The 144,179-nt window shown below is 45.2% G+C and overlaps 1 protein-coding gene and 1 non-coding gene across 4 annotated transcripts; both read left to right on the top strand.

Moving 5' to 3' along the window:
• Positions 1-63,329: 63,329 nt before the first annotated feature.
• Positions 63,330-136,540, top strand: FBXL4 (F-box and leucine rich repeat protein 4). Of its 3 annotated transcripts, none has more exons than XM_033938873.1 (8): positions 63,330-63,429; positions 65,744-66,322; positions 74,143-74,485; positions 89,053-89,297; positions 113,153-113,366; positions 121,840-121,911; positions 131,542-131,854; positions 134,539-136,540. In XM_033938873.1, the coding sequence occupies exons 2-8, from the start codon at positions 65,832-65,834 to the stop codon at positions 134,700-134,702; spliced, it is 1,842 nt and encodes a 613-aa protein (XP_033794764.1). In that variant the 5' UTR covers positions 63,330-63,429; positions 65,744-65,831; the 3' UTR covers positions 134,703-136,540. The 3 variants fall into 3 exon arrangements, with proteins under 3 accessions (XP_033794764.1, XP_033794766.1, XP_033794765.1); XM_033938874.1 differs by lacking the exon at positions 63,330-63,429 and adding an exon at positions 63,796-63,891; XM_033938875.1 differs by lacking the exon at positions 121,840-121,911.
• On the top strand, positions 69,524-69,596 carry TRNAK-UUU. The gene has a single exon. It is a non-coding gene; the product is annotated as a tRNA-Lys (tRNA).
• Positions 136,541-144,179: the final 7,639 nt, after the last annotated feature.

Below are 144,179 nucleotides of genomic sequence, written 5' to 3'. Positions count from 1 at the left end.
CTCCCACAGTAAATAACCAACGGGAGCCCGTTTCGCCGTGACATACGGCTTCATCAGGGATTTTGTAATTACGGGCTGGGAAAAAGCATAAAAAACAGGTATTAATATAGTAAATATATATATAAAACCTTATATTCATTTGCAAGTAACGTACTTACTTTAAGTATTTGTCTCTCAGGTTGCTGTCATACAATCCTGTATTAGAAAATGGCGCTTATAAGCACAAGACGCCGGTACATGCGCAATCGGCATAAGCCATTCAAGCACTCTGATTGGATATCAGAACGACTACCATGTGAGAACAGCATACGGTTTAAATAAACACTGACCAATCTGTTGCTGTATTAAGACCAAAGGGATGAATACTATTAAGCCTATAGATCCATCTGAGTTCACGCTGTTGTAATCTTTTTACTCGATCACCACCTCGCAATAATCTGGGTTCATGGTCTATGGCTAAAACGCGCAGATCTTTAAAAGTGTGTTTCATTGTAGTACAGTGTTCAACAATAACCTCTGCACTTCTGTTACGTTTAAGATTTGATTTGTGTTCACAAATCCTGGTTTTTAAATCCCTCGTAGTCATACCTATATATAGCAGATTGCATGGACAGATGATTATGTAGATTACAAACTGACTCTTACAGTTTGTAAAGTGTCTCAATCTGTATTGTTTATTATCTTGTGGGTTTATGAAAACTTTGGTTTGCAGTGTAATTTCGCATATGGTACATGATTGACATTTAAAATGACCAATGATGTTTTTCTTTGATGGTCCAGTTGGTCGAATATTGGAAGGACATAGAATTTCTTTGAGATTAGAATTTCTTGAAAATGCGATTCTGAGGTTCTTATCCTCAAATAAGGGATTAATCTTCATAATTTCCCAGTTATTTCTCATTATCTCAGCTATTTTATGACTATTTGAAAAATATCGAAGTACACACGTCTCTACATCATTTTCTAGAATATTTTTCCTTTCGGGATCTAGAAGATGTTCTCTATTGACAAATTTTGCACGACGTCTTGCATTATACAGACTAAGGATTCTTTTGTAACTAAAGTTTTCACTAAAGCTACTGATAAGAACACGTTTTTAAAATTCAATAGCTGTCATCCCAGAAAATTAAAAGAAAGCCTCCCATTCTCTCAAATGTTACGAATAAGAAGAAATTGTACTGAAATTAAAGAATACAACAGACAATCTAAAAGTCTACAAAGTAAATTTATTTCTAGAGGGTATCCAAAGAATATTACAGAAAATGCAAGACGTCGTGCAAAATTTGTCAATAGAGAACATCTTCTAGATCCCGAAAGGAAAAATATTCTAGAAAATGATGTAGAGACGTGTGTACTTCGATATTTTTCAAATAGTCATAAAATAGCTGAGATAATGAGAAATAACTGGGAAATTATGAAGATTAATCCCTTATTTGAGGATAAGAACCTCAGAATCGCATTTTCAAGAAATTCTAATCTCAAAGAAATTCTATGTCCTTCCAATATTCGACCAACTGGACCATCAAAGAAAAACATCATTGGTCATTTTAAATGTCAATCATGTACCATATGCGAAATTACACTGCAAACCAAAGTTTTCATAAACCCACAAGATAATAAACAATACAGATTGAGACACTTTACAAACTGTAAGAGTCAGTTTGTAATCTACATAATCATCTGTCCATGCAATCTGCTATATATAGGTATGACTACGAGGGATTTAAAAACCAGGATTTGTGAACACAAATCAAATCTTAAACGTAACAGAAGTGCAGAGGTTATTGTTGAACACTGTACTACAATGAAACACACTTTTAAAGATCTGCGCGTTTTAGCCATAGACCATGAACCCAGATTATTGCGAGGTGGTGATCGAGTAAAAAGATTACAACAGCGTGAACTCAGATGGATCTATAGGCTTAATAGTATTCATCCCTTTGGTCTTAATACAGCAACAGATTGGTCAGTGTTTATTTAAACCGTATGCTGTTCTCACATGGTAGTCGTTCTGATATCCAATCAGAGTGCTTGAATGGCTTATGCCGATTGCGCATGTACCGGCGTCTTGTGCTTATAAGTGCCATTTTCTAATACAGGATTGTATGACAACAACCTGAGAGACAAATACTTAAAGTAAGTACGTTACTTGCAAATGAATATAAGGTTTTATATATATATTTACTATATTAATACCTGTTTTTTATGCTTTTTCCCAGCCCGTAATTACAAAATCCCTGATGAAGCCGTATGTCACGGCGAAACGGGCTCCCGTTGGTTATTTACTGTGGGAGATAAAGCTCCTTATCTTGTAAAACCACTACACAAGATAAGTGTTATTTTGATATGTCTCTGCTATAATCTGCGTACATGCACTACTTTGCTGCTCTTCTCATTGCTCTTTTGCATAAGAGACGTTCTAGCTGGTTTAAATTTTCCAGTGTAGAATTTAGCTGCTATCTCATTTTTTTGCGAGTTTGCACAGTTATAATTATTGCCTATTTGCACAAATAGTGTTTCTGTATATTTGCACTATTATGTTGCTTTTTCTGTGTTTCAGTGACTTGCATTATCTCGTTGGCGTTTATCTATACGAGAGTTTTCTCTATTGATGATAAATTAGCTGCTTTTTTGCAATTTTGCACAGTTATGAGAATTGCTTATTTGCACAAATAGATGTATGCTTATTGCACTTTTTTTGAAAATAATTTTTGCTAAATTTGCACAAAGAAAAAGAAAAAAGAAAAAAAGTTAAAAATATTTTTGTAAATTTAAATATTAAGAGTAATTGTTAAACTTCGATAATCCAGACAAAACCAGTCTTAGGTTTAACATGAAGGTTTTATAGATCAATGAAAGAAAACCACGCCACTAATCCATATGTGGGTTATAACAATATAATTCGCAGGAGTGGCATATCTGAGATCATTTTCCTTCATGTAAACCAAAATATATTGGTCACTCTAGTTTATGACCATTTAGCTGTTTGGCTTTTTTGATTAACCTTTTTTGTGGATCTACATTTTTCTAAACCTTGTTACTTAGAAGCTGAGAGAACTTATGTGTCTATCTTCTAGCACAGTTCAGACCCCAAACAAGGTCATATCATTGGTGAATGGGGTTACAGAAACAGGGCATGCCCCCCACTCCCACCCCGGATCTTCACTATGACATAGGTCCATTAGTGACAATCAGTCAGTGTGGGAACTGCGGGTCAGTGAATGTTCACAGGCCCCTTTCTCCCGCGTGGCCTTCCTGTTAGACTGGAAACCTGAGCTGCCTGTACGATCACGTATTATTTTTAAGGCAGAAGTGTTGGTGTTCAAGGTCATCCACCAAGGGATCCCATGTTATTTGTCACAGGCTATGGCACTTTATAGGCCACTCAGAGCCTGAGGGGCCAGTACGATTGTCGCTGACAGGTTTCTTAGCAGCGCACTATGAGAGTACTAGGTCCTCCGCCATCTCTTTCATAGGAATAACACTGTGGGATAAGTTGACTGGACCACTAAGAGCCCTTGTAGATTTTCAGAAGTTTAAGAAACTTCTGAAAACTACATTATTTGTAGAAGAATTTCAATACATTTTTTTTTCCAGGATTATAACAGAAGTCACTAATGTAATGTAATGTAATTATGAATGTTTCTGTATTGATACGTTGCCGAGTGCTGTACATATGGCTGATATGAAGGGCCTGTTGTTATTTGTATAATATGTGCTCTATGTTTCTTATTTTTTATGACTGTCTTTTGTAAAACCGCCTAGTTATAGGCGATTAAGAAACAGGAAATTCATGTGAGAAGGGGCGGGACAAGCAGAACTATCAGTGATAGCAGCTTCACACCTATTATACCAGGGGTGCCCACACTTTTTGGGCTTGCGAGCTACTTTTTAAATGACCAAGTCACAATGATCTACCAACAATAAAATTTTAAAAAAACACAACGCACACTGTACGCATAGAAAATGTTAATCATCATTCCTATTCCAGGATTTTCAAAGAGGTCAAAGCAGATGACTCTATGCACTGTCACCTCAGTAACAACCATACAAAAGTAGACAAATACCCACCCCCTCCCTTTTTACTAAACCACGTTAGCAGTTTTTAGTGCAGGGAGCTGCGCTGAATGCCCAGCGCTGCTCTCGACACTCCTAGGCTCCCTGTGCTAAAAATCTCTATTGTGGTTTAGTAAAAGGGGACCATAGTGTAAAATATAGACAGCAGATATAAATTCAGACACATTTTGATCACAAAATTTAAAATAAAATCATTTTCCCTACCTTGTCTGGTGATTTCATGAGTCTCTGGTTGCACTTTCTTCTTCTGACTGTGCATACAATCTTTCTTCCCTTCTTTTAGCCTGTATGCTTCTTCTCCTCCAGACCTCATTTCTTCCCCCCAACTTTTCCTTCCTCTTCCCTGCCCTTTCTTTCTCTCTGCCTCCCTTTCATTTTTTCTGTTTCTCTTCTTTCCTTCTGTCTCCCTGCCTGCCCTTTTTCTTTCTTTCTCCCTGCCCTCCCCCAAGCCACTGCCACTGCCACTGCCATTGCCATCGGGGACCAGGACCCAAACGCCACCAATAACAGGCCCCAAGCTCTCCCTGCTTCGGCCAACCAGCATTCCTCTCCCTGACGTCAATTCTGCCATCGGGAAGAGGAAGGCTGATCAGCCCAAGATCGCGATCGACCTATTAGGGGAAATGCTGCCGGGTCCTGCCTTCGCGGAAACAGAAAGTAGGCAGGACCCGGCAGGAAGAAGAACAAATGCTTGTCTCCCGCATTAGCCCGTAGCGAACGCTTGCTTCAGGGCTCTCAACATGTGCGCGCCGGCTTCCCTTCTCCCCTCCCCCCCGGACATAACTTCCGGTTTCGGAGGGAAGAGAAGAGAAGCCGGCACGCACATGTTGAGAGCCCTGAAGCAAGCGTTCGCTACGGGCTAATGCGGGAGACAAGCATTTGTTCTTCTTCCTGCCGGGTCCTGCCTACTTTCTGTTTCCGCGAAGGCAGGACCCGGTTTTTTGTTCAGCAGCGGCAGATGACAGCTGGGCGGATCGCCCAGCTAAAAGGCCCTAGGGAGAAAGAAAACTGGAGAGGAAGGCTGATCGGCCCGTAGATCAGGACGGCAACACGAGTCTATCACAGAGCCCGGGATAGGCTCCGCGATCGACTCGCGTTGCCTTCCTGAGCTACTGGTCGATCGCGATCGACGCGTTGGGCACCCCTGTATTATACCATTTCTTTTTTGCTGGCAGATAGGGGGGGCAGGGAGGAAGGAAGGATCTCCCTTGGCTGAACCCATGTGGCGGCGGCTTCAGGGGGGGGCAGGCTGGGAGAGATCAGGTTGACATGAAGTAGAATCATGCATAGTAGTCCTGTATTAAAATGCAGTTCTTTAAAAAAAAAAAAAAAGGAGAGACCATCATAAGTAACATCTAAGCCAGGGGTAGGGAACTCTGGTCCTCGAGAGCCGTATTCCATTCGGGTTTTCAGGAGTTCCCCAATGAATATGCATGAGATCTATTTGCATACACCGCTTTCAATGCATATTCATTGGGGAAATCCTGAAAACCCGACTGGAATACGGCTCTCGAGGACCGGAGTTCCCTACCCCTAATCTAAGCCTTATATACAGTTCTACACCTTAATGTATGTTAGATCATTTTTTAATCATGGGTACTCTCCAATACACGGTGTTCAATTCAAGTCATATGTGTACTGGACAATAATTATTTCAGCATCGTGTACATTTTCATTAGCACAGCAAACATAAAACGTGCACTCTCACACAGATATCAAAATGCCTTACAGAGCTTTTAAAATGCCATAACAAACACAAGCTACATAATATAGGCAGGTAGCACACTCACACCATCACATTCAGATACAACAGATTAAACTGTGTTAAATTCTACTTATTGCTAAGTCCACACAGAGGTTGGATATAATAATTGTGGGAACATAGGCCATGGTTTTTCCCGCCGCTGAGGGGCCTACCGATAAGTCAGTGGTCTCAAACTCAAACCCTTTGCAGGGTCATATTTTGGATTTGTAGGCCTCATTTTGGAGGGCCTCAGAAAAAAATAGTTAATGTCTTATTAAAGAAATGACAATTTTGCATGAGGTAAAAATATTTATAGTTTATAAATCTTTCCTTTTGGTTAAGTCTTAATAATAATATTGTCATTTATAGCTAAAGAGACATATGATCAAGAAACTGTTTTATTTTACTTTTGTGATTATGATAAACATACCGAGGGGTTCAAAATAGTACCTGGTGGGCCGCATGTGGCCCCCGAGCCACAAGTTTGAGACCACTGTGATAGGTGGAACATGGGGTTAACAGCCGGGCCAGTGTTCAATTCAAGTCAAATGTGTACTGGACAATAATTATTTCAGCATCGTGTACATTTTCATTAGCAGAGCAAACATAAAACGTGCACTCTCACACAGATATCAAAATGCCTTACAGAGCTTTTAAAATGCCATAACAAACACAAGCTACATAATATAGGCAGGCAGCACACTCAAACCATCAAGTTCAGATACAACAGATTAAACTGTGTTGAATTCTACTTTTTGCTAGAGACCAAATACACAGAGGTTGGATATAATAATTGTGGGAACATAGGCCATGGCATTTTAAAAGGATCTTAAAACATATCTTTTTACAGACGTATTCACATCATTCTAGATTTTAGCTATTAGCAAGATACAGCCAAATGGTTTGGAAGACCAATACCTCATATTTTTCCTTTCCCATTTTTCCTTTTTTAAATGGAGCTCCTTTCCCTACATTCCTTACAGTCATGCTAAGTCTTATCACAGTTTTATTTTATTTCTAATTTATTTTTAATTGTAAGCCACCTACACATATTTTGATAGGTGGGATATCAAAATTGGAATAAACTTGGATTTAAATAATTGAACAACAATATTAAGGAGGAACCTGAGTCAGTGCATGCCAGTAATCCACCTGGAGCCTCTCCTCATCTTGCCACCAGCTAGGGAGGGATGCCATAATTTCTGTACACCTGGCCCACCTTGCACTCTTCTCCAGCTAGGCCAAGTACTGCGTTGGTTTTCTGGTCACAGTTCCTGACCTTCTCATGCTCACCATGCCACAACATGATATATAGGGCCACTGCCCCCTGCTGGCCTCAGTCTTTTCTTCCTGTGGCCCGTAATCTGTTGCTTATGTGGGCCCTGGTGCCTTTGCAGCTGTCAAAACAAAAGAAAAACACTGCAGAGCCGATATACTAGATGCCAAGTCTTTATTTCAGTCAATAAATATTATTTTTCCAGTGTGGTACTCCGACAGGGTCCATGTTTCGATCAACCCATCTTCCTCAGGGGTCCAAATGATTCCTTAATAAAGTCACACCGTTCAAGAAATCTGAAACTCGTAGTGGAGCAGTCAGTGCAAAGCTGTGTCAGATTGCAACCGTGAATGCATCACAATTGGGGTTAACAGGGCTAGTACAAACAGATCCCCACTGACACCTAGTGGAACAAGATTTAGAAAGGGGGTGCAAAAAGAATAAGACAAAAGACCCAGTATGGATAACAAATGTAGTGAAAAAAGCAATAGGAGACAAGAAAAAATGGTTCCAGAAGTGGAAAAAAGACAAAACCAGGATAACTGCAAAGAGCACAGGAAACTCCAAAAAGAATGCCACCGAGTGGTTAGGAGAGCAAAAAGAGAATACGAAGAGAGACTGGCTAGGGAAGCAAAAAACTTCAAATCGTTCTACAGATATGTTAAAGGGAAGCAACCGGCGAGGTAAGAAGTAGGACCATTGGATGATGGAGCTAGAAAGGGAGTAGTAAAGGAGGAAAAAGAGGTGGCCAATAGGTTAAACAAGTTCTCATCACTCTTCACAAGAGAGGACACAACCAACGTACCGGAACCTGAGAAAATCTTCAATGGAGACCAAGATGAAAAACTATCGACAATAGAAGTAAGTCTAGAGGAAGTCATCCAGCAGGTAGATAGAATGAAAACAGACAAATCCCCGGGCCCGGATGGAATCCACCCAAGGGTATTAAAAGAACTGAAAAACGAAATAGCAGAATTACTACAACGAGTTTGCAACCTATCCTTGAAAACAGGGGAGATCCCGAAGGACTGGAGAGTGGCAAATGTTATACCTATCTTCAAAAAGGGATCAAGAGGATACCCGGGAAACTACAGACCAGTAAGTCTGGCTTTGGTTCCGGGCAAGATGGTGGAAGCACTGATAAAAAACAGCATCAGCGAGCACATAGACAGAAATAGGCTACTGAAAACGACCCAACACGGCTTCTGCACAGAAAGATCGTGTCAAACCAACTTACTGCACTTCTTTGAAGAGATAAACAGACAGATGGACAGGGGAGATCCCATAGACATCATTTATCTTGACTTCCAAAAAGCCTTTGAAAAGGTATCCCACGAGTGGCTGCTTAGGAAGCTGTGGAACCACGGGGTGGAAGGCGATGGGTTAAGCACTGGTTGGCAGGCAGGAAGCAGAGGGTGGGAGTGAAGGACCACTACTCAGACTGGAGAGAGGTCACGAGCGGGGTTCCGCAGGGGTCAGTACTCGGACCGCTGCTGTTCAATATATTTATAAATGACCTAGAAACAGGGACGAAGTGTGAAGTTATAAAATTTGCGGATGTCACCAAACTCTGTAGCAGGGTTAGAACAGTAGAGGAATGCGAAGAATTACAAAGGGATCTGAACAAGCTGGAGGAGTGGGCAAATAAATGGCAGATGAGCTTCAATGTGGAGAAATGCAAGGTCATGCATGTAGGGAAAAAGAACCCGATGTTCAGCTACATAAGGGGGGGAGTTGGTACTGGGGATACGTAACCTTGAAAAGGACTTGGGAGTGCTGGTGGACGCCACAATGAAGCCATCGGCACAATGCGCAGCGGCCTCAAGGAAAGCAAACAGAATGTTGGGTATCATCAAGAAGGGTATTACAACCAGAGCGAAGGAAGTTATCATACCGCTGTATCGAGCGATGGTGCACCCACATCTGGAGTACTGTGTCCAGTACTGGTCGCCGTACCTGAAGAAGGATATGGCGATACTTGAGAGGGTCCAGAGAAGAGCTACACGTATGATAAAGGGTATGGAAAACCTTTCGTACGCGGACAATCTGAAGAGACTGGGGCTCTTCTCCTTGGAGAAGCGAAGACTCAGAGGGGACATGATAGAGACATATAAGATCATGAAGGGCATTGAGAATGTGGAGAGGGACAGATTCTTCAGCCTATTGGGAACTACAAGAACAAGAGGGCATTCGGAGAAACTAAAAGGGGACAGGTTTAGAACCAATGCTAGGAAGTATTTCTTCAGTCAAAGGGTGGTCAAATGCGCTTCCGGAGGGTGTGATAGGACAGGGTACTTTACAGGGTTTCAAAGAGGAATTGGATAAATTCTTGAAAGAAAAAGTTATTGATGGATATAGATAGGGAAGATATAGGATAAGGAAGGGCACAGTTAGAAGGATATAGATAAGGAACGATAAAAGGGATTGAAGGATATAAAGGATCACTTACAGGTCATGGACCTGATGGGCCACCGCGGGAGCGGACTGCTGGGCGCAATGGACCTCTGGTCTGACCCAGCGGAGGTAAATTCTTATGTTCTTAACCATCCAATGCAGCAAATGCGCCCAGCCCAAGAGGAAGGGTGGGAAAGCTTTTTTGTGTTGCCGGCAGAAAAGGGCAAAGCATGTACATGTCAGTGCCTAGTTTGCAGAATTTCCCCTTATGGCTGGAACTGAGCACTGCTTAACGGAGAGAACACCATAATTAAAAATACGATCTAGCCTACATTAACAGTTCAATGTGTACAGTATATTACTGGCTATTACTTATGATGGTCTCTCTCCTTTACGCAAAACATTTTTTATTTTTTTTTAGAACTGCGATTTATCACAAGACCGGTGCATGCGTGTGGTTGCATATCTTAATTAGTCATCCTAACAATCAAAGTGCTCTTCGTTTCTTGGACTAGCCCGTAATGGAAGTGCTACTTGAAAGGAAAGCATCAGCTGTGGCTGCGAGAGATAATGATGCAGACTACGAACATGAAAAAGCCAAGGAAGCAGGAAAGAGAAGACACGCGAAGAACTTGATTAATATACCATCTGGATAGCTACAGCGACCCTAGAAGGCCAGATGTTTGAGCACCAGCCATGTCAATATTGATGGTTATTTAAACCATTACAAGCTTTCTTGTTCAACATACTGCGCTTTTGATTCTGTATCATGTTATTGCTGTTACTAGGATTTAATTTGCCTGTCTTCGAGCTTATCTCGCTGATTGTATTTTTATGCTTACAGTTGGCCGATTTTTCTTTACTATTGTGATGTCAGTTATTTGTGCCAAGCTGTACCCGCTATTGAGATAGAAACGGGGAAAGCCACTGAAGTCCCTGGGATTGGCAGCACGGAATAATGCAACCATTTGGGAGTCTGCCAAGTTCTTGTGACCTGGATTGGAAGCAGAATATTGGGCTAGATGAACCATTGCTCTGCCCCAGTATGGCTGTTTTTATGTTCTTATGTACAGGGCCTCGAGTGAATCTCTTCATAGAGGTGGTAAATAAATCCCAATAAACAGACAAGCATGGGAAGGGAAAGATACTGGCTGTGGATGAGAAGATTTTGTTTAAAAGCAGACTGAAACCCCACCTTTTTTAAATAGCTTTCAACCCTTAACCCTACTCCTCTGCCTTTTAACCCAGCCAGCTGATTAACCGTTCCCCTTAACTGTATCCATGACATCCTGTTTGTCTATTTTGTCTGTCTTCTTTGTGACTCTGTACAGCGCTGCGTTTGTCTGGTAGCGCTATAGAAATAATTAATAGTAGTAGTGTGAAGCGTTTCAGAGCTGAGATTGTGATGTCATATTGCCTCATTCCACCAATAGGAGTCAACCTCATCAGTGATGTCACAATGGCTTGATTGTCCTGCACTCCCCTCTGCCCTCCATCCCAGCCAGCTGATTAACTGTTCCCCTTAACTGTATCCATGACATCCTGTTTGTCTGTCTTGCCTGTTTAGATTGTAAGCTCTTTCGAGCAGGGACTGTTTTCTTACTCTTTGGGACTCTGTGCAGCGCTGCGTACGTCTGGTAGCGCTATAGAAATAATTAATAGTAGTAGTAGTAGTAAGGCAGAGCCCAAGGGACAGAGACGATAAATATGATATTGGATAAGGAATGTGTGATATTTTAGTCAGCTGATCCTGCTATTTCATCTTCTTTTCTCATTTGCTTTTCTATCTGTAACAAGACTTCATTCCTTCCTTGCTTAAGTGACCCTGCAATGGTTAAAAAAAAGAAAGCACGTCTCTTCTCTTTATTGAAGCATTTGCTTCTTTTTGCCATTGTAGGGTAGTATTGCTGGAAGATGGGATATAGCCTTGGCAGTATGGACAGAGCAACGGCAAAGACAGGATGAGTCACTTGATCTTTCTTTGCTATTATCTATTGTGGGGGAGGGTGGGGTAATATTCAGCTTGCAGCATTCAGCAGTTTTTGAGCTGCTGACAGCCGTCAGCTGAACTAAGACTGGATATTCAATGCTGGATATTCCATGTATGTGCAGTCACTCAGAAGTTAACCAATCGCCGGTCGATATAATTCCAGACTTCGCTCCTACCCTCTGTTACCTTTCACTCAGTCAGTTCCTGATCCAGTCTGTCACTTTGGGGCCCATCCAGAGGGCAGTCCCTTTATTAGACCCTTCTGTGAAACGCTGGCAAAGGCTTTGCTAAAATCTATCCAATTCTTCGATCTCTCAGGGGGATAGTGTGGCATTGTGGTTAAAGCTACTGCCTCAACACCCTGAGGTTGTGGGTTCAAACCTATGCTGCTTCTTTGATTCCAGGCAAGTCACCTAATCCCTCCCATTATCCCAAGCTACATTAGATAGATTATGAGCCCACTGGGACAGACACGGAAAAATGCTTAAGTACCTGAATAAATTCATTTAAACCAGCGGTCTGAAACTCACGGGCCACGTGCGGCCCTCCAGGGACTATTTTGCGGCCCGCGGTCTATCCTCTCCACTTCACAAGTTTTCCGATTGTGGAGAGGACAATCGCGTACAGACCGCGACAGTTGTAATTGACTTGCATCTCTCTGAGGGAATGTCGGCAAATGGCTCGCGGCTCACCCAAAACAGGGGTCTCCAACCTGCTTCCCTTCCCTTCTCACTGCCCTCCCCCAACCCACCGCAATCGGAGAACAGGCCAGCGCCGAGGTCTTAGCTCTCCCTGCTTATCTTCCCCATCGCGGAGCTGACCAATTCTCGCCACCCGACTTCAGTTCCGGGTCAGCCAATTGCTGCCTGGTTGGCCCGGAACTTCCTCTCGGATGGCAGAATTGATGTTGGGTGGTGAGAATTGGTCGTCCCCGCGCTGGGGAAGATAAGCAGGGAGAGCTAAGACCTTGGGGCTGGCCTGTTCCCCGATTGCGGTGGTGGCGGCCTGTTCCCCAATGGTGGTGGCTTGGGGGGAGGGCAGGGCGAAAGAAAGAAAGAAAGGGGGGAACAGGGAGACAGAAAGAAAGAAGGGAGACAGGACACAGACAGAAAGGGGAATGGAGAGAGAAAGACAGAAAGAAAGGGCATGGAGAAAGAAAAAAGAAAGAAAGGGGGCATGGAGAGAGAGAGAGAAAGAAAGAAGGGTGCAGGATGAAAGAAATAAAAATTTGGGTGGGGGGAAGGAGACAGATGACAGCCCAGGGGAAAGGAAGGAAGGAGGGAGGGAGAGAAAGAAAAGAAAGAGATGTCAGACCATGGAAATAGGGACGGAAAAAGAGAGAGATAGAAGGGAAGGTAAGTCATAGAAACATAGAGTTTGAAAAGAAAGCAGAAAAATTGAAAATTAAGTTAATGCCAAAGATGGATGCAAGACAGAAAGTGAAGGCAGAGAGAAAAACAGTCAAAGGACAAGAAGGCCCTGGAAACATAGTTAAAAGCACAGAAAAATAAAGTCACCAGCCAACAAAGGTAGGGAAAATGATTGTATTTTCAATATAGTGATTGAAATGCGTCAGTTTTGAGAAAGGAAAGATATTAAACTTTAAATGTGAGGGCTGCAGAAAAAATAGGGTACTTGGAGGGCCGCAGAAAAAAATAGTTAATGACAGTTTATAAATCTTTCCTTTAATTCAGGCAGGGTTCAAGTAGAATTGCAGACAGCTTATTAATTCTCCTGCTGTCTTTGCCGGTCCTTACCGACGGAAGCTAGCTGGCGTTTCGCTATGTAGCTGTGTCAGGGCTATGGACTACTGAAAAAAAACAGAAACAGCAGGGTCAGAGTAGAAATAAAAGTTTTTGAAGTAGTATGATATACTAACTTATTAACATACTACGGGTGTCCAACCTGCGGCCCCGTGAAGTATTTTGTGCAGCCCCGGTCGAGGGCGATGCAGTGTTTTCCTCTGCTGCCCCCGAGTGTTTACCGTCTTGCCGGCTCCCTCTGTCTTGCTGCAGAGTTTGCGCGTTTATGCGGCCCCCCAAAAACATTTTTTTTGGGGGGCCAATGCGGCCCAGGGAAGCCAAAAGGTTGGATACCCCTATAAGAGTTAGCACAGAACAACGACATTTGGCAGGAGGGAGAGTGGAGCCAGTGAGGAGTTTTCCCTTTCTAGTGCGGTTGTTCAGTTAACATACTTCACAACGCACGGGGGATCTGAGGCTCCTTCCCCTTTTTGTTAGATTATATACTCAAAATACATCAGAGACGAAGTGGGGAAGAAGACTTTTCACCACCATTTCTCCAAGATAAAGTTTATTTAAAGAATCCAGAAGAGAGGTATTTTTGGAAAGATTTTTTCTTCTCTCTTATTTCCTGTATATATAATTTTTGATGGTGTCAGGTCAAAAGCACGCCGGGACAAAGGCGCGTCCAGACAATTGAGCGCAGCGCGGAGGCGCACGCCGCTCTAAATTACTGTTTTTAGGGCTCCGACGGGGGTGTGTGGGGGGGAACCCCCCCACTTTACTTAATAGAGATTGCGCCACGTTGTGGGGGGTGTGGGGGGTTTTAACCCCCCACATTTTACTGAAAACTTCACTTTTTCCCTGTTTTTAGGGAAAAAGTTCCGTTTACAGTAAAATGTGGAGGGTTACAACCCCCCAAACCCCCCATAACACTGACGCGATGTCTATTAAGTAAACTGGGGGGTTCCCCCCCAAAAAAAACCATCGGAGCCCCTAAAAACTGTAATTTTGTCTCCGCGCTGCACTCAATTGTCGGCGCGCGCTTTTGTCTTTCGCGCCGTTGTCTATGAACCATTTTTGATACAAGTCACCTAATTCCCCAGTGCCCCAAGTGCATTAAATAGAGTGTGAGCCCACTGGGACAGACAAGGAAACATGCTTGAATGCCTGAACAATTTGTAATCCACATAGAATTGTAGGATATGTGGAATATAAACAGATAACTTCACATAAAAGCTTAGTAGTGCTAATAACTGGGTACTAGTTGGCAACAATTTGGATTTATGCATGCATCTTGCTAAGTGCTATTCTCTAAAGATGTGCAGTCCTTTAATGTGCAACTGAGAAGGGGGCGTGGACATGGGCGGGGCATGAGGAGGTCAAGCACAAAAAAAGAATCCAACGGAGTGTGCAGTACACCAAGCAGCAAGCAAAAAACAAAACACAAACTGCAGACTATGTACAGGATGCAGGCATTGTTTATTATACCGATAATAAAATGCAGTAAATATACCACCTTATTACCAACCAAGGGACCCGACACGGTCCGTGTTTCAAATAACACGACTTTTGGATCTCCTCTGAATTCTGCTATTTCTTTTTTTTTTTTTTATTTTATTATTTATTTATCATTTTGTAAATAATTATCAAGTATAAACTTGTACAGAAAGCAAAAATTTAAGTTTAAGGATACATAACCATAATCATCATATTAAAGTCCAAAAATCAAAGATACAAACAAATAATATCCATATTTTCAAAGAAATAAACAAGAAGAAAACTCCATTATGTTACTTAAATTTTTAACTCAAGTCCACTTTGAAGATCAAGATGCACAAAGGACAGTTCAAATTAAGAAAGAAGAACCAATAATACTGAGATTAATCTAAGCTGAGCTCAAAGTTCCCTAATAACTTCCCATCTAGGGCTAGATCTTATTGTCCTTTTCTTTTTCCAAGCGAGACAACGACAGGAAGGTCACCAGCTGTGAAGGATCAAAGAAAACAAATTTCTGAGAAGAATAATACACTATGCATTTACATGGGTGACGTAGATAAAAGGTTGCCCCAAGGGCCAACACCCCTGGCTTTAATAGTAGAAATTCTTTACGACGCTTCTGGGTTTCTCTGGCTAGATCAGGATACATTTGTATCTGCATTTCTAAAAAGGTTTTCATTTTATTTTTAAAGAAAAGTCTCAGTAACCAGTTTTTGTCCGGGGCCAATGCCACTGTTAATAAGGTTGCTGGGACTGACTTTTCAGTATTCGAGGATTCCAATATAGTGGACACATCCAAATTTTCCTGTTCAACCTCTTGCTGTTGTTTCCGTTGATTAGTAGGAAGATAGTAGACTTGTGTAAATGGTGGTATCATATTTATCCCAGGACAAGCAGGCAGCATATTCTTGACTGATGGGTGACGGCACCGACGGAGCCCCGGTACGGACAATTTTAGAGTGATTGCACTCTAAGAACTTGGAAAGTTCTAGCAGGCCGCACCGCGCACGCGCGAGTGCCTTCCTGCCCGACGGAGGCGCGCGGTCCCCAGTTTCTTAGTTTCTGCGGAGCTAAGAAGACGCACGTTTCAACGGCTGTTGAAAACTTTTGTTCCTTAACGCCTTCCCGCTCGCGTAAACTTGTTCGGAAATATTATTTCCTTCTTTTGCTTTCTTTTCTTTGTTTAAATAAAAAAAAAAAAACTAATTTTGTTTTCTTTTTCATTTTTTCGGTTTCGCCCCGGCGGGGCCTGTTGCCACCATCGAGGCCTCGGCCTTCGATTTGGCAGAAGCCGTTTTTACCTTCATGCCCCCTCAACCCGGGTTTAAGAAGTGCCAGCGGTGCGCTCGACCAATTTCACTCACAGACCCGCACAACTGGTGTCTGCAGTGTCTTGGTCCTGACCACCGAGCGTCCACCTGCACCCGCTGTGCGACTTTAAAAAAGAGAACTCTAAAAAACCGCCAGATCCAACAGCGGTTGTTATTTGGCGCCGAGATGTCTGATTCCGCAGCACCGGCACCGACATCGGCCCCATCTCAGTCGGCACCTACTTCGTCGACACCGCGCGATACCGCACCGGCGTCGCATCCCGCAGGTAAGCCGGCTAAGAAGCCTTCCCCGTTGAAGCGTCCTCCGGTCTCAGTAGCAGCGAGTCCAGTCCTGCCGACCTCGAGGCGCCCACGGAAGCACTCCGCCCCTATTGAGGTGAGCCCCTCGACATCAGGTTCCTCATCCTCGGGGCGTAGAGCGGCACCGCAGGTACCGCAGAAGAAAAAGGCGGTACCGGTGCCTTCGCTGGACGAGCGGATTGCTGCTGTCCTGCAAGTGCAACTTAAGGAGCAGTTGCAACAACTCCTTCCCGCACTTTTGACACCGAGCCTTCCAGTCCCGGTCCGGTCTGAGCCACCGGTACCGACAGTGGAGCGCCCTCTTTTATCGGCATCCACTTTGTCGGTACCGGTCCACACTGCTTCATCGACTTCGATGCCAATCTTAGCACCGGAACCGAGAGCTCAACACCAGGCGGTACAGACTTCGATGCCGACGCAGCATGTAACATCTCCCGGTACCGTGTCTATGAGGTCGGGTAAGTCGGCGCGCAAATCCCGACACCTGGAACCCTCCACTCTGGAGTCTCGAGACCGTAGCTCTCATATTAGGGACCCTGATTTGTGGGGTGACTCCGAAGAGCCTTTTCTGTCTGAGGGTGAGTGTTCCTCTGATGAAGACGATCAACTTGTTGCAGATCCCTCTTCTAAACAGGATTCCACATCCTTTACCTCTTTCTTAAAAGAGATGTGTGAATCTCTTTCTATTCCCTTGGAGGCTGAGTCTAAGAAATCCAAGGCATTCCTTGATGCTCTGGACTTTGACCAGCCTCCAAGGGAATTTCTCAAACTTCCTCTACATGACATCTTACTGGAGACCTTTTATAAAAATCTGGAGACTCCCCTGACTGTACCAGGAGCTCCTCGTAAATTGGACTCTTTGTACAAAGTTATCCCCATTCCTGGTTTTGACAAACCTCAGCTCCCGCATGAGTCTCTTTTGGTAGAATCCACTCTTAAGAAATCAGCGGGAGCTAGTGTGTATGCCTCAGTCCCTCCTGGCAGAGAAGGAAAGGCTATGGACAAATTTGGCAAACGTTTATATCAAAATGCCATGTTAGCCAATAGGTCAGGGAATTATGCTTTTCATTTTTCCTTTTATTTAAAGCACCTCATACAAAACATGGCTGCTTTTGAAAAGTACCTCCCTGACCGCAAAAAATCTGCTTTTCATGCCTGTTCTTCCTCTCTTCTCCAGTTACGAAAATTCCTAGTTAGGTCAATTTATGACACTTTTGAATTGACGTCTAGGGCCACGGCTATGTCTGTTGCCATGCGTCGGTTGGCATGGCTCAGAGTCTCGGAGCTCGATGTAAATCATCAGGACCGCCTAGCAAATGCTCCCTGCTTAGGTGATGAGCTCTTTGGAGAGTCCATGGATTCCACTACACAAAAACTGTCTGCCCATGAGACTCGGTGGGATACTCTCCTGAAGATTAAAAAAAGACTCCACCTGCTCAGTCTTTTCGCCAACAATCCGCCTACCAGCGCCGCTATGCTGCTCGTCCCTTGCCACCGGCTACTCAACAGCCTAGACGTCAGCGCCAACAACAGCAACAACCTCCTAGGCCAGCCCAGCAGCAACAGGTGAAGCCTCCTCCACCACAAAAGTCTACCCAACCCTTTTGACGTGGTTCTCCAAAGCATAGCCAGTATTCCACCATCTACCCATCTCCCTCGACCCATAGGAGGACGTCTTTCTTGTTACATCAGCCATTGGGAGTACATCACATCGGATCAGTGGGTCCTCAACATCATCCGCCACGGCTACTCTCTCAACTTTCAGACACTTCCTGCACAAAGTCTGCCAAGAGAGTCTGCTTTGAACACCTCTCAGTCTTCTCTCCTTCTTCAGGAAGTTCAATCCCTCCTCCTCCTGAACGCCATAGAGGAAGTTCCTCTAGATCATAAGGGGCAGGGCTTCTACTCCCGTTATTTTCTGGTCCCCAAAAAAACAGGGGATCTCAGACCCATCCTAGATCTTCGCAATCTCAACAAATGCTTGGTCAAGGAGAAATTCAAGATGCTTTCTCTGGCAACTCTTTATCCTCTTCTCCATCAAGGCGACTGGCTATGCTCCCTCGATCTCAAAGAGGCATACACTCATGTACCCGTCAATCTGGCCTCCAGACAGTACCTCCGCTTCATGATCAATCATTGTCATTACCAATACAAGGTGCTGCCTTTCGGTCTTGCCTCCTCTCCGAGAGTGTTCACCAAATGTCTGATTGTGGTGGCTGCCTTTCTACGCTCTCACCACCTTCAGGTCTTTCCTTACTTGGACGATTGGTTAATCAAGGCCAATTCATCTCAGACAGTGCTCCTGGCCACCAACCAAACCATCCTATTTCTACAACTTCTGGGGTTCGAGATCAATCTACCCAAATCTCATCTCATCCCCACTCAGAGACTTCAATTCATTGGAGCGGTGCTGGACACAGTCCTCATGAGAGCGTTCCTGCCGTCCAACTGTCTTCAAACTCTTCAATCTCTATGTCAGCAGGTACTCCCACAAAGTTCCATCTCTGCCAAGCAAATGATGATACTCTTGGGTCACATGGCCTCCAAAGTTCATGTCACACCCTTCGCACGTCTTCACCTGCGCACTCCTCAATGGACCCTAGCTACCCAGTGGTCCCAAGCGACGGATCCTTGCTCACGACACATATCTGTGACATCATCTCTTCGTCAGTCTCTACAATGGTGGTTGATATCCTCGAATCTCTCCAGAGGTCTTCTGTTCCATCTACCTCCTCATCAACTTGTCATCACCACCGACGCCTCCCCTTATGCCTGGGGAGCTCATTTAAACGAGTTCCAAACTCAAGGACTTTGGACAGCCCAGGAAATGAAGCATCACATCAATTTCCTAGAACTCAGAGCGATGTTTTATGCCCTCAAGGCCTTCCAACATCTTCTCTTTCCTCAAGTCCTCTTGCTGTGCACAGACAATCAAGTTGCGATGTACTACATGCAGAACTTACACCTTGAATGGAGAAACTTTGACCAAGACTACAGCAGAACGAGACCTGGGAGTGATCATCAGTGCAGACATGAAGACTGCTACTCAAGTGGAGAAGGCTTCATCTAAGGCACGGCAGATGATGGGTTGTATCAAGAGAAGTTTCGTCAACAGGAAGCCTGAGGTCATGATGCCATTGTACAGAGCCATGGTGAGACCTCATCTGGAATACTGTGTGCAATTTTGGAGGCCACATTACCGTAAAGATGTGCTCAGAATTGAGTCGGTTCAGCGGATGGCCACCAGGATGGTCTCGGGGCTAAAAGGTCTCTCGTACGAAGAGAGACTGAACAAATTGCAGCTCTATACTCTCGAGGTGCGTAGGGAGAGGGGAGACATGATTGAGACATTTAAGTACATCACGGGACGGGATGATATCTTTCTTCTCAAAGGACCCTTGAACACAAGAGGACATCCGCTCAAACTCAGGGGAGGGAAGTTTCGTGGAGACGTCAGGAAGTACTTCTTCACGGAACGAGTGATAGAGCATTGGAACAAGCTTCCAGTACAGGTGATCGAGGCCTGCAGTATCCCAGACTTCAAGAATAAATGGGATACCTATGTGGGATCACTGCGAGAGTCATACCAACGAATAGGGTCGCTAGGATATAGACTTAATAGAGCAGGTCAGTAGAGTTAAGGGGGCCAGTAGACTTAAAAGGGGGTCAATGGTATGGGCAGACTTGATGGGCTGTAGCCCTTATCTGCCGTCATCTTTCTATGTTTCTATGTTTCTTTCTACATCAACAAGCAGGGTGGGACAGGCTCTCGCCTCTTGTGCCAGGAAGCCCAGAAGATTTGGACTTGGGCCACAGATCACCAACTATTCCTGAAAGCTATCTACATTCAGGGAGAACAGAATTCCTTAGCGGACAAGCTCAGCAGAATTCTCCAGCCTCACGAGTGGACACTCGATCCTTTAACTCTACAGTCCATCTTCGCTCAGTGGGGCACTCCTCAGATAGACCTCTTTGCAGCTCCTCACAATCACCAGCTGCCCCTATTCTGCTCCAGACTACTCTCCTCACCGTCTGGCAGCGGATGCATTTCTCCTCGATTGGTCCAATCTGTTCCTGTACGCTTTCCCTCCTCTGCCTCTCATGTTAAGAACCTTGTTCAAGCTCAAGAGGGAACGAGCCACCATGATTCTGATTGCTCCACGGTGGCCCAGACAACATTGGTTCTCCCTTCTACTTCAACTCAGTTCCAGGGAGCCTTTTCTTCTTCCACTGTTTCCTTCTCTGCTTACACAACATCAGGAGACTCTTCTGCATCCCAACCTTCAGTCTCTGCACCTGACAGCTTGGTTTCTCTCGGGTTGACTTCTCATGATACTCTTTTGTCTCAGCCCGTTCGTTCCATTCTGGATGCCTCCAGGAAACCGGCCACTCTGCAATGTTACCATCAAAAGTGGACACGGTTTTCTTCCTGGTGTCTTCATCATCATGATCCCACTTCCCTTGCAGTGGAGACCTTGTTGGATTATCTTCTTTCTTTGTCTGACTCTGGCCTCAAGTCTACTTCCATCAGAGTCCACCTCAGCGCTATTGCTGCTTTTCATGAGCCAGTTCATGGAAAACTTCTCTCGGCTCATCCCTTGGTGTCCAGATTCATGCGGGGTCTTTTCAATGTGAAACCGCCTCTCAAAGCCCCTCCTGTAATCTGGGATCTCAATGTGGTTCTTTCCGTCTTAATGAAGCCTCCATTTGAACCTTTGGCTACCACTCCTTTCAAGTTTCTCACTTGGAAGGTACTTTTCCTTATTGCTCTTACCTCTGCCAGGAGGGTCAGTGAGCTCCATGCACTAGTTGCTGATCCACCTTTTACAGTCTTTCATCATGACAAGGTGGTTCTGCGTACACATCCAAAGTTTCTCCCTAAGGTTGTCTCTGAATTCCATCTCAACCAATCTATTGTTCTGCCTGTCTTCTTTCCGAAACCTCACTCTCATTCTGGAGAACAGGCTCTGCATACTTTGGACTGTAAACGGGCTTTGGCTTACTATTTAGACCATACTAAGCCCCACAGATCATCACCCCAACTCTTTCTGTCCTTTGATCCGAATAAATTGGGACGTCCTGTTTCTAAGCGTACGCTGTCAAATTGGTTTGCAGCGTGCATTTCATTCTGTTATGCTCAGGCCGGACTGACACTGGAAGGTTCTGTCACGGCCCATAGAGTTCGAGCTATGGCAGCATCTGTAGCTTTCCTCCGTTCAATTCCTATTGAGGAAATCTGCAAGGCTGCTACTTGGTCCTCAGTTCATACTTTTACATCTCATTATTGTCTGGATGTTTTCTCCAGACGGGATGGACACTTCGGCCAATCTGTTTTGCAAAATTTGTTTTCCTAATGGCCAACCTTCCCTCCATCCCGCTTTTTGTTAGCTTGGAGGTCACCCATCAGTCAAGAATATGCTGCCTGCTTGTCCTGGGATAAAGCACAGTTACTTACCGTAACAGGTGTTATCCAGGGACAGCAGGCAGATATTCTTGCATCCCACCCACCTCCCCGGATTGGCTTCTTAGCTGGCTTATCCTAACTGGGGACCGCGCACCTCCGTCGGGCGGGAAGGCACTCGCGCGTGCGCGGTGCGGCCTGCTAGAACTTTCCAAGTTCTTAGAGTGCAATCACTCTAAAATTGTCCGTACCGGGGCTCCGTCGGTGCCGTCACCCATCAGTCAAGAATATCTGCCTGCTGTCCCTGGATAACACCTGTTACGGTAAGTAACTGTGCTTTTCAGACAAACTCAAAATTTCCATTAAATATCTTTTCAGCATTTCCCGAGGTGTAATCATCAAGACCTTAGGAAAATTTACCAATCTTAAATTATTCCCACGGGAAAAATTTTCCAAGGATTCTAACTTTCTTCTAAGATTGGTATTGTCCTTAATTATTGTTTCATAAATTTGTTTGGTCTTAATTGACTCCTGGTTAATGCTGACAATCTCTTTTCTAAGCTCTGTTGTTTCCTTTTTTACTTCTTTTATTTCTTTATCATGATGTTTTATTTCCCCTTCTATTTGATTTAATTGAGGTTTTAACAAATTAGGAATGTTAGCAACCAGGTCCCAGATAGTTTCAAGTGTTACCTCTTGGGGTCTCTGAAGATGCAAGGAATAAGCTGCAGACTCTTCTCCCACTGGTGAAACTGCCTGTTTAGCACTCTCCTGGATCTGTCCGCTCTCCTCTGCTGTCGACTCCTCTGTTTCTTCAAACAGACTCTCTTGAAATTGTGGAGAGTCTGGATCCCTGCTCCCTCCATGAATGACAACGGCCTCCAAGGCTGAAGATACTCCCTCTTTGGAGAGTTCCCCCTCCCGCGGGGAGCTGGTAACCTGAGCGCGTGGGGGCGGAGCCCTTGTGTCGGGGCTTAGCGTAGTCTCAAGTCCCTGAGAGATCGCCTCCGTTCTGCCCGTTCGGGACGTCTCTAGCGGGAACGCCTCCGACTGCAGTGAACTCTGCATGTGGCGAAACAGCACCTCAATGTTCCCCAAGTTGGGTCCGACGGAGCTCCGCGAGGCCCCAGCCGTGCTCCGACCCCTCCGCTTGGGCATTCTGCCGAAAATTCAACGCGGAATCAAAGGTAAATGAAGAGCTCACCAGCGCGTGACGCTCAGCTTAGAACTTCGGCAGCCATCTTGATCTCCGCAATTGCCATTTCCAATCCTGCTATTTCTAGATGTAGATCTATGTGATAATCTCTTCCTCTGGTAAACTTGGGATTTATACCGGGGATATATATTACCGTTTTGGTAATCCACTGTGTCACGTTTTAATATCTTTCCTATATTCTGTCATTTTGATGTTTACGTCTTGTATGATATGATCAAAACTGGGATCTTCCTTTTTTACATATTCAAGTTTATCCTCTAATTTTGTTCTGATCGTGTCTGAGGGGGTCAAGGACATTCACTAAAGATGCACATGTTATTATAGAATTCAGGGGATCCTGGATTAATTTTGGCTCCAGGAAATTATGTCAGGGTTCATTTGGTGTAAATCTTTGTGCCTAAAACTTGGGTGCGGATTCGGTGCTGCCCAACTCTGAGCACTCTTTATAGGATTGTGGTCAGTGTGCATTTTGTGGGTGCCATTTTCTGAATTGAGCCCAGTACATATCCCCCTCCATATTCGCAGGGGTTAGGGGCAAAGCCGGCCCGCAAATACAAAAAAATAGTGACTAGCTTTAGGGCCAGCTCTAACCCACCCCCGCTTCACGGACCTCTCCATTGTACTTGCTTTATAAAGCCTAGTGGTCTAGTGAGGGCAGAGAAGATCTTCCTACACTCCTGCCCTGTGCAGAGCTGGGAACAAAAATAGCTGCTGTGAGCGCCCGAGAGACTATAGGAACTTACGGCAGCCATCTTTGTTCCCAGTTCTGCACAGGTCAGGAGCATAGGAAGATCGTTCCTGCCCTGCTTCGCTGCTAGACCCCCCAGGTTTTAAAAAAGTAAGTGGAGAGTTCCGGGAGGCAGGGGGAGGGTCACCCAGATGAAACCCATGAATAACCAAAGTCACAAGTTCCAAACCCGCAAATATGGAGGGGATTGTGTACATACATACTTTCTCTCTCCCTGGGACAATGGAGGGTTAAGTGACTTGCCCAGAGTCACAGGAAACTGCAGTGGGAATTGAACCCAGTTCCCTAGTTCTCACCTCACTTCACAAACTATTAGGAAACACCACCACTCCACACAGATAACAGGCTTCACCTACATGCAAGGGGGCTTGAACTAGGGTCCTCTTGCTCTGTAATTAAACACTCCCAAGAACATAGGAACAAACCCCCCCCCCCCCCCAAAACAGCCTTACTGGGTCAGACCAATGGTCAATCTAGCCCATCATCCTGTTTTCACAGTGGCCAATCCAGGTCACAAGTATCTGGCAGAAATCCAAATAGCAAAATTCCATGCTACCAATCCCAGGGCAAATAGTGGCTTCCTCCATGTCTGTCTCAATAGTACACTATGGAATTTTCCACCAAGAACTTGTCTAAACCTTTATTTTTTTAACCCAGCTACACTAACTGCTGTTATCATGTCCTCTGGCAACAAGTTTCCGAGCTTAACTATTTATTGAGTGAAAAAATATTTTCTCCTATTTGTTCTAAAGATATTTCCATGTAACATTTTTGAGTGTCCCCTACTATTTGTAATTTTTGAGAAATAAAAAATCAATTCAGGAAGGAGCGCCTAGTGGGTAGAGCTACAGCCTCAGCACCCTGAGGTTGTGGTTCAAACTTCACATTGCTTCTTGTGGCCCTGGGCAAGTCACATTAGATAGTGAGCCCACCAGTATAGAGACAGAAAATACTTGAGTATCTGATTGTAAACCTCTTAGATAACCTTGATAGGCAGTATATAAATACCTAATTTTAAAAAATTCACTTTTACCCATTCTACATCACTCAAAATTTTGTAGAACCTCAATCATATCTCTCCTCAGCCATCTCTTTTCCAAACCTTTCCTCATATTTGTACGAGAGGAATTCTATCCCCTTTATCATTTTGGTTGCTCTTCTTTGAACCTTTTCTAATTCTGTTATATGTGACAAAAGGCAACCAGAATGGAAGGCAGAACTTAAGGTGAGATTGCACCATGGAGTGATAGAAAGGCATTATAATATTCTTGCTTTTATTTACCATCACTTTCCTAATAATTCCTAGCTTCCTGTTTGCTTTTTTGGCTGCCATTGCACATTGAATGGGAGGGGCCTAAGGCTAAGGCTACTGGGCCTAGGGCCTAAGGCCTAAGGCTACTGGGCCGATTCTGGTTGGCCCAGATGCCTCAAGCCCCACCTGTGGGTGGGATTTGAGCCGCCTGGGCCAATCAGGCCCTAAGGCCAGCCATTCAACGGATGGATGGCCTGCCGGACGGACGGGCTTGGCACCCATACATCCATCCAACGATTTAAAGTAAGAGGGGGGAATGGGGGAAATCAAGGGGTCGGCGGGGGTGTGTGTGTGCATCGAGGGCAGGAGGGCCTGGGATCCCTCCTGCCCGTATTTTAGTGGGGGTAGGGGGTGTCGCCAGGCCAGGAGGGTGTGGGCTCCCTCCTGGCCCCATCGTAATCGGAGGGGAGGGGAGGGGGAATCGCCGGGGCAAGAGGGCTTGGGCTCCCTCTTGCCCCGATCTTCGTCAGGGGTTCAAGGTGCCATGGGGCAGGAGGGCCTGGCCTCCCTCTTGCCTGATGTTGTCGGGGGTACGCCTAGGTCTAGGTCGGCCCGTCAACTGCCCTTTCCCCTCCTCTAAAAACACCTCTTTTCGCTCTATGCGTTTAGTGGCAGGGGAAAGGCCTAAGCTGGTTTTAGATACATCTAAAACCAGCTTTGATTATGGGTACTTGGACGATCAGGCTTTTTGATCGTCCAAGTACCCATTTAGGCCACTTTTTAGACGTTTGTTTTTGGTTTTTTTTTATTATTATGAGCCCCTTAATGTTTTACTTTTGCTGTACACAACTTAGCTTAAAATTAGATTTTTGGAATTTTTTTTTTTGTATTCTGCTATTCCAATAAAAATATGAAAATCAGTAAGAAAATGATTCTTTGTATTTACCTACATATGTTAAATACAGTAAAACCTTGGATTGCAAGTAACTTGGTTTGCAAATGTTTTGCAAGACAAGCAAAACATTTTATTAATTTTTAACTTGATATACAAGCAATGTCTTGTAATACAAGTACATACAGTATACACATCACAACTGAGCCGATGGTTCTTCTCTCTCTGATGCTGCGGGAGTGTAGTGACTGTTGTAAACAGTGTTCCCTCTAAGCGGGCGGGTGTTGTGAGCAAACTTTTTTCACCGTGAGCCAAAAATATTGGGCGCCAGCAAGTTATGAGCCAACTCGCCCGATTCTCCTCTCGCCGCCCTGCCATCTGCCGTACGCCTCTTCCGATCGTGCGCTGTGACGAGAAACGTGTGCGCTGCGATGTAATATTTTGTGCGCCAGCGCACGCCAGCACAGCTTAGCGGGAACACTGGTTCAAATGGTTTTATTTATTTCCCCAAATTTATTTTTGTTATACGCATTGAAAATATTTGATATTGCGTTTAAATCAAAATCTCAATAAACTTGAAACGAGTGCCCGTGAGATTGTGGGAGGGTTAAATACTCAAAACTTAGAAGTTTTTGCTACGCCAGCTTTCTGGTATCTTTATATACAGTGGCGTACCTAGCATATGTAACATCCGGGGCCCATCATTTTTTGGCACCCCCCCCCCATCTGTAAGAAAAACATGATTTTTAGTAACAAACCACACGTCACACATGAGTACCTAGGAAAAGGCAGCATCTTACATATTGCAGTGAGCAGTACATCAATACACCCATTGTAAAACTAAACAAGCCAGACCAGCACAGATCAATCCTACACCGTCAATCCTAACAGAAAACCATGTCTTTCGAACACACAGAACACAGAAAACACCTTCGCCTAGTAAGGAATATGTAATCACAAACTAACCCCTCCCTCTTTTACAAAACTGTAGTGTGGATTTTAGCTACGGAGGTAACAGCTCTGATGCTCATAAAATTCTGAGCATCAGAGCTGCTACCACCAAGGCTGGTGCTAAAAACGCTTCACAGTTTTGTAAAAGGGGGGATAAAATAAAAATACATAGACAAAGGTTAAATTGAACCAGCAAGAAGCTGGACTCTGCATACAATGCTTCACAGAAACAGTGACACATGTCTCCTAAAGCAATAAATAAATAGAAATTTTTTTCTACCTTTGTCTTCTGTGGTTTCTCCTTTCCTCATCTTCTTGTAACTCTCTTCCTTCCATCCACTGTCTGCCGTCTCTCTTCCCCTATATGGCATCTTCTCTCCTTCTATGCCCCTTCCAGAAACTGTATGCCTCCCCCTTCCATCTCTCCTTTCACCCCATTGGTCTGGCATCTCTCTCCTCGCCTTCCCTCTCCCACACCTCTCCTCATAGTCTGGTATCTCCCCTTCCCTGATTCTCTGGCATCTCTCTCCTTTCCTTTTCTTCCATCTTTCGCTCCCCCTCCATGCTCTCCCATCTCCCCCTTCCTTTTCCCTTAGACTGGCATACCTTCCTCCTACGCTCCAAGCCCTGGCATCTCCTTTAATTCCCTCCCTCATCTTCCTTCTCCCTCCAGCTGGGTACCGCAACACTCTTCCCTGCAGCTCTGCACTTCCCCACAATTGCCATGCTTCGGTTCCTCTTCTTCCTTCCTTCCTCCCCCCCCCCCGCGGGACCCTGCGGCACCATCAACTCTTACTCCCTCTAATGTCGGCCCTGCAGCTCCAGACTTCCTCGCACCTTCTCCCCTCCCCCTTTGGATCTCTATTATTTTAAATGTTATAGCCGCGGAGCTGTATCCATCAGTGGAGATGTCTAACCTCGGCCTGCCCCGGAACTCTTACTGCAGCAGCCGCCCGTCTAGGCAGGAACAGGAAGTCACTGTTGCAGTAAGAGTTCCGGGGCAGGCCGAGGTTAGACATCTCCACTGATGGATACAGCTCCGCGGCTATAACATTTAAAATAATAGCGATCCAAAGGGGGAGGGGAGAAGGTGCGAGGAAGTCTGGAGCTGCAGGGCCGACATTAGAGGGAGTAAGAGTTGATGGTGCCGCAGGGTCCCGCGGGGGGGGGGGGGGAGGAAGGAAGGAAGAAGAGGAACCGAAGCATGGCAATTGTGGGGAAGTGCAATCCCCCCAATGCGTCCCCTTACCTTACCGACGCGTGTGTGCGCTGTGAAGAGAAACTTTGCGCTGCGATGTAATATTTTGTGCGCGAGCGCAGGCCAACGCAGCTTAGCGGGAACACTGGTTGTAAACGAGTGAGGTCTTGCAATATAAGTACATACAGTATTTTGTATTAAAGTTTTTGGGTTGTGGAACGAATCGTCTGAGTTTCCATATCTCGTATGAAGAGACTGAACAAATTGCAGCTCTACACTCTCGAGGAACGTAGGGAGAGGGGAGACATGATCGAAACATATAAGTACCTCATGGGACGTGTCGAAGTGGAAGATGATATTTTCTTTCTCAAGGGACCCTCAGCCACAAGAGGGCACCCGCTCAAACTCAGGGGCGGAAAATTTAATGGCGACACCAGAAAGTATTTCTGCACAGAGAGAGTGGTTGATCATTGGAACAAGCTTCCAATGCAGGTGATCGAGGCAGACAGTGTGCCAGACTTTAAGAATAAATGGGATACCCATGTGGGTTCCCTACGAGGGTCAAGATAAGGAAATTGGGTCATTAGGGCATAGACAGGGGGTGGGTAAGCAGAGTGGGCAGACTTGATGGGCTGTAGCCCTTTTCTGCCGTCATCTTCTATGTTTCTATGTATTTCTTATGGGGAAATTTGCTTTGATATACAAGTGTTTTGGATTACAAGCAGGTTTTCAGAACGAATTATGTTTGTAAACCAAGGGCATGTTTTACAAAGCCGCGCTAGCGGCTACAGTGCGGTAATGGCCCCGAAGCCCATAGAGATTTAAAGGGCTTCGGGGCTCTTGCTGCGCGGCAGTAAAACAGGCCCCAAGGTTTTACTGTATATTGTAATTAGGTAAGGTGTAGTAACAGCAGTGGCCACAAGGAGACAATATAAAACAGATTGACAGATAGCAGTAACAGTGGCTACATGGCGACTGTATCAGTCATGGTCTTCCATTTGATACCATTACCCTTGCTAGTCTTTGTCTCTCTTTTCTGGATCATTTTAAGGAACAATTGCTTTCATTGATTTGAACAGACTTTTGTGCTAGTTGCTTAAAAAATTATGTAGAGAAATCAGGAATTGGTAAGACAATTAATCACTGCAATTTTAAATAAAAGGGTAAAGATATTTAAGGCTTTAGACTCTTACACTGATGTACAATATCAAATAAGATCACATTCCCTCCATTACAAAGAGAATTAAATCTCCAGAGATGCTTAGTTTAGAATGGTGTGAAGTAACAAAAAAAAAAAAAAAAAAGATCGTCTGGAAGTTAGAAAGATGAAGGTGTCCAAATCTTTTCTAAATAGCACTATAGGGCATCCTCTCTACAAGGAAAGCAGCTTCAAAGTAGAGAATGACACGAGGACAAATTTATCCCCGTCCCCGCAGGAACTCAATTTCCCCGCTCCGTGAGTTTTGTTGCTGTCCTTGTCCCATTCCTGTTAGCATCTGTCTTAACCGCACAAGCCTCAAACTCTTATGATTTTAAAGTGTTTGAGACTTGTGCAGATGAGGACAGAGCTCGCAGGAATGGGGCAGGGACAGGAAAAGAACTCACAGGGACGGAATGGGGAAATGAGTTCCTGTGGGAACGGAGAACACTTTGTCTGTGTGTCATTCTCTACTTCAAAGCTTTACTGGAGCCTTCAATAAATCCTGGGTACGAGGTCATCATAGTGTCTATAAACACCACCTAAATATTTCCCACCCATGCTTGGCTGGTTTTTCTTCTCTCCCCAAACAGGTGTGCTTTGCACATGGGGAGTAATGTCTATAAAATGGGTGCCAATATTTAAGCACTAAAGGGAGAATTCTATAAATGGCATCTAACATGAGACATGAATTAGTTGCAAAATACTTGGCATGATGTTAGGTGCCAAAATGGAACTGACATGGCAGCATAGGAATTATCTCTCTGTTGCTGTTCATCCTTTTAATCTGTTGTTCTGTATATCATTACATTACATTAGTGATTTCTATTCCGCCATTACCTTGTGGTTCAAGGCGGATTACATCCAAACTAAAACAAAAATTACATTCAAAATTTGAAGGAATAGAATAAGCGATGACATAGAATTTTTAAGGTAATATATGTTGGGTAAAGAGTTACCAAAGGGAAGTGGAGGTCTTTAGGAGATAAGAATAGGGTGAAATTATGGGTTTTAGATAACGTTGGTAGATAAAAAAAGTATTAGAGAGATCTAAGGGTATATCATATATGCGAATTTGCAATCTTTTTGCCCATGCTCAGTCCCCAAAAGTACATAGGAATTTCCCACTGTTGCTGTTCATCTTTTTAATCTGTCGTTCTGCATATCTGCTATATGTGAAGTTGTAACCTTGTTGCTAACCTTCTAAACTTGTAATCTGTTCTGGGCTCTTCTGGGAGGACGGGCTAGAAAATCGACTAAATAAATAAATTAAATTGTTCTAGATTGTAACTGCAAAGGGGGGAGGATCCTATGGGAGGGGCATTGGCCGGTCACGGGCATTAAAATTATTTCAGTGCAGTTTAGAGAATAGTTGCATTTATGTAGCCCACTGCTGATTTTAAGTGGCTGAATTTACACTATCGTGTACTGTGTTTCTATGTTTTTATGTCCTTAAGGGCTCCTTTCCAAAGATGTGCTAGCGTTTTTAGCGCACGCACTGGATTAGTGCACGCTAGCCGAAAAACTACCGCCTGCTCAAGAGGAGGCGGTAGTGGCTAGCGCGCGGGGCATTTTAGCGCGCGCTATTCTGCGTGTTAAGGCCCTAACACGCCTTTGTAAAGGAGCCCTAAGTCTTGATTGCTTTTGGATTTTTGTAGTATATTTTCTGTGAAGTTGCTGTTTATATAACTGTATTCAAGGTTGGTTTATTTTGTACATTTGTTTTATTGCCTTATTGTATACATTTTTTATTTTGACATATTGAAAAATGCAAATGATAGTCCATATATACTGTATATTTCTTATGTATTTATATTTGTGGTTTTTATCTTGATGTTTTATATGTTTGCATTTCAAAAGGACCCCTGAAGAAGGAAAACATTGGCGAAACATGGCCCGTGTAGGGTCTGGTCATCAGACTACAGCATGTGACTTTATTTCTTTGAAATGTGTCTGTTTTTCATATACTGTGGATTTTATATCTGTAATTGTTTTTAATTAATTACACCATTTTTAAACTCTTGGACGTTCAGGAATTGGTTCCACATTTTTTTGGTTGGTGGCAGCATTTACCATAGCCATAGACATGGTGCAAAAGGTCATGCCAACAGTTTGGTGCATAACTGTGGACTTGTGCTAGTATTTTAACACAGATTTGGTACCCAACTCTGCTGTTGTGGAATAGTAGCCTTTCCTGCCTGGGATCATATCTTCAGTTTTCCGGAAGAAAGGCTTAATAATCTCTTGGAAGAACAACCTCCTCTTGAGGAAGAGGAAGATATTTCACAACCTATCTTTGATACTTGGAAAGAGATTATTATTATGAATAAAGAAATAATTAGAGCAGATCTTCATTTTGCCTATCTCTTGGAATATTGTCGGAAACAGATGATCCCCAGAGGTTTGAGAATCAGGCGTTTTTAGACAAATGGTGTTGTATTCTAAACAAATGCTCACTCGATTTGATGATCCTTTTGATAGAAACCTCCAAACAGAAATCTGAAACAATTAGGTCCAAAATTGAGGCCAAATTGGAGTATGCTAAGAAGGAAGACTCTAACTTTGACCACATAATACAGGATGTGGACAATAAAATGAGCGAATATAAAAAAGATATCAAAGTTAATAAAAAAGAAAAACTAAAAAGGGACATTTTAGATTACCAAAATGGAGACATATACCCATGGGGGAAATCTAAAGTTCACCCCAGAAGGAGATCAATACACAGATCTAACTCTCGAAATTCTAGGTCCCATACTAGATACAATAGAGACAATAGGGATAATAGAATTCATTTCAATACTACCAGTTATAGACAGGGCGAAGACCGTGGTAGAAAGTGTATTAGAAGTTGCTCTGATGAAGAATACACATCGACAGTTACCAGTCCTACAAACGCCAACATTCCCATAGTCTCTAGCCCACAAGCTGATATACCATTACCAAAACAGTCACAGAATAATGGTTCACATTTTTTAGAATCACTATGGAACACAATGAATTACAAGAATCCGAACAACATATACAACCAGGGCGGTCGGAACAGGAGATTTCAGGGGTACACGGATCAATACAGGGCTCCATACAGGGGGGGATACCGGGGCACACGCAGGGGCAGGGCCAATTTCAATCCCCATTACAAGAACTAACAAATGAAATACCAGTTATTAATTTATCATCTCATCCATTGACTGCAACCCAAATTAATGTCCTTCAAAAAGGTTTGTCCTTTGTCCCTTCCACCAAATATGATGCATTCCAAACCCGTGTAGATCTCTATAAATTTAAAAGAAAACTAAATATCCATCACTTCTTTAATAAAGATCAAACAATAAATACATACACGGACACATCTATTTTAAGAAAGAAGTCCAGATGGATTCCTCCAGGAACATGTGATCCGGTTATTAATACATTTTATGAGTGTGTCCTAAAAGATATAGAGAAGATAGAGAAAAAACAAAGATTTATAAAATACAACCAAAACATGGATCCTTTGGAATTTAAGGCCATTGATGAACTTAAGAAGAATCACAATTTAGTCATTAAACCTGCAGACAAAGGTGGTGGCATAGTGGTCATGGATAGGGATAAATATGTCAATGAGATTCACAGACAAATCACAGACACCACTTTTTATACTTCTCTTGACCATGATCCCACAGCTTCATTAATGGATGAAATTAAAGAATTTGTTGATATAGCATATAGTATAGGTTATATTACTCAAAAAGAAAGACAATTCCTGATAAATGAACACCCGGTAATACCCACTATATATATACTTCCAAAAATTCATAAAACAATGACAGACCCGCCAGGAAGGCCTATAATTTCAGCAATCGGTTCAGTTCTAGAACCCCTTTCAGATTTCATTGATTTCTTTCTCCGACCATATGTACCCCTCATACCCTCTTATATTCGAGATTCAGCACACATGATTAACATCTTAGATAATTTTGATGGAGACTTAGAAGACATTATTTTGGTAACACTTGATATTGAGTCTCTTTACACCAATATTCCCCAATTGGAAGCAATAAACATCATTGAAAAAACATTGAACAATAGAACCATCTCTGAACGTATACCCAATAGACTTATTATTACAGCTGCAACCATAGCATTAACACAGAACTACTTCAGCTTTTTAGGTCACTTCTTTTTACAAATTAAAGGTACAGCCATGGGAGCCTCTATGGCTCCTGATATAGCAAATCTATATGTAGCAAATTTTGAAGATAAATTTCTTACTAATCATGATTATCAAAATGAAGTAAGACTTTATAAGAGATATATAGACGACATTTTTATCCTATGGAAAGGAAGCGTTCCTAAACTTAATACCTGAAGTTCAAAATGGAATTCCACGAAGATCACATTCCCTTTTTGGATATTATGATCTCAAAAACCAGTTATGGATTCCACACTACTATTTACAAAAAAACGACAGATAAGAATAATTATTTACATTATACAAGTTTTCATCAGCACGCACTTAAAAAGAATCTCCCATACAGTCAATTTTTGAGACTTAAAAGATTGTGCACAACACAAAATGAATTTGAACGACAAGCCCCCCTCTATGGCTCAAAGATTTATCCAAAGAGGGTATCCTACCACAGAGATTGCTCATTGCTATCAACGATCACTTTGTCAACATCGAGAAAATCTACTCCAAACAGGAAATAAGAAACGCAAGGCGCCAGATTTTACATGTGTTTTGAAATATTCGCATCTTTCGGGGAAGGTCAAGCAAATCATCAAATCCCACTGGCACATTTTGGAGTTACACCCATGTTTTAATGGCAAGAAGCCTCTGATTGCACTCACACGTAATACCAACTTAAGAGATCAACTTGTGCCTTCCGCACTTCCTATAGAAAATACGATCCAGCATGTTCACACTGGACATCAGCCATGCGGGAAATGCTCAGTTTGTAAGCATTCTATGCAAGTTACCGTCTTCAAACATCCACGGACTGGAAAAACATATAAGTTAAATTTCAGCAGTAACTGTAATACTGAATGTGTTATTTACATTATCAGATGTCCTTGTAATCTATTATATGTGGGCAAGACCAAGAGGAAGATTAAAACAAGGATCATAGAACATAGAAGTTGTATTCTCAGAGAGATATTAACAGCACCCTTGTCTCAACAGTGGAAGGACTTTTCACATACCATTGAAGAGTTACGTTTTGTGATATTTAAAACTTATAAAAAAAAACTGGAGAGGAGGTGACATTGACAACGTCCTGTTACGGACAGAACAAAGGACTATTTTTGAACTAAACACAATTGTACCTGCAGGTCTTAATGCAGAGATAGACTACCGTCCTTTTCTTTAATTTTCAAAAATTTTTCTGTTTTTTCATATATATATATATATATATATATTACATATTATATATTTTTTATGTTTTATCTTGATTATACTTCATATATATTTATTTTATGTATTTTTTCAAAATAATTGTTGTATGTTTTTTGATTTATATAGCTGCTTTTATATATTTTTTCTTCTCTATGATATTTTGAAATTTAATGATTACTGTCATATGGTTTTAATTGTACTTATGTTACGGTATATATTCTATGACTATAATGTTTCATTAGATTGTCCATATATATTCTTTAATGCTGTTTTCTTTTCTTATATATAACACAAACATGGGGGGTCACGTGATGCGCACGAAGTGAACGGACGTGCGTTGCTGGGCTCCGCGATCCGATCCCCTAAATATCGGCTAAATAGCGATACCTGGCAGCAGCGAGGGGTATCGCTGGACCTGCTGGCAAGGAGCGTCGGAGCTGGGTGGTTCGGCGGAGTGCTTTTCCGTGCGGGAGAAGCCCCGGTATGCCCATCAAGGCTGCTAAAACCCCGAAGAGCAGAATCAGCACGCCGGATCCCAAAATGGCGTCGGCTCCCGCCTCGCCGCCGCTGGAGCTGGGCGACTGGGCCCACGAGATCTCTCGCCTGGTGACCACTGCCCTGGAGGACCGCCTAAATAAATTACAATCGGCGGTGGATGGCATCAACGAAAAATTCGAGGCCCAGGCTCAGCGGCTCACAGAGGTGGAGCACCGTGTTTCAGCTCGTGAAGATGAGGCCCTTCAGGTTCAGCAGCGGGTGGAGAACCTGCAGTCACAGGTGGCAGCCCTCACAGACAAACTTGAGGACACGGAGAATCGCCAGAGAAGAAATAACCTGAGGGTTGTGGGACTCCCGGAGTTGCAGGGCGCTGATGCGCTGTATCAGTTTTTTCATACCTGGCTGCCAGAACATCTTGGCTTGGAGACCTCGGCCATGTCTTTTGTGTGTGAAAGAGCACACAGGCTGGGAACCACTTCAGGGGCTAACTTGAAGCCTAGAGCGGCTATTGCCCGGTATGTGAACTGGAAGGAGAAGGAACAAATCTTGAAGGCTTATCGTCTGGCTGGTGGTCTGCAGTATGAGGGAAAGCGGTTGCTCCTATTTAATGACTATTCTGCGGGTGTGTCATCTCGGCGGAGGGAAATGGCGCCCATCTGTACCACCTTGCATCACAAGGGGGTACGCTTTGCTCTGGTGTACCCTGCAAGCCTGCGGATCTGGAGAGAAGGCAAGGTGCATACTCTGCTGACCAAGGGGGAGGCGCAGCGCTTCTTGGATACCATCAACGCCGCTGGTCCTTCTGGAGAGGGAGGAGGAGTCCCGGGCAGCTGAGATCTGACGGGGTGGCCAGTTCGGAGTAGCAGAGATTCCCCTGTTGTTCATGGTGGTCCTCTTCTGGGACTGACTGATCTTCTGATTTGATTAGAAGACGTTCGGTTCTATACTGTTCTGTGTATCTTTGACCTGGACCTTCCTGGAGGATGCGAGAGGACTTTTGATGGCTCCGCAGGGGAGGCCGCTGCTGGCCCCTGCCTTCACCGTGGCGGGTGTGGCTGGTGTGCGTAGCCACCCTGATGGGGACCTGGATTTCCTTGTCTTCGTCCGGAGACTGTTTCTGTCAGGAGCTGGTGACTTTGTTCTTGTTTGGTGTTATCAGGGTCTATTGTTCTAGAAGCTGTCACATCTAGCTAGTATTGGATCGTGGGTTGCCCAGCTCAGTGACCCCCTATTCTCAGATGTCCCTTATGGGATTTTGTTTTCTTGTACTGGTTTTGTTGGGTTTGGGGGGAATTTGGGGAGAGTCCTGGGGGCATATTCTCTGGGATTGGGGAGGGGGGAGGGGGTGTGTGTTTGTTAGGGTGTTTGGTAGTGGTATGTGGGGTGTGTGGAAGGCTGAATGGCAGTGTGGTTCGGGGCGGGTTAGGGGTGTGTGTGTAGGACTGGCACCTTTCTATATTATCTTGGGGCCCGCGGCTTCCGGACGGGGCCGGAGGCTCGTGGGGGCGGCTGTTTTCTTGCCCTGCTGGCAACGAGGGGAGGGTCCTAGCTGGGAGGGCCCTCTCCTCTTGACACTACTTTTAGTATTTCCTGTCTTGTTCTTTAGGTTTCTCTTTGATAATGGTTAGCCTCCGCATTTCCACATATAATGTGGATGGTATCCATTCTCCTGTAAAGAGAAAAAAGTTGTTGAATTGGTTCAAGAAAAATCATATAGATATTGCTTACCTGCAGGAGACCCACCTATCGGGGGTTGAGCATGCCAAGTTGCGCCGGGAATGGGTGGGGGAGGTATGCTCCTCTTCTTTTAACTCCAGACAGCGGGGGGTTGCGATTTTGTTTCACAAACAATTACCCATACATATCCATAAAACTCTGCAGGATAAGGAGGGGCGATATGTGATAGTTTTGGGGGAATTGTGGGGTCAGAAATGGATGTTTTGTAATCTCTACGCCCCTAATGTGTATAGTCACCGATTTTTTTCTGGGCTTTTGGCCCAGATAGCTCAGTATTCTGATTATCAACTTCTTGTGGGAGGGGACTTTAATATCACGGCTGATCCCTCCATGGACTGTAGACCGGCGAGGGTGTGCCCGGGGGACCATGGAGCCAAGGGGGTAAACTTTTTGATGGATCAGTTGCATTTGATGGATCTGTGGCGGACTTTGCATCCTACTGAGCATACCTACACTTTTTACTCGCACCCTCATGATGTTTATGCTCGTCTGGACTACTTTCTGGCGTCGCCCACGCTGCTCCCGCAGGTAGATCATGTTTCTATTGAGGAGGTTCCCTTATCGGATCATTCCCCGCTAATATTGACGGTCAGGCTTACGAATGATACTCCGCGCAGGGGGTGGCGGTTTCCAAGCCATCTGTATAAGGATCTGGAGTTTCATAGATACCTCCGGGAACAATGGCTGGAGTATTGTCACCATAACGCTTCCCAGGATGTCGATCCGGTGACATTTTGGGAGGCCTCTAAGGTTGTACTCCGGGGATATATTATTGCTTATGTATCTAGGGCACGGCGGCGCCGGGAGGCTGATCTTTTAAGGCTATCTGGAGAACTGCAGGCTTTGAGACGGCGTCATGTCGCGTCGCTTTCTGTGGAGGACAAAAGCAGGCTGGGGGAGGTCCGATCACAGTTGGAGGTCCTTTTGACGCAGCGGGCCAATAGGGATATCTATTTCCAACGTTATCGTTTGCATAGATGGGGGGGGAAGGCCGGACGGCTCCTGGCCAATCTAGTACGTCCTCCTCGCAAACAACAGGTCATCCTGTCTATTAAAGATGGGGGGGGTCGCCTTTATACCGGGGCGGACGACATTCAGTCTCAGTTTGTGCAATTCTATGAGACTCTATATTCTCACCGCGAATCTTCCGAACCTGACCGCACGGAGTTTTTCCGGGATCTGGTTTTGCCTCAGGTGACTGATGCCCAGCTTGACCTTCTGAATGCTCCGGTCACGGCGGCGGAGATCCAGCTGGGTATCAAAGCATTGAAACTCACGAAAGCGCCAGGCCCAGATGGGTTTGGGCCCGAATACTATAAGATCATGGCAGATTTGGTTCCTTCAGCTTTAGGGGATGCGTTTAATGAGTTGCATGCAGGAAAAGGCCTGGGACCGCGCAATATGGCCCATGTGGTCTTGCTACCTAAACCTGGGAAGGATCTTGCCCAGGTGGGGTCGTATCGCCCGATCTCGCTGCTTAATCAAGACGTAAAGCTGCTGGCGGCGATACTGGCCCGCCGCCTGAATGCTGTCCTCCCTTTATTGATTCATGAAGACCAGGTGGGTTTCGTTCCGGGCCGGTATGCCTCCATGAATCTGTTTCGGGCGTTAATGGCCTTGCATTCGAGACGAGGGACGGGGAGTAAATCGGCTATCGTAGGGTTAGACATGGAAAAGGCCTTTGACAGCATTTCATGGCATTTTTTATTCTGGGTTCTGCAGCAATATGGACTGGTTGGCCGTTTCCCTGAATGGATTCGTAGTTTGTACCTTCGTCCGCAGGCGCGCTTACTGGTGAACGGGGTCTTACTGCCCCCTTTCCTTTGGGCAGGGGTACCCGGCAGGGCTGTCCTCTTTCCCCCCTTCTCTTCGTGTTAGCCCTTGAACCATTGGCGGCTAAGCTGCGCACAGATCCTTCCATTCGGGGAATTCAGATCGGAGATAGGGAGAGTAGGATTAACCTTTTCGCGGATGACATCCTCCTCTATCTCGATAATCCCATAGAGGATCTGGAGAGAGCGCTTGGGGTGGTTCGCACTTTTGGAAATTTTTCTGGGTTGAGGGTCAATTGTGCCAAGTCTGAGTTGTTGCCTTTGGACTCTACTCATAAGGAGCCCTGGCACTCCGCTCTTTCCATACCGCCAGTAGATGGGCCGTTGCGTTACCTCGGTGTGTATCTGACACCCGATTTATCCCTCCTGTATCAGCAAAACATTCGTCGCCCTCTTGAGCAAATCGCGGCTCAATGTGATCGCTGGAGGGAGTTACCGTTGGGTTTGTGGGGGAGAGTGGCTCTCACCAAAATGGTTCTCCTGCCAAAGATCTTGTATCCCATACAGACTATCCCTGTGTGGCTCGCCGCTCGGGATGTACGGGCTTTCCGGTCCACCATATCTTCTTTTATTTGGAGACGCAAAAGGGCACGCATTAGCTATAATAAATTGATGCTGGACCGAACTCAGGGGGGCTTGAATCTGCCGGATGTACGACATTATAATGTAGCGGCTTTGCTTCGCTTCATTCATGAGGGCTGGACTGGACAGTACAAATATGCCTCTGGGGACTGGCTATCCTCCTGGTGTGCGCCGCATTCCTTCCTGGCCCTTCTCCATGTGGCGCCTTCCGCGGTTCCCGGGGGTTCCTCGATCATGAATTTTCTCCAGCCACTTAGGATGGCGTGGCGGTGGTGGAGGCGTCATCAACGGCGAACGCCTGAGGCATCGGCACTCTTGCCTCTGTGTGGTAACCTTGCTTTTGTTCCGGGGATGGGACCTTCTCGAATTCGGGTGTGGGAGCAGCGGGGGTGTAGGACCTTGCGGGATGTGTGGGATGGGGGTTGTGGGGATGTATTCCCTTCCTTTGCCCAGATTCAGCGGCGCTGGAATGTGCCCGGAAATCATTTCTGGGTGTATCTTCAGATCCGCCACTACTGCACTACGTTGGCTCGGAAATGGGGGGATGCTTGGCTCTGTGGTCCTCTGGATGCACTTTTTTTCTTGCTCCCCGCGGCCCAGAATAAACTCTCTACTTGGGGACGTATGCTAAGGGCGAATCTGTCCGAGGAGGCCCTTGATGGTGTGGCCTCTGTGTGGAGGAGGGAGCTGGGGTTTCTGGGGGATCGGAGCGAGTTTCTTGCTCTGTTTGGCCATCTTAGACTGTTGGGGGGCTCCTCCGATCTCCAGGAGATGCAGTTTAAGATATTGCACAGGGCGTATATTTCTAGGCACCGCGGGGCTCTTATGGGCCTATGGGAGGGGGCTGTATGTACCAGGTGTAGCCGCTCGGCTGGGACCTTGGTTCATCATTTTTTGGAATGCCCATCCACTGATTTGTGGTTGAGGGTACTTCCTTTTTTGGAGCAAATCGTGCACCGTCCTATTCCACGTGACTATGGCATGCTCTTATTGGGAGATCAGAGAGTGTTGGAGGAGGCTGGTTTTTCGTTTCCTCAGCGGAAATTCCTTTATCTAGCCATCCTTTTGGTGAAAAAACTCCTTTTGCAGTATTGGGTGTCTGACCAGGTGGCTTCCTTTACTCATTGGCTACACCGGCTTGCTCAGGTAGCCCACTTTGAAATTCATCGTTCTCCCAAGGGGGGGGGGGATTGATCTTCGATGCTATGTGGGGTTATGGAGGGCGGCCTTGATGCTCTGTCCTGGGGACTCGGTGGCACAGCTGGCTGTCCATTCTTAAGGCCACTGTTCCTTCTGTTTCTCCTCTCTTTTCTTTTTTCTCTTTTCCTCCTCGATCTTTTCTATTTCCTCTTTTCCTTCTTGTTTGGGGCTTTGGTGTAGTTCGCCGTGAAAGGTGTGTGCTGGGGCGAGTGGGAGGGGGTGTCTGTGGTGTGGTTGTTGTGGATAGTATGGTATGTCTGGTGTTAGTGCATATGTGGTATGATTGGGGGGGTTGTGTTTTGTTTTCTCTCTTCTTAACAAAAAATTTCGCAGATGGCGACTGGAGGGTGCAGAGCTTGTCCGGCTCGATTTTCTTTTCTGTGATTGCCTGCTCGGATTACCGTTTGAGTTATGTTTTCTCTTTTTGGACTTTGTGTCCTTGTATTGTTGGATTTCTGTACTTTCTGTGTTGCATCTGTTAATAAACATTATTCCAAAAAATAACACAAACATATATCTCATTTTTCTACACTCTATCTATATATTATCTTGTTATTTATTTTTTATATATATTTTTTTATATCTCTCAACAACCCACAAAACAACATGTATTTTGGATATTTCCCATTTTCCAATTCATTCTGACATTTGATAGACTTTGCCAATATAATGTAATTCATATTATTAGGTTCTCTCTAACCTCTTATGTCTCACATACTAGGGAATTGACACTCCCACAATCAAGATGATTGGTCAGCCCCGTTTCGTTTCTCAAGTTTATTATTCACACTATTTATAGTTTCCTACATATATATATACAACTCTTACATTTAAATGTTTCTTCGTGTCTACATATGTTTGTCGTTTTTTAGTTTTCAATACGTTTTATTTTCTGACGATTGATCGGGTTTTTTTCATTTTTTGACATTTTTATGACCGCGCTTTACGACCTTCCACTATTTATAGCACAATGCTACTTTACAGCATTTTTACTCTGGCGGTTTTCTCAGCGTGTCACCCATCGGTAAGTCTTTATATTTTATTTCCTTTTTTTTGCGATCTATATTCTCTTTTTCTTCATACAATTTTCACATTTACATGGTCATATGTTTGTATTTTCAGTTCTTAATACGTTTTATTTTCTGACGATTGATCCGGCTTTTTTAAATTTTTTCGACATTTTTATGACCATGCTTTACGACCCTCTACTATTTATAGCTCATTGCTACTTTACAGCATTTTTGACTCTGACGGTTTTTCCAGCGTGTCACCTATCGGTAAGTCTTTATTTTTTATTTCTCCTCTTTTTGCGACCTACATTCTCTCTTTCTTCATACATTCCTGTCTTTTTTTCCAGACGTTCCGTTGTTTATCCTGACCTACTCTGCCTTATGGTCACTGTTACTAGACCTCCTATTATGTGATATTGGTTTCCATAGTGCACAATCCGTGGCATCTGTACTGTTTTTAGTTAGCTCACAAAAGTATTTCCGTGGTTCTTTTGTTGCAATCATAAGTGATATGATATAACTCCCACCGGGGTGCCTTTGTAAAATTTAAGAAGTGTGATGAATAATCATACAGCGCCTTATGACTGTCTTGGTATATACATATGTATTCATTGATTTTTCAATCAATGCAGTTTTAGTCCTAAATTCACTGTTGTTGTGATATTATAAAAAAATGATGATATCTTAGGATAACTGTATTCCTTTTATCTTCAGGGTTGTCTTATTATATTTTAGCATATGATTAGTAATATAAATATTATTTATTGGTTGTATTGTCTTTAATTGTTCTTTATTGCTTTATTATAATTCATCATTTTTGCTGTGTTTAGTTTTATCGCTGTGTATCTAAGAGTTTTATGACAATTAATTACTCGCTGTTATATTTTATACGATATGATTTACTTTTGCAAACTAGGCTATGATATATATCTATGTTTTAAATGTCTTTCTTTATGTTTCTAGATAGCTATTTATCCAAGGCTTTTTTCTTTTGATAATTTTCCTTTTTATCAAAAGTGGTATGTATTATATATTTATATTATTTTATATATATATTATATATATTTTCTTATTTTTATTTTATTTCTCCCCCTTTTTTTACTCTTTTTTTCTCTTTTTACATGTATTATCCAGATTTTGGACCCCTTTTTGGTTTAATAGAGTCTCTTATCAGACATATACAGCTTAATTAAATATGAACATCAATTAAAATTATTTACTATATTACCCATTTATTTATTTCCTTCATTCTTCTTTTCTTTCTAATTAAAAATTAAAAATTATTTATTATATTACCCACTTATTTCCTACCTTCATTCTTCACTTTCCAAAAATCATTTTTTTTGAAATAATTGGATCATCATAGCAATTAATATATTAAAACATTGTTTTTTAAAATATGTTGGTTTTTAAATATGTTGGTTTTTATTATTGTATTTGTACCTATTAGGACCCCTGACGAAGGTTTGTCCGAAACACGGACCGTGTTGGGTCCCTTACCTGGTAAAAGGTTTTTAATCAAAAATTCATTTGTCATAATAAAGTCTGCCTGCATCGTGTATCAAGTCTGCAGTTTTTTTTGGTTTGTTTGTTATAGTAGCTTAGCATCCATTTTCTTGGCACCTATAGGGGTGTTTCCTTATTTGCATCTGAAGGTTAGGCCTCTCTGACATCATCAAGCCTGAACCATTGTCTGCAAGAAATCTTCCCAGCATGAACTTTGCAAGAAGAGAGAAAGAAGAACACATCTTTGCTGTTTCTGCCTGATGCATTCTGGGTATGTACCAGAATGGTATTCTAGTCAAGGACATTCATCTATGTCTTCATAATTAGACTGTGTGATTCTTGTGGGAGGTATACTCCTATCCTGTTCTTATCTGTCTAACGGCGCCTGTGTCTCCCAGCCTGTATGAGACTTTACACAGAAAGGCTATTCATCTAAGATCTGTTTCTGGATTGGTCCAAGGAAGTCATCTGACGAGGTCCAAGTGAAAAAGTGCTAATTATGATTAGTCTGTGATGGGATGCGAGGAAGCTCACATCTTACCATAGGTGTCCTGCACGCATCGCTTTCTTAATAATTAGACCTGAACAGTTACCTCGTGTGACTTTCTACCTGAGAGAGAGTGAATCGGACCTTAAACAGCTCTGAATTCCATCACTTCAAGGAAACTTGGCTGCTAATAAATTATAGCTGTACCAGTGGCTGACGAACACTCGTTCCTGTAACCAAAGGATTTTCTACGTCTACTAAGCTGAAAAGAACGTTTTCCATTTCACCTAAGTTTCGGCGGAGGCCTAATCAGATGGTGAGAATAAGGAACTTATTATCTTATCAGCTGGGGTTAGATAAGTGCATCCGATTGTGATATAGGATAAGGTTTGTAAAGCTACCTTGGTGATAACTGTAATCATTTGCTGCTAATCAGTGATTATTATTATTATTATAAGGAATTGTTTAGTGTGTGTAAGAATTAGTTTATTTAGTTATCTAACAAGTGTATTGTGATAATTATGTACTGAGTTTCATTTATGTAATCAGATATTTTGTGAACAATATTTAGATATTGCAGCTGGCTTGTGAATTATATTTTTCTATTTTCATAATAAAAGTATTTCTCATTAGCCTGGGTCTTGTGTCGTGTAAATAGGCAAGAAAGCTGAACCGGGCAGAGTTTATGGTTTTCCCTAGACAAAACTAACAAACACGTAACTTGTTTATGTAACTGATTAGTGTACCATAAATCTTGCTACACACCTAACTTTCTTCTTAGGTGCCATCGACTTGTGCTCAAGTCCTAGTGACTTGAAGAACTACAGATCTAAAAAGAAATTGTTTTTGTGCTAGTCCGGTAAGGTCCTCCAGCCAGCTGATTGCAGGCCACCCTCTTTGCTTGGTTCCTTTGATCTTTCCAAACATGATGTCCTTCTCCAATGATCTTTCTCGTCTGACAGTATGACCAAAATAAGACAGTCGTAACTTCATCATTTGGGCTTCTATTGACATAACCGGTTTGATCTCTTCCAGGACACGATAAAATCTTTCTCCAACACCAAAGCTCAAATGTTAATCTTCATTTTGTCTTGTTTCCGTAGCGGCCAGCTTTCGCATCTGAAATTGACCACTGAGAAAATGAATGCGTGGACAAGTCTGATCTTCATTTGGAGTGTTATTTCCTTGCATTTTAATTCTTTGGGCTCCTTTTACGAAGCCGCGTTAGCGGCTTTATCGCATGTAAATTTTTAGCGCGCGCTAACCCCCGAGCTAGCTGAAAAACTACTGCCTGCTCAAAAGGCGGTTGCGGCTAGCGCGGCCAGCAAATTAGCGCACGCTATTACACGCATTAAACCGCTAATGCAGCTTCGTAAAATGAGTCCTTTGTCGAGAGCCTTCATTGAAGAGCAATCAAGTGATATTCTACGTAGTATTTCTTCCCTGTTAGTTGCGTCTTTGTTTACAAAAGAGCCCAGGAGATTGAAATCCTTTACAACTTACATCGCCTTCAGGCTCAAAATCTTCATTTTCTGTGTTCATGATCTTTGTCTTGTTTATGTTTAATTCCAATTCCATGTTATGACTTTCGTCTTTGACTTTTCTCACTAGATACATGTCTTTGCTGCTGGTGATGAACGTTGTATCACCAGCATAGCGCAGGTTGTTTATATTTCAGCCACCAACTTTGAAACCATAGTAACATAGTAAATGACGGCAGATAAAGACCTGAGTGGTCCATCCAGTCTGCCCAACTATATATGCTCTCTTCTTCCAAATTTGCTTTTTTGAAAATAGCTTCACCGTAAAAGTTGAACAGGTAAGGTAACAAGATGCATCCATGCCTGATGCCACGTTTTATTGGAAACCAATCGATATTACCATATTCTGTTCTCGCTGCAACTTCTTGATTTTGTAGAGGCTCTTTATCAGCTGAGTTATGTGCTTGGGTAGTCCCATTTGTGCTAGAGTTCTCCTTAGTTTATCATGATCCACAGCCAAAAGCTTTGCTGTAGTCGATGAAGCTAACTTTAGGAGCCATTTATAGAATCCACCCCCCAGCAATATGCATATAACTGTGTAGAATACTATATACAAGGGTTCTTCAAAAGGTTTATGCACTTTCACATTTTTTGCATTCAACCAAAACCTTTCTTTTCTGATAGCATTAAGAAATTAGTAGGTGAGGGAGAAGACCTTCTGTCTTTACTGGGGTTGTGTGTATTATCATTGGTCCCAAAAAAACCGCTCATATTTTAATGTATTTTTTAATGCAAAAAATATGTTTCCTGCAATTCTACTGTATCAACAATAATTTTTTTAAAACTTACAATAAGTGTAACAGCATATATAACATTTTAAACTCAGATACAACACTTAGTATTCTGTTAAAATCCATATCAGAATTTATCCCCCCTCCCCCCTAATCGATAACATTTTTTAAACTCAAGAAAACATATAATAATCCCCATTCCCATATTTCTTACCTTAATAAGAAGATCAACATATCCCTCCCTCCCCTCCCCCCCACCTTGGACATGCACATTCAAGGGGAAAAGTAATATTCAATCATTACAATATTGTGTTAATGCCTCCCAAATATCCTGAAATTTTCTAAAATTCCCCTGCTGTGTGGCAATTATCCTTTCCATTTTATAGATGTGACTTAAAGAGTTCCACCAGAAACTGTAATTCAGCCTTTCCCAATTTTTCCAATTATTCATAATCTGTTGTATGGCAACCCCTGTCGTAATAAGTAGAAACTTGTTATTATTAGAGGATATTTGGCTCTTAGCCCTCATTGACATGCCAAACAGTACAATATCATACGATAATGCCACCGGATTTTCCAACAATTTATTTGACCCCATATTGATTTCCAAAAAACAAGAATCAACAATAAATTAAAGGAAACATTTAGCTTCGTTCCAATGGTGGCTCAACTGTTTCACCTATTGTGCTTCTTCGGGAAAAGTCTGGGCACCCAAAATTGTGCGCAATCCTGAGATCCCTGCTCAAATAGATTAATTGATGAGCTACGAACAATAATTGATTTTAATTCAGATTTGAACACGTGGATCCAGCAGTTCACAATTCTATAAAGATCCATGAGCACATCCTCTTGCATGCAACCCAAAAGGAGGCATGGCAAGGTGAGAAACAAGGGTAGGTGAGGGGCATTTAAAAAAATTGCACACAGATATAGAATTTGGGTGCTGTTTAATGAATCACGCTGAGCGGAACCTATTTTGGAAGCACCCAAGAAATAGGCCAGCTCTAGGCACAACTAAAAATTAGGCGCCTAGCTGAGCGCATAAACACGCTTAAGAGCAGCGATTCTGCAACAAGGCGCCTAACATGCATAGCGCCTATTTTTTTTAAGACCTAAATTTTTAGAGGCGCCTTGTTACAGAATCGCGCTTTCTTGATAGGCGCCTATGTTTCAATCGGTGCTGATTAAAAAGCTTAATTGAGCTTGTTATTCAATTTAGATAGGTGCCTCTTTAGTTGGGCGCCTCCGAAATAGGTGCTTAACTTTAGGCGCTGGTTACAGAATTTGGGCCTGTGTGCTTTTTGGCTGTGTCCTTTAATCAAGTCATTCTGGTCTGCCATCCTATTATATTTGGACTCTTTATGGGGTTGTCCTGTTGTGGGTTCTCTAAGCCAACAACAACACACTCCTAATTTGCCAAACAAATCCTAAACTAGAAAAAACAAGGAAGGCAACCAAGTCACATCAAGGTCTGTGAGGGGGAAGCTCAAAGTGCCTAACTTGGCTCACAACTTGCAAACCAAATATAGTGTAATATGTCAAAGAACATGTCACATTATATGATGTTATAGGGCGCTCTCAGTGTGAACCCTCAGTGATAGGAGCACAGCTCCGACACTTCACTTCTGGGCCAAGGCCATAAGCCTCCACCCGCACACCATCATCGAGCGCCCTGTGTGTGCAGAAATCAAACCAATCAACAATCAACAGCCTTCCTCTCTGCTTGTGTTCTGTTGGAGGCCAGGTTCCTGAAGAAGGGCTCCTCCCGAAACCAGCGCGGTTGAACCTCTCCTCCTGGCGCGGTTTTTCCGTTTGAGTGACAGTTTTGGATAAGTATTGTTTCTTTTGGACATGTTTTTCACTTTTTGGTATGGTTTTTGACTTTGTTTGTGATTTTGCGTGAGTTTTTTGAGGGGGTTTGGCTGGCAGGGTTTGTGTGGGGGTCGCTCAGGTTGCTTGTGTTGAGTTTCATTTACTCACTTTGATTGTTGATTGGTTTGATTTCTGCACACACAGGGCGCTCGATGATGGTGTGCGGGTGGAGGCTTATGGCCTTGGCCCAGAAGTGAAGTGTCGGAGCTGTGCTCCTATCACTGAGGGTTCACACTGAGAGCGCCCTATAACATCATATAATGTGACATGTTCTTTGACATATTACACTATATTTGGTTTGCAAGTTGTGAGCCAAGTTAGGCACTTTGAGCTTCCCCCTCACAGACCTTGATGTGGGTTCTCTAAGGGCAGTAATTTTTGGTAAGGCAGCAGCTTGTGATGTATTTGGCCAAAGGAAATGTATTTTGTTTCAGAAGTCATGTATGATTGGGCATAAATGTATTATGCAATTTTGGTCACAGAAAGAATCTCCAAGTTTCTGGCATTGGAGGAACCAGTTGCATCGTTTATTTTTGTTTGAGATTTGAGAGGTTCGGCGATCTTCTTGAAGAACTCGTCTTTTTTATGGAAGTTTGGGATCCTTATATTCAAAACCTTTCACCTAGAGCAAGAAGTTTAATTCTCAATGATTTACATTGAAGCTAAGGTTGTCTAAATTACATTCCAGATCTTTATTTTTGTCACCTTTCATCTGGGGAGGGGGAATTGATTATGGGATGGACGGGAGGGAAATGGGATGGAAGGGGGTGGGGGAAATGAAAGATTTGGAAGGAGGGGGTGGGGGAGGAAGGGGGAGGGAATGGGGAGGGTCAGGGTAGGGAAGGGATGAGAGGGGGGTGATTATGGTTTATTATATAAAACTAGTGTTTTAGACCGTTACATTAACGGGTTCTAATAAAGCCTCCTTCCCTCACATCCTCTATTTTCAGCCCCAAGCCCATTTTTACCCCCCCCAGCCCCCTTCTCCCATCTGTTCCCTTTCAGCCTGAGCCCCCTTTTCTCACCAGAAGCATTTCCCTCCCCACTCCACTTCCCTGTCCAGCAGCACCTCTTCCCTGCTCCCCCTGTCCCTCTTCCCTGCTCTGCCAAAAAAACAGAAATGTGCAGCCACCCCTGGATAAGACGATTAACATACCTTTTGTAAAAGAGACTTCCACATTGCTGCTAATATTCAGATGCCTGAGCTCTTGAGAGGACAGAGCATGGCTTACTTGTGGTTTCTTCCCCCTCCCCCGTTGCCGAGTCGCTGCTAATATTCAGATGCCATCTCTCTGTCTCGCAGCGGGCTTGCCGGCTCCGGCCACACAAAGTTCATTTTCTCGCAGCGGCCTTGCCGGCTCCGGCCAGACAAAGTTCATTTTTTAGTTCAAAGCCCACGCTGCGTCTCCTCTCTCGATCCCCGCCAGAGTCGGAAATCTTCTCCGACTCTGGTGCGGTTCGACAGAGGAGCCGTGGCGGCAGCTTTGAACTAAAAAATGAACTTTGTCTGGCCGGAGCCGGCAAGGCCGCTGCGAGAAAATGAACTTTGTCTGGCTGGAGTCGGCAAGCCCGCTGCAAGACAGAGAGATGCGTGGTAAGTGCACATGCGCACTCTTCTGGCCACGGAACTACAGATCAAGCCACACGCGGTAAGAGTGCACATGCGCGCTTAGTGTTTTATTATAGTAGATGTTTAGAGGAATGATAGAATTTTATAGAATATATGGATCAGAATTTTAACATTTGTGAAATCATTTGTAAAGAATATCTTTCTGTATAATATATATGTATTTTTGCTTTATTCTTTCAATACAATGTTTGAACATAAATTTAAAAAGCTTAATCTGCACTTCATAATGGGCTTAAATTCATTAGATAGTAGGCACCTCATCCAAGATGCCTACCAGAAAGTAGGTGTGGTTAGGAGCAGATCATGGGTGTGTTTAACATGGTAGGCACTTGTTTAGGACTTAGGCACCGGTATTTAGGGCAAGAATACCCTGGCATAAATAAGGAGCACATAAGGTTAGAACGCCTACGCGTTAAGCCCAGCATTCCTCGGCACCTATGTTTTAGGTGCCATTTATAGAACCAAGGTGTGGCGTATCCAGTCCGGGTTTTCCTAGACTCCTGTGCGCACTCACACACAAACACCCAGGCAGATACGGTTGGAAGGTACCACAAAAGCTTTATTGTTCACAGTTCCTGAGTTTGTTTCTTCACAGACTCAGGGGTTTCAAAATAATTCTCACTTCATATGATATCAGTTTACTCCAGCAGACTAGTTCTCTTGTTCTCATATACTTATTAGCTCCAGTCTATGGCTGTGGTCAATCTCTGCCACGCTCCAGTTTATTCATCGCAGAATACTGGCTTACCTTAACCCAGCTCTCCAGGGTTTCTTTTCAACCCACAACTAGGGAAGCAGCTCTGGAGCCACTCCTTCCCAGGGCTCCTTATCAGAAAGCTTCTCTTATGGAAGTCTCTTCCTGTGGACCTCCCTGAATGATCCAGTCTAGGGTAGAAATACTCATCCCTGCCTGAGTCTCACTCCTCTGACCCAGCAGGTCTGTATTTCTTCCCTAATTGATCTCAGCACTGAGGCGGGTGAATCTCCTAGGGGATCAACCCTCTGCGAACCCTGCTAATGAGGGATATCGGGTTATGGTACAGGTCAAGGGGCACCTGTTGTTGCCTTTCTGGATAGTGGGGCTTCCCAGTCTATGATAAAGAATCAAGTTTGGGCCACTATCCAGGCAGAGAAGGATGGGGTGAGCCCGGACGGACCTAAAGTCTCCATCTGTTGTATTCATGGAGACATTCATGAGTATGAGACTCACTGGACGAGAGTTCAGTATGGGGCCTGGGAGGACCCTCTTCTTGTAGCGGTGGATCCAGGAGCCCCTTATGATATGATTTTGGGACGTGATTGGGAGGGCTGGTTAGGAGTTTGGAACTCTGAACAAGCTCTGGTTAGTACCCGAGCTCAATGTCTGAAGGAGGGTACTACGGAAGAGAACCTTGGGCATACTTTTCCATTTCAGGGAGAGATTTTCCAGGAAGGTACTGCCAGAGGGCCACATCCATCTAAGGCTCGGTTGAAGCGACAAAAGTGGCAAAGAAGGCACCAAGTAATACAAACTTTTCCTACCTTTCAGGCAGAGCAGAAAGCGGACCCCACTTTGCGGGCCGCATGGCAGCAAGTGAGGGCAACCCATAAGGGAGCGGGTAATATGAAGGTGAGATGAGGTTTGTTGTATCGAGTTAAAACTGAGGGAGGTCAGGACAACAGGGGGGAGCAATTGGTAGTTCCCCAAGGCTTTAGGACTTTGGTCCTGCAGATGGCCCACGACCATCCTTTGGCAGGGCATAAGGGAGTGGAAGCCACTGAGACACAGATTCTGCAAAGGTTCTTCTGGCCTGGGTTACGACAGGAGCTAATTCAATTCTATGCCTCTTGTCCTACCTGCCAAAAGTTGTCCATAGAAAAGCCTCTTAGAGCTCCATTGATTCCCATTCCCTGGGTGGAGGAACCCTTGGGTAGGTGGGCTATGCATTGTAGGCCCCCTAGAGAAAACGCCACGTGGTTATGGATGTAGCTACCCGGTTTCCGTGGGCCTTTCCACTGAGGAGAACCTCCTCCCATAATATTACTAAAGAACTAGTGGGGTTGTTTTGTTCTGTGGGGTTCCCAAGGGAGGTTCTCACGGATCAGGGCAGTAACTTCGTTTCCCGAGAAATGGAGGTGTTTTGGCAGAGATTTGGCATTAGGCACATAAAGACTGCTGCCTATCACCCCCAGGGAAACGGGTTAGTTGAAAGATTCAATCAGTCCCTCAAGCTTATGCTCAGGAAGGTAGCAGGGCAGGAGCTGACTGATTGGGATCTGATGATACCGTGGGTATTATATGCTAGTCGGGAGAAGGTCCAAGTCTCTTTAGGGGTTAGCCCTTTTCAAATGTTGTTCGGCCGGAAACCCAGGGAGCTACTGGATATTTTGAAGGACAAATGGGACCCTCCCCCTTAGTACAAGACAAACATAATATCCTACTTAAAGGATCTGAAACAGAAGCTCAGTGATCTGGTAGAAAAGGATAGAACTGGTATTGCAAAGAGTCAAGCCAAACAGAAAACTTATTATGACAGGAAAACTCAAGAAAGACAGTTGAGGGTGGGGGAACAGGTGCTTGTTTTGGTACCCACCGACCCTCATAAGTTCCTCGCTCAGTGGAAGGGGCCTGGTACTATAGTCCAGCAGGTTAATGAGGTAGACTATAAAGTCCGGGATGGTAAGGGCAAAGAACAGGTCTACCACGTTAACATCCTTAAACCATGGAAGGAGCGCCAAGTGTTGGCTCTTATTGCCCAAAAATGTGAGGAAGATGAGTTTGGGCCCCAGATAGGGGAGTTTAGCTTGACAGCTCCGGTCAGCATGGGGGAAGAACTTACCCCGAAGCAAAGAAGGGAGGTGGAAGACCTAGTGGGGGAATTCAAAGATGTGCTCTCCCCCATTCCAGGCAATACTACACTGGTGTCCCACGATATCCTGACCCCCCCCCCCAGGGAAAATAGTAAGAGTCAAACCCTACAGGTTATCTGAGGAAAAGAAAGCGTTGGTCCAAGAGTTGGTGGAAGAGATGCTAGCCCTGGGGGTTATTGAGCAGTCTCAGAGTCCCTGGGCAAGCCCAATTGTAATTGTGCCCAAGGCTCTCCACGATTCTGTACTGACTTCCGTTAACTGAATACTATTTCCTAATTTGTTGCTTTTCCCATGCCCCGGGTGGAAGAACTCTTGGATAGGTTGGGACAGGCACAGTATCTGACTACTCTGGATCTTACCAAAGGATACTGGCAGGTTCCGTTAACAACGGCTGCCAGGCCTAAGACAGCTTTTAGCTCCCGTCAGGGCCTGTTCAATTCACTAGGATGCCTTTTGGATTGCATGGCGCTGCCGCTTCAGGCCAACACCTGATGGACCAGGTGTTAAGAGGGCATCACGAGTATGCACCAGCTTATTTAGATGACATCATTAGATGACATACTCCCAAAATTGGTCGCAACATGTTGAACAGGTCCAAGCAGTCCTGCAGGCTCTGAGGGAGGCTGGCCTCACCATTAACCCAAAAAAATGTTGTTTGGGGAAAAAGGAGGTCAAGTATTTGGGGTACCAGGTAGGGAGAGGAGTGGTGAAACCCCTAGTGGATAAAGTTCAATGTATCCGGGAGTACCCAGTGCCCGAAACCAAAAGGCAACTTCGTGGGTTTCTTGGGTTGGTAGGGTATTACCGGCGCTTCATTCCCCATTTTGCAACCAGGGCCACCCCTCTGACAGAAATGTTAAAAAAGAATAGGCCGGACAAATTGCAGTGGAACCAGGAAGGTCAGGAGACCTTAGAAAACCTAAAGTCCTGCTTATGTTCCAAGCCAGTGCTAGCATCTGTGAATTTTCAGAGACCATTTATATTACAGACAGATGCCTCAAAGACAGGGTTAGGAGCAGTACTGAGCCAGGAACTGGAGGGGCTAGAACATCCAGTTCTATATTTAAGTCGGAAATTGCATGACAATGAAAGGCATTATGCGACAGTAGAACTGGAATGCCTAGCCGCCAAGTGGGCCATGCAGAGTCTGGAGCACTATCTTGAGGGACAGGAATTTACGTTGGTCATTGACCATGCTACATTAAATTGGCTTAATCTAATGAGAAATAATAATGCCAGACTCACTAGGTGGTATCTAGCTCTTCAAACATTTTGGTATAAGACCGTACATAGGCCAGGGCGATTACATAATAACGCCGATGCTCTATCTCAGATTGGAGAAAAGAATCCAGATAAGCATAGGTCCACCCCTAGCAGTCATTTAAGGGGGGGGGGGGTATGTAATATGCAGGATGTGCCTGCTAGGTCTGGCCCTAGTATAAGACCCATTTCCAAAGCTGTCATTCCTCAGCCTGACCAGGTTAAAACCCATTCTGATAAAATAACTGACTTTCCTGCTGTGTCCAGTAGAGGCAGCTCAGGGGCTGAGTTGCAATTTTCCCCTCCCCCACGCTATCCCAGGGTTAGTAACCGGATATCCTCTGCACCTGGGAGTTTGGGGCGTGGTTGCAGGTTCCTAAACCTTAGGACTGAGCTATTAGAAAGGCAGAGGGAGAAGTGGGGAGGAGGAGAGCAGCTGCAGTTGAAAGACCGGCAGCCAAGCTCAGGGCTGAGAGCTCTGCAGGGCCATTGATTGCCTGAATGCATGGAGTTTACAGAAGCCGGTGCTGAGCTAACTCCTGATCCAGTGGAAGGCACTCGAGACATGGAAATGGAACCGGAGCCTAATATTGAGGTCCTGAATGAAGTCCAACCCATGGAGGTGTGCTGGTCCAAGGCAAGTGAGAATAACTGCCTAACTGGATTATAAAAGCTTTTGTTTTGTTTTTTGGACTGTTTTTCCTTTTTTCTTGAGCTGTGCTTTATTTCCCTGTTGAATTGGAAGCAGGGGGAGTACATGGACTAGGACTGTAAAGAACTTTCATTGAATTGTTTGTTTTCTTTTTCCTTTTTAGGAAGGTGGACTTCTCCCTGGACAGGGATCTTACAGCCACACAAGTAGGTGACGTCCCCTTGACGGAGCCGACCCGGCAGTCTAAAAGCTGCAAAGCTAAAGAGCTTTGCACATGTGCCAGCCTTCCCCCCTACAGGGTCCCACCCCGTACCTATATAAGCCCACCCCCAACCGGCAAAATCCAGTTTTTAAAGTTTCCGCGATTAACCCGACTCGGTAGTCTGAACGGGTCCACCCGTTCTCTTATCGCTTCAACTTTATTTACTTACTTACTTTTATTCCAACGATTTTAAAAAATATGAAAAATGGATTCGGGAGCTGCTCCACGTGCGACGACGGAACCGCACGACTCCTGGGGGGTCCGTTGCCTGGGTCCCCTCCACCGGAGGTTTTCCTGCGCTCCCTGCGCGAGGTACAAAGGAAGCAAAACTCCCTAACGCGGCCTCCGCTCTCCCCTCCGCCTGTTAGCAAGGGGCATCGGGACCGCAGGGACTGCCTCACACCCTCCGCGGCCTCCGCTCTCCCCTCCGCCTGGTTGCAAGGGGCATCGGAGCCGCAGGGACTGCCTCACACCCGACCGTGGCCTCCGCTCTCCCCTCCGCCTGGTTGCAAGGGGCATCGGAGCCGCAGGGTCTGCCTCCTACGGTGCCGAAGCTGGGAGTCACACACCAGCTCAGGCACCGACGTCTCCTGCGTGTGTCACGTCGAGCCCGATGACGTCACACGCAGGGACGCTTCCTATTGGCTCTCTTCCTCCCCAGCTGCCCATTGGCTCAGTGGCTGCTCCCACTGGCCAATCCCAGCCGGATCGCTCCCTCGGGGTCCCGCCCTCGGCACCGAATGCAGCCAGCCGTCGGCACCGAGCTAAAGAGCCTACAGCACAGCCTTCTGCCTCCACAGACCGGCATAGGCTTTCTGCTTCAGCCAGCCCACTCAAACTGCAGAGGAAATATAAGCAGGTAAGAGATGTGGTTCCCTGTTTAAGCTGCTGCCTCTGCGCTTAGGGGTTCTGAGATCATATCCTAGCCTATATATATATAAGCAGGTAAGAGATCTGGCTCCCTGTTTAAGTGGCTGCATCTGCGCTTAGGGAGTATGAGGTTAAATCCTAGCCTGATTCCTCCAGTTCCTCCTCCTCCTCGGACTCTCCTCCTGCCTTGTCTGCTGTTACGGCTCCAGCCCAGGAGGTGCTTCCTCCCCACCTTTTCCAGCAGATCCAGCTCTTGCAAAAACTACCTCTTCTATTGCGACGGAGCTGGAATCCTCCTATGCTTCCTCCTTGCGCTCTCCCTCGCCTGCTCTGCAGACGGACCCCCTGCTCTCTTCTCGGGCTCATGTGGACTTTCCATCTGAGCGAGATAGGGCATCATCCCCGGAAGACACCTCCTACCCACAAGCTGGCGTCTTCTTTACAATTGACCACACGGCCCAGCCGGACCACCGGGAAAGAGACTTCAGGTCCTTAAGTATCTTCTTATCCCTAAAGAAGTGGTCTAATTGCCCCTGCATGCTACTTGGACTGATTCTCAGACAGCAATCTGGAACAAGCCCTACTCGTTCCGGGTCACGACAGTTTGGAACTTAACTACATAGTCCAGGAAGTGACGGGGGTGGGCATCTCAACTCCCTCATCAATCCCTGGTGGTCCGCTCTGCCTTGCCGATATTCACAATCCTACAAATACTTTGCACCGACTCAACTGGTCCGCGAGCTGTGCATCACGGACTCCATTGGTTAACGAGCTTACCAAAACTCCAGGCTGTCTGGGCGAATTACTATCCATACACCCAATGCCTCTATTCTAACATGGAGGGTATGAGAAACCTGGTTGAGACCTTCCTGGTGCCCACGCAGGAGGTTCTTATTGCCGTCCTCTCCAACTTCGAAGATTGCTCCAGGAACCTTATCCGATTAGCCGACGATGCCTTTTGATACCGCCATGCGGAGAACAGGCTACAGGGATTTCCACCCGCAGACCGGCATGGTTACAATGCTCTAAACTAGGGGTGGATATTCATGCGAAGGTGGCAGATGCTCCTTGTCTCGGAGACAACTTGGTTGGAGACAAGGTGAAGGATCTGATCGAAGGACTTAACGAGGAGTGCACCACACTGGATACTCTGGAGGAAGATACAGCGCACTCAAAACAGCCATTCAAGAAGCAACTACCCTCTCAACGGCAGTTCAATCCCAGGAAGTCGTTTTTATTCTGCTAGACAGTTTACTCCACATACACAGAAGCAGTTTCGACCCTATCGGCACCAATACAATCTCAACCCTCCTTTGACAACCCTCCTCTTCCAGCTGTTCCGGTGGGAGGTCGGTTGAAGTTTTTTCTTCAAGCCGGGCAAGATATAAACACGGACACTTGGGTCTTGCGCATCATCCAACATGGATACCGCCTTCGATTCCTGACTCCTCCTCCGTGGTGCACACCACTCACTTCAACCTTCTCACCTGATTCCGTTGCAACAGGAGTTGGCTCGGTTGCGGGACATTCGAGCAGTAGAGCCGGTCCCCGAACACCAGTGGGGCCAGGGGTTCTATTCCAGTACTTCCTCATACCGAGGAAGTCGGGAGACGTCTGCCCAATCCTAGACCTACGGAACCTCAACAAATTCATATTGAGGGAGAAGTTCTGCATGCTCTCGATATCAGCCATCACTCCTCTGATCCAAGTAGGTGCTTGGCTCACGTCCATTGACCTTCAGGATACATATCTCCATATTCCCATACATCCCTCACACAGACTGTACCTCCGGTTTGTGTTTCAGAACCGGCACTACCAATGCACTGTTCTCCCTTTTAGCCTATCGTCATTACCAAGGGTCTTCAAATGTGTCATCACAGTCGTCATTACCATGGGTAACAGGACCTATCTAATTTTCCCATACCTAGACGACTGGCTCATTTCAGCTATGACGCCCTGCCTCACAATCCAGGCGTTGAGCGGAACCATCAACCTCCTTCTACAGTTGGGGTTTCTTCTCAATTTCCAAAGTCTCATCTCCTTCCATCGCAATCTCAGCAATCCTTCGGGGCAATGTTTCAGACTCAGCAACCTATAGCTTTCCTTCTGGATCTACGAGCACACGTCATCCAACAGCTAAGGTCCCCCTGGTACCCAGGGCTCTGGGTCACAGCCAGGGAGTTTCTCACCTTGCTAGGATACATGGCGGCCACAGTACAAGTGCTGCAGTTTGCGCGCCTAAATATGAGACCAATCCAATGGTTTCTCAAGAACCATTGAAATCAGTACCTTCAACCTCTGTCCACAAGTGTTTCAGGACTTGCAATGGTGGATGCACGTGGATCCCCTATCGCACGGGATTCCGTTTCATCCTCCTCAGCCTACTCTCACGATCACGACGGACGCCTTCAAGAAAGGCTGGGGCGCTCATCTCCTCACTTGGTCCACGCAGGGCACTTGCTCCCCTGCATTGATTCGATACAACATCAACTTCCTGGAACTGCATGCCATCCATCTCGCTCTGCAAGTGTTCCAATACCACTTACACAATCAGGTCATACGAATCCGCACCGACAACCAAGTTGCCATGTTCTATGTGAACAAACAGGGAGGAATGGGCTCCGCTCACCTATCCCGCGAAGCAGTCTCCATTTGGAACTTAGCTCACCAGCTCCACTCCACCCTGCAGGCTGTCTACCTTCCGGGCAGGGACAACCAGCTCGCAGACAGACTCAGCAGGCAACTCAGTCCTCACGAATGGTTGCTTCGAGTCACAGTTACGCGAAAAATCTTTGCAAAATGGGGCACTCCTCACATCGACCTCTTTGCATCCCAGACGAACACCAAATGTCCCAGATTTTACTACAGGTACGGAGAGCCAACCTGTCTGTCAGAAGATGCGTTCCTCCTACACTGGTCCCAGCATCTCCTCTATGCGTTTCCTCCGATTCCTCTGATTGGAAAAGTCCTTCAAATGGCCATCGCAGACAATGCCGCCCTGATCCTCATCAAGCCGTATTGACCGCGGCAAGCCTGGTTCCCCGTCCTCCTCAACCGGGCGTCTCAGGCTCCTTGGATTCTTCCGCAGTTCCCGTATCTTCTCACACAACACGACGGTCAAATGCTACACCCCAATCTTACGTCTCTCAGATTGACAGCCTGGCTACTGCTCCCACGCTGACGGGGAGTCTGCCTTCCCGCCGGAGGTTCTACACATCCTTCTTGCCTCCAGAGCTCCGGCGACTCAACGGTCCTACAACGCCAAAGGGACCCGGTTCAAGAGTTGATGCTCCACCCATCGGGTGCACCCCAGCACTTCTACCTTGGCTCAGGTCCTCCGATACCTTACCTCTCTGCAGGTCTGCGGGCTATCTTACACCTCCATTCGCCTGCATCTGGTGGCCATCTCAGGGGATCATGTTCCAGTGGACACGATCTCTCTAGTACTCCATCCAGTGGTCAAACGCTACTTCATAGGACTTCTTCATCTTCATCCTCCCCTCCGACCTCCTATGCAGGTCTGGGATACCACTCAAATTTCTTACCTGGAAGACTCTATTCCTGGTTGCGATTACCTCTGCTCGCCGCATTGGAGAGTTCCACGCCTTGGTATTCTATAGTCCCTATACCCAATTGCTTCATGACAAAGTGCTGTTACGCACACATCCCAAATTCACGGTGGTCTCGGCCTTCCATTTGAACCAATCCATCGGGCGGCCTACTTTTCATCCACCCCCTCACTCTTCACCAGAGGAGGCGAGATTCCACATTCTGGACTGTGGACAGAACTGCGACTCCCCAACGCCCGTCTCAGTGTTCCTCTCAATACGGCCATCTTCATCTCCTAGACCAGTTTCGAAGTTGACATTGTCCTCTTGGTTTACCCAGCTCATTGCGTACTATTACGCCTCGGCCTCCAGTCCGGCCCTTCAGGAAATCCCTCCTCATGTCATGGCTCATGACCTCAGAGCTATGTCTACCACCTGGCCTAACCTTCGCCGCGCTCCTCTCCAAGAGATCTGCCGCGGCTACCTGGTCCAGGATTCATACCTTTGCCTGCACTACGGCCTGGATGTGGAATCCAGAGCAGATGCATCACTGGGTTCTACGGTCCTGCAAGCGGCGGTATGAGGCGTCAACTTCCCTCCTCCTCTCCGTCTCAGGTAACAGATCTTTATTATTATTATAATAGCATGATGCTATTCTGTTACCTTCAGCTCGGGAGGCACCTACTTGTGTGGCTGTAAGATCCCTGTCCAGGGAGAAATAGAAGTTGCTTACCTGTAACGGTAGTTCTCCTTGGACAGATGGATCTTACAGCCACACAATCCCGCCCAGCCTCCCCTATTGTTGCCGCCAGCTTTATACCTAACTGGATTTTGCCGGTTGGGGGTGGGCTTATATAGGTACGGGGTGGGACCCTGTAGGGGGGAAGGCTGGCACATGTGCAAAGCTCTTTAGCTTTGCAGCTTTTAGACTGCCGGGTCGGCTCCGTCAAGGGGACGTCACCTACTTGTGTGGCTGTAAGATCCATCTGTCCAAGGAGAACTACCGTTACAGGTAAGCAACTTCTATTTTTCTTTGCCGAGGTGGGGGTTTGCCCCACATTATTGAAGTGGGATAGGGGGCCTAGATTGTGGCAATTATCACCACGTGGAGCACACCACCTGTCCAGCACTTTTTTATTGCTGGGGAAGAACAGTGCTGTTGCACTGGCATTAGTCCAGGTTTGTTACCTGGAGGAAAAGACTGCAGCGCTGCAGAGTCACAAAGAGGGAAAAGCACAGCCAAGTCTGGCCCTGGACTGTTTTTTTCCCCGCTTTCTGGAGGACCTACTGCTATTAAATATTTCTATAGCGCTCTCAGATGCAGCAGCGTTGCACAGAGTCACAAAGAGGGAAAAGCACAGCCAAGTCTGGCCCTGGATTCTTTTTTTTCCCCTTTCTGGAGGACCTACTGCTATTAAATATTTCTATAACCCTAGAACATGTTGGGTTGGGCGGGTTTTATCTTGATGTCATACGCTCTCTCTACTCTAACCCGAGGGCTTCGCTTCTTGTCAATGGGACCCGCACGGACTCTTTCTCCATCCTTTGTGGAACCCGGCAGGGTTGCCCCCTTTCCCCCTTGCTGTTTCTTCTTTTTCTGGAATCTTTACTGTATATTCTTCAGGGGTTCGCGGAGGTGCGGGGCCTTCAAGTGGGTGAGATTGGGTTAAAGACTTTAGCATTTGCAGATAACATGTTTTTGATTCTTACTTGACCTGAAGATTCTTTACCGATGGCATTGGACCTCATTTCTGAATTTGGCTTTTATTCGGGTCTGTGTCTCAATCTGGATAAGTCCTTGGCCTTGCCTTTTCCACCTGAGTTACGTGCCGCGTGGAGGGGTGTTTTTCCTCTTCGTTGGGCTGACTATGCTTTGAAATATTTGGGGGGTTTTATTCCTCAGGACTTACCTAGTCTGTATCGTTTAAATGTGGAACCGCTGTTCCAGGCCCTTCAGAATAAACTAGTTTTGGGGAACTCTCCCCTTTTAGGTCGGGTGCATCTCTATAATATGCTCATCGTCCCCTGTTGGCTTTACATCTTTCAGGTCCTTCCTCTTTATTTGACATCTCGAGATGAGACGACTGGAACGCTTGGTTCAGAGATTTATTTGGACTGGGAAGCGGCCCCGCCTGCCTTATAAATGGGAGGCAACTCCATGGTACAGGGGTGGCTTGGGCTTATTGAACCTTAGATATTTGACTGTTGGATGTGGCATGCGCCACATTAATGATCTTTTCAGGGGTACGTCAGCGTTCACCAACACTTCTTTGGAACTTTCCTGTTTTCACTCTACTCACTTTGGCGCATATCTTCATTCTCTTCCTTCTCTTGTGCCCGAGTCTCTCTCTGTAAAGGTGCTTCACCGTCCCTTGCGGAAGGTTTGGCGCTGGGTCTGTAAGTTTCACGCTCTTTCTGCTTCTGTCACTCCCTTTCTGCCTATCCTATACGCTTTAATAGCTCCTTCTTACCTGGGATAGATGGGCCGAGTTTTGCTCGGTGGGAAACAAGGGGTATTCACTATGTATTTCACTTGGTTGATGATGATGGGAAAATTAAGTCCTTTGCACAATTGCGAGATGAGTTTGATCTCCCACCCACTGATTATTTTGCTTATATGCAAATACAACATTACATTTCTTCTTTGCCCTCTAGTTCTTTACAAGCCTCCTGCCAAGAGCTGCTGTCTACGGCTTTCGCCATTGGTTCCCAACTTCCGGTCCCCCTTAAATTTCATCATCGTCATTTGAAAGATGAGTCCCCCTTGTCTGACCATTCTAAATTGCGGGATGCTTCGGCTTGTGATCTTGCAATAGAGTTGCCAACTGATGTGCTTTTGCAGGCTGTCCGACGGCTGCCTGCCTTTCGAAAATATACTACCTTTTGGGAGTAACACTATAAGTTGATCTTCCATTTGTATATTTCTCCTAAGAGGGCTTATTTATCATGCTTCTGTGAGACTGCTGCCTGTCTTCGTTGCCAGGCTCCAGAAGCGGGCTTGGGACACATTTTTGGTCCTGCCCTAATGTTCAAGATTTTTGGACTGCTATTTTTGTTTTTGTGGAGAGCATTTGGAAAATTACCATTCGTCGTTCCCCTTTACATTTATTTGGCACTGTTCCTCATTATTTCCCTCGTACAAAGGGAGATGCATCTTTTCTCAAGTGGACTGTCCTTGTTGCTCTGAAATGTATTTTGTTGAAATGGCTGGAGGCTGATGCTCCAGACTATTCACTAAGGCGATGTCGGATGATTACTCTCCTGATGTGGGAAAGGAGGGATGTGACAGACCTTTCTTCTCTCTCAGGCCGCATCTTTCAGCGAACTTGGGAACCATTTTGGACTACCATGACTCCTCTGGCTCGCAGCCATTTACTTAACTGTTGAAATTTTTGTTTTATGTCTCATCTTATTCTGCTTGGTATGCCTGCTTTCTTTTGTGTTTTCATGGGTACTGTTTATCTGGATGGAGGACCCGGGGGGGGGGGGAGTTTTGTGAGGGTTTGTTTAGGGGTGGGGGTGGGGTTGTTCCCCCCGAACTGCGGTTTGTGGGGTTTGGGTTTTGAATGCCAAAAATATTGAACTGACTTGTCTTTTGTATCGTTGCTCTGTTGGTGTTTTTGATTGCTCAATAAAATATATTTGAACATTAAATATTTCTATAGCGCTCTCAGATGCAGCAGCGTTGCAGAGTCACAAAGAGGGAAAAGCACAGCCAAATCTGGCCCTGGACTCTTTTTTTTCCCCTTTCTGGAGGACCTACTGCTATTAAATATTTCTATATCACTCTCAGATGTACACAGTACTGCACAGAGTCACAAAGAGTACTAATGTGATCAAAGAGGGAAAAGCACAGCCAAGTCTGGCCCTGGACTCTTTTTCCCCCCGCCCCTTTCTGGAGGACCTACTGCTATTCAATATTTCTATAGTGCTCTCAGATGTACGCAGCACTGCACAGAGTCACAAAGAGTACTAATGTGATCAAAGAGGGAAAAGCACAGCCAAGTCTGGCCCTGGAGTCTTTTTTCCCTTTCTGGAGGACCTACTGCTATTAAATATTTCTATAGGGCTCTCAGATGCAGCAGGGTTGCACAGAGTCACAAAGAGGGAAAAGCACAGCCAAGTCTGGCCCTGGACTCTCCCCCCCCCCCCCCTTTCTGGAGGACCTACTACTATTAAATATTTCTATAGGTCTACCAGACAAGCAGGCTGCACAGAGTTAAAAGTAAGAAAATAGTCTCTGCTTGAAAGAGCTTACAACTTTTTTCTCTCCAAAAATACCCTGCTGAAAGCACAGAGAAAAGTTAGAACCATCACCCTAACCCGCCCAAAACTTTCTGCCTCGTCCCTCAGCGCAGCTGGAAACAAAAGTCCCGACGATGAAGGGGCGGACCTATGGAGCTGGGCGAAAATGTTTTAATAGGTCGATGTTAAAAAACACTATGCAAATTACCCTTCCCTGCTCACGGTGAAGGAGTAGAGGCGGGGAAGGGGTAATTTGCATAGCGCGCCAAGGCGTCGGACCAATCGATATACAACCCCTTGGCGCGCTATGCAAATTACCCCTCCCCAGCCCGTACTCCACCGTGAGCAGTGGTGTGATTCATGGGAAATCCTTGTAGCAGCGCTGTAGCATTTAATTCAGCCGGCTTGCTTTGGTCGCTAATGCTGGTTCTTCTGCTCATGCTCAGTTAGACCTGATCTGAGCATGTGCGGAAGAACAGGCATTATCCGAAGTTTGCGTGCTGCTGAAGATGTGGTTCTGGCAGGAAAGGTCTGTTCTCCTTCTTCAAGTACGGGGTGCAGGCAAACCGGAAGAAGCAGGCGCTTGACAGTTCATGCGCGAACCACCGCCGAGTCGCGAGTCCGATGTCAGATCCCGGAACCGGTCCGGCGCGATCTCTGCAGCTGCAAAATGACAGCCGGGCGCTCACTTAAAGTAACTGGGCCGAGCGCCCGGCTGAAACACGCTAGGGAGAACACTGGCTTATCGTGTCCGCCCATCCCCACTAACCCTAAGGCCTGATTGGCCCAGGCGCCTAAAGCCTGGGCCAATCAAGCCTTAGGCTTAGTGGGGATGGGTAGGGTGGGCGGAACCGATAAGCCTAAGGCCTGATTGGTCCAGGCTCCTAGAGCCTGGGCTAATTGGGCCTTAGACTTAGCAGGGTAGGGCTGGGAAGTGGCAGGCTTGCCGGCTGGACGGCAGCAAGACCGTCCGTCTGGCCAACAATTAGAGGTTAGTTGGGGAGAAGGTTAGGGGGGTTATCTGGGGGGGGGGGTAACGCGTGGGGGGCATTTGCGTGGGGGGTCTGTAGGGGGTGCGGACTTCTGGCAGGAGGGGTTGGGCACCCTCCTGCCGGCGATCGGGAGTTTCAGGGGGGTGGTGTTCTGGCAGGGGGGGGTTGAGCACTCTCCTGCCGGCGTTCAGACAGGCGGCCGCTATACTTATCACGGCAGGGAGATCCCTTGCCGCAATAAGTGTAGCGGCCGTGTCTACTCTAACCCGATTCTGTAACATGGACACCGGTTACAGAATCGGGGTTAGTATAAGCTCGATTCTGTACAGGACACCCCTCCCGGGCGTCCTATACAGAATCAAGGCCTTTGTCTCCAGTACGTCTAAATCTTCAGGGGGTATGTTATAGGCATGTTTGGGACGGGCTTAGCCCTTGGGACATTTTACAATGGTAAACATTTTACAAAATGTCCAGGGCACAGTTTGGACGTTATGGGCTAGACCTGTTTTTTTAAAAAGGTATAAGGACCGAAAAGGTACCCAAACTGACCAGGTGACCACTGGAGGAATGAAAATAAGGCCCCCACACACACACTTCCTCAGTGGTTACTGACCTCCTCCCTTACCCCAAATATCTGCATGAAACAGTACTGTCTCTATGACAGCTGCAGATACTGTGGCCAGTCCTAGTAGAGCTTCAAACAGGTCTCTGGAGTAGCCCAGTAGACTACAGAGAAGGGGACCCAGACCCATATGCTAACTTAACTAGTACACTTCTAGTGGAGAGTGTGAACTCTCCAAAGCCCACTGTACTGCCATATAGGTGATACCTGCAGGCATAAGGGCTATCGGGGTGGTAGATGGGCAGATTAGGTTTTGGAGGAGGGGCCTGATAGTTAGGGCTGCAGCCTCAGCACCCTGAGGTTGCAGGTTCAAGCCCAGTGCTGTTCCTTGTATCCCTGGGCAAGTCACTTAACATTTCATTGCCTCAGGTACATTAGTCAGATTGTGAGCCCAACAGGACAGATAGGGAGAAATACTTGAGTACCTGAATGTAAACCGCTTAGGCTATAAGCAGTGTATAAATACTAAAAATAAATGAATATAATGTACAGGGGTTACGGTGAGATGTGTACCTGGCACCCTTAATGTGAAGTTCACAGCATTGACTCCCTGCTGCTGGCATGTCTGTGTGGCCAGTCCATTAAAAATGCTGATTCCCTTCTACATATAAATGAATTGTTTTGGATGTTTTTAATTTTGGATATTTTTCAGATTTGAAAATAGCCATTTTTTCTGTCTGAGATTTGGCAATCTTGTGGGAATTAAAGGCTGGTCTCCCCAATGTCAATAGGCTATTAAGCCAACCCTCTCATGCATAGCTTGTAGGATCCAAAACTTTAAAACCCATGTATTTATCGTTAGTACCATTCTATGAAAACTGTCAGCAGAGTCCCTGAATTAGGTCCGGTTTAGTAGAAAATGACTGTCATGACTTGTTGATTTAGCTACTTTGGCATATACAGTAGTGTTCATGAATACTTAATGGTTACAATCCATTGCCCCAGAGTTTTTGTCTAAAATAGGGGTGTCAAAGTCCCTCCTTGAGGGCCGCAATCCAGTCAGGTTTTCAGAATTTCTTCAATGAATATGCATGAGATCTATTAGCATACAATCAAAGCAGTGCATGCAAATAGATCTCATGCATATTCATTGGGGAAATCCTGAAAACCCGACTGGATTGCGGTCCTCGAGGAGGGACTTTGACACCCCTTTTCTAAAAGAACTTTCTTTTTCCATCCGAAGTCATTGTCTATGGTGATAACATTTGTTACTATATTTTATTCTACAGTGTGTTTCAAGATTCTCATAGTGCCATTTCATGGAACTGAAGACACCAGGCCTATAGGCACTTTGAAACCCACGTGCTAACAATTCCCATGTTAACAGTTCTGAGCATGTTTTACTATATCTGCCTTCGGCGCCGAGCTCGGACGGCTACACGAGGCGAAATGAACAGCCGGCGGGCTATGGAATCCAATAGCCGAGCCTTGCCAATGTCTGCTGAGACCATCCAGTATGCCAAAGAAGTACTGGATTTCAGTTCCCATTATGGTAGTGAAAACAGCATGTCCTACACCATGTGGAATTTGGCAGGTATACCAAATGTCTATCCAAGTTCTGGCGACTTTACTCAAACGGCCGTGTTTCGAACTTATGGAACGTGGTGGGATCAGTGTGCAAGCTCACGCCAGCCTTTTAGGAGGACTCCACTGAGCTTCCACAGCCAAGATTATGTGGAACTTGCATTTGAGGAACCAGTTTATCCCACAGCAATTCATATCCTGGAAACCTATTACCCTGGAGCAGTAGTTAAGATTCTGGCCTGTTCTGCAAATCCCTATTGCCAAAATACACCAACTGAAGTAAGGTAAATTTCTTATCTATTTCCATGTGTGGTTTTCTTCATATTACATCTTGCACAGTTGAGGGTCTGTCTTGGGGTTTTTTTTCTTAATTTCTGCGCAGGAGATATTTGTAGTCTCTTTTTGGACACTTCATTTTATATACTTCTTGCTGACCCCTCATGTATAATCCAAGACTTTATCTCAACCTAAAGAGGCAGACCTTCAGCTTGTGTAGTCCAGTCCATTTCTCCAAGCCACCTCAGATTATTTGCATTTCTTTAGCTCCTGCATTTTGGTGACTGCTGTCTTTTTCTGCTTTTGTTGTATCAAATGTAGTTTCCTTTGTGCCAGGTGTGAGGAATCTTTATGTTGAAAGAATCCGAGTCTCATCATAGCTTTCTGTGTCCTTAGAGCAGTGTCTCACAAACTTTTCTGGGCAGCGGCACACTAAAGCCAGTGCCCTGGCCTGCACCCGGAGGTCAACGCGATGACATCACGCGCATTCGTGATGTCATCGCGTCAGCATCTGCGCATGCGTGGAGGCCCGTCTGGCTGCAACCCCACTGTTACAGGGATCGCAGCGAGAGGCACTTCCTGTAGGCAGGCAGCTGGCGTGGACGACTCTCCTCCTCGCCAGTGTGTCGCGGCACATCAGAAATCTCGGGAGGCACCCAGTTTGCGATACACTACCTTAGAGAGTAGGCAAACTGAATGTCGTCCAGTATCCATTAAATCAGTGGTCTCAAACTCGCGGCCCGGGGGCCACATGCGGCCCACCAGATACGATTTTGAGGCCCTCAGTATGTTTATCATAATCACAAAAGTAAAATAAAACAGTTTCTTGATCATGTGTCTCTTTAGCTATAAATTACAATATTATTAAGACTTAGCCAAAAGGAAAGATTTATAAACTATAAAGAGTTTTACCTCATGCAAAATTGTAATTTCTTTAATAAGACAAACTATTTTTTTCTGAGGCCCTCCAAGTACCTACGAATCCAAAATGTGGCCCTGCAAAGGGTTTGAGTTGGAAACCACAGCATTAAATGGTCTCCTAGGGAGCCAAGCATAGGGTGAAATGGAATTAAAACTTAAACATCAGGATGTTTGGGACTTATCTTGTTTAATGTGATCTTCTAATGACAAAAGCTGAGGCCCACTGATAATTAAGTAGAGCAACAGGCAAATAACCATCAACTGTGAGAAATATTAAACACTCAGGTGATGCACAACAGTGCAAATCAAGTTCAAGTTTCGTTTAAAATTTGATAAAAACGCGTATTAAAAAATCTCTTAAGTGATTTACAATATAAAAATAGGCATCTTGAAACATATAAACGACAGGCATTACCCATGACAAACTTGGGGAGGGATAAAAAGGGAGAAATACAATTTATCTTGAAAAGAACATAGATAGGGGAAAAACATTAGGGCGGGGATTAAGAGCTGCCTCAAATACGACTGTATTTGAACATGGCAGGGTGACGATTGTGATGAACAGTGCTGATCTTTTTAATTTAGAACATAAGCAATGCCTCCGCTGGGTCAGACCTGAGGTCCATCGTGCCCAGCAGTCCGCTCACGCGGCGGCCCAACATGTCCAGGACCTGTGCAGAAATCCTATCTATACCCTTCTATCTTTTTTTCCAGCAGGAAATTGTCCAATCCTTTCTTGAACCTCAGTACTGTACTCTGCCCTATTACGCCCTCTGGAAGCGCATTCCAGGTGTCCACCACACGCTGGGTAAAGAAAAACTTCCTAACATTTGTTTTGAATCTGTTCCCTTTCAACTTTTCCGAATGCCCTCTTGTTCTTTTATGTTTTGAAAGTTTGAAGAGTCTGTCCCTCTCTACTCTCTCTATGCCCTCATGATCTTGTAGGTCTCTATCATGTCTCCTCTGAGTCTTGTTATTGTTCAAAAGAGTCTATATATAGAGAGAGCTTTTGGGGGAGCCTTTAAATCTTTCCAGTATAGTATCTTCTCTAAGATTGGTAAATAGTTCCATAGTTGGGGAGAAGTAATCGAAAAGATTTCAGTACGCCTTGTATTTATAACCTTTAATGATGGAAAGGAGTAGGACATGTTGATTTGTGGATCTGAGTGTCCTGGGGGGTTTCGTGTGGGATTAGAAGCTTATGCTGGTAATTTTGAATTTTAAAGGTTAGGAGTGCTATTTTATAGGTAATTCTGTGAGAGATCGGTAACCAGTGAACATTTTTAAGAAGTGGAGTAACATGATTATATTTCCTTGAGTTTGTGATGACTTTTATTTAGAGAAAAGAAATAATACTCAATGGGAAAAAAAATGCATCCTGCTCTTAACAGCCAGGCAAAGGAACTTGCCACGGGAGGGACTGAGTGACTTGTCGGTCCACAGCTGAATTTCGCTGAGCCTCATTAAGGGGCCTCCCTTTATAGCAGTGGTCTCAAACTCAAACCCTTTGCAGGGCCACATTTTGGGTTTGTAGGTATTTGGAGGGCCTCAGAAAAAAATAGTTGATGTCTTATTAAAGAAACGACAATTGTACATGAGGTAAAACACTTTATAGTTATAAATCTTTCCTTTTGGCTAAGTCTTAATAATAATATTGTAATTTATAGCTAAAGAGAAATATGATCAAGAAACTGTTTTATTTTATTTTTGTGATTATGATAAACATACCAAGGGCCTCAAAATAGTACCTGGCCTCATGTGGCCCCCAGGCCACTGCTTTATAGCAACCTTCGCATACAATATTTACCTTCCAAACACACAGAGGATGGTACATATTCCCAGAAAGTGAGGATGTTACATATATTTCAAAATATTGTTTTAAATCTTTATTAATTTTCAAATATTAACACTTTAAATATACAAATAATTCAAAAAACAATCATTTTCTCCCCCCTCCTCCCCTTAACTAATAAAAGTAGAAGTACATATTTAATTTCAATATACATTCCCCTCCCCCCGCCCACCCACCCTGGATGTGTAAGGTAGTCGGATAAAAGGAAAAGTACATGACAGTTATTGTGACTCAATAAATGCGGTCAATGGGCTCCACACCATTTTAAATGCGTTACTATATCCCAAACATTCCGCGTTCATTCTTTCATACTTGTAAACTTATATGTTCCAGTTACATCTAGCTTATACAGAATGAACAAAAAAAATATTTATATGTGAAAATTCAAATCCCAGACAGCCCCAGTCAGTCAGGGCAGATGTGCTGTCTGACTGGGGCCCAAGTAGCTCAGTCGGTAGAGCATCAGACTTTTAATCTGAAGGTCCAGGGTTCAAGTCCCTGTGTGGGTGGGGCAGCCATTTTGGGAGATAAATCCTTCTTCAGGTATATCAGTGATAGAAGAAAAAACTCAGGCGGGATTGTACGTCTTAGGAAACCAGACGGAGACTATGTGGAAAGGATTCGGAAAAAGCCCAACTATTAAATGAATACTTCTGCTCAGTCTTCACCCGAGAAGCGCCAGGGCTCGGCCCTCAGCTACAGACAAGGGTTGGCTCAGTTGACCCGTTTAGTAACTTTGAGTTTACGCCCAGCAGTGTCTACGGTGAGCTGTCAAAGCTCAAGGTTAACAAAGCAATGGGGCTGGACAACCTGCACCCCAGGGTGCTTAGGGAGCTGAGTGATGTCTTGGCGGAGCCACTGTCCGCGCTCTTCAACCTCTCCCTTAGTACAGGCAGCGTCCCGTTGGACTGGAGGACGGCTAACGTCATTCCACTCCACAAGAAAGGCTCAAAGATGGAGACAGCAAACTACAGACCAGTGAGTCTAACATCGATAGTGAGCAAACTAATGGAAACTCTAATCAAACACCAATTAGATAAGATCCTGGATGAGGAGAATCTACGGGATCCCCGACAACATGGATTTACTAAGGGGAGATCCTGCCAATCCAACCTGATCAGCTTCTTTGACTGGGTAACGGGGAAGCTGGATATTGGGGAGTCCCTGGACATCGTGTACCTGGACTTTAGCAAAGCATTCGATAGCGTACCACACCGCAGGTTACTGAGCAAGATGAGTTCTTTAGGATTAGGTAACACATTGACGAAATGGGTTGGGAGCTGGCTTGGAGGTAGGCTCCAAAGGGTGGTGGTGAACGGCACCCCCTCCGAAATGACGGAGGTAGATTAGTGGAGTACCACAGGGCTCAGTCTTGGGCCCAATCCTATTCAACATCTTTATAAGAGACTTGGCAGAAGGGCTTCGAGGTAAAATAACATTATTCGCCGATGACGCCAAACTGAGTAATGTAGTGGGCAAATGCACAACAGACGAAGATTCAGTGCCCGACAACATGATGCACGACCTACTCCTACTGGAGTGATGGTCTAGGACATGGCAACTCAACTTCAATGCCAAAAAATGCAAAGTTATGCACCTGGGCAGCCAGAATCCATGCAAGTCTTATACCCTTAATGGCGAGATCCTAGCAAAAACGGTAGCAGAACGAGACTTGGGGGTAATCGTCAGTGAGGACATGAAGTCTGCCAATCAAGTGGCGCAGGCTTCGTCCAAGGCAAGACAAATCATGGGCTGCATACGAAGGGGTTTCGTCAGTCGTAAGGCGGAAGTCATTATGCCATTGTATAGATCCATGGTGAGGCCCCACCTGGAATACTGAGTGCAATTCTGGAGGCCGCATTATCGCAAGGATGTGCTGAGACTGGAGTCGGTGCAAAGAATGGCCACCCGGATGGTCCTCGGGACTCAAGGATCTACCATAGCGAAAAACGGCTTGACAAATTACAGCTATACTCGCTCGAGGAGGCGCAGAGAGAGGGGGACATGATCGAGACGTTCAAGTATCTTACGGGCCGCATCGAGGCGGAGAGAAGATATCTTCTTTTTCAAGGGTCCCACGACAACAAGAGGGCATCCGTTGAAAATCAGGGGCGGGAAATTACGAGGTGACACCAGGAAATTCTTTTTCAACTGAAAGAGTGGTTGATCGTCTGGAATAGTCTTCCACTACAGGTGATTGAGGCAGCAGCGTGCCTGAATTTTAAGGCCAAATGGGATCGGCACATGGGATCTATTCACAGGGCAAAGGTAGGGGAGGGACATTAAGGTGGGCAGACTAGATGGGCCGTGGGCCCTTATCTGCCGTCTATTTCCTATGTTTCTATGAATCAGTCTGGGAGTTTCACTGATAAGGAACTCAGCTCCAACAGGCACTAACCATTCCCAGCAGGCTTCTAACAACAAGATAAGAGCTTCACTGGTGAGTCGGCTAAAGCAAGGGGCAATCATGACTGCTTTTTATGCAATGCCGATACTGCTAGGCGTTCAGATGAGAGCATCACCTTAATACTGCTCAGTCTAGACTTTCAGGTGATGCTCTACATACTTCAAACCCAATCACGTGACATGGACTCACTTCGCACCTATGAGAGGACCTTAACAGGGACACTGTGGAGAATTTCACAGGTACATGCACAATTTAGCATACGGAAAACAAATTAGAGGCAACGCAATGTGCAGGAGAGGAGAACCACTGCTGCAGACTGTGATTTAAAGAGACTCTTATCAAACCCAATCACGTGACCCGGACATGCTTCGCACCTATCAGATGACCTTAAAAGAGACTCTGTGGAGAAAGCACAGGTACAGGCACAATGTAGCATACAGAAAACAAATTAGAGGCAAAACAATAAAATAAAGTGTGGGTTAAGTGACTTGCCCAGAATTACAAGGAACTGCAGTGGGAATTGAACCATTAACCTATAGGCTACTCCCTCATAACAACAGCCTGCCTGACAGTGTCAAAAGCCGCAGATTTAACTGGACCCAAAGGATATTGAAGCTCTAGTTGGCATACTTTGTGACAATATCTACAATTTCTACTACAGTGGAACCTTGGTTTGCGAGCATAATTCGTTCCAGAAGCATGCTCGTAAACCAAAGTGCTCGTATATCAAAGCGAGTTTCCCCATAGAAAGTAAGGGAAACTCGCATGATTCATTCCACATCCCCAAAAGCCCCCCCCCCCCACCCAGAGGCCACTGGCGCTTCCACCCCCATTCCGGGAACTGGCATCACCCACCCAAACCCTTACCATGATCGGGCATCGGCACGCACCACCAACCCACAGGATGTGCCAGTGCCCAAAGAGCTTGCCGCTGATTCTGCTGGACCTTGAGCATCTGCGCATGCTCAAGGCCTTCTGGCTCCCGCTCTCTCTAAGAATCTCAGAAAGAGCGGGAGCTAGAAGGCTTTGAGTATGCGCAGATGCACAAGGCCCAGGAGAATCATAGAAACATGGAAGATGACGGCAGAAAAGGGCTACAGCCCATCAAGTCTGCCCACTCTGCTTACCCACCCCCTGTCTATGCCCTAATGACCCAATTTCCTTATCTTGACCCTCGTAGGGATCCCACATGGGTATCCCATTTATTCTTAAAGTCTGGCACGCTGTCTGCCTCGATCACCTGCACTGGAAGCTTGTTCCAATGATCAACCACTCTCTCTGTGAAGAAATACTTTCTGGTGTCGCCATGAAATTTTCCGCCCCTGAGTTTGAGCGGGTGCCCTCTTGTGGCCGAGGCAGACGGCAGGCTTTTTGGGCACCGGCACATCCTATGGGTTGGTGCTGCGTGCCGGTTCCCGATTGCAGTTAGGGTGCGGGTGGAGGGGGCGATGACAGTTCTCGGGGGCGACACCTTGCATATTGAGTCAATGCTCGTTTGTGAGCCAAGATTTGCAAGAGTGTTTTGCTCGTCTTGCAAAACACTCGCAAACCGCGTTACTCGCAAACTGAGGTTTGACTGTATTACAGAACAGGCATACACAGAAAAAACTAGATGCTTGATTAAATGGCTGGACCTCAACCAAGAAATCTATCAATTGGTGTAAGACTGCCTTCTCCCATGACTTTCATTAAAACTGGCAAATTAGAGACTGTTGTATAGGAAGCAACACCTTCCCAGTCAGAGAGCTTCCTCTTTAAAATAGGTATTGCAGTTGATGTTTTAAAAAGTCTGGTTATTGAGCCCTTCAAATAAATAAACTATAAACCAGAAATGGAAATATTTATCCCCATAACACAATGAGTATGCTGGTAGGAAATATAGTTAATATGCTTCTGACTTAACCTGCCCTAAATTACTAGGTTTCCAAGCAAATAATAGTTGTAAGACAACGCCACCTAATTAAACCACCCTGCCATCTTCATTCGCATGCACCTGTATAGCTATACCAGAACCTATGCCCATCAACTCCATTATCGCCGCTGTCCACGATTCCTCAGTTCTGTCAAAAGTTGAGCAAAGATGATCAATCTAACTGTCAAAAAAAGAGCCAGAAATCATCATTTCTTATCAAAGTGCTACTTCAAATGTGCTGGTTGTAAGGTTATAAGTAATCACAGTGCAGCTATGGGCTATGCACAATAGTAAATAACTGATAAAATCAACTGAAAATTGATGTTTCAGGGAGGCTGGTATGTGACAAGTAGCTCAGATGACTTGCCATTCAGAGGCATTCTCCCAAAATTGACATGTTGCTTCCTGTACATTTGCTGTAGTGCTGTCCTAACCAATATTACATCAATTTGTTCTGATCAATGACACACGTTAACAAGGCCATATTTCATCGGAGCATTTTGGCCAGCAATGTTCCAAACATGTAGGGTTTTTAAAATGTTTTAATTTTTAACGGCCTGCTTTTCAACTTCTGGTTGGGTAATGTTTACACTGCTGATTATTTTCATTTAAACTCATATTCTTGTTATATACCTTGTGTAGAATGGAGCATACCACAATTAAGCAATATAGACAAGAGCATGGTGTACAATTGAAATCATTCTCCCAGTGATCTGTATGTGTCTTTCTTTTGTAGATGGGAAAACGATTTGGTCTGGAGAGCCCATCAAGGTGAATTCCCCCCAGGCTCGCCAATTCTCACCTTGTATCAGAGAAATAAACTTCCCACGAACTTGATTCGTTTGGAAATCAACAGTTCTTTGCTGGACTATTACACTGAGCTAGATGCAGTGGTACTCTATGGCATGAAAGAGAGACCTGTGCTTTCACTGAAGACTACGGTCATCAATATGAATGACTTGGATGAGGACTGTGACGAAAAAGAGGGATGTGACATGGGAAGCCTCAACAGACAGTTCAGTAGCACTGGCTTGAAGGAATGGACAAGCAATGGATATTTTGATAAGCTGCCTTATGAGGTAGGAAACAAAGCATTATATAGAATGCATTACAGACAAGAAGCATCAAACATCTTTTTGGCAGGGAAGCCCAGCCAGAAGTTGTAAAGAAAGTTTTACACATTTGTGCAGCATTGTGGAGTTGATAAACTCCAGCTCCTCTGTTTTTCTACTGCCCAACTCTGACTCCAGGTTTGACTCCAACGCCCACCAATTCTAGGCTTAAACAGTACTGGTAAATATAACGCAGATCCAGGACAAAATTTTATATATATATAGTATAAAATGATAAATTTACCATATGTTATAATGTTTTTTTTATTTTGAAACTGGAGCCAGATGGCACAGTTTTATCAACTATCCAAAATTGTTTCTGATTATGATTCCAACTCCACAGCCATGCTTTTATGAATGGTATTGTGTGAGTGTATCTTTCTATTATATATGAGGGATCTTCAAAAAGTTTCCACACTTTTTTTTAACATTATTTATTAAATATCTCAGAAATAAGTTAAATCACTTTTCCACCAGTGAGCTGGATTGCCTGACTGATTTAGTCACATGGCATTTTCAACATGTCCTCTTACCACTTCTCCTACCCCAATCATTTCCTACAAAAATATGAAAGAGCAGAAATTTTTTGAAAATCTCTCATATACTGTATCTCGGAGAGAGGCGGGAGCCAGAAGGCCTTGAGCATGCACAGATGCTCAAGGCCCAGTCCGGCAAACAGCACGATTTTTGGGCACTGACACCTCCTGTGGGTTGGTGCTGCATGCCGGTGTCAGATGGGGGTAAGGCTTCAGTTTGGGCAGTTGTTCGCAAGGGGGGGCGGCGATCCCGGTTCGTGGGAGGGCAGTGTTTGCAAGCGGGGAGGGTGATGCCGGTTCACGGGGGGGGGGGGGGGGTATATGGAAGCACACCAGTGGCCTCGGGAGTGGGGGAGTCTTTTGGGGATGTGGTGGGGTGGGGTGGGGGGGAGGTGGAACCAATCAAGCGAGTTTCCCTTACTTCCTATGGGAAACTCGCTTTGATATACAAGTAATTTGGTTTACAAGCACGCTTCTGGAACGAATTATGAACCATGAAGGTTCCACTGTGTGTGTGTGTATAAATAAATTTTTATATATATATATATATATGTGTGTGTGTGTGTATATATATATATATATATATATATATACATATACACATACATATATCTATATAAAAAATAGTGCCTTACAATTCTTCATACCCATGTATATTTTTCAGATTCTGCTAATGCATTTTGAATTGTATTTATCAAAGTAGGAGTTTATTCACTAATCTTTACAAGATAACTATATTTAGAACATGACAGAACAATCTATAGAAAGTATTCAAAAATAATTATGAACAAGAAACCAAAATATAGAGATGGTTTAAGTCTTCATACACCCCTAATTCAGTGCTTGATGGGAAGCCCTTTTTATACATCATTAACAGCCACCAGTCATTTGCCAACTTTGCACAGTGGGGATAGTGCAGTTTTTGCCCATTTTTCTTGGAAAAATTGCTCAGCCTCTTTCAGGTAGGCTGGGAATTATATGGATTGCAGTCTTCAAGTTGTTCCACAGATTTTCTGTTAGATTCAGGTCTGAGCTCTGATTGAGCCACTCAGACATTCTCTTTCTTTTGCTTTTGCTTTTGCTTTGTGCTGAAAGGTGAATCTTCCCCCCAGTCTGAGGTTTGTGGTAGACTGGAACAGGTTTTCCTCCAGAATCTGCCTGTAGTTTGCACCATCCATCTTTCTCTCTACAGTATCATTATACATTTTTCTGCTCTGGCTGTAGCAAAGTATCCTCATAACATAATACTTCCATCATCATGCTTTAATGCAGGATGGTTATGTTATGTGCAGTCTTATATCCTGCTGAATCCTTGCAAAATGGAGTTCTAGGCAAGTTACAAGTAGCATATCACTTCAAATTAAACATATAACTGTCAGCCTTACATTACTGTCAGCATTTCTGATGGCATAACTAGAGGGTCAGCAAAGGACTCTAGGATATTATGTTAATCTGACTCTGGGCATGTTAGTGCGGATATACTGAATAATCCCCCTGCATAGAATCTTCATATCTTGAGTATCTAACCAGCCTGGATTTCTCAAGAAGATATGTTAACTACAGTACTTGAATGGAACAAAAGATGTTAGACAGACTGATTTCATCTACCATTCCTGCAAGAGTGTCACACCTTTCTTATCAATTGAGGGCCAATGTCTCTAACAAGTACCAAATTAGGGCACAGAAAGATGCTGGAAAATACTTAACAACAATAGATGCTATTTTTAGAACAAGACTCAAAATTATAAATGCAGACAAAACCCTCTCCTTTCTCTCATGCTCTGGACTCTCTGCCTCCTCTCTTCCCCCTCTTAGCCCCTTCACACTCCATATCTCAGCTGCTCAAGAGACACATAGGAGCAACTGTCTCTGATTCACCAAAGCCCAGAAGTAGCTCTAAATCTAACCGTATATTAAGTATTTGTAAAAGCAAATTTCTATATTTATGCAAAATATATAAAATATACCTTTTTATGCAACCACTTTTGGCTATCATTGTTATTCATTTTATTTCCCGCTGCTCAACTGAGGCCTGAACCCAGAATCTCTCAGCATAGCCACAAAAGACTAGCTAAAAACACTCTTTTAAACACAAAAGATTACATTTGGGAGCACAAGATCTGACAAGAATCATACATGTTGCATCAAGTTATACATAATACTTAAATCTATATGTGGAAAGTACAGACATCTAAATCTGCATAATATAACATAACATAAAATACCATTTATATACCGTAAAACCTTGCAGATCTGTGTGGTTTAACAAATGAAAAATAAATTGAGCATCTACAGTGAATATAAAAATGAATCTTTCAGAAACTTCCCATATAAATAGGTGTTTAACAATTAACTAAAATGTAAATAGGATATGGACCTAGAAAACAACTGGTCAGCATCCCAATTAGCTACTTGAAATGATAAATAATCAGTATCTTTTATAAACACAGCTCCTAACCTTAGGAAAAGTAAACAGTGTTGGTTTACATAAGGAACGTCTAGAACTGGCAAATTTAAAATGATCTACTAGATAACCAGGAGCCAAGCCATAAAAGACTTCATAACACAAACTTAAAAACAACTCTAGCCTCAACAGGGCGTCACTGCTATTCCATATAATAAGGGGTTACATGTTCTGATTAAGTTTGAAAATCAAACTAACTGCTGTGTTCTGTATTAAACAAAACCAACATAGATTTTTACGATAACCAGCCCAATGAACAATATTAGAGTAGTCTAACGTGCTTAGGACTAAGGATTGAACCAATAACCTTAAAGGGGTTGCCATTGAAATAAGGCCTAACCGCATGAAGTTTCCATAACATGAAGAAGCATTTATCCCAGGACAAGCAGGCAGCATATTCTTAACGCATGGGTGACGTCACCGACGGAGCCCCGGTACGGACACTTTTAACTAGAAAGTTCTAGTTGGCCTTCCCGCCCGACGGAGGAGTGCGTGGTCCCCAGTTTCTTCGTTTCCGCGGAGCGAAGAAGACGCATGTGTTTTCAACGGCCGTTGAAAAATCTACTTTTTGCCTTCCCGCTCGCGAAATTCTCCACTTTTTTGTTCTTTTTCCCTTCGGGTTCCTTTTTCGTTAAAAAAAACAAAAAAAAGCTTTGCTTTTGTTTTTTCCCTTATTTTTAGGCCGGCCCCGGCGGGGCCTGTTGCCACCATACAGGCCTCCGGTTTTGATTTTGCGGAGGCCATGTTTCCCTTCATGCCCCCTCAGCCGGGCTTTAAGAAGTGCCAGCGGTGTGCACGCCCGATCTCTCTCACTGACCCGCACAACTGGTGTCTACAGTGTTTGGGTCCAGAGCATCGGGCTGACACCTGCACCCGCTGTGCTACTCTTAAAAAACGCACATTAAAAAATAGGCAGATTCAGCAGAATATCCTTTTCGGTACCGGATCTGCCATGGAATCTGCCGCGCCCTCGACGGCACCGCAAAAGTCGGCACCGACTACTTCGACGACGCCTGATCCTTCCTCGGGGTCGCTAGCACCAGGTAAGCCGGCTAAGAAGCCTTCCACTTCCCTTGAGCGCCCTCCTGCCACAGCGGCGACGCCGGTCCTCCCGGCATCACGCCGACCCCGCAAACGCTCCACCCCGATTTCGGTGAGTGCCTCGTCATCGGCCTCCTCATCGCCGGGGCATGGAGCGGCACCTATGGTACCGAAAAAGAAAAAAGCGGTACCGGTGCCTCCTCTGGACGCCCGCATTGCGGCCATACTCCAAAGCCAATTGCAGGAGCAACTACAGCAGCAATTCCAACACCTGTTGCCAGCAATGTTGGCCCCACTCCTTCCGGTACCGGACCGGCCCGAGCCTCGCACCATACCACCGGTGTCGACCCCATCGGAACCGTTGAACACATCCATGCCGGTGCTCGCGGCCGAACCACTCAATCCTCCCGTGCAACCACGCTCTGATGCCGACCCTCCCCGACATCAAGAACGACACCGGTCCCCCCGAGACCGCGACCGGCACCGATCTTCCTCCCCCGGTACCGTCTCGATGCGCTCTGGCCAGTCTCTCTCTAAGACTCGCCACACTGAGCCATCCACACCACCGTCCCGTCCTGCACACCCCGACGTCAGGGACCCGGACTTGTGGGAAGAATCCCCACCCGGTACTGAGGATGAGGCTTCGTCAATGGACGAGGAACCCTCGATGGTCGATACCGGTTCCAAACCTGAACAATCCTCATTCACCAAATTTCTTCGGGAAATGTCGGCGGCTCTTTCTATCCCATTAGAGTCCGACTCTAAAAAGTCCCAGGCCTTTCTCGATGCCCTAGATTTTGAACAACCCCCCAAAGAATTCCTTAAGTTACCCGTCCACGACATCTTACGGGAAACTTTTTACAAAAATTGGAAAACCCTCTCACTGTACCGGGAGCCCCTCGAAAACTGGATAGTTTGTACAGGGTCATTCCGATCCCGGGGTTCGATAAACCTCAAATACCCCATGAATCTCTTCTAGTCGAGTCCACTTTAAAGAAGACCCAGGGCTCCAGTGTTTATGCCTCCACCGCTCCTGGCAGAGAGGGCAAAACGATGGATAAATTTGGCAAGCGACTTTATCAAAATGCAATGCTTGCCAACAGGGCTAATAATTACACCTTTCACTTCTTCTACATGAAGCATTTGGTGCAACAACTTTCATCCTTGCAAAAATATATCCCTGAGCGTAAGGTCCCCCTTTTTCAACAACAAATTTCCAGCCTACTTCAACTGCGGAAATTCATGGTTCGCTCCATTTATGACTTCTTCGAGCTGACCTCTCGAGCATCTGCCATGGCTGTTGCCATGCGGCGTCTGGCCTGGCTGAGAGTTTCTGATCTCGACATCAACCATCAAGACCGCCTGGCGAACGCACCTTGTCTTGGTGATGAACTCTTCGGGTAGTCTCTGGACTCCACAACTCAGAAACTCTCGGCTCACGAGATCAGGTGGGATACTCTGGTGAAACCTAAAAAGAAGGCTCCACCTGCTCGACCCTACAGACAGCAGTCCTCCTACCAACGCAGGTTCTCGGCCAGACCTCTCAACCCGCCACAACAGCAGCCTCACCGACCTCGTCAGCAGCATCAACATCCGCCTCGCTCCCAGTCTCACCAACCTGCCAAGCCTCTCCCTCCGTCAAAACCATCTCAGCCCTTTTGACTCTTTTCTCCAGGGCATAGCCAGTCTCCCACCATCGTTGCCTCTTCCTCAGCCTATCGGAGGACGCCTACAAATTTTCCTCAGCCGTTGGGAGGTCATCACATCAGACCAGTGGGTCCTCAACATCATTCGCCACGGCTACTCTCTCAACTTCCAGACTCTTCCACCAGACAATCCTCCCATAGAGTCTGCTTCTCACTCCTCCCAATCCCTCCTCCTCCTGAGGGAGGTTCAATCCCTCCTTCTTCTCAATGCCATCGAAGAGGTACCCTCAGACCAAAGGGTTCAGGGATTCTACTCCCGCTACTTCCTGGTTCCCAAGAAGACAGGAGACCTCCGTCCCATCCTCGATCTCCGGGATCTCAACAAGTGTCTGGTCAAGGAAAAATTCAGAATGCTCTCCCTTGCCACGCTTTACCCTCTTCTCTCTCAACACGACTGGCTATGTTCCCTAGACCTTAAAGAGGCCTACACTCACATTCCAATCAATCCGGCTTCACGTCGCTACCTCCGGTTTCAGATACAGCACCATCACTACCAGTACAAAGTGCTACCCTTTGGCCTCGCATCATCGCCCAGGGTGTTCACCAAGTGCCTTATTGTGGTGGCGGCCTTCCTCAGGTCTCACAACCTTCAGGTGTTCCCCTACTTGGACAATTGGTTGGTGAAAGCACCTACGTCTCCGCTTGTGCTACAAGCCACTCAACACACCATCTCTTTCCTCCATCTCCTGGGGTTCGAGATCAACTATCCCAAGTCACACCTGCTTCCCACACAGCGACTTCAGTTCATTGGTGCGGTTCTCGACACCACTCTGATGAGAGCGTTTCTCCCCTCCGACCGACAACGGACCCTCCTCCACCTCTGTCGTCAGGTGCTCCTTCATCACTCTGTCCCAGCTCGGCAGATGATGGTCCTCCTGGGCCACATGGCCTCGACGGTCCATGTGCTTCCGCTGGCGCGACTCCACCTCAGGACACCTCAATGGACTCTAGCCAACCAATGGTCGCAGACCACGGATCCTCTTTCTCATCCCATCTCTGTGACATCGTCTCTTCAGCAATCTCTTCAATGGTGGTTGAACTCCTCCAATCTTTCCAGGGGTCTACTCTTTCATCTACCCCCTCACTCCATGATCATAACCACAGATGTCTCCCCCTATGCGTGGGGAGCTCACCTGGGAGATCTTCGCACCCAAGGACTCTGGACCCATCAGGAGCGTCAACATCACATCAATTTCCTGGAACTCAGGGCCATGTTTTATGCCCTCAAGGCCTTCCAGCACCTTCTCTATCATCAGGTTCTTCTCCTGTGCACAGACAACCAAGTCGCCATGTACTACATAAACAAGCAAGGCGGCACCGGATCTCCCCTCCTCTGTCAGGAGGCCATCCGCATCTGGACCTGGGCCACGACCCACAGTCTCTTCCTCAAGGCTGTCTACATCCAGGGCGAACAGAACTCCCTGGCCGACAATCTCAGCCGCATCCTTCAACCTCACGAGTGGTTTCTGGATCTTCACATACTACACTCCATCTTCGCTCGGTGGGGCACGCCTCAGGTGGACCTCTTTGCAGCGCCTCACAACCATCAGCTGCCCCAGTTTTGTTCCAGACTCTTCTCTCCTCATCGTCTGGCCCCAGATGCATTCCTGCTCATCTGGACGGATCGGTTCCTCTATGCCTTCCCCCCACTACCTCTGATGTTGCGGACGTTATTCAAACTCCGCAGGGACAAAGCCACCATGATTCTCATCGCCCCTCAGTGGCCTCGCCAACACTGGTTCTCCCTCCTGCTCCAGCTCAGCTCCAGAGCTCCCATTCCTCTTCCTGTGTTTCCTACTCTACTTACACAGCAACATCAGTCTCTACTGCACCCCAATCTGTCCTCGCTTCACCTGACAGCTTGGTTTCTCTCGGGCTGACCTCTCCAGAGAATCTGTCTCAGCCTGTCCGTCGTATTTTGGATGCCTCCAGGAAACCGGCTACCCTCCAATGTTACCATCAGAAGTGGACCCGGTTCTCCTCTTGGTGTCTACTACATCACCACGACCCTACCTCATTGGCGGTGGAAACTGTACTGGACTATTTGCTCTCTCTATCCGACGCTGGCCTCAAGTCTACCTCAATCAGAGTCCACCTCAGTGCCATCACTGCATTTCATGAACCTATCCTCGGAAAGCCTCTCACGGCTCATCCACTGGTTTCCCGGTTCATGAGAGGCCTCTTCAATGTCAAACCACCTCTGAAGCCTCCTCCAGTCGTCTGGGACCTGAATGTGGTTTTATCCGCTCTCATGAAACCTCCTTTTGAACCTCTTGCCACAAATTCTCTCAAATTTCTTACGTGGAAGGTGCTTTTCCTCATTGCCATCACCTCTGCCAGGAGGGTTAGTGAGCTGCATGCACTGGTTGCAGACCCACCTTTCATGGTTTTAAACCATGACAAGGTGGTTCTGCGTACCCATCCTAGATTTCTTCCCAAGGTGGTCTCGGACTTCCACCTCAACCAGTCCATTGTCTTGCCTGCCTTTTTCCCGAAGCCCCATTCTCATCCTGGGGAACAGGCGTTACACACGCTGGACTGTAAGCATGCCCTTGCATACTACCTTGACCATACCAGGGCTCACCGCTCTTCCCCTCAGCTTTTTCTGTCCTTCGACCCTAACCGTCTAGGTCGTCCTGTTTCTAAACGGACGCTTTCCAACTGGCTTGCTGCCTGCATTGCATTCTGTTATGCTCAGGCCGGTGTCTCACTGGAAGGTGCTGTCACGGCCCACAAGGTAAGAGCTATGGCTGCCTCTGTGGCTTTCCTCCGCTCCACGCCCATTGAGGAGATCTGCAAGGCTGCCACTTGGTCCTCAGTTCACACGTTTACTACCCACTACTGTCTGGATGCCTTCTCCAGACGGGATGGACACTTCGGCCAATCTGTGTTACAAAATTTATTTTCCTAATGGCCAACCATCCCTCCTCCCTCTCTGTTAGCTTGGAGGTCACCCATGCGTTAAGAATATGCTGCCTGCTTGTCCTGGGATAAAGCACAGTTACTTACCGTAACAGGTGTTATCCAGGGACAGCAGGCAGATATTCTTATGTCCCACCCACCTCCCCGGGTTGGCTTCTTAGCTGGCTTATCTTAACTGGGGACCACGCACTCCTCCGTCGGGCGGGAAGGCACTCACGCATGCGCGGTGCGGCCAACTAGAACTTTCTAGTTAAAAGTGTCCGTACCGGGGCTCCGTCGGTGACGTCACCCATGCGTTAAGAATATCTGCCTGCTGTCCCTGGATAACACCTGTTACGGTAAGTAACTGTGCTTTCCGGACTAAAGCATCAATCTGTTTAATCATAGATAAATTCTTATCCAAATGGATTCCCAATATTTTGATGGTTGAGACAATAGGGTAGGAAATTCCATTCAATACCAGATTCTTTTCATTACATTTATTTGGAGTAGCTAAGAAAAACCTAGGTTTTTTTTTTTTTTTTATAATTGAAATTTTTATTAATAAAGAAAATGCACAAGAGAGCAAGGCAGTACACAGCACAAGCGAAAACAAAGGCAATCAATAATCAGGCTCTCAATAACAAAATAAGAAAAACAATGATGTACAATAAAATATGCAAAAATACAGAATCAACAACGTCCCAAGCCCTTCCCCCCCCACCCCCGGTGACAAGCCCAGACTCCCACTCCAACAGTGAGAAAAACCTAGTTTTGTCTGAGTTAAGCTTTAATTTAAAATCCTTCAGTTGTCAACAGTCAAAATTATTGAGGATATAAATTGTGAGGCCATGGAAGGTTGGGAAGATAAAGGAATTACAATGGTTATGTTATTAGCATAACTATATAATTTTATTCCCAAATTAGTTAATCTCATTCTCTAGGATGCTAAGTAGATGTAAGTAATGGGGAAAGAGGAGACCCTGTGGAACATCATGGATTACTCCATGTTCTTGAACAAACATTTTCAAAATAGACTTGATAGGTCCAAGATTGTAAAAAAAAAAAAAAACCCTGAAATACTTTTCCAGAAATGCCAATACCATGCAAACAATCAAGTAATTTTTTGTGATCAAGATCCAAAGCACAACTCAAATCAAATTGTATAATAAGGGCACTGGAAGCTTTACTAAACAGGGCAAGAAGATAATCTATTAATGAAGCTAACACAGTCTCTGTACTATATAAAGAACGAAAGCCTGATTGAGAATCATGCAGAATTGAAAAATATGCTATCCTTCCAGTAGTTTAATAAAGAAAGAAATGGAGGCAATAGACCTGGTTACATCTTCTTGAAGGTGTAGGCTCCAGAATTTGTACACAGTATTTTAAATGGGGTTTCACTAGAGTTTTTATACAGGGCATCTTAATCTCATTTTCTCTGAGGACAAGCTGGCATAATACTCTCACATGTAGGTGAAGTCATCCATGGAACCCGGTATGGACAGAAAGCTGTGCCCATTCTGCACACATGCAGGTGCCTTCTTGCCCAACTTTAGCTCTTGGGAACAGCTTTGTTTTCTGCAGAGCTGAGAAGCTGTCTTCAGTGTTCTTAGCGAGTCAAACTTCTTCGATGTTCGATGCATTCCTGTCATTATTTTTCTTCCTTTTTGTTTGGATAAGGTTTGGACGATCTTGTGGCCAGTGTTAACCAGTTGTCGGCCGAAGACCCTTCCAAATAGCAGACCATGGAGAATGTGCGAGGGTCTTCTTGGAGTAATTTCATAGCTGTAGAAAATTTTGACAGTACTCCAGAGGGTTTCTCTAACTAGAGATCGTTTCAAGGGTCCCAACAACATAATATAACAGTACTCTTGTATACCGCTGCAACCTCGCAGCTCTGTGAGGTTTACAAATAAAGAAGACTGTGCATATGCAGGGATATAGCAATCAGTTGCTAATAGTTTTTTCTTAAAAAGATAGGTTTTTAACAATTTCCTGAAGTTAAAATAGGAAATCAACTTACTAAAGCTCTTATCCCAAAGAGCAGCCTGGGTAAGCCATAATTCTACTGAAAAATCTCTTATATAAACAACCAAAAGCAAAAAAAATCTAATTTCACGAACAAGCCCTCCTGCCCCAGAGACCCCTCTACCCCACCCCACTAAGATACGGGTAGGAGTGATCCTAGGCCCTCCTGCCCCGACCCAGCCCCTCATCCACTGACCCACGAGACCCCCCTGCCGACCCCGAGCGACAATCTATCTAATGTATTAGACACTGATATCGAAATTTTATATACTTTCCAACAAGTCACTTAATCCTCCCATTGCCCAGGTACATAGATAAATTGTGAACCCATTGGGACAGACAGGGGAAAATGCTTGAGTACCTGAATAAATTCATGTAAACCATTCTGAGCTCCCTTGGGGGAATGGTATAGAAAACTGAATGAATAAATAAATCTTTGTTGGATAGAAATTTAAAAATAAGTGGTTGAAAAGGTTTCAGGTAAAAAATAACTCCACAATTGTAATAAAATGGAGTCATATTTGGTGTGGAGAAAGGCAGGTGAAAAGACACATCAGCTTTTGAAGATGGTCCAAATCAAACAGGAAGTTCCAGAGAAAAAAGTCTCCCTCCCCCCCAAAAAAAAAATCCAGTCCAATCACACCACACCATACTATCCATGAGGATAGTCTACAACACAGTTCTTCAACCGCCGGTCCGCGGATCGGTGTCGGTCTGCAAAAAAATCTTGCCGGTCCACGAAGGATTTGGTCCCCGCCGCAACGAAAGGCCGGTGTCAGCTGACTTGCAACTTCCTGTTGCAGTCGCTGTGCCGGGACTCCTGCCTTCGCCGGGACTCCTGCCTTCCACCGCGTTTGCCTCCTGCCTTGTCTCCGCACCTCCAGACCAGCAGCGGCAGCTCTGTGTGCTTTTAACTTCAGCACAGAGCTGCCCCTAAACAATAGTTTAGCGCGGTTTCATGAGGCAGCCTTGGGGCCTTTGCTAGGCCGGCCCACATCGCATCATCAAAGCGGGCCGGCCTAGCAAAGGCCCCGAGGCTGCCTCATGAAACCGCGCTAAACTACTGCTTAGGGGCAGCTCTGTGCCGAAGTTAAAAGTACACAGAGCTGCCGCTGTTGGTCTGGACTCTTGGGCCGCTGAAGGAAGGCAAAGAGCAGCTTCCTGGAGGTCTCCCTTCCTCTCGCCTTTGCAGGTCCCTTTTTTTTTTCCTTCAAATGGCAACGGGCCCCAGCATCGACATCAATCAAGTAAGTTCCACTGTTCCTTGCAAGCGGTTCTGCTCAGCCAAAGCTTCCCCTCTGACACGAGCCACCCTCAGGGGAAAGAAAGTGACCCGCAAAGGTGAGGGGAAGGGGGGCAGATGATGGAAGTTGGGGGAGGGGGGGAGAGAGAGAGAGAAGGGGCAGATGATGGAATGGAGGAGATGAGAGAGAGAAGGGGACAGATGATGGAAGTGAGAAGAAGGGAGAGAGAGCAGAATGCAGATGGATGTCAGTTGAGAGGGGAGAGCAGATGCTGAATGGAAGTGGGGAAAGAACACATACTGGATGGAAGGAGGAGATAAATAAAGGGGGAAGAAAATAGTAAAATAATGGAGGGGTGAGGGAAAGGGGTGACAAGCTGTGGGTAGACACGGTGAAAAGAGGGAAACAGGACTAAATAGTAAGAAAGAATTTAATTTAGATGGAGGCAGAAAATAGAGAAGGAAGACCAGAGAAGAAAAGGGAAGAGAGAGCAGAGAACGATATCAGATCTGAGTGGAGGAAATGAGAAGAGAGAGATGCTAAAAACCACAGGGGGGAGGGAAGGACAGAGATGCCAGACCATGAGGGGAATAGAAGGAAGATGATGGATGCCAGACCAAATTGGGGGGGGGGGGCAGGAGGAGAGATGGCAGGGAAAGACAGACAGTGAATGGAAGGGGCAGATGCAGGACTGAAGAGACAGAGAAGGTTATCATGCCGCTGTACTGGGCCATGGTACGCCCTCACCTGGAGTACTGCGTCCAGCACTGGTCACCGTACATGAAGAAGGACACGGTACTACTCGAAAGGGTCCAGAGAAGAGCGACTAAATGGTTAAGGGGCTGGAGGAGTTGCCATACAGCAAAAGATTAGAGAAACGGGCCTCTTCTCCCTTGAGCAGAGGAGATTGAGAGGGGACATTGATAGAAAACATTCAAGGTACTGAAGGGAATAGACTAGTAGCTAAGGACAGGTTGTTCACCCTCTGCAAGGCAGGGAAAAGAAGAGGGCACTCTCTAAAGTTGAAAGGGGATAGATTCCGTACAAACGTAAGGAAGTTCTGTGGTAGAAAGCTGGAACGCTCTTCCAGAGGCTGTTATAGGGGAAAACACCCTCCAAGGATTCAAGACAAAGTTAGACAAGTTCCTGATGAACAAGAACGTGCGCTGGTAGGGCTAGTCTCAGTTAGGGTGCTGGTCTTAGACCAGAGGGCCGCCACGTGAGCGGACTGCTGGTCATGATGGACCTCTGGTCTGACCCAGCAGTGGCAATTCTTATGTTCTTAGGGCAGACACTGGCTGAAAGAGAGTGAAAAGGCAATGAAAGCAGAAACCAGAGACGACAAAAGGTAGAAAAAAATAATTTTATTTCTATCTTGTGATTCAAATATATCAGATTTGAAATATGTATCTTGCTAGACATAACTGGGGAGTGCAAAGCCCAGGCAGTGCTTCTTTAGCTTCCAGCTGGCTTAGGGCTCTCTCTGACCAGGGAGCAGTTGCCCTAGTTCCACTCCCCTAACACCATTCCTGTCATGTGTGACTGTGGTATTCTGTTACATGATATTTGTGTAGCATTCTGTAATAATTTGGCTTATTCAGTTTTCTTGATAGTAGAGGGGATATATGTGAAGGGGAGACAGGAGTTTTGTTGATCTTTGCCCTGTATTATTTGTATTTATAAAAGACAAATGTATAGAATATTGTTTAGTTTTATACTTTAATAAAATATGTTTAATATAAAATCATAACTATTTGTGGCTTGTGCGGATGGGATCAGATGGTTTGTGGGACTGACCTCGCGGGGACGGGGCGGCGATGGTTTTTTAAAAAAAAATTTCAGTCTTAGTAGTTTGCCGGTCCACGAAATAATTATTTTATTTCCGCCGGTCCATAGGTGTAAAAAGGTTGAAGAACACTGCTTTAGATTACTACTTTGGGGATGTTTTTGAATTTACTAATGTTTGCAATAGCAAGACTTCTTTAAGAGCTGCACTGTTAATAGCCGTGTTGAGAGGCACAAAACTCTTTAAAAAAAAAAAATCTTTATTCATTTTTAAACATACAATAAGTGTATCCATATGTTAAAACAAATTAATCATAAATATATCATTTAATAATCATTAAGAGTACAAATAATATGCTATTATAACCCACCCTTCCCATTATATAATCAAATACTTTGTACCATATATAATAATAAGATAATAAAATTATCCCCCCTCCCCCCTCATAATTGAACCTGTAAATTTAAGGGAAAAGATGTCATCTAATCAGTACAATATTTTGTTAATGGCTCCCACACATCTTGAAATTTCCTAAAACACCCTCTCTGTATTGCAACAAATCTTTCCATTTTATATATATGACATAGAGAATTCCATCAAAAATTATAATTTAGTCTATTCCAGTTCTTCCAGTTATAAGGCGCAAAACTCTTGATGAGAATGCCACTGCCGCTTTGCCCTGATTTGTAATATTTGAAATAATAGCTGTGAAATGTGTTGGACTTCTATTTAGTACCAGAATATCTCTCCACTTTGACTAACAGCTTTAACTTGGCTACTGAGTTTGGTGATTCTCGTCTTCCGTGTTTCTCTGTTTTGATATAGCTGATCCAGCTGATCATAAGCCACCTCACCTTACCTGATCTGTGCAGGCTAGCACAGACTTGCAAACGCCTGCACCAACATTGCTGTGACCCGCTGCAGTACATTCACCTTAGTTTACAACCTTACTGGGCAAAGTTGAACGACGCCTCTCTGGAATACCTACAGCCCCGCTGCACACTAACCCAGTGGCTGAATTTATCTTGGACTGGGAACAGGGGTGTCATCTCTGTATCGGGATTCAGCAGGTCAGTTCTGATTGGTTCAGCTCTGCTCTAGTGTTTTTCCAGGAAAAAGTGGCAGAGCAATTAGTACTTGAACAACAGAGTCGGTCCAGAGGGCAGCTACTATAATGGTCTGTGGTCTTTGTCATAAAGCATATGGAGACGGACTTAATGATCTTACTGTGTATACTTTGGAAGGAAGGCTGGATGGGGACATTTAAATACCTCCATTGCATAAATACACAGAAGGTAAGTCTGTTTTCCTGAAAATAAGCCCTAGCAGAATTTTCAGAGTAGGTCTTAATATTACCCAACATTTATCACCTTAAGATCTCGACAACTCTTTGGTAATTCTTATGTAACTCTTATGACATCTCTTATGCTATTCCTGTAAACTTTTAGGTAATTTCTGAAAACTTTTATGTAATCCGCCTTGAACCGCAAGGTATTGGCGGAATAGAAATCACTAATGTAATGTAATAAGCCTTACCCCCAAAATAAGCCCTAGTGCTGGGATTTGCCAGCAGTTCCCTTTTCCTCCCTCCCATCCCTTGTGCAGCAGAACCCTTAAGCAAGCACCCCCTCCCCCGCCACGCAGCCAAATCCCATCCTTCCCTCCCATCTGAACCCTACTGACCGCGAGCGATCCCTAGTACAGTGTTCTTCAACCACCGGTCCACAGAAATTTCCTGCCGGTCCACAGGGCCAGCATGTGCATCAGGCCCAAAACAGTGTTCTTCAACTGCCGGTCCACGGTGCGATCGATGTGGCGTTATCTTCGAGCCAGCTCTCTCTTCCTCACTGATTCAGTGCACAAAGCCACAGGCAGTGGCTCCTATGCGCATCCTGCACCTGAACTGGAAGCCTTCTCTCTGATGTTGCAGCGTCAGAGGGGAAGGCTTCCAGATGAGGCATGGGACGTACAAGGAGCCACTGCCCACAGCTTTGTGCACTGCATCAGTGAGGAAGAGGGAGCCGGCCTGAAGATAATACCGGGGTGGCATAAAATGGCCAGGCGGGAGCAGGCCAGAAGTTAAGGCATAGCATGGAGGGAGGGAGACAACAAAGGTAGGGGGGAATGATTTTATTTTTGAATTTAACGATTGAATTATGTCAATTTTGAGAATTTACATCTGCTGTCAGTGTGCTTTGTGTAGATTAATTTTGTGGTTAACCATTATGTGTTGTTAAAAAGATAATATTGTGTGTATCTATGAAAAATGAATGGAAAAAATAGTGTTACAATTAGTACTATTATGGGGGCGGGGTCTGGGGTGGAGATTGGGTAGAGATGGGCGGGGTCTGGCCCACGACTTAGCCCAGTGTTCTTCAACCGCTGGTCCACGGACCGATGCCGGTCTACAGAATAATTATTTTATTTCTGCCGGTCAATAGGTGTAAAAAGGTTGAAAAACACTGGCCTAGTACATACCTCCCTAAGCAGCGTCGTGCCGGCAGCACTCTAAACAGGCTGCTTCAACCTTGTCCGCCCGTAAATTCACTCTGTCGCGTGCCTAAAACTGAAATTGAATGACTTCCTGATCTTACCTCTCTTATCACCTGCACTAGGTCTCAAAACAAACTATTTTATAAAAGTAGATAGACTATGTAGATACTAGTCTTATAACCCGTTAAATTAACGGGTGCTAGAATATATGTGTGTGAGTCTGTCTTTATTTCTTTTTCTCTCTCCTTAGCCGCTTTCTGTATTTGTCTTTCTTTCTTTCTTTCTTTTATTTTTTTTTCTTGGCTGTCCACCACCACCCCTTGCCTGCTGCCCCTGTCCATTCTCCCTTCCTTTTACCTCCCCTGTGTCCTCCACCACCCATCACTGCTCACCTTATCCAGCAGCAGCCCTTCTCCCTTTGTTTTACCTCCCCCCTGTCCATCATCAACTCCTTCCTGCTCTCCCTGTCCAGCAGTAGGCCTCCCTTCATTTTTCTGCCCCCCCTGTCCATCAGCACCTCTTCCCCTGTCCATCAACCCCTTTTTCCTGCTCCCCCTGTCCAGCAGTACGCCTCCCATCCTTTTTCTGCCCCCCCTTGTCGATCAGCACCTCTTCCCCTGTCCATCAACCCCTTTTTCCTGCTCCCCCTGTCCAGCAGTATGCCTCCCTTCCTTTTTCTGTCCCTCCATTTCCGTGTGCTGCAGCATTTCCCTCCCATCCAACTTCCCTGTGCAGCATTTTCCTCCCCCCCCATACCTTCCTCCTTACCTCCATGCCCTACCATTCTCTCCCCCTCTGCTCCCTTTCCTCCTTGAACTTCAGGTGGAGCAATGATCTAGAGCAGTGGTTCCCAAACCCTGTCCTGGGGGATCCCCAGCCAGTCGGGTTTTCAAGATATCCCTAATGAATATGCATGAGAGAGATTTGCATACCTGTCGCTTCCATTATATGCAAATCTCTCTCATGCATATTCATTAGGGATATCTTGAAAACCCGACTGGCTGGGGGTCCCCCAGGACAGGGTTTGGGAACCACTGCAGTGTTCTCCCCAGAAATTTTTTCCAGCCAGGTGGCATGAAAAAGTAGCTGGGTGGGGTGGGCAAGACAGGGAAATTTGATGGTGGGGAAAATTAAGGGCTCCTTTTACAAAGATGCATTAGCACCTTAATGCGCGGAATAGCGTGCGCTAAATTGCCGCGCATGTAGCCGCTACCGCCTCTTAAGCAGGCGGTAGTTTTTCAGATAGCATACGCTAATCCGGTGTGTGCGCTAAAAACACTAGCGCACCTTTGTAAAAGGAGCCCTAAATGTGTACTATTTTTATTAATTATTATTTTCCAATGTTCACTATTGCTTCCTTTTTTTAAGGTTTGACACTTATGCCAGAATATTTTTACTAAATTTAAGAAGTATCCAATTCTAGAAGTGAATAATTAGATATTTGCCCTCTTTCAAATGATAAAGAGCAGTGGTCTCAAACTCAAACCCTTAGTGGGGCCACATATTGGATTTGTAGGTACTTGGAGGGCCACAGAAAAAATAGTTAATGTCTTATTAAAGAAATTACAACTTTGCATGAGGTAAAACTCTTTATAGTTTATAAATCTTTCCTTTAACAGTTAAAGGAAAGATTTATAAACTATAAAGAGTTTTACCTTATGCAAAATTGTCATTAACTATTTTTTCTGCGGCCCTCCAAGTACCCTATTTTTTCTGCAGCCCTCACATTTAAAGTTTAATATCTTTCCTTTCTCAAAACTGACACATTTCAATCACTATATTGAAAATAAAATCATTTTCCCTACCTTTGTTGTCTGGTGACTTTATTTTTCTGAAAACAACGAACAGACTGCAGATAATGTACAAGATGCAGGCGTTGTTTATTAGTAAATGCAGTAACATATACAACCTTATGGCCAACCAAGGGACCCGACACGGTCCTTGTTTCAGATAACATGCCTTTCCTCAGGGGTCTATGGTGGTTAAGGTATAAAGCAAAACTGCATTAAAAGATAACAAACACACGCCACAATCACGATCAAAATGGGGTCAAGCAAGTCTTACACAATGCCATTTGATCGTGATTGGCGTGTGTTTTGTTATCTTTTATGCAGTTTGCTTTATATCTTAACCACCATGGACCCCTGAGGAAGGTGTGTTATCCGAAACACGGACCGTGTCGGGTCCCTTGGTTGGCCATAAGGTTGTATATGTTACCTGCATTTACTAATAAACAACGCCTGCATCTTGCACATTATCTGCAGTCTGTTCGTTGTTTTCTGGTTGCTGTTGTTTACTGCAGACTACGTTGGACTTTCTTTCTCCCTTTTGTGCATCAACTTTATTTTTCTGTGCATTTAACTATGTTTCCAGGGTCTTCTTGTCCTATTGACTGTTTTTTCTCTCCGTCTTCACTTTCTGCCTTGCATCCATCTTTGGCATTAACTTAATATTCAATTTTTTCTGCTTTCTTTTCAAAATCTATGTTTCCATGTCTTACCTTCCCTTCTATCTCTCTCTTCTTCTGTCCCTATTTCCATGGTCTGCATCTCTTTCTTTCCTTTCTCTCCATCCCTCCTATCCTTCCTTTCCCCTGGTCTGGCATCTGTCTCCTTCCCTCCCCCAACTTTTTATTTCTTTCACCCTGCCCCCTTCTTTCTTTCTCTCTCTATCCATGCCCCCATTCTTTCTATAATGTCTGTCTTTCTCTCTCTCTCCGTGCCCCTTTCTTTCTTTCTTTCTCCATGCCCCTTTCTGTCTGTGTCCCGTTTCCCTTCTTTCTTTCTGTCTCTCTGTCCCCCCCTTTCTTTCTTTACTTCTTCCTGTCCTCCCCCAAGCCACCACCATTGGGGAACAGGCCGCACCGCCCGCAATCAGGTAACAGGCCGCCACCGCCGGCAATCGGGGAACAAGCTGCCGCCACCACAATCGAGGAACAGGCCGCCACCACCGCAATCGGGAACAAGCTGCCGCCACCACAATCGGGGAACAGGCCGGTACCGGAGGTCTTAACTCTCCCTGCATATCTTCCCCAGCGCGGGCCAACCAATTCACCGCCACCCGTCAATTCTAACGTCAGGGAGGGAACTTCGGGCCAGCCAGGCAGCAATTGGCTGGCCCGGAAGTTCCTCCTCAACATTAGAATTGAACGTCGGGTGGCTGGGGAAGATATGTAGGGAGAGCTAAGACCTCGGGCGCTGACCTGTTCCCCGATTGCGGTGGCTTGGGGGAGGGCAGTGGGGAAGGGAAGCAGATTGGGGACCCCTGCTTTAGGCAAGGACAGATTGCGGGCCGCAAAATAGTCCCTGGGGGGCCGCATGTGGCCCACAGCCGCGTGTTTGAGACCGCTGGTATAGAGGTTTAAAAAAGGGAAATGCGTTAATGAAATCATTAGGTTCAATCTAGCCATTTATTTCTGCATGAATTTAAACAACTAAAAAAAAAAGATAAATATAGCTCTTCCAGTCATACAAGAAACATCTCTAAAGCACCTCTAATAATATTTTGATCACTATATTCCTTCCTGAGGTCTCACTGAGGATATGAAATAGATGCGATCCCCACTTCCAAACCTCTTCCACATAATTTGAAGGAGACCTGTGTGATCGCACTACAGCAAAATAAAAAAGTAGCAGATAAAAATCAAAGTGAGAGCTAGGCAAAAACAGTTTTAGGTAAAATGCAGGTAATAATTAGCAATGTATTAAAAATATTTTATTTTTATTTGCTTATAATGTCATTTGAAAGCTGTTTGATGTTAATACAGCTTAATTTAATTCATTATAGTGTGGTGTGTGTGGGGGGGGGGGACAACACCTACATCAACAGTAAAGTTAGCATATGGTCATTAAATCCAGTGGCGTACCTAGTATATATGACAAGCCAGTGCTGATCATTTTTTTAATAACCCCCTCCCTCTATATAAAAAAAGTTATTTTTAGTAATAATCCATGAGTTACACAACAAGGGTGCACCTAGGAAAAAGGCAGCATCTTAAACACTGCAGTGAGCACTAGAACACCAACACCAGGCATTATAAAATTAAACAAGCCAGATCCAGCACAGTCAATTGATACCTGTACAGTTGATGCTAACAGAAAGTCATGTGCTTTTCATACACCACAGAACAGAGATACACCCTCGCCTAATATGGAATAATCGCAAACTAAAAATAGAAATATGTAGACAAAAGTTAAACTGAAACGCCAATAAACCAGACTCTGCATACAATGCAACACCACAGAAACAGTGACACGTACCCTAATACTGTGCAAAATATAAAGACAGTAGATGTAAATTTGAAAAAACTGCTACATAACAATCACCACTTTACAAATTAACAAATATAAATAAAACAGGGAAGAGAGAAATAAGAAAATACCATTTTATTGGACTAATCCATTTTTCAATTAGTAGTAATCAGCTTTCAGAGGCCAAATCTTACTTCAAGACAGTACAGTATACTGCTGTTATGGTATCCTGTCCTGACCTGAGGAAAGGGGTTTAGTCCCCAAAAAACTGCCTTATTTCCATTTTCTATTGATAAACTTTAATCAATACAGTTACAATACTTGGAGGCTAAAATGTACGGTATCAGCATCTATGAGACAAACTTGGTTTTTTCTTTTACATAGAGCTTTCTAGACCCCTGTTCGATTACAAAAAATAGATAGCTCTAGGTCAAATAGATGCTGGCACTGTCATGTTGAAATTGGGACATTAGATCATCTTTTATTCTATTGTCCATTCATCTTAACATTCTGGAAATCAATCTGGCCCCAAATAAATAGGATGTTAGAAAATCCGGTAGCCTTGACATATGATACCATATTATTTGGAACAACTATGAGAGCAAAAAAGTCAAATATCATCAAGTAATAACAAACTTCTTTTTATTTTAAACTGGAATAGCAATACAACAAATCACATTCAATTGGAAAAAACATGACAGATTAAATTATATATTCTGGTGGAATTCTGTATGTCAATATATACAAAAATGGAGCTCACTATATGCAACACAAAAAGGACATGTAGATAAATTTCAAAAAAAATATGGAGACCATTAATTGAATATTGTAAAGAATGATTAATTTTCCCATGTATAGGAATTTGATTAGAAGAAAAAGAGATCATATCTCCTATAATATTATATAATTATATTAATACTAGATTTATAATATGAAATATGGATAAAATAAACATTTAAAATTTTATTCATGTATTACTGAATAGAAGGGAGGGGGGGAGGGGATGGGATATTATTATATTAACTAAGAATTATATAAATTTAGTTTTCTGAAATATAAGTATGAATTTATATTGTTGATGTAACAATGAAAATGAATAAAGATTTCTCATTCAATATTGATAGGGAGGGAGAGAGGGATGGGAGATTATTATATTCAATAATAATTATATTAATTTAGATTTCTTACATAATATTATAACTTATAAAATATAGATTTTCTAAAGAAATTTTAAATTTGATATTAATCTGTAAGTTAATCAAGTGTGATTATTCAAGTTTATAATGAATTTATTTGAAACACTTGTTGTAACATAAGAAAATGAATAAAGATTTATAAAACAAAATACAGTTACAATACTACTTGATTCTACATAAAGCAAAAACAAATTATTTTTTCCACCTTTTGTCGTTTCTGTTTTAATCATCTTCTCTTCACTCTCTTCTTTCTATTCAGCGTTTGTCCTCGCTCCTTTCCATGCAACATCTGTCCTCTCTCTTTGCCCCTTCCACCCAGCCTCTGCCCTCTCTCTCTCTCCCCCTTGCATCCACTGTCCACCCTCTCTGCCCTTTCCATCCAGTGTCCGCCCTCTCTCTGTTCCATATGGCATCTTCCCTCTTTCTATGTCCCAATAAACTGTATATCCTTTGCCCTTTCTCTCCTTTGTACTCTGTGACCTTTGTACTTTGTGCCTTTGTACTCCTGTGCCCTTTCTCTCCATTTCAGCTTCATTCCCTCTCCATTTTTTTTGTCTCCACCACTTCCCCTATGCTCTGGCACCTCTATCCCCTTCTCTCCCCCCATGCCCTGACATCTCTCTCCTCTCCTTCCATCTCCCCCTTCCACTCCATTATCTGGCATCTCTTCTCCTTCCTTTCTCTCCTTCCTTCCTTCCTTCCTTTCGCCTGGTCTGGCATCTGTCTCCTCCCCCTCCCCCCATATGCCCTGACATCTCTCCCCCCTCCATGGTCTGGTAGCTCCTTTCCTTTCCTTCCCTCCTATGGTCTTGGCATCTCTTTCCTCTCCTCTCCCTTCCCTGGTCTTCCTTCTCCCCTCTCTCTCCCCAATTGTGTGCAGCAGCAGCACTTCTCTTCCTCTCCCCCCTCCCCAATTGGATGGTGCAGCAGCATTTCTCTTCCCATCCCTCCCCTCATGCCCTGGAATTTCTCTCCTCTCGTATGTCTCCCTCTGCTTCCTTGCTCTGGCACCTTTCTTTCCTTTCCCTCTGGTCTGGCATTTGTCTCCTTAGTTTCCCTTCCCTCCCCTCCCCCATGCCCTGGCATCTCACTCCTCTCCCCTCCCCTATCTTGCATCTCCATTCCTTCCTTTCTCTCCCTCCTTCCTTCCTTTCCCCTGGTCTGGCATCTGTCTCCTTCTCCCCCCCCCATAGTCTGGTATCTCCTTTTCTTTTCCCTCCCTCCTATGGTCTTGGACATCTCTTTCCTCTCCTCTTCTTTTCCCTGGTCTTCCTCCCCCCCCATTGGGTGCAGCAGCAGCATTTCTCTCCCCTCTAATTGGGTGGCAGCAGTAACAGCATTTCCTCTCCCCCCATCACTTCTCCCCCTCCCCCCCCCCGCCTCGGTCGGCAGATTCGCTACAGGCTAAGGCAGGAGATAGGTCAGCGACGGAGGTAAGCTTACAACTTGGAGCTCTTCCTTGCTTTGGGCCTTCCTCGCTGCTGGGTCTGCCTTCATGGAAACAGAAAGTAGGCAGGACCCGGCAGCGAGGAAGACCCGAAGCAAGCAAGAACACCAAGTTGTAAGCTTCCTCCTGCCCTATCTCCGCCTTAGCCTGTAGCGAATCTATTTCTCGGACCTACTTCATTTCTCTTAGGTACCATTCTCCCTCCGTTAGCCAGCAGCAGTTACTGAAGCACGCAGCTGCAAGCTTCCGCCTCTCCTCTTTCCGATTGGTTTCGTACTTCGTGCAGGAGCGTCTTGTGCGATAAGCTGCAGAACAAAAGTAAACACGACGTTGGGGTTCTTCCTGTTTGTGCACTGGGTCATAATGAGCCTGCAGCCCCCTGCCTCCAACTGCGACTGTAAAAATCGACCAGCAGTAGGAAAATTAGTTTAAAAAAGTAAAGCTGAAAAACCTTTTTTCTGGCGGGTCCTGTCTTCATGAAAACATGAAGTAGGCAGACCCGCCAGAGAGGAATGGCCCGAAGCCGGCAACAACAGCAAATTTTAAACGCTGCTGCTGCCCGAAGAGGAGGAACGGTGGGGTCGGAAGAGGCGGAGCTGCAGCTCCCCGAGCTGAGATTTCTGCCGTTGGCTCCTTCGGTCCCTGCTGTCTCTCTCGCCATGTCCCGCCTGGTGGGAGGGGCCGGACCATGCTTTGCTCATGCTTCACGGGTGGCCGAGCGGCTCCAGCCCCGCAACTTTGTCCTGGCGGCCTCCGAGCGGCGGCGCTGGGGGCTTGAGAGGAGCCGCTAAAACTTCTGGGGTCTGTGACAGACTGAAGCATGGTGAGGGGCAGAGGCCGGAGTCGGGCAAAGGAGGAGGCTTATGTTTGAGGGGCGGCAGGACTCTGCGTTCACTCCCTCTGTGACAGTCCGTCTCCCGCCGGTGACGTACTAAGCGCGCATGCGCATTCTCGCTGGCACAGCGCGACAGATCAGATCTCAGGGAACACGCGGTGAGAGTGCGCATGCGCGGCTAGCATTTTATTATTATAGATAAGGGAGGATAAAGAGGCAGAGAGAAGGGAATTATGGGCTATAAGGTTAACTAAGAAACATAAAGCAATACAAATAATTTGAGTTGAAGATATAAAACTTTATTCATGATTATGATGATCAGGATCTGAAAACTCATCAAATTCCTCTTTCATGTCAATCTGAAATAGAGAATGAAAGAAGACAAAGTTTGTTCCTGTCCCCGCGGGGTCTGTCCCTGCCCTCGCGAGCTCTGTCCCCTTCCCCGCCCTGTCCCTGTGGACTGTCCTCATGTGCTTAAGCCTCGAACACTTATGAGTTTATATTTAAATCTTTTTATTAAAATATAAAAAGGGACAATATTCTGTACAAGTGTGTATAAATCTCAAATAAATCCTTCCATTTCTATCTGGTTTTGGCACAACCTTCCCAAAGATTCAGTTGCCTAGGTTTTTACATCATCTGGGAAGGTAATTGATTGTCTTTCAGACATGGGTGTAGAAGAGAACCTAAACTGTATAGGGGATAAACAGGAAAAAAAGGACCAGATTCTGTAATTGGCACATAAAAAAGATAGAAACATTAAAAATGACGGCAGAAAAGGACCACGGCCCATCTAGTCTGCCCACACTAATGGCCCACCCCCTAACTACCTCCGGTGAAGAAATATTTTCTGGTGTTGCCATGAAATTTCCCACCCCTGATTTTCAATGGATGCCCTCTTGTTGCCGTGGGTCTTTTAAGGAAAAAGAGATCCTCTTCCACCTCGATACGGCCCGAGACATATTTGAACGTCTCGATCATGTCTCCCCTCTCTCTACGTTCCTCGAGTGAGTACTGCTGCAACTTACCCAGTCGTTCCTCATACGGGAGATCCTTGAGTCCTGAGACCATCCTGGTGGTCATTCACACTAAGGTGCCTATTACAGAATCACACTTAGCAGCAGCGCCTAACTTAGAACTTAGGTGCCTGTAATATAGGGCTGGCCCAGAACGTCCTCTCCGACGTCAGAATTGACGTCGGAAAGAAGACTTCCTGTCGGCTTTAGCAGCAGGGCGGTAAGATAGCAGCAGACCAGGGGAAAGGAAGGAGGGAGGCTTTTTTTTATTTGCGTGGCAGGGAGGGAAGAAGGTAGGCAGGCAAGCAGGCTGGCTTTGGCCAGGGAGGTAGACAGACAGGCAGGCAGGCTGGCTTTGGGTGTGGGGGTGGGACAAAGTCTGGAAGGCAGTGAGAGGGACATAGGAAGGAGGCACTGGGGGCACTAAAGACATGGGAAGGAGGCACTGGGGGCACTAAGGACTTGGGAAGGAGGCACCGGGGGCACTAAGGACATAGGAAGGAAAGAGGGAGGGAATAGAAAGGGACAATTCTTGGGCCTGAGTGCAGAAAGAAAGAAATGAAAGAAAGGATACACAGACAGAAGGAAACGGAACTAGAGACTCATGAAATCACCAGGCAGCAAAGGTAGGAAAAATGATTTTATTTTCAATTTAGTGATCAAAACATGTCAGTTTTGAGAATTTATATCTGCTGTCTATATTTTGCACTATATTTGTCTATTTTTCTATAGTTACTAAGGTGACCGAGCTCGCGGAGATGGGGCGGAAACTTGGGGTTTTTAATTTTAGTCCTAGTAGTTTGCCAGTCCTCAAAATAATTCTTTTATTTCTGCCAGTCCACGGGTGTAAAAAGGTTGAAAAACACTGCTTTAGAGCAGTGTTTTTCAACCTTTTTTGGGCAAAGGCACACTTGTTTCATGAAAAAAATCACGAGGCACACCACCATTAGAAAATGTTAAAAAATTTAACTCTCTGCCTATATTGACTATATATAAAGTAATTCTCTTGAATAGGAATCAAATAAACACAAAGAAAGTATTTTATAATTACTTTATTACGAAATAAAAATTATAAAATACTTTATTCAGTGCGAAACCTGGGCCTGTTTGGCTGAACACAAAGCTGATATTCTGGCTGGAATCGAAGAAAGACACACACGTAGCTCTTCGTCAACAGCTCTCAGTCTCTCTCTGTATTTGGATTTTATAGCATACAAAAATAGACAAATATACCATCCATCCTTTTTATTAAACCACAATAGCAGTTTTTAGCGCAGGGAGCTGCGCTGAATGCCCAGCGCTGCTCTTGACGCTCATAGGCTCCCTGCGCTAAAAACCACTATTGCGGTTTAGTAAAAGGTGACCATATTGTAAAATATAGACAGCAGATATAAATTCAGAACTGTGCATAGTAAGTGAAGGGAAGTTTTCATCTCTGGGAATTTACCCAGTTAACTATTAAGTTATTTGGGCAAATTCCTTTGAAAACTGTGGTAATACTGCCTCCACTTTGCTAAATTTAAAATAAAATCATTTTCCTACCTTGTCTGGTGATTTCTGGTTGCACTTTCTTCTTCTGACTGTGCATCCAATCTTTCTTCCCTTCTATCAGCCTGTATGCTTTCTCTCCTCCACACCTCATTCCCTCCCCCAACTTTTTCTTCCTCTCTCCCTGACCTTTCTTTCTTTTTTTCTGTTCTCTTCTTCCTTCTGTTTCCCTGCCTGCCCCCTTTCTTTCTTTCTCCCTGCCGTTCCCAAGCCACTGCCACTGCCGCTGCCATCGGGGAACAGGACCCACCAATGGATAACAGGCCCCAAAGCCGACGCCGACACATGCTCTCCCTGACGTCAATTCTACAATCGGAAAGGAAGTTCCGCCCAGCCAGGCAGCGATTGGCTGGCCCGAACTTCCTCTCCGACTGTAGAATTGACGTCGGGGAGAAGAAGACTTATCGGCTCGATAGATTAGATCGCCAAGACAAAGTGAGTCCTGGGTGATCGACTCACTTTGCCTTGGCGAGCTACTGGCGCCCCTGCCTCGGGCCCCCTGTCAGCTCCGGGCCCGGCGGCCCTGCGGCACACCAGGCAACATCTCGCGGCACACTAGTGTGCCGCGGAACAGCGGTTGAAAAACACTGCTTTAGAGAATCACACCTAGTGGTGCCTAAGTCTTTCTCTACCCTTAAACACACCTACTTTGGTGTTAGGCACCGCTAGGCACTTATCTGGCTTTTGTAAAATCGTGCCTAAGAAGATAGACGCCTATCTTCCAATTAAATTTTTTTTTTTTTTTTCAATTATGAGCTTTTTAAAGCTCATTATTGAAGCCAGTTTACTAATTGAGTTAGGCACCTGTCTTCAGGCGCCTCTTATAGAATTCCCCCCAAGTGTCTATGAAATCAGTGGTTCCCAACCCTGTCCTAGAGGACCACCAAACCAATCGGGTTTTCAGGCTAGCCCTAATGAATATGCATGAGAGAGATTTGCATATAATGGAAGTTTGAATCTGCTCCGTGCATATTCATTAGGGCTATCCTGAAAATCTGATTGGCCTGGTGGTCCTCCAGGACAAGGTTGGGAACTAGAGAATGACACGGTGGCGGTTACCCGCGGTTAGCCACGTTTAGCCGCGGGTAACCCGCCAAAACGGGGAACAAAAAATAGTGGCCTCTGTGGCCGCTGTACAGATCCATGGTGAGGCCTCACTTGGAGTACTGTGTTCAGTTTTGGAGACCACACTATCGAAAGGATGTGCTGAGGATCGAGTCGGTTCAGCGAACGGCCACCAGGATGGTCTTGGGGCTCAAGGATCTCACATATGAAGAAAGACTAAAGAAATTGCAGCTGTACTCACTCGAGGAAAGAAGAGAACGGGGAGACATGATTGTAACATATAAGTACATCACGGGACGTGTCGAGTCAGAAGATGATATCTTCTGGCTCATGGGACCCTCGACCACCAGGGGGCATCCGCTGAAAATCAGGGGAGGGAAGTTTCATGGCGACTCCAGGAAGTACTTCTTCACCGAAAGAGTAGTGGATCATTGGAACAGACTCCCACTCCAGGTGATAGAGGCCAGCAGCGTAACGGATTTTAAGAGAAAATGGGATGCTCACGTGGGATCTTTTAGAGAGTGAATTCAGGGGAGGGGATATTTGGAATGGGCAGACTTGGTGGGCTATAGCCCTTTTCTGCCGCTTTTTCTATGTTTCTATGCGGGACGGGGACAAGGCCATTCACCGCCCCGTGGAGCAGTGAATGGACTTGTCCCCGCAGTGAGGCAATCAAGATCGCGCGGTCCCCGCCATCTCCCTCCCTCCACCTCACCTTTGAACTGAAGAGCAACCGCCGGTTGAATTTCTGCTGGTCTGCGCGAAGAAAAAAAAAAGCCTCTCCTTTTCTCATGCTCTTATCGCCATGCTGCAGCTACTAAAGCCGACAGGAAGTCTTTCCGACGTCAATTCTGACGTCGGAGAGGACGTTCTGGGCCAGCCAATCGCTGCCTGGCTGGCCCAGAACGTCCTCTCCGACGTCAGAATTGAGTTGGAAAGAAGACTTCCGGCTTTAGCAGTTGCAGCATGGCGGTATGGGAAGGAGGCACTGGGGCACTAAAGACAGGAAGGGGCACTAAAGACATGGGAAGGAGGCACCGGGGGCACTAAGGACATAGGAAGGAAAGAGGGAGGGAATAAAAAGGGACAATTCTTGGGTCTGAGTGCAGAAAGAAAAAAATGAAAGAAAGGATACACAGACAGAAGGAAATGCAACCAGAGACTCATGAAATCAATCACCAGACAGCAAAGGTAGGAAAAATGTTTTTATTTTCAATTTAGTGATCAAAATGTGCCAGTTTTGAGAATTTATATCTGCTGTCTATATTTTGCACTATATTTGTCTATTTTTCTATAGTTACTGAGGTGACTGAGCTTGCGGAGATGGGGCGGAAACAGGGTTTTAAAATTTTAGTCCTAGTAGTTTGCCGGTCCACAAAATAATTCTTTTATTTCTGCTGGTCCACGGGTGTAAAAAGGTTGAAAAACACTGATGTAGAGTATGCCGGCTTTCTTTTTCGCCCAGCCACATGCGTTCAAAAAGCCGCGCTCGTGTTGATCAATCTTCTCCTCTCTTGCAACTTCCTGTTTCCGGTTGCGTCAGAGGAGAATATTGAACAAATGAGCACCCGCACATGCGGCTGGGCGAAAAAGAAAGCCGGCATACTCTACATCTAAGGTGAGATGGAGGGAGGGAGATGGCGGAACACTGCAGTCGGTCGGGTGTCTGCTGTTTTTGTATCACTGCCTGCCTGCGCTCACGTTCCAGATCCTCCTGCATTTTTAGTGTGCACAATTGACCTGATTCGAGCTAGAGGTGAACATGGGGGACACGTCATTGAAAGGGAGGACAAGTTAATTGATTTATTTTATGTTCGGTTTTTACTACAGGGCAGAGGCACTGAAACAGATTCTCAGTGCAGTAGTAGTAGTGGCAGAACTCTCTTCTGTCTTCATGGTGTTTCGCAGTACTGAGGCTTATATGGATGCTGCGGGGACGGTGACTGGGCGGTGAATGGGATGGCAGTGGCGGTGACGGAGCGGTGAAAGGGATGGCGGTGACGGTGACGGGGCGGGGCGGTGAAGGGAACGGCGGTGACGGGGCGGTGCAGAGGATGGTGGGCCGGGGACGGTGCAGTGACGGGGACAGATTTTTTCCCCGTGTCTTTCTCTATTGGGAACCACTGTATTAAATGTTGGACATGCTCCTTGATGCCAGCAATGATGGATGAACCTGGGGCAGTAACACTGAGATGTCTGAGCAGCTGGGCACATGATGGAAGGACTTTGCGGATGGTGGAAGTCTGATCAGCATACAAGACTCTTGTCGCATCAAAGGCAGACGAGACACAAATGATGTCATTTAACAGTTCATTTAAATCCAAAAACAGCTTCTACATTGAATTTGGTTGCCACTTGTCTAAGATGTATTAAGTTTTTACATAGTGATACTTGTCTCAAGTTTTTAGAGAATGACGTGAGGACAAAGTTTGTCTCTGTTCTCATCTCCACCGGCTCTGTCCCCATCCCCTCCCCATGGTTAACTGCGGGTACCCATCCCCATATCATTCTGTACTCTGAAACAAATAGAGTTGAAGGCATACAATTTTATTCATCTCTATTAAATTCAGTTGCAGGAGAAGTAGTAAGTCAGTGAAGTGAGGGGGAAGTAGTAAGGGAGACAGATGGGGCAATATAGGGGGTGAGGAGAGAAGGCCAGTGCTGAAGGATTGCAGGTAGGGAAGATGGGGGATGATCACGTTAAATCATATTAAAACTTAAGCCAATGATACAGCAAACTTGTATATTGAGAAATGTGACAGATGGGGGGGTGTATGGTACTTTTATACCCAATCCAGAGGTCTGCGTGTCAGGCTAAGGTCATTAGTGCATCTTGGAGATTCTATTAGGCATACGTTACTATGACAAGGATCACTAGTGCAAGATAGCCAACTTAATATGTTACTATGTTTAATATATATATATCTTTCCATATCTCAGAGGTTTGAAGCCTCAAAGTCATGTAAGTCATTCAAGTAGAGGCTGACATTTTAAAAATGTTGGATACATCATAAGCAGAATAGATAAGAAAGGACTCTACATTCATCTGCCTCAGAAAGAATAACGGTCAGCACATACTACTTTGGGGGTGGGGGGGAGGGAGACTAGAAAAAAAAATCCTCCTTTAACCTCTGAAGGAAAATATGAATATATTGCATTGCATACAACTTATGAGACACATTTCGTAAAGATAAAGTGTTCCAGGAAGCCATGTTCTTTCCCAAGTGGCCACTGTTGGAAACAGGATACTGGGCTGATGGACCTTCAGTCTGTCCCAGTATGGCAACTCTGATTTTCTTGTTTTCATTGCTGACTGAACTACAAAAAAAATAAAAATCTGTGTCTTGTTGGCTGGACACTAACTCTTTTTAGTTAAAGTGCCACAGAAATCCCAGGTGCCAGAAGAAAATTCTAGTCTCCATGTCAGCCTGGCGCTTAGAATTTGTCGAGCCCTGATTAGGTTATTTGCTATCTGTGCTGCATGATGCAGTATCAATATAATCTTGTAAGAAGCTATTCTGCAATTTTGCCCTTCAAGTTTACATCTTTCAAAGAATGGGGTGTTGGGTGAAAGAGAAATTATTGGTGAGCAAATTAATTTGGGACATTGATTCTCGAGGCTGGGATGGTGCAATTCTGAGAATGTCCTTTAGCCCTTCTCCATTTCCAACTACTGTATATACTCTAATATAAACCAAGATTTTTTGGCCAAAAAATGGTGCAAAAATGGGGGTCTTGGTTTATATTTGAGTCATCCCCAGCTGTGCACTCCCACCCCCACCCTTCCCAGACACATTGCAGGCCTCCCCCATGTCTGCCTTGAACTCTGGTGGTCCAGCGGTGAGCCAAGACAGAGACAACCCCTCCCGTGTCCTGTCCCAGCCAGATCTGCACCACCCTACCTTCCTCCTACCTCCCAGACCTTGCAAATGCCTACCTTGCATATATTGATGGTCCAGCGGTGAGCGAGGGCAGGAGAGATCTTCCTACACTCCTGCTCTTTGCTGAGCTGCTAATGACAACAGCTACCACAAGTTCCTTAACTCTGTTGGTAGTTCATTTAAGCAGGTATACTAGTTCTATCCTTTTAGAAGACTAAAATAATTCTTAACCCTTTCTCGGAGGCGCACATAGCCAGTTGGTTTTTCTGGATTACCACAGTAACTGTGCCTGAGAGAAGTTTCTGCTATGTGCGTATTTATCATATACAAATCCATCTCATGCATATTCATTGTGGTGATCCTGAAAACTTGACTTTCAAGGTATGCCTCCAGGAAAGCGGCAGTTTCTCATTCAAAATCCTCTTTCATTTTGCTGTTGTACGAAGTTAAAAAAAATTGCTGAGTCTCGGTGACAGATGGCCATAGTTAAGTAGGATTGGGACTGGGAAGTGACATGCCTTGCCCAGAATTTTGGCTGCATAGTTGCTCTGTTCAGCTAAAAATACATGTGGTGTCAAGTACTAGTGACTTGAAGAGGCAGAGGGCCAAGGGACAGGCCAAACCCTATAAAGTTCTGCACGCTGTCCTGTGACTAGACGATGAGATTACTTGCACTTTGATTTCTTAATGTAAGTTGTTGATGAGATGAGGGTACAAGTTTTAAAATAGTTTTACCATAGTCTGTTTGAGAATTGAAAACAAAGCTTTACCATCTTTCCATTCTGAGATGGATTTGACACAGGGTCACCAATTTTTTATTTTTTTTTCTTTACTTTTTTTAAATTATTGAGGAAATTCCTGAAAAAGACCAGTAGAAAGTATCATTTAATAATAATTATTTCTGTAATGCTACCGGATATACACAGTACTGTACAGTGGTGATAAGTTTTCAGATAACAATTTGTTCCTGCCCCAAAAGCTCCCATGTTTGAGGCAATGGGAGATGGTTCATAGACAAAACCGCCGAAGACAAAAGTGCGCGCCGACAACTGAGCGCAAGACGGAAGCATGCGCCGAAGAAAAAGAGTGTTTTTAGGGGCTCCGACGGGGGGGTTGTTGGGGAACCCCCCATTTTACTTAATACAGATCGCGGCGGCGTTGTGGGGGGGTTTGGGGGGTTGTAACTGCCCTCATTATACTGGAAACTTAACTGTTTCCCTGTTTTTTAGGGAAAAAGTGAAGTTTTCAGTAAAATGTGGGGGGTTACAACCGCCCACAACGCCCCCACAACGCGGTGCGATCTGTATAAAGTAAAGTGTGTGGGGGGTTCCCCCACACACACCCCCGTCGTAGCCCTTTAAAACAGTCATTTTCTTCAGCGCGCGCCTCCACATTACGCTCAGTTGTCTGCGCGCGCCTTTGTCCGGACACTATGGGAGATAGTGACTTACCAAGGTCATAAAGAGTCAGTGGCAGAAATGGCAGATGAACCTTGGGCTCCCTATTTTTTTAGCCTATTGCATAAAGGCCTAGTGATTGGAGCATTCTTAAGGGAAAATTTACAACTTTGTTCCCTGTTTGCCACCCCCTTCACTCACTAGCGTTAAAAATAAAAATAGAAAAATCTGATCTCCTCAAGAAAATAGTGATATCAGAGTAGAATAGGGAAAGTTCAAGAAATGATGTTTCCTTTTCATCAGCAGCAGATTGTGAGTTATGACCATCTTACCAGCAGGTGGAGATAGAGAGTACCAAGCTGACTCATAGGACAGTATGTATGCTCTTGGCTAGTCAATATTCTCTGTCTCTAGAAGTCAATGGACGTTCTCTCACAAGCTCTTGGTACTTCTGCTTCTGTAGCTCCTTTTGTGAGTCCTCTGGCTCAGTTGAGCTTTGGGATGTCTAGACTGGTGGAAATGCCTGACTTGGGGTGCACCTGGTGGTGTTAAGTCCCTCCCACCCCCCTCTTCTTTCACTTCTTGCCAACTCCTCCTCCTCTTTACAATTAACCATCATTTCCCTTAGGTTAAAAAATCTTGATTGAGAGCAGTTTCTTCTCATGTGCCATTCTGGTGGAGAGGGGTTATCAGCGTTCCTGCAGTGGCTGGATTTATTCATCTGAATACTGGTAAGATCCCTGTGATTGTAGCTTGTTGTTTGAGCTGCTATGTTCGGGTCAGCACCATTTGCACAGCTCGAGAGCTCTTTTCACACACTTATTACAGTGCTGTTCTGTCAGCAACTGCTGCTCTTGTGAGGTCTTTGAGTTTTCAGACAGTTGGGGTACGTCTGGCACCTCATTCCAGACTTAGCTGCAAGTTGTCTTAGTGCCCCTTTGAGTTTTGGCAGCTGTTGCTATGGGGTCCCAGGTCACTTCTACGGCCTGCAATGGGTCAGTGACTTTCTTGATTCTATACTCCAACTGGGGGGGTTCAGTCGGCAGATCAGATCTCCTTTGTAAGTTTTATCTAACTAACAAAAAGCACAGTGGTCTTAAAAATTTGTGGAGCATCCACTAGCTGTAGTCTCTTCCATTTCCTTAATTCTTAACCTTGGGATGCTTCTAGCTTAGGAGGCGTGACTAGTCAAACATGCAGTTGCGCATTCTGCAACAAAATGTTTTTTACCAACTTTGTGACTGTCTAGTGTTCCAACAGAGCATCTGTGACCGTTCTTAGCAGTATGATTGGATTAGCCTAAAAAGTTATCCTAGAAATGTGGCTTTCACCTTGGTTGACCAACTGTTCTTTCCATAACCTGAATCCAAAGTTGACATCTTTTTTGTATCTTCTGAGGCTTAAAAAAAGTGGCCCAAATAAAGAGGCCCACCTTCTAACTCTGGACCTAGTTGAGATCATGCCCCAAAACTTTGGATATCTTCATTAGAGGTCCTAGCACAGCCCCTGAAAATATTTCATCAGTTTCTGAGATGGTCGAGTGCGGTCCCTCCTTGAATTTGGACCAGTTGACATGGAATTACTTTATAGTAGCTTTGGAAATGGAACAAAGCTTTTACACCATTAGTATACATTCAGACCCTTGGATATGGTACTAGCCACCAAGATCATGCATTCATAATATGTGTATGCTGCAGCTTTTCTAATTGTTATGAGCAGAGAGAGTAGATGGGACTCAGTGATGAAGCTGGACTTTTCACTGGAATTTGAGATGAACTACATCAGCCCATGGTCACTGCTGCCATCTCTCACCAATTATAAGGTGAGAAAAATGCCCATACAATGGACTGACAGGTATCTCCTGACTTTAAACCTTGTTGCCAACCATTAATTATGTGCCAACTTATGCAGGATCCAAGATGGTGACTAAGATGGACGTGCAGCGCTGAGCTTCGCACTACTTCCTTCTGAATCTTACCCACATGGCGTTTTCCTTCGGTTTGTTTAAACCGCCTGTTGGTCTATTTTTGGAGGCATGCTGTTTTTGCTGTACAGCCATAAATTTTACAGCAATGGGCAAAAGGAAGGGAGCAACGCGACCAGGACCTCCAGCGGCCGAAAGCCCCAAGCCGATGATACAGACGACGCTGGACGTTAGATCGATGCGCCAGCCAACGAAGGCTCCCCAGACTTCGGGAGGAATGCTGAGTGAGTCGGCAGACTTTAGTGCTGATCAGGCTTCTTTGAGCCCGATCCAGAGACAGGCTCCTTCCCAACCTGGGAGCAGGAATCCTACATCGGAGGAGATAGACCAGCTGTCCTAGGAGATTGTGCAGCTGCTAAGCCCTGGAGGGAAGGAAGGAGCAGAGGAGAAGGGAAGACAAGCTCCCACCGTATCAGGATTAACAACGCCTGATGTGGGAATGGGTGAGATCTTACATGCTTCATTTGAACAGTTTGGGGAGATTATTAAGCCTTATAAAGTCAGTATGAACTACCTGCGGAAGGCCATAGCCACTATGGACTCCAACCTTAGAAAAGCTGTTAATATGGTGCGTTCTGACTGTGCTAATACTAGCTCCCAGGTTAACTGCAAGGAGTAATTCTGAGGGAACAATCCGTAATTATTAAAAAACACGAAGAACAAATCTCTCAGTTAAAATCTTTGGAGACTGGGATTATTAAAGAAAGTGTTGTTATCCAGAAAAAATTAGAATATATGGAGAAGAAACAGAAGAAATAATCTAAGATTATTAAATTTTCCTAAATCTCCGGTGATTTCTCCGTTGGAAATGGTAAGGAAATATCTGAAGGAGATTTTGTTAATCCTGGAAGAAGGACTACCACCAATAACAAGAGTCTAGAGTATTTCCATGGGTACTCAGAGACAAACAGCTTCAACTCCAACAGGAGAAGCGGAGATACAAGAGAATAAATTAGACCTGACAAACTTTCTGGAAAGCTCCTTGGATGTAATAACAGAGAAAATTACCCTGACGTCAGAGGAGGGACGGGACCGCGGCAGAGAAAAGACAGCTCAGAAAACCTATGACAGCTTGCAAAGATCACTAGCACTAGCGATCTTATGCAGGCTGCTGAAATTAGGTAAATTGATGCCGGGAGGCCAGTGGGGAACACACAAGCCTTCCGAGGGGGGGGGTTTGCACAGGCCTTCAGGGGTGGGGTGCAGGCCTTCAGGGGGGACAGATAGGCCTTCAGGGGGGGGGTGAAGGCCTTTCATGGGGGGACAGACCTTCAGGGGAGGGGGCCCTGGTGTAGAAGTACACAGAGGGAGGGAAGGGGAGGTTTAAAGAGACGTGCATATGGCCGGACTTTGGGGGAAGAAATAATGGGTCTAAAAACAGAGAAGAGGGGGAGAGATGGTGGACAATGGGATTTAGGGATGAAAGGAACAGAAAGGGAGAGATGGTGGACCCTGGGGTGGTGGGGAAGGAGGGAGAGATGCTGGATGAATGGGTAGTTGAGAAAAGGTGGATCTGTGGATGGAGACGAAAAAAAGGAAAGATAACAAACCTCCAGGGGAGGGAAGGGAAACGGAAGGGGAGGACAGAGATAGAAGATGGATGGTTAGCACGGAGAAAGAAGGAGACCCTGGCAAGCAAGTTATCAGAAGACAACCAGAACCTGGGACCAACAAGATCTGAATAATAACCAGACAACAAAAGGTAGAAAAAATAATTTTATTTTCTGTTTTGTGATTACAGTATGTCAGATTTGAAAAGTGTATCCTGCCAGAGCTGGTGTTATACCGCAAACATGAGCTAGGATTTAATAGAGAGAGGAAAAGTCTTTTTTGTTTGTTTATTTTGTTTACACAACAGCGCCAGTGTGATTAGGAAAAGTCAAAGGGGGTGAAGAGGCTATAAAATAAACCCACCAGGATGTTAAAAAAAACCCACCAAATTGGGCAGGAAAATCAAATCGAAAAATCGATTCAATAGGCTGAATCGAATCAAATTTTTTTTCCCTGAATCGGGCAGCACTAGTCTGCAGTATAACGAACTGGCTGTCTGGGGGAGATATCATGCTTTTTAATCTATCTAACTGAGATTTATATTTACTTTTTGTGTTCCTTGTTCTTGGATCTTATTTGTGGACTAAATAGCTTAATTTTTTTTATTTCCTTTATTATCTATCAACATGGAACAGTTATTGTGACTTAGGGTGTTAATTTCCAATCCTGTTGCAAGTTTATTTTGCTTGTTTGTTATATTAAAGTTTCAATAAAAGTAAAGAAAAAAAAAATTATGTGACAACTTCTCTGATAACCTGAATTTTTTGCCCACTTTATAACATTTTATGTGAGATAGCCAAGTATGTCTATTTAAAAAAAAAAAAAAATAGCAATAAACCTGCAAAACCATCTCATTGCTAGCACTATTACTGGTGTTTTTTCAACATGCAGATAGTATTATGAGATTGTAAAATGTTCCTCTCTAGAATGCTTATTTTGGCTGAAGGAGCTGAAAAGTATGTAAAGTTCCTTGATGCTGTAGGTGAGCTAGTGGGTTATAGAATATCTTAATAATGCCATATAACCATTGAAAAGATTTATCCGAGTCTTTTGTGGTATGTTATAATAGAGGCAAAGAGAAAATAATGCAATGTATGTATTAATGTAGTTACCTGAGCTCTTCACGGGGGTTTGACTGTCTACTTTAAATATATTTTCAGATCTGTCTTTTACATTGCTGGTTCTGCCCTAACTCAGAATATTTTTAGTTATACAATTATATACAGCAGAATTTAAACTAGAAAAGTACTAGACTCTTCCTGATAGAAGCTGAAATCAATACCGATAATCGCCAGGGTCCACTATAAATGCGCCTGTTTAACTTTCAAAATCCTATATGGTATCCTCCCTCCCTTTATCCCTCTTTCTTGGAATTCCTCAAACCCTAATACCACCAGATCCTCCCACAAATTAAAACTATCCTTCCCCTCGCTAAAAGGCATTTCCCACACAGGAAAGCTAGGGACCTCCCTCCACTTCAAAATCACTGAGCTCTGGAACAACCTTACCTTCCCTCTTCGGAACTTGAGCTCTCTCCAAGTTTTCCGCAAACATCTGAAAACCTGGCTTTTCTCAAAAAATGTAAGTCTCCCTCCAACTTAGGAATCAAGGAAACTCTTATATCTTGGCATCCCAAGTCCTCTAAATTTTCTTCACACTTCTACCTCTAACCCTCTGTTGTAGTTCCTTCCTATTTCTCCTACTGTAAACTGCGTCGAGCTCTACGAACGTGGAGATGATGCGGTATACAAACCTAAGGATTAGATTAGACCATTGCCACTATTTTATTATTTGATGGGTTTCTAGAAAGCAGAAAGGAACAGTGAATGTTCTAATCATTTTAGACCAGTGCTTATCAATCTTTTTGTGTTTGTGACCCCCAAAGGAGCAGAATAGCGATGTGTATATATAGTGAACCTACCCAGGTCACACCTCCAAACACAGGTGTTCTGGCCCCATTTAGGGTGCTGACCCACACTTTCGGAAACTGTTCTAGAAATTATTAGAGAACGCTGAAAAGTTCTTGTTTTCCATAATAGTAAAAATAAGTGGAAACCATGATCTGAACATGTAGATATACAGCCTTGTGTAGTAAATCCCTCAGGAAGGTCCTTCTTGGAGAAAGTAGACATGAAAGATTACATGAGGTGCTCAATCTCAAAACCCTACGGTAGGTCTTCCAGTTTTCATGGTATGGGATCTGTTGGTTGTGCTTAATTGTCTGTTTTAGTACTTGCTTCTTTTTTTTTGGTTTTCCTATAGGTTCTTGAAAGTGTGTGGTGCTGAACTCTTGCGTCTCGAGTTGGCCTGTGGCCACTTTTTAAATGAGACGTGTCTGGAAGTCATTGCCGAGACGTGTCCAAACCTTCAGGAGTTAAATCTGTCATCCTGTGATAAGCTTCCACCTCAGGCATTCAGTCACATTGCTAAAATTTGTGGCTTGAAACACCTCATTCTCTATAGAACAAAAGTAGAGGTAAGAAGAATAATTTTTCCTTTACTATTCAGCTGTTATAACATCTTTCTATGCTAAATGTGTAGCCAATTAAGCAAAGAGTTAAATGTTTAATTAACTTGATATACAGCACAAACAGGTCAAGATGGCTTACATCAGAAAACTAAACACAAAAAAAGAAAGGAACACAATTATCAGACAGGAAAGTACAATCAAACAAGTAAAATCCAAAGTAGTATTATAGGTATCTCCCAAAGTTCCAAACAAAGCCCCCCCCTTGCCTTCCAGTTACCAAAAGCTGATGTAAAAATGGGTCTTCAACTGTATAAAGACAGCTCTTCTCATAGCCATAAAGACAGCTTATTCCAAAGTTCATGTTCCAGCCAGAAAAAGTACTCTAATGAAAAGTTATTAGGCAATTCCTCAAAGGCAAGGGAACTGCTGATATCCACGTCAAGAGGGAGCTTAACGACCTTGGGATATAAAGAGAGAGAAGGGAGGCTAGCTAAGGTGGACTGCCTTCATGAAGAGCCCTATAGGCCAACATAAGAATTACCATACTGGGACAGACCGAAGATCCATCAAGCCCAGTATCCTGTTTCCAACAGTGGCCAACCCAGGTCCCAAGAACCTAGCTATATCCCAAATAGCAAATTAATAATAATAACAGTTTATATACCGCAATACCGTGAGATTCTATGCGGTTTACAAAAGATTAAACAAAGATACAAATCGATTGAACTTAAGAGAGGTGAAAGAAAGTGATTAGTAAGACAAGAGAAGCGTTGTTGAGGAGAGAGTGATTAAAAGAACAAGAGAAGTATTGTTGAGGGGAAAGAGATGAATGGGTCAGTTGTCTAAATACTTTTAGGAACAGGTATGTTTTTAGATGCTTCCTGAATTCTTCATATGTGGTTAGTGAAAGCAATTGTTCTAGATCTTTACCCCATGATGCTGCCTGATGTGAGAGAAGGTGTTCATGGTGTTTTTTCAGTTTACAACCTCTAACTGGGGGGGGAAACGAAGTTGGAATGTGAGCTTCTCTTGTGTCTGTTGGCTGAGAAGGAGAAAAGATCAGTTTATGTATTTAGAGGCGAGTCCGCATAGTACTTTAAAGCAGAAGCAGGCGAACTTAAACTTTGCGCGTGCTTCCATCGGTAGCCAATGCAACTGCCGGTAGTAGGGTGTCACGTGATCAAACTTCTTGCTGGTTAGCCTAGGAATAAGCAGTGGATTTCTCAATAATGGCCTATGGACTTCTCTTTTAGGAAATTATCCAAACCTTTTTTAAACCCCGCTAAGCTAACTGATTTCACCATATTCTCTGGCAACGAATTCCAGAGTTTAATTGCATGTTGTGTGAAGAAATATTTTCTCCGGTTTGTTTTAAATCGCATGTCCCCTAGTCCTAGTATATTTGGAAAGAGTGAACAAGCGATTCACATGTACCCTTTCCACTCCATGCATTATTTTATAGACGTCTTATCATATCACCCCTGACCTGTCTCTTCTCCAAGCTGAAGAGCCCTAACTGCTTTAGCCTTTCCTCACAGGGAAGTCATCCCATCTCTTTGATCATTTTTGTCACCCTTCTCTTTACCTTTTCTAATTCCATTATATCTTTTTTGAGATACAGCAACCACAACGGCACATAGTATTCGAGGTGCGGCCGTACTACAGAACGATACAAGGGCATTATAACATTTTCATCTTTGTTTTCCATTCCTTTCCTAACATTCTATTTGCTTTCTTAGCAGCCGCTGCACATTGAGCTGAGGGTTTCAATGTATCCTCAACAATGACACCTAGATCCTTTTCCTATGCAGCGACTTCTAACACAGAACCCAGCATCACATAGCTATAGTTCGGGTTCCTCTTTCCCACATGCATCACTTTGCACTTGCTCACATTAAATGTCATCTGCCATTTTGACACCCATTCTTGCAATATTTTACAATCCTCTTGCAATTTTAAAAACTTTGTGTCATCAGCAAATTTAATTATCTCAATAGTTATTCCCATCTCTAGATCATTGATAAATGTTAAAGCAGTGGTCCCAGTACAGACCTCTGGGGAATCCAACTATTTACCCTTCTGCATTGAAAATATTGACCATTTAAAACCACTCTGTTTTCTGTCTTTCAACCAGTTTTCAATCCATGAAAGGACATTACCTCCTATCCCTTGACTTCTAATTTCCTCAAAGTCTTTCATGAGGTACTTTGTCAAATGCCTTTTGAAAATCCAAATACATAATATCAACAGGTTCACCTTTGCCACATGTTCATTCACCCCTTCAAAAAAAAAAAAAAAAATGCAGTAGATTGGTGAGGCAAGATTTCCCTTGACTAAAACCATATTGGCTTTCTCTCATTAATCCATGCTTATGTATGTTCTGTCATTTTGTTCATTATAGTCTGCTACTACTACGATTATTTATCACTTATATAGTCTCTACCATTTTTACAGAAAGGGTAGTAAATGTGTGGAATAGTCTCCCAGTAAAGGTAGTGGAGACAAAGACTGTGTCTGAATTCAAGAAAGAGTGGGACAGGCACATGGGATCTCTTAGGGAGAGTAGGAGATAGTAGATGATGTGGATCAGTGGTCTCAAATAGAGAATGACACGGTGGCGGTTTACCTGCGGCTACCGCATTTAGCCGCGGGTAACCCGCCGGAACGGGGAAAGAAAAATAGCAGTCGCTGCGGGGACAGGGACAAGGCCATTCACTGCCCCGTGGAGCGGTGAATGGTCTTGTCTCCGCAGTGAGGTATCAAGGATCTCGCGGTCCCCGCAGCCACCGCCCGTAGTGTTTTGCCAGCTCCCTCCCTCCACCTCACATTTCGAGTTTGCTGGCTTCCTTTTTCCCGAGCCGCACGCGTTCACACAGCCGTGCACGCGCGGCTGCGCGAGTCAATCAATTTTCTCCTCTGACGCAACCGGAAACAGGAAATTGCAGGAGAGGAGAAGTTTGATTGACTCGCACAGCCGCGCGTGCACGGCTTTTTGAACGCGTGCAGCTCGGGAAAAAAGGAAGCCGGCAAACTCAGAATATAAGGTGAGGTGGAGGGAGGGTGGGGACTGCTGGACCTTTATTTAAGTATATAAATACTTAAATAAATATTGAGGCCTCTGCCTTGGGGCAGAATGATTTGTTTGTAATGTCTGCCGGTGCAGAGTCCAAGCGCTGGAGTGCATTCCAGGCGATCTAGGAGCCCTATTGGAATACGCTCACTCATCAACAACATAGTCTTATATTGAATAAATAATTGGTTTCTGTGGGTGGAAGTTGGGTGAGGGGAGTTGCACTGATTATGGGATGGTGGTAGTTTTTTTTTGGGGGGGAGGGATGTTATATGGGAAAAAAAAACCCTCCTGCAAATATATTTTTCTCTTTCTGCTTTCTCTTAAACATTGGCCTCTACTGTTCACTTCTTTGGTATTGTATCATATTTTTATCTTACTTTTGTTTATTATTGTAAAATTCTTCTGTAATCGGTAACTTGGACTGGATGTATTCCTATTTGGCCTTTGTTTGTTTGTTATGTGGTTTGCTCGCAATAAAGATGATTATATATTTAAAAGATTCACCATGGTGGCTCCACATTTTGATTCAATTGCATTACAAGCAGCATTTCCCACAGCCCTTCTGTCATGTTTTCCACTCCCTCCTCGGTATCATCAGCCTGAGTGAGAGTGGTTCTTTAACTTGCAAACATTTGTACACAGCCTGTGCTCTTTCATAAGACAGGATCGACGAGGGCAACCTATTAATATAATGGTGGCGCTGCTGATTTGCTTACACATCTCTAGTTTAGCAGCAGGAACTTTGATTTATAAGAACGGAATAAGCTAAATATTAGAGTACTAAGGCTTAAATGGGATGGCAGTGGCGGTGACGGGGCGGTGAAAGGGATGGTGGTGACGGTGACGGGCCGGTGAAGGGAACGGCGGTGACGGGGCAGTGCAGAGGATGGTGGGCCGGGGACGGGGCGGTGACGGGGGCACCCCGTGTCATTCTCTAGTCTCACCTTCTTAGATTTGGGTTTTTGGTTTGGTTTGTTTTTTACACTTTTATATTAAGCCTATATAGTTGCAATCTCAGGTATATCAGAGCATATTTTTGATGTCACTGAGTATTTGTAAAGCTGCAAGACCATTGGTATTAAATAGTTGATTTCTTGTTATGTTGCTATATATATTTGAGTATTTGAAGAGAATGTGAAATTTCAGGTCAGCAAACAAATGAAGAATTGTAATGCTATCCTGTTCCATTGTGACAGATATCTTTTTGCAGTAAATAATTCCATGTTGTCAGTTCGGGGCCCAGTTATATGGAATACTTTGTCAGTTTCTATGCGTCAATTGACTATGCTTTGTCAATTTAGAAAAGAGGTAAAAACTGTATTATTTGCACGTGCTTTTGGCACAAGCAGTGGAGGCGTAACAGATTCTATCTTTTAGTGTTAGGCTGTGGTTGGCAACAGCTTTGAACTGTCTTTTTGAAGATGTAATTTTCAGATTATGTAAAGATGTTCAGATGTTTTATGATTTTTATGTGTATTTCCATTGTATTTTGTTGTTTTGTTAATTGCTGTTTGTGTATGTTCACATTGGTCCCCACCTAGACTTGTAGATAGGCGGGCTACAAATAATTTTAAATAAATACAAATAAAATAAATATTTTTTAGAAAGTGGTGCTAACAGTACTGTATCAGTTCGCTTCTAACTTGTTTTAGTCTTGTATCATTTGTCCCTTATGTTCTCCTACTTCCCCTTCTGTATTCTTTTTGGTTTTTCCCTCTACTTTAGAAACATAGAAACATGGTAGCAGATAAAGGCCAAATGGCCCTTCCAGTCTGTCCATCCGCAGCATTCACGTTCTCCTCCTCTCCATAGAAACTTGATGGAAGAAACCCACTTAATGTGTTTCTTTTGCTTAAACTTTCATTTCCCCGTTTGAGACGTTCCTTCTTTCTTGGGGGATAGCTGAGGCAAATGGGGAAGTAAGGTTTGGGAAGTCGCAGCATATTACATAGGTGGTGGTCACGCTCTCTAGGTCAGTGGTCTCCATCGTGCAACCCTCAAAGTTCTCCATTGCAGCCCTCAAACAGTTGGCCGAAATGCTCTTCAAATCCTTTAAATTTGTTAATTTCAATCTTGCCCACTTGATACGTATATTAAGTGCAACCAATCTCTTAAGTGTGCATACTCTCTGGTGGCCAGTAAATCAGATACTTGAAAACATTTTAAAAAATTTGGTGGCCCTTTTTCTAAGCTGTGGGAAAAAGTGATCTTAGCGTGTGCGTACATGTTAGTGCTTATACCAACTTAGTAAGACTAGCCAAAATGAACTGAATTTTATTTGCTCTTTTTTACGACTAGTTTGTTGTTCATGGCATTGCTATGCTGATGTATTGAGATGAGGGTATGTCTTTTTTCTTTTTTTGTATTTCGTGTTGGGGGGAGGGAGAAGAAGCGAACATTCTGAGCTGAGATAGAATGGGGTTTGAACTTGAACTATTTGCTTGTTGGTTTTTTTTTTGGTGGGGGAGTTGATGCCATACAGCAGTGTATCTCAAACTGTGTGCCAAGGCTCCTGAGATTTCAGGTGTGCCGCGGTACACTGGGGAGGAGGAGAGGCACCAGCTGACTGCCTACAGAACGCGCCTCTCATGGCGAGAGGCACATCCTGTAGGCAATAAGTGGGCGCCAGCACCTGTCCTTCTCCCTGGCCCTCTTCCCTTCTGGCACCCCCTCAGTGGCATCTCAGGGCCTGCCTGGAGGGCCTTCACACACACACGGATATCGACATGATGATGTCACGCATACACGTGATGTCATCATTGCAATATCTGGGCACTGAGAGATTGGAGAAACTGGGGCTCTTTTCCCTGGAGAAGAGGAGACTTAGTGGGGATATGATAGAGACTTACAAGATCACGAAGGGCATAGAGAGAGTAGAGAGGGACAGATCCTTCAAACTTTCGAAAAATAAAAGAACAAGAGGGCATTCGGAAAAGTTGAAAGGGGACAGATTCAAAACAAATGCTAGGAAGTTCTTCTTTACCCAACGTGTGGTGGACACCTGGATTGCGCTTCCAGAGGACGTTATAGGGCAGCGAACGGTACTGGGGTTTAAGAAAGGATTGGACAATTTCCTGCTGGAAAAGGAGATAGAGGGGTATAGATAGAGGATTACTGCACAAGTCCTGGACCTGTTGGGCCGCCGCGTGAGCGGACTGCTGGGCACGATGGACCTCTGGTCTGACCCAGCAGAGGCACATAAGAACATGAGGCACATAAGAACATAAGCAATGCCTCTGCTGGGTCAGACCTGAGGTCCATCATGCCCAGCAGTCCGCTCACGCGGTGGCCCAACAGGTCCAGGACCTGTGCAGAAATCCTCTATTTATACCCTTCTATCCTCTTTTCCAGCAGGAAACTGTCCAATCCTTTCTTAAATCCCAGTACCGTACTCTGCCCTATTACATTCTCTGGAAGCGCATTCCAGGTGTCCACCACACGTTGGGTAAAGAAGAACTTCCTAGCATTTGTTTTGAATCTGTCCCCTTTCAACTTTTCCAGATGCCCTCTTGTTCTTTTATTTTTTGAAAGTGTGAAGAATCTGTCCCTCTCTACTCTCTCTATGCCCTTCATGATCTTATAAGTCTCTATCATATCCCCTCTAAGTCTCCTCTTCTCCAGGGAAAAGAGACCCAGTTTCTCCAATCTCTCAGCATATGGAAGGTTTTCCATCCCTTTTATCAGACGTGTCGCTCTCCTCTGAACCCTCTCGAGTATCGCCATATCCTTCTTAAGGTACGGCGACCAATATTGGACGCAGTATTCCAGATGCGGGCGCACCATCGCCCGATACAACGGCAGGATAACTTCTTTCGTCCTGGTTGTGATACCCTTCTTGATTATACCTAGCATTCTATTTGCTTTCTTAGCGGCCGCTGCGCACTGTGCCGTCGGCTTCATTGTCATGTCCACCATTACCCCTAAGTCCCTTTCCTGGGTACTCTCATTCAATAACATCCCTCCCATCGTATAGTTGTACCTCAGGTTTCTGCTTCCCACATGCAGTACTTTACATTTCTCAACGTTGAACTTCATCTGCCATCTCGTCGCCCATTCCCCTAGTTTATTCAGGTCCCTTTGCAATTCTTCGCAGTCCTCTTTAGTCCGAGCTCCACTGAATAGTTTGGTGTCGTCTGCAAATTTTATTATCTCACACGTCGTCCCTATTTCTAGATCATTTATGAATATATTAAATAGTAGTGGCCCGAGCACCGAGCCCTGCGGAACACCACTTGTGACCCTCTTCCAGTCCGACTAGTGGCCCTTCACCCCTACCCTCTGTTTCCTACCCGCCAACCAGTTTCTGATCCATCTATGCACATCTCCATCCACCCCATGGTTCTTCAGTTTCCGGCACTTCTTATGTTCTTGAGCCACAGCTACTACCTTTAGTATGCCGCAGCTCGAAAGTTTGCGGGACACTGCCACACAGGGAGAGATCAGGAGAGGATTGTGGTATAGGGATGTGGAGGATGTAGCTCTGGGATTCTTACCCCTTTCAGCATCGTTGGAGGCATAGGAGTTTGAAAAGTAATGCTTGGATGTTACCAGCCTTTACTATAATATTCACCAAATTGCAATAAATAAAATGCATTCAAACCATGCACTAAAGTTTGTTAAAATGTACCAGACTAAAAAAACAAACAAAACAAAAACAACCCTCAAATGCTGTTATACAACTGTGCAAAGTACAACAAAAAATAACATTTTTGTAAAACTGATTCTTATTTCAAAAGCATGCATAGCAAATATATAAATAAGTTCACAGAGAGTACCGTAGGGGTGTTTCTGAGCAGCACCTGTTCATTTTCCATGAGATTGCTTTTGTTTTAGTCAGCATGCTACTAGTGACAAGCGCTCAATGCTTCTCAGCATTTTTGTCAGCGTAAGAGGAATCCTCTGACATTAAGGTCAGCAGCTCAAGCCCGAAGCTTTGCAACTCTATTGACAGTTCTATCAGGCTTCAGCTGATCACCGAATGTTGGAGCTTCTACCGCTGCTCCTCTGGGATGTCGCCAAGTCTCTGCACCTCTGATGTAGCCTGGTTTCTTGACATTGAACTTCACCATGTAGCAGCTCTCCTGTGTGTCTGGGGTGGGGTAGGATGGGGAGTGGGTGGAAGGGAGGGAGGAAACACAGAAACCAGGGGAAAGAGGTATCAGCCAGGCACATGGAACCACATGTGAACTGACCTGCACTGAAGCCCATAATGATTTCTTTGACTTTGAGTTAATGAATGACTAATACCTCAGGGGGCTCATTAAATGGCATATGTGGTATCTGTAGGAAGTGTAGTGCTATAGTCGAAGCTATGCAGTGACAGCTTTTAATGACTAATTGACCTCTTCTTTTCCCCCCTTCCCCCCCTGTTAATCCTTCTACTTTTGTTGTGGTCCCCAATTGTAGCAAACAGCATTGCTCAGTATTCTAAACTTCTGCTCGGGGCTCCAACACTTAAACCTTGGAAGCTGTGTTATGGTAGGTATTTGAAGTCACTTTTACTTTTGTAATTTAGCCTTGGCTGTTTTGTCTTTATGTATTTACTACTACACTTCTCCCTCCGTATTCGCGGGGGATGCAGGCGGACCATAGGCGCGAATAACTTTTTAAATGTTATTCACGGTTTTTAGAAAAAAACCTTCTGTTTTTATTATTGGAACCGCGAAAAACTTTTCTACAGCGATTTCAGGACAGGCATGCTGGGAAGAAGCCTTTGTCTGTATGAATGATGGGAAGCAGCGTTTTTCTCAGTGCACAGAATTTTCAGAGTGAATGGTAAGCGATACACTTTTTTATCGATACAGTAAAAGGAAAAATAATTTTAACGATGATGTAATTTTGGGGGGTGGAGTCAGCTTCCGAAAAATCGCGTATAAGCAAATCCTCAGATACGGATACGGAGGGAGAAGTACTATTTATTATTTCTATAGTGCTACCAGATGCACGCTGTACATTAAACATGCAAGAGAGGCCCTGATTCTCCAAAAGTGCGTCCCGATTTTAGGCAGCTGTAGATGTCCTACAGCTGTCTAATCAGCCAATCGGGATGCACGTTTTTAAAAAAAAAATGCTCCCCAGGCAGGCCGCCCGGGAGAGGCGTCCTATACTAAACGCCGATTCTGTAACCGGCGTCTTTAGAGAATCGGACGCGGCCGCTATACTTATGGCAGCAAGGGATCTCCTTGCTGCAATATGTATAGCGGCCGAGGTTGTTGCGGCCGCCTGTCCCATCACCGACAGGAGAATGCCTAACTCCTCCTGTCGGAACCCCGAGCCCCCTCCCCCTCAAACTCGTAATCGCCGACAGGAGGATGCCCAACTCCTCCTGTCGGAACCCCGGACCCCCCTCCCCCCCAAACTCGTAATCGCCGACAGGAGGATGCCCAACTCCTCCTGTCGGAACCCCGGAACCCCCTCCCCCCCAAAACTCGTAATCGCCGACAGGAGGATGCCCAACTCCTCCTGTCGGAACCCCCTTCCCCCCAAACTCGTAATCGCCGACAGGAGGATGCCCAACTTCTCCTGCCGGAAAGACCAACGACCCCCCGCCCCAACTAATCTCCCTCCCCCAACTAACCTTTCAATGTTGGTCAGCTGGACGGCTCTTGCTGCCGTCCAACCGACGGGTCTGCCTCGTGGGAATGAGACGGCACGCCCCTTCCCGGCCCATCCCCGCTAAATCTAAGGCCTGATTGGCCCAGGCTAGGCACCTTGGCCAATCAGGCCTTAGGATTAGTGGGGATGGGCGGACCCGCTATGCCTAAGGCCTGATTGGTCCAGGCTTCTACAGCCTGGGCCAATCAGGCCTTAGATTTAGCGGGGATGGGCCGGGAAGGGGCGTGCTGTCTCAGTCGGCTGGACGGCAGCAAGACCCGTCCAGCTGACCAACATTGAAAGGTTAGTTGGGGGAGGGAGATTAGTTGGGGCGGGGGGTCGTTGGGCTTTCCGGCAGGAGGAGTTGGGCATCCTCCTGTCGGCAATTACGAGTTTGGGGGGGAGGGGGTTCCGGGGTTCCGACAGGAGGAGTTGGGCATCATCCTGTCGGCGATTACGAGTTTGGGGGGGAGGGGGGTTCCGGGGTTCCGACAGGAGGAGTTGGGCATCCTCCTGTCGGCGATTACGAGTTTGGGGGGGGGAGGGGGTTCCGGGGTTCCGACAGGAGGAGTTGGGCATCTTCCTGTCGGCGATTACGAGTTTGGGGGGGGGGGGGGTTCCGGGGTTCCGACAGGAGGATTTGGGCATCCTCCTGTCGGCGATTACGAGTTTGGGGGGGGAGGGGGTTCCGACAGGAGGAGTTGGGCATCCTCCTGTCGGCGATTACGAGTTTGGGGGGGGGGGGGTTCCGGGGTTCCGACAGGAGGAGTTGGGCATCCTCCTGTCGGCGATTACGAGTTTGGGGGGGGAGGGGGTTCTGACAGGAGGAGTTGGGCATCCTCCTGTCGGCGATTACGAGTTTGGGGGGGAGGGGGTTCCGGGGTTCCGACAAGAGGAGTTGGGCATCCTCCTGTCGGCGATTACGAGTTTGGGGGGGAGGGAGTTCCAGGGTTCGGGGTTCCGACAGGAGGAGTTAGGCATCCTCCTGTTGGTGATGGGACAGGCGGCTGCGGCCGCTATACTTTATTGCAGCAGGGAGATCCCTTGCCGCGATCAGTATAGCGTCCGCGTCTACTTACAATGTAGACCAGCATTTTGCTGGCCTACATTTTAAGCGTCTCTTCCTCTACTAGGGAGACGCGTAGGGCCGCCTAAGTTTGCCTAAGGCCTGTAGGCGAGCTTAGGCATCTTGCGGGTCTCCCTAGGCTCCCGGAGGCGCCTTCAGGCCTGCCTGGGGAGCATTTTTTTTAAAAAAAACGTGCATCCTGATTGGCTGATTAGACAGCTGTAGGACGTCTACAGCTGCCTAAAATCGGGACGCACTTTTGGAGAATCAGGGCCAGACAGTCCTTGCCCCAAAGAGCTTACGATGTAATTATGACAGACAAAGAGGTCAAAAAGGGTGAATCTATACATACTGCTCAGGTAGGGAATTAGAAAGGGAATGAGGAAGATAGGGTAGGGGACTAGAGAGAGAGAATGACAAACAGATATGGGTGCTTTACAAGTAATTTGGGTTAGAACTTAAATGCAACTTCAAAAGAGTAGGCTTTCAGCATGGATTTGAATACCGCCAGAGAAGGAGCCTGATGTATTGAGCCAGGCAGTTTGTTTGAGGCATACGGCGCAGCAGAGGAGAAGGGACAGAGCCAGAAGTTGGCAGTAGAGGAGAAAGGGTACAGACAAGAGACCCAGCTAAAGGAGTTCCCGGGGCAGAGTTAAGGGAGAGATAAGCGAGGAGAAATACTGAGGAGCTGCAGAATGAATACATTTTGAACTGTGTGCAGAAATGGACAGGAAGCCAGTGAGGTGACCTGTTTTTCTTTGTTATGGTTCAGGTTTTATGGTTCATAGACAAAATCGCGCGAGACAACAGCGCGCCGACAACTGAGCGTAAGGTTGACGGCGCGCCGAAGAAAAGCACTATTTTAAAGGGTTCCAACGGGGGGTGTTGGTGGGGAACCCCCCTATTTTACTTAACAGACATCGCGCTGGCGTTGTGGGGGGTTTGGGGGGTTGTAACCCCCCTCATTATACTTGAAACCGAACTTTTTGCCTGTTTTTTAGGGAAAAAGTTGTTTTAAGTATAATATGAGGGGTTACAACCCCCCAAACCCCCCACAACGGCAGCGCAATGTCTGTTAAGTAAGGTGGGGGGGTTCCCCCTCACACCCCCTGTCGGAGCCCTTTAAAATAGTGCTTTTCTTCGGTGCGCCATCAACCTTGCGCTCAGTTGTCGGCGCGCCATTGTCTCGCGCGATTTACTCCCGTCACCGGTTTTATACGGAGTAGTACTTTCCATGATGAGTAAAAGAGCATTGCGATTTTGTCTATCATGACTTAACTACAAGACTCCTGAGGCAGGCCACATGTGGGCTGAAACACAATCGTGTCGAGTCAATCACAAGAAAAAGAGACTGAACACCATTGGTCACCTTTGTTGTTGTGTTTTTGCTATTCACTGGCAGAATATGAAGCAGACAGCGGAATTTTGAACCGATTGAAGGGAGAGAGATGGTTTAGCTCAAGATGTGAGAAGCAAGCTGCAGTGAGAGGTGATGAGAGCTTAGATGAGGGTCATGGCAGTGTGCTTAAAAAAGGCCGGATTTTAGTGACGTTGTAGATAAAGAAATGACAGGTTTTGGCAGTCTGTTGGATATATGAAGAGAAGGAAAGAGATGAGTCAAAGATGACTAAACTAAATTAAACTAAACCTTGGGTTTATATACCGCAACATCTCCATGAATGCGGAGCTCGGCACGGTTTACAGGAAGAAGGATGAGAGAGGAACTACAGTGGAGAGATTAAAGAGTTAGGTGTAAAGGGGGAAGGTGAGAGGCCTAAGAGGGGGGAAGTGTTACAGTTTTGAGAATAGCCAGGTTTTTAGGTGTTTGCGGAAGAGTTGGAGGGAGTTTGAGGTTCGGAGTGGGGAGGTGAGGTTATTCCAGATCTCAGTGATTCTAAAGGGGAGGGATGACCCAAGTTTGCCTGCATGGGAAATACCTTTTATGGAAGGGAAGGATAGTTTAAAAATTTGGGAGGATCTGGAGGAAGTAGGGGTTGGGGAGTTCCAGGATAGAGGGATAACGGCAGGAAGGATGCCATGTAGGATCTTGTAGGCCAGACACGCACATTTGAAGTGGATGCTGGGGATTACTGGGAGCCAATGGAGCTTAGACAGGAGTGGTGAGACGTGATCAAATTTGCTTTTCGCGAAAACAAGCTTAGCTGTGGCGTTCTGAATCCGCTGAAGTCTGTGGAGGCTTTTCTTGGTTAGGCTGAGGTAGATAGAATTGCAATAATCCAATCTGGAGAGGATGATGGATTGTACTAGGACTGCGAAGTGTTTTTGGTGAAAATAGGGTCTGACTTTCCTTAGCATGTGAAGGCTGAAGAAGCATTTCTTCACCAGGGATTGGAGATGTTCGTTGAAGGATAGAGAAGAGTCAAAGGTGACACCCAGAACTTTGCTTGAGAACTCGAGCTGTAATGGGGGGCCGGAGGACAATGAGATGGAGGAAGGTAGATGGTCTAATTTTGGGCCGAGCCAAAGGAGTTTTGTTTTGGACTCGTTTAGTTTCATATGCATTGTGAATGCCCAGGATTGGAGGTTCTTTATGCATGAGGATATGTTCGTGGAGAGGTTAGTGAGGTTCGAGTCGGTCTCAAGGAGGATGAGGATGTCATCAGCGTAAGTGTAAAGAGTTTCAAGGGGGGATAGTTGGAGTAGTTTCAGGGAGGACATGTAAATGTTAAAGAGGATTGGGGAGAGGGGTAAGCCTTGTGGGACACCACAAGTCGGGGTCCAGGGGGAAGATGAGGTGCCGCTCATGTTAACCATGTAAGAGCAGGAGCGCAAGAATTTGGAGAACCAATCAAGAACTATGGAGCTAATGCCTATCTCGGAGAGTTGGAAAATTAGAATGTCGTGGTGGACGTCAAAAGCTGCGGAGAGGTCGAATTGTAGAAGGACAGCAAACTTGTTACGAGAATGCAGTTGCTGAACCTTAGAGATTTGAGAGGCCAATAGGGATTCAGTGCAGAAGTTGGGTCTGAAGCCATATTGGTAAGGTAAGAGGATGGAGAATCTTTCTAAGTAGGAAGAGAGCTGGGTAGATATGATAGACTTGAGCAGTTTGGTGAGGAGAGGGATATTTGCTATTGGACGGTAGTTGGATGGTATGGAGGGGTCTAGGTCAGCTTTTTTCAGTAAAGGGGTCAATGCGATGTGTCCCATTTCAGTGGAGAATAGGCCTGATAATAGGGCAGAATTTATGAGTTTGGTAAGAGATGTGATGGCCTGTGCAGGGATTTTCTCAAATAGGTAGGAGGTTGCAAGCTGACGAGACAGGGAGGATGTATTTGGAGAGGGTAAAAAAAAAAAAATTAAAATGTTAGTGTCTCCAGGTTATTAAATATAAATAAACAAAGAAATAAATATTACCTGGTTGTGAGGTAGAGGTGGGCAGCGTGGACTGAGCCCTGGGAAGCAGTCCTGGACCCATTTGCTGGTCCGGCAGTGGATCTGGCGTTCGTCCTGGATCTGCAAATTGCGTGGTCATTCCAGGCCATTTAAAGAGAGCGGAGGTTCAGGAAGTACAGAGGGAGGCATGCCCAGCCTTCATCCAAGTCACAGGAGGCTCGTTTTTGCGGGGAAAAGTGGCAGGAGATACCCCATTTCTGCCAGAGTCCGGAACCGCATTTGGCGACATCTGCGGATATGTGCACAATGATGTCACCATGTGTGAATTGCCCAGAGTTGGCCCCAATAATAAAGAAGGCCTGAAGAAGGTTTTGGGCCTAGGGGCCTCAATATTTAATAAAAATATATTTTTAAAAGTGGGCTGGGGCAGGAAAGGCTCCAAAGTGGTGAGTTAGAGTGGGCCCGTGGTGTTGCAGTGATGGGCACAGTAGTGCTTTCGTGCATGCAGAGAGCACGCGTTGAGTTGTGGAGATGGCCCTCAAGGATGCCGGGAGCTGCAGAAAGCCCAAAATTGTTTAGTTCATTTATTAATCATTTAAACTTATGCTTCCTGATGGTTGTAAAAATATGGATGGTGTCGTCGAGAACGTTTCGGCTTCCTAGCGAGTTCAAGCAGTGTACTTGGCCATTTCAGGTACAGACCCACATAACTGGTGTGTCCAGTGCCTAGGTCCTGATCACAGACATATTTCTTGCAAGCTCTGCTCAACTGCAGAAGAAGTCACTTAAAGCCAGGAAGTTGCAATACGAGAAACTTTTCAGGTCAGAAAGAGCGGACTAGGATGCTACACTCGCACTTGAATCAAGTACCTATCTCGGTGCACCTGATCTCAGCCCAGTCCGAGCAATAGCCTATGCCTGCATCGAAGGACCACTCTCGGACTCCCAAGTGTTAAGAGTCCTGGAGGAGGGGACACACATCCTCCAAAGAGCGCACTTCTTTATCAGGTTCCTTGAGGCATGACTTCAGATCCTTATTCACCACCTCCTCGCAGAAGTTCTCCACCAGAAAGTCTCTCTTTTACAAAATATATCAAACAGATAGGCTAGGCTTTTCCAATAAACATGGAATCGGAGACAGAGCCTAGAGCAGAGTTAATGGACGCTTTAGATTACAAAGAGTGTCCAAGAGATTGCATAAAACTACCATGCCACAGTTTACTAAACAAGGCATTATTCAAAAACTGGGAAGTGTCTCTCTCTGTCCTGTAGCTCTACGCAAGCTTGATACTCTGTACAGGATGCAGTCTTGCCCAGAATTTGACAGACTCCAATTAAAACATCAGTCCTTTAGAGTCTGCTTTAAAGAAGGTACATAGTTCCAAACCTTACACAAGCACTCCACCTATAAGAGAAGGTAGAACACACGACAAGTTTGGTTGCAGGGCATTCCAAAGCTCCATGCTTGAAAGCAGAATCTTAGATTACAACTTTTATATGACTTACCGTATTTTTTGCTCCATTAGATGCACTTTCTGTCCCCCCAAAAGTGGGTGAAAATAGCACAGTTACTTACCGTAACAGGTGTTATCTAGGGACAGCAGGCAGCTATTCTCACAAGTGGGTGACGTCATCCAACAGAGCTTGCTTGTAGAAACTTCAGAAGTTTCAAGTCGCCCGCACCGCACATGCGCGAGTGCCTTCCTGCCCGACATCGGGCGCGTCTCCTCAGTTCAGATAATTAGCAGAGAAGCCAACCCAGGGGAGGTGGGTGGGATGTGAGAATAGCTGTCTGCTGTCCCTGGATAACACCTGTTACGGTAAGTAACTGTGCTTTATCCCAGGACAAGCAGGCAGGTATTCTCACAAGTGGGTGACCTCCAAGCTAACCAAAATGGGATGGTGGGAGAGTTGGCAACTTAGGAGAATAAATTTTGCAATACTGTTTGGCCAAACTGTCCATCCCGTCTGGAGAAAGTATCCAGACAATAGTGAGAAGTGAAGGTATGAACCGAGGACCAAGTAGCAGCTTTACAAATTTCCTCAATTGGTGTCGATCTGAGGAAAGCTACAGAAGCTGCCATCGCTCTGACCTTATGGGCTGCAACTTTACTGTGCAGAGGTAATCCAGCCTGGGCATAGCAGAATGAGATACAAGCCGCCATCCAGTTGGAGATGGTACGCTTAGAGATAGGATGTCCCAACTTGTTCAATCAAAGGAGACAAAAAGTTGAGGAACAGTTCTGTGTGGTTTGGTGCGTTCCAAATAGAAAGCCAAAGCACGTTTACAGTCCAGAGTATGAAGAACAACTTCTCCAGGATGAGAATGAGGCTTGGGAAAAAACACTGGAAGAGTAGTGGATTGGTTGAGATGAAATTCCGAAACCACCTTAGGAAATTTCGGATGAGTGCGAAGAACCACCTTGTCATGATGGAATACTGTAAACCAACGCTTGGATGGGTCCGCAACCAACGCTTGGAGCTCACTGATGCGTCGAGCAGAAGTGAGGGCTATAAGAAACACCACTTTCCAAGTGAGATACTTCAGATGAGCCATGTCAATTGGTTCAAATGGAGGCTTCATCAGTTGAGCAAGAACAACATTGAGGTCCCAAACCACAGGAGGCGGTTTGAGAGAAGGGTTGACATTGAAAAGTCTTTTCATGAATCTGGAAACCACTGGATGAGCAGAGAGGGGTTTCCTGTCAACAGGCTGATGGAAAGCAGCAATTGCACTGAGATGGACTCGTATCGATGTAGACTTGAGGCCAGAATGAGATAAGTGCAAAAGATAGTCCAAAACAGAAGGTAAGGAGGAATGCTGAGGCTCCTTATGATGAGAAAAACACCAGGTAGAGAATCTAGTCCATTTTTGGTGATAGCATTGTCTAGTAGTAGGTTTTCGTGAAGCTTCCAAAACATCCCTCACAGGTTGAGAAAACTGGAGAGGAGTTATGTTGAGAGGAACCAAGCTGTCAGGTGTAGAGACTGCAGGTTGGGATGAAGTAGAGATCCCTGATGCTGTGTAAGCAGAGAGGGAAAAACTGGTAGAAATTAGGAAAACCGCCTAATATTAGATTTTTTTACTTGCCTACCTGATGCTTAATATTTTCAGGAGAAAAATTTTAACATTTTTATGGTGCCTTAAGCTAATTACCTGAATGTAAACTACTTATACAATTAGTAGGTGGTATATTAAGAACCAAAATAAATAAATATTGATGAGACTCTTTACAGATAAACTTTTATGAATTTTTTCTAAAGATTTAAGAACCACTTTTCCCTACTGATAAATCAACTGGCACCAGAAGGACAGGAGATAGCTGAGAATGGGTAATGGACAGTGACAGGATGGAATGAAAATGATTTAAGAACATAACATAAGAACATAAGCATTGCCTCTGCCGAGTCAGACCATAGGTCCATCGTGCCCAGCAGTCCGCTCCCGCGGCGGCCCCCAGGTCAATGACCTGTAAGTGATCCTTTACTAAGACATCTTATCCTGTATAGTACCCCTCTAATTATACCCTTCAATCCCCTTTACCTTCAGGAACTCGTCCAATCCCTTTTTGAATCCCGAAATTGTACTTTGCTCTGCCACCTCCCTTCAATTTTTTTTGAGTGCCCTCTTGTTTTTGTTGCCCCTGCTAGTCTGAAGAATCTGTCCCTCTCTACCTTCTCTGTCCCCTGCATGATTTTGTAAGTTTCTATCATGTCCCCTCTAAGTGTCCGCTTTTCCAGGGAAAAGAGCCCCAGCTTCTCTAGCTTGATTATTGGTTCATTGGTAGACTTTTGTGAGGAAACAAAGTTTGGTTTTGTCTTGATTCAATTTGAATTTCTGCATCCAGGACTCCATCAAATTCAGCTCTAACTCTATAAGTTGAGCACTTTTGGATAGAGCTGCACTGCATGGAATGACTATCATTATATCGTCGGCGTAGCTAAACAACTTTGTACCCAGGTTACTTAAAGAATGGCCCAAAGACGATAGATCAACTAGAGATGAAGAAAATAAAGATTTGTTCAAAATAAGAAATAATATGAACCAGAGAACAAATTCATATCAAGTTGTATTGTTGTTTTGCTCACAGATTGAGGACTATGACTTGATCGCTAGCATGATGGGAGCTAAGTGTAAAAAGCTGCGTTCTCTGGATCTGTGGCGATGTAAAAACATTACTGAGAATGGCATTGCAGCATTGGTTTCTGGCTGCCAGAACCTGGAGGAACTTGACCTTGGCTGGTGCCCTACGTTACAGAGCAGCACTGGCTGCTTTGCTAAACTTGCTCGCAGTCTTGCGAACCTACGAAAGCTCTTTCTTACTGCCAACAGATCTGTGTGCGATGCCGACATTGAAGAACTGGCTGCTAACTGTAGCCGTCTGCAGTATCTTGATATATTAGGTAAGAACCTTAAAGGAACCTTCACACTATGAGGTGTGGAGTTGGGTTTTTTTTTTTCTTGGCTGGACTTGGTTTTATACTTAGACATTAAAAAATGTATATCACGCGATTGTGTAACACAGCAAGGCAAAACTGGTCTACTTTTGAAAGCAAAAATAAGGTACACTTCCCCCTCCATATTTGCGGTGATAGCGGAAAAACAACTCAGTGAATACAGAAAAAAAAACGCAAATAACTTTTTGTATGTTATTCGTGGTTTTCTGTTAAAAACCCTAGAGAATCTGTTAAAACTTCGAATAACGACCTGTTCCTGTGAAGAAAGTGTAGTGATTTTCTCTGTACAACGCCAGGAGCAGCGATTTTCTCTGATGTAATTTGGGGGGAGGGCGGAGCCTGCAAATGAAAAAACGTGAATAACCGAAACCGCGATTGGTGAAACCGCAAATATGGAGGGGGAAGTGTACTGCATTAGCTTAACAAAGTGAAGCCTCAGTTAAAAACATAAGAATAGCCACACTGGGTCAACTAGTTCAGCATCCAATTTACAACAGTGGCCAATCCATTTCACAAATACCTGGCAGAAACCCAAATAGTAGCAACATTCCATGCTTCCGATCCCAGGGCAAGCCGTGGCTTCCCTTATGCCTGTCTCAGTAGCAGATTATGGACTTTTCCTCTGGAAAATTGTTCCAACCTTTTTTAAACCCACATCCTCTTATAATGAGTTTAACTATTCTTTGAGTGAAAAAATACTTCCTCTTATTTGTTTTAAAAGTATTTCTGTGCGATTTCATTTTGTCCTTTAGCCTTTGTACTTTTGAAAGTGAAAAATCAGAATGTTGTAGCTCAATCATATCCTCCCTCAGCTGTCTCTTTTCCAAGCTGATGAGCCCTAACCTCTTTAGCCTTACCTACAATGTAGTTTTCATATAGGCTTAAACTTTCAGGTTTGCCTATATAAGTAACGAGCTGAATGTTCTAAATTTATTATAGCATTTCCTATATATATACTGTATACAATAATGGAGGCAGTCTGATCATTTGCATTGTGCAGTTAGAGCTGGCACAGCATTTTGTCTGCATAGGATGATGTCAGCTTTGAGCATAGGCCTTAAAACAAGGGTCCCCAGAGCAGCTCCCAGAGCAAGTCTTTTGACCCACTGTTCTTTCTATAGCAATGTCTGATTCTGGCCGTAGGAGCAAGTTTTATACATGGTGGTGCAGGCAGTGGTAGTGAACGGAGTCAGAACAGGACAGGATAGAAAACGAAATAAATAAATAAGGCTGGTAAGGTTCCCTGGCCTTGCTAGCCAAGAGGGAAGGTGAGTGAGAAAGGAAAGAAAAGATAGAGCACTGGGAAGATTAGAGGAAGGGAGGGTGGCGGAGGGAGGGAGGGAGAGGTAGAAAGGAGGTGAAGGAGCCAGTGAGTGAATCAAGAAGGGACAGGATGAAGAGTAAAGAGTTGCGCGGGAACAGAAATCCCACCTGTCCCCACCCGTCCCCGTGAGGAATCCCTCCATCCCCACCCGTCCCCGTGAGGATTCCCTTCCATCCCCGCCCGTCCCTATAAACTTCAGAAAGTTATTTCATTTAATTATGCTACTGAATTAAAGGCTCTGGTAGAAACCCATTTACAAATAAGCAAAAAGACTTTATTAATTTGGAAATATTAATTGGGAAGAATACATACTTTGTAAACGGGTCTCTACGAGAGCTTCTAATGTTTATAAATTTTTATCAACACAACTAATATACTACTTTATCCTGAAGCAAAAAAAAAAAAAGAAATATAATTATTTTCCTACCTTTGTTGCCTGGTTTCTGCTTTCCTCATGCTCTCATTCAATTCCTTCCATCCACTGTCTCTCTTCTCTCTGCGTCTTCCATTTGCTCTGTTACTATGCCTCTCCCTTTCTCTCCCCTTCCAAATTGGTCTGGCATCCGTCTTCTTCCCTCCGCTCCCCCCATAGTCTGGCATCTCTGTCTTCTTCCCTGCCAGCATCTTCTCCCCACTCTCTCTTCCCCATTTCCTTTCAGTGTCCTTCCCCCCCTCTGTCTTCCCCATGTCCATTCAGCGTCCTTCTCCACCCCTTTGTCTTCCTCATGTCCTTTCAGCATCCTTCTCCACCCCTTTGTCTTCCCCATGTGCTTTCAGCGTCCTTCTCCTCCCCCCCCCCATCTTCCCCATGTCCTTTCAGCGTCCTTCTCCACCCCTCTGTCTTCCCCAGTGCTTTCAGCGTCTTTCTCCCCCCTCAATTTTACCCATTTCCCTTAAGCGTCTTTTCCTCTCCACTCCACCTTTCCTCCCTTTCTCTCTCCCTGCCCCCTTACCTTCATGGCGCCTCCCCGCCCGACCGACAACAGAACAGGCCCGGTCCGACAAACCTCCCTGCCCTGTAGCCGTGAATCTAAATTACCTTCTTACAGCTGCTGGGTCTCCGTTCCCGTGCAGCTCTTTAATGAAGAGTAAGTGATTTCCATGCCAGTGGAGTGTGCAAAAGAGTTTAATTTAGTTCTTCCTTTGTTTCCTATTTGCAGCTAAATTGATTATAGTAGCAGGCCTGACGTGCTGTTGCTTGAAATTAGACAGGAACCTGTCTTCCGTTCTCATATTGGCAGCTATTGCTGTGATGGCATTCACTTGCCATGCTTTCTTTTTATCGTTCTCCTTTTTCTTTTCACAGGCACAAGGATGGTGAGCCCTGAATCTTTACGGAAACTGTTGCAGTCTTGTAAAGAGCTGGCTCTCCTGGATGTTTCCTTCTGTTCTCAGATAGACAACCAAGCTGTTCAGGAACTGAGTTCAAGTTTTCCTCATGTGGCTATAAAAAAAAGCTTCACTCAATAAGTTGTTGCACTTTTCTGGACCTTGTTGGCAGAACATTTATAATTTTTTCCCCATATTTGTGGTAAATTCAGCATAGATCTATTTTTAAGAAAATAAAATGTGAATCCTAACAAGAAATCTAGCCATTAAAATAGGTTTTGTTGGTCCCTTCATGAAATTGGGTAATTCTGCATCTTGGCTGTGATCTTGCTTGCTTCAGCAGTCCATGGAAATGTCTCCATGAGATGGGATGAAAATTGGAAGGTTTGTTGTGATGTTTCCTTCTGACTTCCTGTCTCATTTTTCCTTTTGCAAAAGCCTTACTAGATGTAATGTGCACATTAGCTTTGGCTTATTTTATTTTATTTCTTCCAGTTGTAGTTGGAAGGAAACATTTTTCCCTTTTTGGTCTGCCTGTTCATTTGCACTAGGAGGGTAGGTTAAAGGAACAGCTTCTCTGGTTTTTAGGTCTTTCAGGCTTCCTGGTTTCTTTTGCATATTAGATTGAATGAAATGGCTTCCTGATAGCAACTATGACTCAGGCCTTTACAGCTCTGGACTTTAATATAGTAACCTAGTTCCCTTGTTTTTCCAGTGAAGCCAAATGTTTCCCTAATACATGTACACCTTTCTGCTTCTCATTATTTTGGCTAAAATTAGGTGTAGTTAGGGTTACCAGATTTTCCAAACCCCCCTAGGCCCGTCCCCAGGCCTGCCCAGTTCCACCTAGCCCTGCCTCCCGTTTCCTGCTCTCATCGGGCAGAAGGGCATCAACGCACGTGCAGATGCGTCATCATGACGTCATGCACATATGCGGCATCCATATGTGCGCGAATAACCTCTTACCAGACGGGGATTTGTTGGAAGCTTTTCAAAACCAGGAACCATTCCATTCTGTAGGGTGATGTTAATAATCTGCACAAGAACTGGAAAGGATATCCCTATCCAGACTCTGAAGTACTACTGGTGAACACAAATCCCTAGTCGCAACTGTTGGCTTACAAGTCTGAAGCGCAGTACTCACTATTTCCTCTGTCACTGGTTCAAAATAAGTCCACTTTATATCCACGCTCCCCAGAGCACAATCGCTATTGGATACCATCAGTATTATACTCAATAGAATCCACCTTCATCTCAAAATATAGATTCAGCTCATCTGGCAAAAAAGGAACTATAGTGTTCTTGACTAATTCATTGACACTTAATCTTTTTACCACACTAAATAGCTCTCGAGGATTATTCATTACCATCGTAAGCTGGTCCTGGTAATATCGACTCCGAGTAACATGCACCTCCACCCTATACTCAAATCAACTAAGCATCAAAAGTATCTTTCAATTCTTGGGTTCTTTCTTTATGCTATCGCCATTCGGTCTTCTGCAATTCCCTCCTTTTTAACAGGTCATTATTCAACCACTTCTTCCTGAGTGAGTGAGGGAGAGAGCCTGATAGGGATCCAGGCCATGGTGATATATGAAACAAAGAGACAATTGCCTCTTTACTTCACCTATAAAGTTGGTGCTGTCGCACAAAGTTGACAACCTGTTTTAGAAAAGAAGACTACTATCTTGTGTTAGTGATTAGCAGAGGCAATTTAAGGGACTGATGTACTAAGGTTTTGTTGCACACAGATACAGAATAGGAAAGGAGCCGTAGTAATTCAGTTTCTAAAAGAGGTGGCTGCTGATCTGGGAGGGGATTCCTGCGCCTCATCCCCTTTTCCCAAATAAGTAGACAATGTCAGAGGGATGGGGAAGGGGGAAGCAAGAGAGAGTTGCTGACTTCTAAGTTTTTGGGCTGGCTCCTAAATTTTGTCAAGGCCTGGTGTAATGACAATTGCCAAAAGAAGGAATTAAACATTCTGCTAAAAACAAATGTGTCCTTTCTTACTTAAGTTGTATTTTTCTGACTCTTGTTCATATATGTGTCATTGTCTTGCTTAAACATGAAGACCTGAGAGGAAAGACAGAACAGAATACAATTGTTATTGTGCCAGGTATTTGTGACCTGATAGCAATGTTACTTACCGTAACAGTTGTTATCCAGGGACTAGTGGGTGATGTCATCCGACAGAGCCCCGATACGGACGTCTCACAAGCATATTTTGCTTGAAGAAACTCAGAAGTTTCAAGATGCCCGCACCGCGCATGCGCCAGTGCCTTCCCGCCCGATGGTCCGGGCGTGTCTCCTCAGTTCAGGTAGCTAGCAGAGAAGCCAACCCAGGGGAGGTGGGTGGGACGTGAGAATAGCTGCCTGCTGTCCCTGGATAACAACTGTTACGGTAAGTAACATTGCTTTATCCCAGGACAAGCAGGCAGGTATTCTCACTAGTGGGTGACCTCCAAGCTAACCTCAATGGGATGGTGGGAGAGTTGGCAACTTAGGAGAATAAATTTTGTAACACTGTTTGGCCAAACTGTCCATCCCTTCTGGAGAAAGTATCCAGACAATAATGAGAGGTATGAACCAAGGACCAAGTGGCAGCCTTACAAATCTCCTCAATTGGTGTCAATCTGAGGAAGGTTAAAGAGGCTGCCATTGCTCTCACCTTATGGGCTGTGACCTTATAGGGAAGGGGTAATCCAGCTGGGCATAGCAGAAAGAGATACAAGCCGCCATCCAGTTGGAGATGGTGCGCTTCGATACAGGTCATCCCAACTTGTTTGGATCAAAGGAGACGAAAAGTTGAGGAACAGTTCTGTGTGGCTTGGTGCGATCCAAGTAGAAAACCAAAGCACGTTTACAGTCCAGAGTGTGAAGAGCTGATTCTCCAGGATGAGAATGAGGCTTTGGAAAAAACACAGGAAGCACAATGGATTGGTTGAGATGAAATTCAGAGACCACTTTAGGCAGGAATTTCGGATGAGTGCGGAGGACAACCTTGTCATGATGGAATACTGTGAAAGGTGGAGCCTGAAGCTCACTGACCCTGCGAGCAGACGTGAGGGCCACCAGAAAAACCACTTTCCAAGTGAGAAACTTTAGCGGAGCCTTGTTGAGAGGCTCAAAAGGAGGTTTCATAAGTTGAGAAAGGACCACATTAAGATCCCAAACCACTGGAGGAGGTTTGAGAGGAGGATTGACATGGAAAAGGCCTTTCATAAATCTGGAAACCACAGGATGAGCAGAGAGAGGTTTCCCTTGTAGAGGCTGATGGAAAGCCGCAATAGCACTCAGGTGGACTCGTATAGATGTAGACTTGAGGCCAGACTGAGACAGGTGTAGAAGATAGTCCAATACAGAAGAGAGTGAGGCTCGCTGAGGCTCCTTAGACTTAGACACACACCAGGAAGAAAATCTAGTCCATTTTTGGGAGTAGCATTGTCGAGTAGCAGGCTTCCGGGAAGCCTCTAATACATCCCTCACCGCCTGGGAAAACTGGTGAGGAGTTACGTTGAGAGGAACCAAGCTGTCAGGTGGAGAGACTGCAGGTTGGGTGAAGTAGAGATCCCTGATGCTGAGTAAGCAGTGAAGGAAATACTGGAAGAAGGAATGGCTCCCTGCTGCTGAGTTGAAGTAGAAGGGAGTACCAAGGCTGTCTGGGCCACCGAGGAGCTATCAGAATCATGGTGGCATGGTCGGACTTCAACTTGACCAGAGTCTTTTGAATGAGAGGAAATGGAGGAAACGCATACAGAAAGCGTGTTCCCCAATCCATCAGAAAGGCATCTGCCTCGAGACGATGAGGAGTGTAGATCCTGGAGCAAAATTGAGGCAGTTTGAAGTTGTGGGGAGCCACAAAGAGGTCTATCTGAGGCGTCCCCCACTGTGCAAAGATCTGATGAAGGGGTTTGGAATGGAGTGTCCATTCGTGAGGCTGGAGGAGACGACTTAGGTTGTCTGCCAGAACATTGTCCTTCCCCTGAATGTAAACAGCTTTGAGGAAGGCGTTGTGGCGAACTGCCCAATCCCAGACCCTGAGAGCTTCCTGGCAGAGGGAGGCCGAGCCCGTGCCCCCCTGCTTGTTGACATAATACATGGCGACCTGATTGTCCGTGCGAATGAGGACCACCATGTCGTGAAGCAGATGTTGAAAAGCTTGAAGAGCATTGAAGATGGCTCTGAGCTCCAGAAGATTGATTTGATGGAGGCGGTCCGCACTGGTCCAGAATCCCTGAGTGCGAAGAACATCCAGATGAGCTCCCCATGCATAGGTCGAAGAATCGGTTGTGAGAACCTTCTGGTGGGGAGGAGTGTGAAACAGCAAACCTCTGGATAGATTCGAAGAGGTCATCCACCAAAGCAGAGACTGCCGAAGAGCAGGAGTGACTATGATGTGTCGAGTCAACGGGTCTGACACCTGAGTCCATTGAGAAGCCAGGGTCCACTGAGGAATCCTGAGATGAAGTCTGGCAAAAGGCGTCACATGAACTGTAGAAGCCATGTGGCCCAGGAGCACCATCATGTGTCTCGCTGAGATGGACTGGCGAGAAGACACCGACTGGCAGAGATGAAGAAGAGCCTCCATGCGCTGAGGAGGAAGGAATGCTCGGAGTCGAATGGTATCCAGGACCGCCCCGATGAAGGGGAGAGACTGGGTAGGCTGTAGATGAGATTTGGGAAAGTTGATCTCGAAGCCCAAACTCTGCAGGAAGCCAATAGTGGTTAGGGTCGTCGAGATGACCCCTGGAGCTGAGGGGGCCTTGATGAGCCAGTCGTCGAGGTAAGGAAATACCTGAAGACCCCTATTCTGGAGTGCAGCGGCCACTACTACCAGACACTTCGTGAAGACTCTGGGGGACGAGGACAGGCCGAATGGAAGCACTCGATACTGCAGATGTAGATTTCCTACCCGAAATCTGAGGAACTTGCGAGAGGCCGGATGAATGGGAATGTGAGTGTAGGCCTCCTTGAGATCCAGAGAGCATAACCAGTCGTTCTGCTCGAGGAGGGGGTAGAGAGAAGCAAGGGTCAGCATGAGAAACCTCTCCTTGACCAAGAACTTGTTGAGGACCCTGAGGTCCAGAATGGGTCGCAGGTCGCCCGTCTTCTTCGGGACGAGGAAGTACCGGGAGTAAAATCCCCGGTTGTGTTGGTCCACAGGGACCGGCTCGACGGCCTGAAGCTGGAGCAAAGCCGGAGCTTCCTGAAGAAGAAGGGCGGTCTGAGTCAAGTTGGAAGGATACTCTCTTGGAGGATGGTTCGGGGGGACCCGATAGAATTGAAGAGAGTACCCTTCCTTGATGATAGTAAGGACCCAGAGGTCGGTGGTGATAGCCGTCCATCGATGGAAAAAATGATGGAGGCGACCCCCAATGGGGAAAACAGGGGATGGCAGAACGAGGTTGGTTATGCTCCCTAACAGAGAGTCAAAAAGGCTGAGGAGCCTTGGGAACAGTAGACGGTTGAGGCTTCTGTTGAGCCTTCTGTGGAGGCTGTCTCTTCGCCGGTTGTCTCGCAGCCGGAGCTTGCCTCGGAGTATAACGCCGCTGATAGATCAAGGGCGGTCTAGCAGGCCAAGACTGTTGAGGCTTAGGCTTGGGCCGAAGAATGGACTGAAAGGATTTTTCATGGTCAGATAGCTTCTTTGTCACAGTCTAGATAGACTCGTCAAATAAATCCGCTCCCGCACAAGGAACATTGGCAAGTCTGTTCTGGAGGTTCGGGTCCATGTCAATGGTCCGAAGCCATGCCAATCGACGCATAGCCACGGAACAGGCGGCAGCCCGTGCCGAAAGCTCAAAGGCATCGTAAGAGGATTGCATCAACTGGAGACGAAGCTGGGACAGCGAGGCAACTACTTCTTCGAATTCGAAGCGAGCCTGAGACTCAATGTAAGGTGTGAACTTTCGAAGCACAGGCAGGAAGAACTCCAAATAAGTTGCAAAATGAAAAGTATAATTGAGAACTCGGGAAGCCATCATCGAGTTCTGGTATATTCTCCTCCCAAACTTGTCCATGGTCCTGCCTTCGCGACCCGGAGGCACCGAGGCGTACACCTGGGACGGATGAGACCGCTTGAGGGAGGATTCGACCAGCAGGGATTGGTGAGAAAGTTGGGATCCCTCGAACCCCTTGTGATGAACCGTGCGGTACCGGGCATCCAACTTGCCAGGGACCGCAGGAATGGAGTATGGTGTTTCAAAGCATCTCATGAACGTTTGGTCGAGAAGCTTGTGCAGAGGCAGGCGAAGAGACTCCGCAGGAGGATTAGGCAAATGCATGGTGTCGAGGTATTCCTTGGAGTACCGAGAACCTGAGTCCAAGGTAATGTCCAGGTCATCCGCCATCTGCCTGAGAAAAGAAGAAAAAGATAATTGATCTGCCAGCACAGGCCTACGAGAAGGACTGGACGAAGTCGAGGCCTCGGGATCCACAGAGACCTGTGATTGACAGGGTGAATAAGAGACACACGGCTCCTCGAACTCCGGCCCCTGCGGAGGAGACATGTCCAATGAAGAATACCCCAGTCGCGGCAGCTTCTTCTGCGGTGAAACTGTAGAGTGCCGCGAGGAGTGCCGTGAGGAATGTCTGGACCGATGCCCCTCTCGGTGTCTGGAGGGGGATCTAGAATGACGATGCTTAGAATGGTCCCCCAACGCCTCTAACGAGTAGATGGGACTCGAGGCCGTAGAGCGCAGAGGCGGGAGATTCGACGCCTCTCGAGATGCAGTCCAGGCCTGGTAAGGAGTGCGGAAGAACTCTTCTTGTGATTTGCGATGCCCAGGACTTCGATTACCCGAAGAGGGATTCCACACCTCTTCGTCCGGAGGCGTTATGGGCTCTAAAGGGGGCATGTCACTAAAGGAGGCCCGCCTCGAGGGACCGGCCGCCAATCGCCGCTCCTCCTCGCTGAGCAGCGAGATCGACCGGCGAGGAGGAGGAGGAGGGGACGGTCCGCCCCCCGGAATCGGAACCGGGAGGTCACCCTGGATCGTTGCAATCAAATTGGGGCCCATGGTTGTCATAAGCTCGACAAGCTGAGCCTCCAAAAGGGACCGCAACGAAGCCGATAAGGAGGGATCTGCCCCAAAAGGGGTCCTCCTGCACGGTCTTCGCGCTCCTTCATGGTCAAGTGCTTTTGCTTGGAAGCCTTCGGCACTTTGAGAACCACGGGTGGAACGGGAAGAGGCGGTACCTGATCCGAGGAGACGGAGGAAGGCACCGGCGCCGAAGGCGGGGTCGAAACCGGGACAAACGAAGCCGGCTTCAGGAGACCCGGTGTAGCAGGAGTAGTGGAGGGCTTCGTAGCTGCAGGTGAAGCGCCAGCCGAAGTCGAAGCTGAAGGTTCCTTCGCAGCTTCCATCTTGAACATCGATTCCCACAAAAAACAGTGACGCTTAAACGCCCTCGCTGTGAGAGTGGAACAAGGCCGGCACGATTTCGGGAAATGTTCCGGACCAAGACACTGCAGGCAGCGTCGATGCGGGTCCATCAGCGAAATCACGCGCTGGCACTTGCTACACTTTTTAAAACCGGTAATTGGCCGGGACAAAGGCCGGAAAAGCTCCGCCGCAAGATCGAAGGAGCGGGGCCTGGGTCGGTCGAATCGCCGGAAGAAAAATTTTTTTTTTTTTTTAAAAGAAACAAAAGAAAGAAAACACACGATAAAGAGTAAAACAAACTCAAAACCGCGGCAATAGAAGGCAAAGAACGGGAATTCAGTCAGTGCAGAATCGAAGTAAAACTTCTCAGCTCCGTGGAAAGAAAAGAACTGAGGAGACACGCCCGGACCATTGGGCGGGAAGGCACTGGCGCATGCGCGGTGCGTGCATCTCGAAAATTCTGAGTTTCTTCAAGCAAAATATGCTTGTGAGACGTCCGTATCGGGGCTCTGTCGGATGACATCACCCACTAGTGAGAATACCTGCCTGCTTGTCCTGGGATAATCGGCAGTTGTTATATGTTTAAATATTTTTATTAAAGTTTTCAAGAAAAAGGTGCAAGTAAAATTACAGAGCAGTGTAATCCAGAAATTCTCACAAGTGCAAAACTCGAAACCCTACCATCCCTCTGCCCCCCCTCCAACATCTATAGTGTAAACATCCAACAATCTGACAATTAGTGAGTGACCCCCCTTCACAAGTTCAGTAATCGTCCACGGGCCTTAGGTGTAAGGTCTGATTCGGCAGTTGTTAAAAGCAGGATACTGGGCTAGAGTGACCCTTGGTCAGACCAGGTATGGCAGTACTTATGATATGTTGTATGAGAAACAGAGCCTAGGACTTTTAGGTGTAAAAATATATAAATTTTTAAATACATTAAAAGCATTAAATCACCTCAAACTATTCATGAGTTCGAAATAGAGCAATATAAGAACTTTTTGCAGTGCAAAGGCCATTGTTCATAGTAGCAGGTCTGCTTTTTTAGTGAATACTTTGAGGCTGTTCATCACTGTGGTTTAATAGTTTTCCTATTGCATCTGGTTCAGGTTAAATTCCTCACCCCTTTATTATGCATGTATTCCAAAAGAGAAATAACAATTTATTATTTCTATAGTGCTACCAGACCACACAGTGCTGTACATTGTACATGCGAGAGACTGTCCCTGCTCAGAAGAGCTTACAATCTAATTATGACAGCCACATAAAGGGGACTAAAAAGCGGTAAGAGACTTTTGAGGGGATGATGACATAATAAATTGGTGATGTCAGTGAACCATTAAACATCAGTAATGGGTTTTTATTATCCTTACATAATTTACAAACCTAAGGCACTGCAGAGTTAAAAGTACTCGTGGAACATGTGGTATCTAGAACAGCAAATTTGCAGCTTTACAAGGATGTGCTTCTTGGTGTTTGTTAATTCATCTATTAATATACCCAATTTTTAAATCTGCTTGTTAATCAGGTAGATGCAGCATTCTGCAATGAGGTTAGTTACTGATAGGTGACTTTTCTCAAAGATATATATGTAAGAACACTAATGACCTATTTTGTACATTATTTGAATGTTCACTCCCACCCCATTTGCCACAAGTTTGATCCTAGATGGCATGTCTTGGGGGCACCCGGCTTTATGCTTAGCCTGGAAAGTTGCATGTGCAGAGTATAGACTAAGGTTAGTGATGTGTTCAACTTAATAATTGGCTATTAATTGGAGTTAAAAGCCAATATTGGCTATATTTGGCCTTAATTGGCACAAAATAGCAGTTGTGTACTTAACTATCCTTAATCACTATTCTATAAATTGTGTGCTCAGATCTCACAGCTTCAAGGGGGACATGGACCTGGGAAGAGCTTGAGCGGATCAGGTGCATGTCTGGTAGGCATACAGGTTATAGAACATTATCATTTATACACCTAACTGCCTACAGCTGGAATAAATGCTCACAGTTAAATGTTAACCACGTAGATACGGACTTCCTCTAGTATTCTATAACAGCAGTTCCATGGTGTACATTATCCCGGGGCCTGAATTTCGGTGCCATTTATTGAATTTCCCCTATATGCTCATGTACTTGGCCAGAGTGGGTCTAACCCCAAACATCCAAATTGTTATATGGCAGAAAAATATCCCATATATAAATCGGTAACACCTAGCAAAATATTCTATAAC

This window comes from Geotrypetes seraphini, chromosome 3 (genome assembly GCF_902459505.1).
Source record: "Geotrypetes seraphini chromosome 3, aGeoSer1.1, whole genome shotgun sequence".
Lineage (NCBI taxonomy): Eukaryota > Metazoa > Chordata > Amphibia > Gymnophiona > Dermophiidae > Geotrypetes > Geotrypetes seraphini.
The sequence above is the reverse complement of the archived record's forward strand: the minus strand, read 5'-3'. Positions and strand labels throughout refer to the sequence as shown.

Coding starts and splice junctions, on each gene's coding strand:
- FBXL4 (XM_033938873.1), top strand. CDS start 65,832: ATGTTAACAGTTCTGAGCATGTTTTACTATATCTGCCTTCGGCGCCGA. Junction 89,298..113,152: donor TCTGTATCGGGATTCAGCAG/GTCAGTTCTGAT, acceptor GTTTTCCTATAG/GTTCTTGAAAGTGTGTGGTG. Junction 121,912..131,541: donor ACCTTGGAAGCTGTGTTATG/GTAGGTATTTGA, acceptor TTTTGCTCACAG/ATTGAGGACTATGACTTGAT.